We start from the raw sequence: 144,179 nt of genomic DNA, 5'->3' as shown, positions 1-144,179 counted from the left end.
ATCATGGGCCCCAATAGAAACAAGGAACCATTATGACACCATGGAGGCCAAGAATCAAATGATTCATTGTGACATCAAGTGGCCTAAAAGGGCATGGGATGCATTGTGACAGCACAGGGGTTAAGAGAAGCAAGGATCCATTGTGACCCAATGGAGGCTAACAATCTAATGATCCCTTTTGACACCAGTGGGCCTAAAAGGGGCAGGGATGTATTGTGAAAGCATGGGGCCCAATTAAAACCTGGTTCAATTACGCCACCATGGAGGCCAAGAATCAAATGATTCATTGTGACATCAAGTGGCCTAAAAGGGCATGGGATGCATTGTGACACCACAGAGGTTAAGAGAAGCAAGGAACCATTGTGACCCAATGCAGGCTAACAATCTAATGATCCCTTGTGACACCAATGGGCCTAAGAGGGCCAGGGATGAATTGTGAAAGCATGGGGCCCAAGTAAAACCTGGTACAAATATGCCACCATGGAGGCCAAGAATCAAATGATTCATTGTGACATCAAGTGGCCTAAAAGGGCATGGGATGCATTGTGACAGCACAAGGGTTAAGAGAAGCAAGGATCCATTGTGACCCAATGCAGGCTAATAATCCCAGGATCCCATTTGACACCAGGGGGCGTAAAAGGGCCAGGGATGGATTGTTACAGCACGGGGACCAATAGAAGCAAGGATCTATTATGCCACCATGGAGGCGAAGAATCAAATAATTCATTGTGACATCATGTGGCCTAAAAGGTCATGGCATGCACTGTGACAGCACAGGGGTTAAGAGAAACAAGGATCCATTGTGACCCAATGCAGGCTAACAATCTAATGATCCCTTGTGACACCAATGGGCCTAAAAGGGCCAGGGATGAATTGTGAAAGCATGGGGCCCAAGTAAAACCTGGTACAATTATGCCACCATGGAGGCCAAGAATCAAATGATTCATTGTGACATCAAGTGGCCTAAAAGGGCATGGGATGCATTGTGACACCACAGGGGTTAAGAGAAGCAAGGAACCATTGTGACCCAATGCAGGCTAACAATCTAAGAATCCCCTTTAACACCAGGGGGCGCAAAAGGACCACGGATGAACTCTGACAGCATGGGGACCTATAGAAGCAAGGAACCATTATGACACCATGAAGGCGAAGAATCAAATTGTTCATTGTAAGACCAAGTGGCCTGAAAGGGCATGGGATGCATGGTGACACCACAGAGGTTAAGAGAAGCAAGGAACCATTGTGACCCAATGCAGGCTAACAATGTAATGATCCCTTGTGGCACCAGGGGGTGTAAAAAGGGCCAGGGATGGATTGTTACAGCACGTGGACCAATAGAAGCACGGATCTATTATGCCACCGTGGTGGCCAAGAATCAAATGATTCATTGTGACATCAAGTGGCCTAAAAGGGCATGGGATGCATTGTGACACCACAGGGGTTAAGAGAAGCAAGGATCCATTGTGACCCAATGGAGGCTAATAATCCCAGGATCCCATTTGACACCAGGGGGCGTAAAAGGGCCAGGGATGAATTGTGAAAGCATGGGGCCCAATAGAAACAAGGAACCATTATGACACCATGGAGGCCAAATATCAAATGATTCATTGTGACATCAAGTGGCCTAAAAGGGCATGGAATGCATGGTGACACCACAGAGGTTAAGAGAAGCAAGGAACCATTGTGACCCAATGCAGGCTAACAATCTAATGATCCCTTGTGACACCAATGGGCCTAAAAGGGGCAGGGATGTATTGTGAAAGCATGGGGCCCAAGTAAAACCTGGTACAATTACGCCACCATGGAGGCCAAGAATCAAATGATTCATTGTGACATCAAGTGGCCTAAAAGGGCTTGGAATGCATGGTGACACCACAGAGGTTAAGAGAAGCAAGGAACCATTGTGACCCAATGCAGGCTAACAATCTAATGATCCCTTGTGGCACCAGGGGGTATAAAAAGGGCCAGGGATGGATTGTTACAGCACGGGGACCAATAGAAGCAAGGATCTACTATGCCACCTTGGAGGCCAAGAATCAAATGATTCATTGTGACATCAAGTGGCCTAAAAGGTCATGGGATGCATTGTGACACCACAGGGGTTAAGAGAAGCAAGGATCCATTGTGACCCAATGCAGGCTAACAATCTAAGAATCCCTTGTGGCACCAGGGGGTATAAAAAGGGACAGGGATGGATTGTTACAGAACGGGGACCAATAGAAGCAAGGATCTATTATGCCACCGTGGAGGCCAAGAATCAAATGATTCATTGTGACATCAAGTGGCCTAAAAGGGCATGGGATGCATTGTGACACCACAGAGGTTAAGAGAAGCAAGGAACCATTGTGACCCAATGCAGGCTAACAATCTAATGATCCCTTGTGACACCAAAGGGCCTAAAAGGGGCAGGGATGAATTGTGAAAGCATGGGGCCCACGTAAAACCTGGTACAATTATGCCACCATGGAGGCCAAGAATCAAATGATTCATTGTGACATCAAGTGGCCTAAAAGGTCATGGGGTGCATTGTGACACCACAGGGGTTAAGAGAAGCAAGGAACCATTGTGACCCAATGCAGGCTAACAATCTAAGAATCCCTTTTGACACCAGGGGGCGCAAAAGGACCACGGATGAACTCTGACAGCATGGGGACCTATAGAAGCAAGGAACCATTATGACACCATGAAGGCCAAGAATCAAATGGTTCATTGTAAGACCAAGTGGCCTGAAAGGGCTTGGAATGCATTGTGACACCACAGAGGTTAAGAGAAGCAAGGAACCATTGTGACCCAATGCAGGCTAACAATCTAATGATCCCTTGTGGCACCAGGGGGTATAAAACGGGCCAGGGATGGATTGTTACAGCACGGGGACCAATAGAAGCAAGGATCTATTATGCCACCGTGGAGGCCAAGAATCAAATGATTCATTGTGACATCAAGTGGCCTAAAAGGGCATGGGATGCATTGTGACACCACAGGGGTTAAGAGAAGCAAGGATCCATTGTGACCCAATGGAGGCTAATAATCCCAGGATCCCATTTGACACCAGGGGCCGTAAAAGGGCCAGGGATGAATTGTGACAGCATGGGGCCCAATAGAAGCAAGGAACCATTATGACACCATGGAGGCCAAGAATCAAATGATTCATTGTGACATCAAGTGGCCTAAAAGGGCATGGGATGCATTGTGACACCACAGAGGTTAAGAGAAGCAAGGAACCATTGTGACCCAATGCAGGCTAACAATCTAATGATCCCTTGTGACACCAAAGGGCCTAAAAGGGGCAGGGATGTATTGTGAAAGCATGGGGCCCACGTAAAACCTGGTACAATTATGCCACCATGGAGGCCAAGAATCAAATGATTCATTGTGACATCAAGTGGCCTAAAAGGGCATGGGATGCATTGTGACAGCACAGGGGTTAAGAGAAGCAAGGATCCATTGTGACCCAATGCAGGCTAACAATCTAATGATCCCTTGTGGCACCAGGGGGTATAAAAAGGGCCAGGGATGGATTGTTACAGCACGGGGACCAATAGAAGCAAGGATCTATTATGCCACCGTGGAGGCCAAGAATCAAATGATTCATTGTGACATCAAGTGGCCTAAAAGGGCATGGGATGCATTGTGACACCACAGAGGTTAAGAGAAGCAAGGAACCATTGTGACCCAATGCAGGCTAACAATCTAATGATCCCTTGTGACACCAAAGGGCCTAAAAGGGGCAGGGATGAATTGTGAAAGCATGGGGCCCACGTAAAACCTGGTACAATTATGCCACCATGGTGGCCAAGAATCAAATTATTCATTGTGACATCAAGTGGCCTAAAAGGGCATGGGATGCATTGTGACACCACAGGGGTTAAGAGAAGCAAGGATCCATTGTGACCCAATGGAGGCTAATAATCCCAGGATCCCATTTGACACCAGGGGTCGTAAAAGGGCCAGGGATGAATTGTGACAGCACGGGGCCCAATAGAAACAAGGAACCATTATGACACCATGGAGGCCAAGAATCAAATGAATCATTGTGACATCAAGTGGCCTAAAAGGGCATGGGATGCATTGTGACACCACAGAGGTTAAGAGAAGCAAGGAACCATTGTGACCCAATGCAGGCTAACAATCTAATGATCCCTTGTGACACTAATGGGCCTAAAAGGCGCAGGGATGAATTATGAAAACATGGGGCCCAATTAAAACGTGGTACAATTACGCCACATTGGAGGCCAAGAATTAAATGATTCATTGTGACATCAAGTGGCCTAAAAGGGCATGGGATGCATTGTGACACCACAGGGGTTAAGAGAAGCAAGGAACCATTGTGACCCAATGCAGGCTAACAATCTAATGATCCCTTGTGGCACCAGGGGGTATAAAACGGGCCAGGGATGGATTGTTACAGCACGGGGACCAATAGAAGCAAGGATCTATTATGCCACCGTGGAGGCCAAGAATCAAATGATTCATTGTGACATCAAGTGGCCTAAAAGGGCATGGGATGCATTGTGACACCACAGGGGTTAAGAGAAGCAAGGATCCATTGTGACCCAATGGAGGCTAATAATCCCAGGATCCCATTTGACACCAGGGGCCGTAAAAGGGCCAGGGATGAATTGTGACAGCATGGGGCCCAATAGAAGCAAGGAACCATTATGACACCATGGAGGCCAAGAATCAAATGATTCATTGTGACATCAAGTGGCCTAAAAGGGCATGGGATGCATTGTGACACCACAGAGGTTAAGAGAAGCAAGGAACCATTGTGACCCAATGCAGGCTAACAATCTAATGATCCCTTGTGACACCAAAGGGCCTAAAAGGGGCAGGGATGAATTGTGAAAGCATGGGTCCCAAGTAAAACCTGGTACAATTATGCCACCATGGAGGCCAAGAATCAAATTATTCATTGTGACATCAAGTGGCCTAAAAGGGCATGGGATGCATTGTGACACCACAGAGGTTAAGAGAAGCAAGGAACCATTGTGACCCAATGCCGGCTAACAATCTAATGATCCCTTGTGACACTAATGGGCCTAAAAGGCGCAGGGATGAATTATGAAAACATGGGGCCCAATTAAAACCTGGTACAATTACGCCACCATGGAGGCCAAGAATTAAATGATTCATTGTGACATCAAGTGGCCTAAAAGGGCATGGGATGCATTGTGACAGCACAGGGGTTAAGAGAAGCAAGGAACCATTGTGACCCAATGCAGGCTAACAATCTAAGAATCCCTTTTGACACCAGGGGGCGCAAAAGGACCACGGATGAACTCTGACAGCATGGGGACCTATAGAAGCAAGGAACCATTATGACACCATGAAGGCCAAGAATCGACTGGTTCATTGTAAAACCAAGTGGCCTAAAAGGGCTTGGAATGCATGGTGACACCACAGAGGTTAAGAGAAGCAAGGAACCATTGTGACCCAATGCAGGCTAACAATCTAATGATCCCTTGTGGCACCAGGGGGTATAAAAAGGGCCAGGGATGGATTGTTACAGCACGGGGACCAATAGAAGCAAGGATCTATTATGCCACCGTGGAGGCCAAGAATCAAATGATTCATTGTGACATCAAGTGGCCTAAAAGGGCATGGGATGCATTGTGAAAGCACAGGGGTTAAGAGAAACAAGGATCCATTGTGACCCAATGGAGGCTAATAATCCCAGGATCCCATTTGACACCAGGGGCCGTAAAAGGGCCAGGGATGAATTGTGACAGCATGGGGCCCAATAGAAGCAAGGAACCATTATGACACCATGGAGGCCAAGAATCAAATGATTCATTGTGACATCAAGTGGCCTAAAAGGGCATGGGATGCATTGTGAAACCACAGAGGTTAAGAGAAGCAAGGAACCATTGTGACCCAATGCAGGCTAACAATCTAATGATACCTTGTGACACCAATGGGCCTAAAAGGGCCAGGGATGAATTGTGAAAGCATGGGGCCCAAGTAAACCTGGTACAATTATGCCACCATGGAGGCCAAGAATCAAATGATTCATTGTGACATCAAGTGGCCTAAAAGGGCATGGGATGCATTGTGACAGCACAGGGGTTAAGAGAAGCAAGGAACCATTGTGACCCAATGAAGGCTAACAATCTAAGAATCCCTTTTGACACCAGGGGGCGCAAAAGGACCACGGATGAACTCTGACAGCATGGGGACCTATAGAAGCAAGGAACCATTATGACACCATGAAGGCCAAGAATCAAATGGTTCATTGTAAGACCAAGTCGCCTGAAAGGGCTTGGAATGCATTGTGACACCACAGAGGTTAAGAGAAGCAAGGATCCATTGTGACCCAATGGAGGCTAATAATCCCAGGATCCCATTTGACACCAGGGGCCGTAAAAGGGCCAGGGATGAATTGTGACAGCATGGGGCCCAATAGAAGCAAGGAACCATTATGACACCATGGAGGCCAAGAATCAAATGATTCATTGTGACATCAAGTGGCCTAAAAGGGCATGGGATGCATTGTGACACCACAGAGGTTAAGAGAAGCAAGGAACCATTGTGACCCAATGCAGGCTAACAATCTAATGATCCCTTGTGACACCAAAGGGCCTAAAAGGGGCAGGGATGAATTGTGAAAGCATGGGGCCCACGTAAAACCTGGTACAATTATGCCACCATGGAGGCCAAGAATCAAATGATTCATTGTGACATCAAGTGGCCTAAAAGGGGATGGGATGCATTGTGACACCACAGAGGTTAAGAGAAGCAAGGAACCATTGTGACCCAATGCCGGCTAACAATCTAATGATCCCTTGTGACACTAATGGGCCTAAAAGGCGCAGGGATGAATTATGAAAACATGGGGCCCAATTAAATCCTGGTACAATTACGCCACATTGGATGCCAAGAATTAAATGATTCATTGTGACATCAAGTGGCCTAAAAGGGCATGGGATGCATTGTGACAGCACAGGGGTTAAGAGAAGCAAGGAACCATTGTGACCCAATGCAGGCTAACAATCTAATGATACCTTGTGACACCAATGGGCCTAAAAGGGCCAGGGATGAATTGTGAAAGCATGGGGCCCAAGTAAACCTGGTACAATTATGCCACCATGGAGGCCAAGAATCAAATGATTCATTGTGACATCAAGTGGCCTAAAAGGGCATGGGATGCATTGTGACACCACAGAGGTTAAGAGAAGCAAGGAACCATTGTGACCCAATGCAGGCTAACAATCTAAGAATCCCTTTTGACACCAGGGGGCGCAAAAGGACCACGGATGAACTCTGACAGCATGGGGACCTATAGAAGCAAGGAACCATTATGACACCATGAAGGCCAAGAATCAAATGGTTCATTGTAAGACCAAGTGGCCTGAAAGGGCTTGGAATGCATTGTGACACCACAGAGGTTAAGAGAAGCAAGGAACCATTGTGACCCAATGCAGGCTAACAATCTAATGATCCCTTGTGGCACCAGGGGGTATAAAACGGGCCAGGGATGGATTGTTACAGCACGGGGACCAATAGAAGCAAGGATCTATTATGCCACCGTGGAGGCCAAGAATCAAATGATTCATTGTGACATCAAGTGGCCTAAAAGGGCATGGGATGCATTGTGACACCACAGAGGTTAAGAGAAGCAAGGATCCATTGTGACCCAATGGAGGCTAATAATCCCAGGGTCCCATTTGACACCAGGGGCCGTAAAAGGGCCAGGGATGAATTGTGACAGCATGGGGCCCAATAGAAGCAAGGAACCATTATGACACCATGGAGGCCAAGAATCAAATGATTCATTGTGACATCAAGTGGCCTAAAAGGGCATGGGATGCATTGTGACACCACAGAGGTTAAGAGAAGCAAGGAACCATTGTGACCCAATGCAGGCTAACAATCTAATGATCCCTTGTGACACCAAAGGGCCTAAAAGGGGCAGGGATGAATTGTGAAAGCATGGGGCCCAAGTAAAACCTGGTACAATTATGCCACCATGGAGGCCAAGAATCAAATGATTCATTGTGACATCAAGTGGCCTAAAAGGGCATGGGATGCATTGTGACAGCACAGGGGTTAAGAGAAGCAAGGAAACATTGTGACCCAATGCAGGCTAACAATTTAATGATCCCTTGTGGCACCAGGGGGTATAAAAAGGGCCAGGGATGGATTGTTACAGCACGGGGACCAATAGAAGCAAGGATCTATTATGCCACCGTGGAGGCCAAGAATCAAATGATTCATTGTGACATCAAGTGGCCTAAAAGGGCATGGGATGCATTGTGACAGCACAGGGGTTAAGAGAAGCAAGGATCCATTGTGACCCAATGGAGGCTAATAATCCCAGGGTCCCATTTGACACCAGGGGCCGTAAAAGGGCCAGGGATGAATTGTGAAAGCATGGGGCCCAATAGAAGCAAGGAACCATTATGACACCATGGAGGCCAAGAATCAAATGATTCATAGTGACATCAAGTGGCCTAAAAGGGCATGGGATGCATTGTGACACCACAGAGGTTAAGAGAAGCAAGGAACCATTGTGACCCAATGCAGGCTAACAATCTAATGATCCCTTGTGACACCAATGGGCCTAAAAGGGGCAGGGATGAATTGTGAAAGCATGGGGCCCACGTAAAACCTGGTACAATTATGCCACCATGGAGGCCAAGAATCAAATGATTCATTGTGACATCAAGTGGCCTAAAAGGGCATGGGATGCATTGTGACACCACAGGGGTTAAGAGAAGCAAGGATCCATTGTGACCCAATGGAGGCTAATAATCCCAGGATCCCATTTGACACCAGGGGGCGTAAAAGGGCCAGGGATGAATTGTGACAGCATGGGGCCCAATAGAAACAAGGAACCATTATGACACCATGGAGGCGAAGAATCAAATGATTCATTGTGACATCAAGTGGCCTAAAAGGGCTTGGGATTCATTGTGACACCACAGAGGTTAAGAGAAGCAAGGAACCATTGTGACCCAATGCCGGCTAACAATCTAATGATCCCTTGTGACACTAATGGGCCTAAAAGGCGCAGGGATGAATTATGAAAACATGGGGCCCAATTAAAACCTGGTACAATTACGCCACATTGGAGGCCAAGAATTAAATGATTCATTGTGACATCAAGTGGCCTAAAAGGGCATGGGATGCATTGTGACACCACAGGGGTTAAGAGAAGCAAGGAACCATTGTGACCCAATGCAGGCTAACAATCTAAGAATCCCTTTTGACACCAGGGGGCGCAAAAGGACCACGGATGAACTCTGACAGCATGCGGACCTATAGAAGCAAGGAACCATTATGACACCATGAAGGCCAAGAATCAAATGGTTCATTGTAAGACCAAGTGGCCTAAAAGGGCTTGGAATGCATGGTGACACCACAGAGGTTAAGAGAAGCAAGGTACCAATGCAGGCTAACAATTTAATGATCCCTTGTGGCACCAGGGGGTATAAAAAGGGCCAGGGATGGATTGTTACAGCACTGGGACCAATAGAAGCAAGGATCTATTATGCCACCGTGGAGGCCAAGAATCAAATGATTCATTGTGACATCAAGTGGCCTAAAAGGGCATGGGATGCATTGTGACACCACAAGGGTTAAGAGAAGCAAGGATCCATTGTGACCCAATGGAGGCTAATAATCCCAGGATCCCATTTGACACCAGGGGCCGTAAAAGGGCCAGGGATGAATTGTGACAGCATGGGGCCCAATAGAAACAAGGAACCATTATGACACCATGGAGGCCAAGAATCAAATGATTAATTGAGACATCAAGTGGCCTAAAAGGGCATGGGATGCATTGTGACACCACAGAGGTTAAGAGAAGCAAGGAACCATTGTGACCCAATGCAGGCTAACAATCTAATGATCCCTTGTGGCACCAGGGGGTATAAAAAGGGCCAGGGATGGATTGTTACAGCACGGGGACCAATAGAAGCAAGGATCTATTATGCCACCGTGGAGGCCAAGAATCAAATGATTCATTGTGACATCAAGTGGCCTAAAAGGGCATGGGATGCATTGTGACAGCACAGGGGTTAAGAGAAGCAAGGATCCATTGTGACCCAATGGAGGCTAAAAATCTAATGATACCTTGTGACACCAATGGGCTTAAAAGGGGCAGGGATGTATTGTGAAAGCATGGGGCCCAATTAAAACCTGGTTCAATTACACCACCATGGAGGCCAAGAATCAAATGATTCATTGTGACATCAAGTGGCCTAAAAGGGCATGGGATGCATTGTGACAGCACAGGGGTTAAGAGAAGCAAGGAACCATTGTGACCCAATGCAGGCTAACAATCTAATGATCCCTTGTGACACCAAAGGGCCTAAAAGGGGCAGGGATGTATTGTGAAAGCATGGGGCCCAAGTAAAACCTGGTACAATTATGCCACCATGGAGGCCAAGAATCAAATGATTCATTGTGACATCAAGTGGCCTAAAAGGGCATGGGATGCATTGTGACACCACAGGGGTTAAGAGAAGCAAGGATCCATTGTGACCCAATGGAGGCTAATAATCCCAGGATCCCATTTGACACCCGGGGGCGTAAAAGGGCCAGGGATGAATTGTGACAGCATGGGCACCAATAGAAACAAGGAACCATTATGACACCCTGGAGGCCAAGAATCAAATGATTCATTGTGACATCAAGTGGCCTAAAAGGGCATGGGATGCATTGTGACACCACAGGGGTTAAGAGAAGCAAGGAACCATTGTGACCCAATGCAGGGTAACAATCTAAGAATCCCTTTTGACACCAGGGGGCGGAAAACGACCACGGATGAACTCTGACAGCATGGGGACCTATAGAAGCAAGGAACCATTATGACACCATGAAGGCCAAGAATCAAATGATTCATTATTGTAAGACCAAGTGGCCTAAAAGGGCTTGGAATGCATTGTGACACCACAGAGGTTAAGAGAAGCAAGGAACCATTGTGACCCAATGCAGGCTAACAATCTAATGATGTGGCACCAGGGGGTATAAAAAGGGGCAGGAATGGATTGTTACAGCACGGGGACCAATAGAAGCAAGGATCTATTATGCCACCGTGGAGGCCAAGAATCAAATGATTCATTGTGACATCAAGTGGCCTAAAAGGGCATGGGATGCATTGTGACACCACAGGGGTTAAGAGAAGCAAGGATCCATTGTGACCCAATGGAGGCTAATAATCCCAGGATCCCATTTGACACCAGGGGGCGTAAAAGGGCCAGGGATGAATTGTGAAAGCATGGGGCCCAATAGAAACAAGGAACCATTATGACACCATGGAGGCCAAGAATCAAATGATTCATTGTGACATCAAGTGGCCTAAAAGGGCATGGGATGCATGGTGACACCACAGAGGTTAAGAGAAGCAAGGAACCATTGTGACCCAATGCAGGCTAACAATCTAATGATCCCTTGTGGCACCAGGGGGTATAAAAAGGGCCAGGGATGGATTGTTACAGCAAGGGAACCAATAGAAGCAAGGATCTATTATGCCACCGTGGAGGCCAAGAATCAAATGATTCATTGTGACATCAAGTGGCCTAAAAGGGCATGGGATGCATGGTGACACCACAGAGGTTAAGAGAAGCAAGGAACCATTGTGACCAAATGCAGGCTAACAATCTAATGATCCCTTGTGACACCAATGGGCCTAAAAGGGCCAGGGATGAATTGTGAAAGCATGGGGCCCAAGTAAAACCTGGTACAAATATGCCACCATGGAGGCGAAGAATCAAATGATTCATTGTGACATCAAGTGGCCTAAAAGGTCATGGGATGCATGGTGACAGCACAAGGGTTAAGAGAAGCAAGGATCCATTGTGACCCAATGCAGGCTAATAATCCCAGGATCCCATTTGACACCAGGGGGCGTAAAAGGGCCAGGGATGGATTGTTACAGCACGGGGACCAATAGAAGCAAGGAACCATTATGCCACCATGGAGGCCAAGAATCAAATGATTCATTGTGACATCAAGTGGCCTAAAAGGGCATGGGATGCATTGTGACAGCACAGGGGTTAAGAGAAACAAGGATCCATTGTGACCCAATGCAGGCTAACAATCTAATGATCCCTTGTGACACCAATGGTCCTAAAAGGGGCAGGGATGTATTATGAAAGCATGGGGCCCAATTAAAACCTGGTACAATTACGCCACATTGCAGGCCAAGAATCAAATGATTCATTGTGACATCAAGTGGCCTAAAAGGGCATGGGATGCATTGTGACACCACAGGGGTTAAGAGAAGCAAGGAACCATTGTGACCCAATGCAGGCTAACAATCTAAGAATCCCTTTTGACACCAGGGGGCGCAAAAGGACCACGGATGAACTGTGACAGCATAGGGACGTATAGAAGAAAGGAACCATTATGACACCATGAAGGCCAAGAATCAAATGGTTCATTGTAAGGCCAAGTGGCCTAAAAGGGCTTGGAATGCATGGTGACACCACAGAGGTTAAGAGAAGCAAGGAACCATTGTGACCCAATGCAGGCTAACAATCTAATGATCCCTTGTGGCACCAGGGGGTATAAAAAGGGCCAGGGATGGATTGTTACAGCAAGGGAACCAATAGAAGCAAGGATCTATTATGCCACCGTGGAGGCCAAGAATCAAATGATTCATTGTGACATCATGTGGCCTAAAAGGGCATGGGATGCATTGTGACACCACAGGGGTTAAGAGAAGCAGGGATCCATTGTGACCCAATGGAGGCTAACAATCTAATGATCCCTTTTGACACCAATGGGCCTAAAAGGGGCAGGGATGTATTGTGAAAGCATGGGGCCCAATTAAAACCTGGTTCAATTACGCCACCATGGAGGCCAAGAATCAAATGATTCATTGTGACATCAAGTGGCCTAAAAGGGCATGGGATGCATTGTGACACCACAGAGGTTAAGAGAAGCAAGGAACCATTGTGACCCAATGCAGGCTAACAATCTAATGATCCCTTGTGACACCAATGGGCCTAAAAGGGCCAGGGATGAATTGTGAAAGCATGGGGCCCAAGTAAATCCAAGTACAAATATGCCACCATGGAGGCCAAGAATCAAATGATTCATTGTGACATCAAGTGGCCTAAAAGGTCATGGGATGCATGGTGACAGCACAAGGGTTAAGAGAAGCAAGGATCCATTGTGACCCAATGCAGGCTAATAATCCCAGGATCCCATTTGACACCAGGGGGCGTAAAAGGGCCAGGGATGGATTGTTACAGCACGGGGACCAATAGAAGCAAGGATCTATTATGCCACCATGGAGGCGAAGAATCAAATAATTCATTGTGACATCATGTGGCCTAAAAGGTCATGGGATGCATTGTGACAGCACAGGGGTTAAGAGAAACAAGGATCCATTGTGACCCAATGCAGGCTAACAATCTAATGATCCCTTGTGACACCAATGGGCCTAAAAGGGGCAGGGATGAATTATGAAAGCATGGGGCCCAATTAAAACCTGTTACAATTACGCCACATTGGAGGCCAAGAATTAAATGATTCATTGTGACATCAAGTGGCCTAAAAGGGCATGGGATGCATTGTGACAGCACAGGGGTTAAGAGAAGCAAGGAACCATTGTGACCCAATGCAGGCTAACAATCTAATGATCCCTTGTGGCACCAGGGGGTATAAAAAGGGCCAGGGATGGATTGTTACAGCACGGGGACCAATAGAAGCAAGGATCTATTATGCCACCGTGGAGGCCAAGAATCAAATGATTCATTGTTACATCAAGTGGCCTAAAAGTGCATGGGATGCATTGTAACAGCACAGGGGTTAAGAGAAGCAAGGATCCATTGTGACCCAATGGAGGCTAATAATCCCAGGATCCCATTTGACACCAGGGGGCGTAAAAGGGCCAGGGATGAATTGTGACAGCATGGGGCCCAATAGAAACAAGGAACCATTATGACACCATGGTGGCCAAGAATCAAATGATTCATTGTGACATCAAGTGGCCTAAAAGGGCATGGGATGCATTGTGACACCACAGAGGTTAAGAGAAGCAAGGAACCATTGTGACCCAATGCCGGCTAACCATCTAATGATCCCTTGTGACACCAATGGGCCTAAAAGGGCCAGGGATGAATTGTGAAAGCATGGGGCCCAAGTAAAACCTGGTACAATTATGCCATCATGGAGGCCAAGAATCAAATGATTCATTGTGACATCAAGTGGCCTAAAAGGTCATGGGATGCATTGTGACACCACAGAGGTTAAGAGAAGCAAGGAACCATTGTGACCCAATGCAGGCTAACAATCTAAGAATCCCTTTTGACACCAGGGGGCGCAAAAGGACCACGGATGAACTCTGACAGCATGCGGACCTATAGAAGCAAGGAACCATTATGACACCATGAAGGCCAAGAATCAAAGGGTTCATTGTAAAACCAAGTGGCCTAAAAGGGCTTGGAATGCATGGTGACACCACAGAGGTTAAGAGAAGCAAGGAACCATTGTGACCCAATGCAGGCTAACAATCTAATGATCCCTTGTGACACCAATGGGCCTAAAAGGGGCAGGGATGTATTGTGAAAGCATGGGGCCCAATGAAAACCTGGTACAATTACGCCACCATGTAGGCCAAGAATCAAATGATTCATTGTGACATCAAGTGGCCTAAAAGGGCATGGGATGCATTGTGAAAGCACAGGGGTTAAGAGAAGCAAGGATCCATTGTGACCCAATGGAGGCTAATAATCCCAGGATCCCATTTGACAACAGGGGCCGTAAAAGGGCCAGGGATGAATTGTGATAGCATGGGGCCCAATAGAAACAAGGAAGCATTATGACACCATGGAGGCCAAGAATCAAATGATTCATTGTGACATCAAGTGGCCTAAAAGGGCATGGGATGCATTGTGACACCACAGGGGTTAAGAGAAGCAAGGAACCATTGTGACCCAATGCAGGCTAACAATCTAATGATCCCTTGTGACACCAATGGGCCTAAAAGGGCCAGGGATGAATTGTGAAAGCATGGGGCCCAAGTAAAACCTGGTACAATTCTGCCACCATGGAGGCCAAGAATCAAATGATTCATTGTGACATCAAGTGGCCTAAAAGGGCATGGGATGCATTGTGACACCACAGGGGTTAAGAGAAGCAAGGAACCATTGTGACCCAATGCAGGCTAACAATCTAAGAATCCCCTTTGACACCAGGGGGCGCAAAAGGACCACGGATGAACTCTGACAGCATGGGGACCTATAGAAGCAAGGAACCATTATGACACCATGAAGGCGAAGAATCAAATTGTTCATTGTAAGACCAAGTGGCCTAAAAGGGCTTGGAATGCATTGTGACACCACAGAGGTTAAGAGAAGCAAGGAACCATTGTGACCCAATGCAGGCTAACAATCTAATGATCCCTTGTGGCACCAGGGGGTATAAAAAGGGCCAGGGATGGATTGTTACAGCAAGGGAACCAATAAAGCAAGGATCTATTATGCCACCGTGGAGGCCAAGAATCAAATGATTCATTGTGACATCATGTGGCCTAAAAGGGCATGGGATGCATTGTGACAGCACAGGGGTTAAGAGAAGCAAGCATCCATTGTGACCCAATGGAGGCTAATAATCCCAGGATCCCATTTGACACCAGGGGGCGTAAAAGGGCCAGGGATGAATTGTGACAGCATGGGGCCCAATAGAAACAAGGAACCATTATGACACCATGGAGGCCAAGAATCAAATGATTCATTGTGACATCAAGTGGCCTAAAAGGGCATGGGATGCATTGTGACACCACAGAGGTTAAGAGAAGCAAGGAACCATTGTGACCCAATGCAGGCTAACAATCTAATGATCCCTTGTGACACCAATGGGCCTAAAAGGGCCAGGGATGAATTGTGAAAGCATGGGGCCCAAGGAAAACCTGGTACAAATATGCCACCATGGAGGCCAAGAATCAAATGATTCATTGTGACATCAAGTGGCCTAAAAGGGCATGGGATGCATTGTGACACCACAGGGGTTAAGAGAAGCAAGGATCCATTGTGACCCAATGGAGGCTAATAATCCCAGGATCCCATTTGACACCAGGGGGCGTAAAAGGGCCAGGGATGAATTGTGACAGCATGGGGCCCAATAGAAACAAGGAACCATTATGACACCATGGTGGCCAAGAATCAAATGATTCATTGTGACATCAAGTGGCCTAAAAGGGCATGGGATGCATTGTGACACCACAGAGGTTAAGAGAAGCAAGGAACCGTTGTGACCCAATGCCGGCTAACCATCTAATGATCCCTTGTGACACCAATGGGCCTAAAAGGGCCAGGGATGAATTGTGAAAGCATGGGGCCCAAGTAAAACCTGGTACAATTATGCCACCATGGAGGCCAAGAATCAAATGATTCATTGTGACATCAAGTGGCCTAAAAGGTCATGGGATGCATTGTGACACCACAGAGGTTAAGAGAAGCAAGGAACCATTGTGACCCAATGGAGGCTAATAATCCCAGGATCCCATTTGACACCAGGGGGCGTAAAAGGGCCAGGGATGAATTGTGACAGCATGGGGCCCAATAGAAACAAGGAACCATTATGACACCATGGTGGCCAAGAATCAAATGATTCATTGTGACATCAAGTGGCCTAAAAGGGCATGGGATGCATTGTGACACCACAGAGGTTAAGAGAAGCAAGGAACCATTGTGACCCAATGCAGGCTAACAATCTAATGATCCCTTGTGACACCAATGGGCCTAAAAGGGGCAGGGATGTATTGTGAAAGCATGGGGCCCAATGAAAACCTGGTACAATTACGCCACCATGTAGGCCAAGAATCAAATGATTCATTGTGACATCAAGTGGCCTAAAAGGGCATGGGATGCATTGTGAAAGCACAGGGGTTAAGAGAAGCAAGGATCCATTGTGACCCAATGGAGGCTAATAATCCCAGGATCCCATTTGACAACAGGGGCCGTAAAAGGGCCAGGGATGAATTGTGATAGCATGGGGCCCAATAGAAACAAGGAAGCATTATGACACCATGGAGGCCAAGAATCAAATGATTCATTGTGACATCAAGTGGCCTAAAAGGGCATGGGATGCATTGTGACACCACAGGGGTTAAGAGAAGCAAGGAACCATTGTGACCCAATGCAGGCTAACAATCTAATGATCCCTTGTGACACCAATGGGCCTAAAAGGGCCAGGGATGAATTGTGAAAGCATGGGGCCCAAGTAAAACCTGGTACAATTCTGCCACCATGGAGGCCAAGAATCAAATGATTCATTGTGACATCAAGTGGCCTAAAAGGGCATGGGATGCATTGTGACACCACAGGGGTTAAGAGAAGCAAGGAACCATTGTGACCCAATGCAGGCTAACAATCTAAGAATCCCCTTTGACACCAGGGGGCGCAAAAGGACCACGGATGAACTCTGACAGCATGGGGACCTATAGAAGCAAGGAACCATTATGACACCATGAAGGCGAAGAATCAAATTGTTCATTGTAAGACCAAGTGGCCTAAAAGGGCTTGGAATGCATTGTGACACCACAGAGGTTAAGAGAAGCAAGGAACCATTGTGACCCAATGCAGGCTAACAATCTAATGATCCCTTGTGGCACCAGGGGGTATAAAAAGGGCCAGGGATGGATTGTTACAGCAAGGGAACCAATAAAGCAAGGATATATTATGCCACCGTGGAGGCCAAGAATCAAATGATTCATTGTGACATCATGTGGCCTAAAAGGGCATGGGATGCATTGTGACAGCACAGGGGTTAAGAGAAGCAAGCATCCATTGTGACCCAATGGAGGCTAATAATCCCAGGATCCCATTTGACACCAGGGGGCGTAAAAGGGCCAGGGATGAATTGTGACAGCATGGGGCCCAATAGAAACAAGGAACCATTATGACACCATGGAGGCCAAGAATCAAATGATTCATTGTGACATCAAGTGGCCTAAAAGGGCATGGGATGCATTGTGACACCACAGAGGTTAAGAGAAGCAAGGAACCATTGTGACCCAATGCAGGCTAACAATCTAATGATCCCTTGTGACACCAATGGGCCTAAAAGGGCCAGGGATGAATTGTGAAAGCATGGGGCCCAAGGAAAACCTGGTACAAATATGCCACCATGGAGGCCAAGAATCAAATGATTCATTGTGACATCAAGTGGCCTAAAAGGGCATGGGATGCATTGTGACACCACAGGGGTTAAGAGAAGCAAGGATCCATTGTGACCCAATGGAGGCTAATAATCCCAGGATCCCATTTGACACCAGGGGCCGTAAAAGGGCCAGGGATGAATTGTGACAGCATGGGGCCCAATAGAAGCAAGGAACCTTTATGACACCATGGAGGCCAAGAATCAAATGATTCATTGTGACATCAAGTGGCCTAAAAGGGCATGGGATGCATTGTGACACCACAGAGGTTAAGAGAAGCAAGGAACCATTGTGACCCAATGCAGGCTAACAATCTAATGATCCCTTGTGACACCAAAGGGCCTAAAAGGGGCAGGGATGAATTGTGAAAGCATGGGTCCCAAGTAAAACCTGGTACAATTATGCCACCATGGAGGCCAAGAATCAAATTATTCATTGTGACATCAAGTGGCCTAAAAGGGCATGGGATGCATTGTGACACCACAGTGGTTAAGAGAAGCAAGGAACCATTGTGACCCAATGCCGGCTAACAATCTAATGATCCCTTGTGACACTAATGGGCCTAAAAGGCGCAGGGATGAATTATGAAAACATGGGGCCCAATTAAAACCTGGTACAATTACGCCACATTGGATGCCAAGAATTAAATGATTCATTGTGACATCAAGTGGCCTAAAAGGGCATGGGATGCATTGTGACAGCACAGGGGTTAAGAGAAGCAAGGAACCATTGTGACCCAATGCAGGCTAACAATCTAAGAATCCCTTTTGACACCAGGGGGCGCAAAAGGACCACGGATGAACTCTGACAGCATGGGGACCTATAGAAGCAAGGAACCATTATGACACCATGAAGGCCAAGAATCGACTGGTTCATTGTAAAACCAAGTGGCCTAAAAGGGCTTGGAATGCATGGTGACACCACAGAGGTTAAGAGAAGCAAGGAACCATTGTGACCCAATGCAGGCTAACAATCTAATGATCCCTTGTGGCACCAGGGGGTATAAAAAGGGCCAGGGATGGATTGTTACAGCACGGGGACCAATAGAAGCAAGGATCTATTATGCCACCGTGGAGGCCAAGAATCAAATTATTCATTGTGACATCAAGTGGCCTAAAAGGGCATGGGATGCATTGTGAAAGCACAGGGGTTAAGAGAAGCAAGGATCCATTGTGACCCAATGGAGGCTAATAATCCCAGGATCCCATTTGACACCAGGGGCCGTAAAAGGGCCAGGGATGAATTGTGACAGCATGGGGCCCAATAGAAGCAAGGAACCATTATGACACCATGGAGGCCAAGAATCAAATGATTCATTGTGACATCAAGTGGCCTAAAAGGGCATGGGATGCATTGTGACACCACAGAGGTTAAGAGAAGCAAGGAACCATTGTGACCCAATGCAGGCTAACAATCTAATGATCCCTTGTGACACCAAAGGGCCTAAAAGGGGCAGGGATGAATTGTGAAAGCATGGGGCCCACGTAAAACCTGGTACAATTATGCCACCATGGAGGCCAAGAATCAAATGATTCATTGTGACATCAAGTGGCCTAAAAGGGGATGGGATGCATTGTGACACCACAGAGGTTAAGAGAAGCAAGGAACCATTGTGACCCAATGCCGGCTAACAATCTAATGATCCCTTGTGACACTAATGGGCCTAAAAGGCGCAGGGATGAATTATGAAAACATGGGGCCCAATTAAATCCTGGTACAATTACGCCACATTGGATGCCAAGAATTAAATGATTCATTGTGACATCAAGTGGCCTAAAAGGGCATGGGATGCATTGTGACAGCACAGGGGTTAAGAGAAGCAAGGAACCATTGTGACCCAATGCAGGCTAACAATCTAATGATACCTTGTGACACCAATGGGCCTAAAAGGGCCAGGGATGAATTGTGAAAGCATGGGGCCCAAGTAAACCTGGTACAATTATGCCACCATGGAGGCCAAGAATCAAATGATTCATTGTGACATCAAGTGGCCTAAAAGGGCATGGGATGCATTGTGACACCACAGGGGTTAAGAGAAGCAAGGAACCATTGTGACCCAATGCAGGCTAACAATCTAAGAATCCCTTTTGACACCAGGGGGCGCAAAAGGACCACGGATGAACTCTGACAGCATGGGGACCTATAGAAGCAAGGAACCATTATGACACCATGAAGGCCAAGAATCAAATGGTTCATTGTAAGACCAAGTGGCCTGAAAGGGCTTGGAATGCATTGTGACACCACAGAGGTTAAGAGAAGCAAGGAACCATTGTGACCCAATGCAGGCTAACAATCTAATGATCCCTTGTGGCACCAGGGGGTATAAAACGGGCCAGGGATGGATTGTTACAGCACGGGGACCAATAGAAGCAAGGATCTATTATGCCACCGTGGAGGCCAAGAATCAAATGATTCATTGTGACATCAAGTGGCCTAAAAGGGCATGGGATGCATTGTGACACCACAGGGGTTAAGAGAAGCAAGGATCCATTGTGACCCAATGGAGGCTAATAATCCCAGGATCCCATTTGACACCAGGGGCCGTAAAAGGGCCAGGGATGAATTGTGACAGCATGGGGCCCAATAGAAGCAAGGAACCATTATGACACCATGGAGGCCAAGAATCAAATGATTCATTGTGACATCAAGTGGCCTAAAAGGGCATGGGATGCATTGTGACACCACAGAGGTTAAGAGAAGCAAGGAACCATTGTGACCCAATGCAGGCTAACAATCTAATGATCCCTTGTGACACCAAAGGGCCTAAAAGGGGCAGGGATGAATTGTGAAAGCATGGGGCCCAAGTAAAACCTGGTACAATTATGCCACCATGGAGGCCAAGAATCAAATGATTCATTGTGACATCAAGTGGCCTAAAAGGGCATGGGATGCATTGTGACAGCACAGGGGTTAAGAGAAGCAAGGAAACATTGTGACCCAATGCAGGCTAACAATTTAATGATCCCTTGTGGCACCAGGGGGTATAAAAAGGGCCAGGGATGGATTGTTACAGCACGGGGACCAATAGAAGCAAGGATCTATTATGCCACCGTGGAGGCCAAGAATCAAATGATTCATTGTGACATCAAGTGGCCTAAAAGGGCATGGGATGCATTGTGACAGCACAGGGGTTAAGAGAAGCAAGGATCCATTGTGACCCAATGGAGGCTAATAATCCCAGGGTCCCATTTGACACCAGGGGCCGTAAAAGGGCCAGGGATGAATTGTGAAAGCATGGGGCCCAATAGAAGCAAGGAACCATTATGACACCATGGAGGCCAAGAATCAAATGATTCATAGTGACATCAAGTGGCCTAAAAGGGCATGGGATGCATTGTGACACCACAGAGGTTAAGAGAAGCAAGGAACCATTGTGACCCAATGCAGGCTAACAATCTAATGATCCCTTGTGACACCAATGGGCCTAAAAGGGGCAGGGATGAATTGTGAAAGCATGGGGCCCACGTAAAACCTGGTACAATTATGCCACCATGGAGGCCAAGAATCAAATGATTCATTGTGACATCAAGTGGCCTAAAAGGGCATGGGATGCATTGTGACACCACAGGGGTTAAGAGAAGCAAGGATCCATTGTGACCCAATGGAGGCTAATAATCCCAGGATCCCATTTGACACCAGGGGGCGTAAAAGGGCCAGGGATGAATTGTGACAGCATGGGGCCCAATAGAAACAAGGAACCATTATGACACCATGGTGGCCAAGAATCAAATGATTCATTGTGACATCAAGTGGCCTAAAAGGGCATGGGATGCATTGTGACACCACAGAGGTTAAGAGAAGCAAGGAACCGTTGTGACCCAATGCCGGCTAACCATCTAATGATCCCTTGTGACACCAATGGGCCTAAAAGGCGCAGGGATGAATTATGAAAACATGGGGCCCAATTAAAACCTGGTACAATTACGCCACATTGGAGGCCAAGAATTAAATGATTCATTGTGACATCAAGTGGCCTAAAAGGGCATGGGATGCATTGTGACACCACAGGGGTTAAGAGAAGCAAGGAACCATTGTGACCCAATGCAGGCTAACAATCTAAGAATCCCTTTTGACACCAGGGGGCGCAAAAGGACCACGGATGAACTCTGACAGCATGCGGACCTATAGAAGCAAGGAACCATTATGACACCATGAAGGCCAAGAATCAAATGGTTCATTGTAAGACCAAGTGGCCTAAAAGGGCTTGGAATGCATGGTGACACCACAGAGGTTAAGAGAAGCAAGGTACCAATGCAGGCTAACAATTTAATGATCCCTTGTGGCACCAGGGGGTATAAAAAGGGCCAGGGATGGATTGTTACAGCACTGGGACCAATAGAAGCAAGGATCTATTATGCCACCGTGGAGGCCAAGAATCAAATGATTCATTGTGACATCAAGTGGCCTAAAAGGGCATGGGATGCATTGTGACACCACAAGGGTTAAGAGAAGCAAGGATCCATTGTGACCCAATGGAGGCTAATAATCCCAGGATCCCATTTGACACCAGGGGCCGTAAAAGGGCCAGGGATGAATTGTGACAGCATGGGGCCCAATAGAAACAAGGAACCATTATGACACCATGGAGGCCAAGAATCAAATGATTAATTGAGACATCAAGTGGCCTAAAAGGGCATGGGATGCATTGTGACACCACAGAGGTTAAGAGAAGCAAGGAACCATTGTGACCCAATGCAGGCTAACAATCTAATGATCCCTTGTGGCACCAGGGGGTATAAAAAGGGCCAGGGATGGATTGTTACAGCACGGGGACCAATAGAAGCAAGGATCTATTATGCCACCGTGGAGGCCAAGAATCAAATGATTCATTGTGACATCAAGTGGCCTAAAAGGGCATGGGATGCATTGTGACAGCACAGGGGTTAAGAGAAGCAAGGATCCATTGTGACCCAATGGAGGCTAAAAATCTAATGATACCTTGTGACACCAATGGGCTTAAAAGGGGCAGGGATGTATTGTGAAAGCATGGGGCCCAATTAAAACCTGGTTCAATTACACCACCATGGAGGCCAAGAATCAAATGATTCATTGTGACATCAAGTGGCCTAAAAGGGCATGGGATGCATTGTGACAGCACAGGGGTTAAGAGAAGCAAGGAACCATTGTGACCCAATGCAGGCTAACAATCTAATGATCCCTTGTGACACCAAAGGGCCTAAAAGGGGCAGGGATGTATTGTGAAAGCATGGGGCCCAAGTAAAACCTGGTACAATTATGCCACCATGGAGGCCAAGAATCAAATGATTCATTGTGACATCAAGTGGCCTAAAAGGGCATGGGATGCATTGTGACACCACAGGGGTTAAGAGAAGCAAGGATCCATTGTGACCCAATGGAGGCTAATAATCCCAGGATCCCATTTGACACCCGGGGGCGTAAAAGGGCCAGGGATGAATTGTGACAGCATGGGCACCAATAGAAACAAGGAACCATTATGACACCCTGGAGGCCAAGAATCAAATGATTCATTGTGACATCAAGTGGCCTAAAAGGGCATGGGATGCATTGTGACACCACAGGGGTTAAGAGAAGCAAGGAACCATTGTGACCCAATGCAGGGTAACAATCTAAGAATCCCTTTTGACACCAGGGGGCGGAAAACGACCACGGATGAACTCTGACAGCATGGGGACCTATAGAAGCAAGGAACCATTATGACACCATGAAGGCCAAGAATCAAATGGTTCATTATTGTAAGACCAAGTGGCCTAAAAGGGCTTGGAATGCATTGTGACACCACAGAGGTTAAGAGAAGCAAGGAACCATTGTGACCCAATGCAGGCTAACAATCTAATGATGTGGCACCAGGGGGTATAAAAAGGGGCAGGAATGGATTGTTACAGCACGGGGACCAATAGAAGCAAGGATCTATTATGCCACCGTGGAGGCCAAGAATCAAATGATTCATTGTGACATCAAGTGGCCTAAAAGGGCATGGGATGCATTGTGACACCACAGGGGTTAAGAGAAGCAAGGATCCATTGTGACCCAATGGAGGCTAATAATCCCAGGATCCCATTTGACACCAGGGGGCGTAAAAGGGCCAGGGATGAATTGTGAAAGCATGGGGCCCAATAGAAACAAGGAACCATTATGACACCATGGAGGCCAAGAATCAAATGATTCATTGTGACATCAAGTGGCCTAAAAGGGCATGGGATGCATGGTGACACCACAGAGGTTAAGAGAAGCAAGGAACCATTGTGACCCAATGCAGGCTAACAATCTAATGATCCCTTGTGGCACCAGGGGGTATAAAAAGGGCCAGGGATGGATTGTTACAGAAAGGGAACCAATAGAAGCAAGGATCTATTATGCCACCGTGGAGGCCAAGAATCAAATGATTCATTGTGACATCAAGTGGCCTAAAAGGGCATGGGATGCATGGTGACACCACAGAGGTTAAGAGAAGCAAGGAACCATTGTGACCCAATGCAGGCTAACAATCTAATGATCCCTTGTGACACCAATGGGCCTAAAAGTGCCAGGGATGAATTGTGAAAGCATGGGGCCCAAGTAAAACCTGGTACAAATATGCCACCATGGAGGCCAAGAATCAAATGATTCATTGTGACATCAAGTGGCCTAAAAGGGCATGGGATGCATGGTGACAGCACAAGGGTTAAGAGAAGCAAGGATCCATTGTGACCCAATGCAGGCTAATAATCCCAGGATCCCATTTGACACCAGGGGGCGTAAAAGGGCCAGGGATGGATTGTTACAGCACGGGGACCAATAGAAGCAAGGAACCATTATGACACCATGGAGGCCAAGAATCAAATGATTCATTGTGACATCAAGTGGCCTAAAAGGGCATGGGATGCATTGTGACAGCACAGGGGTTAAGAGAAACAAGGATCCATTGTGACCCAATGCAGGCTAACAATCTAATGATCCCTTGTGACACCAATGGTCCTAAAAGGGGCAGGGATGAATTATGAAAGCATGGGGCCCAATTAAAACCTGGTACAATTACGCCACATTGCAGGCCAAGAATCAAATGATTCATTGTGACATCAAGTGGCCTAAAAGGGCATGGGATGCATTGTGACACCACAGGGGTTAAGAGAAGCAAGGAACCATTGTGACCCAATGCAGGCTAACAATCTAAGAATCCCTTTTGACACCAGGGGGCGCAAAAGGACCACGGATGAACTGTGACAGCATAGGGACGTATAGAAGAAAGGAACCATTATGACACCATGAAGGCCAAGAATCAAATGGTTCATTGTAAGGCCAAGTGGCCTAAAAGGGCTTGGAATGCATGGTGACACCACAGAGGTTAAGAGAAGCAAGGAACCATTGTGACCCAATGCAGGCTAACAATCTAATGATCCCTTGTGGCACCAGGGGGTATAAAAAGGGCCAGGGATGGATTGTTACAGCAAGGGAACCAATAGAAGCAAGGATCTATTATGCCACCGTGGAGGCCAAGAATCAAATGATTCATTGTGACATCATGTGGCCTAAAAGGGCATGGGATGCATTGTGACACCACAGGGGTTAAGAGAAGCAGGGATCCATTGTGACCCAATGCCGGCTAACAATCTAATGATCCCTTTTGACACCAATGGGCCTAAAAGGGGCAGGGATGTATTGTGAAAGCATGGGGCCCAATTAAAACCTGGTTCAATTACGCCACCATGGAGGCCAAGAATCAAATGATTCATTGTGACATCAAGTGGCCTAAAAGGGCATGGGATGCATTGTGACACCACAGAGGTTAAGAGAAGCAACGAACCATTGTGACCCAATGCAGGCTAACAATCTAATGATCCCTTGTGACACCAATGGGCCTAAAAGGGCCAGGGATGAATTGTGAAAGCATGGGGCCCAAGTAAAACCTGGTACAAATATGCCACCATGGAGGCCAAGAATCAAATGATTCATTGTGACATCAAGTGGCCTAAAAGGTCATGGGATGCATGGTGACAGCACAAGGGTTAAGAGAAGCAAGGATCCATTGTGACCCAATGCAGGCTAATAATCCCAGGATCCCATTTGACACCAGGGGGCGTAAAAGGGCCAGGGATGGATTGTTACAGCACGGGGACCAATAGAAGCAAGGATCTATTATGCCACCATGGAGGCGAAGAATCAAATAATTCATTGTGACATCATGTGGCCTAAAAGGTCATGGGATGCATTGTGACAGCACAGGGGTTAAGAGAAACAAGGATCCATTGTGACCCAATGCAGGCTAACAATCTAATGATCCCTTGTGACACCAATGGGCCTAAAAGGGGCAGGGATGAATTATGAAAGCATGGGGCCCAATTAAAACCTGTTACAATTACGCCACATTGGAGGCCAAGAATTAAATGATTCATTGTGACATCAAGTGGCCTAAAAGGGCATGGGATGCATTGTGACAGCACAGGGGTTAAGAGAAGCAAGGAACCATTGTGACCCAATGCAGGCTAACAATCTAATGATCCCTTGTGGCACCAGGGGGTATAAAAAGGGCCAGGGATGGATTGTTACAGCACGGGGACCAATAGAAGCAAGGATCTATTATGCCACCGTGGAGGCCAAGAATCAAATGATTCATTGTTACATCAAGTGGCCTAAAAGTGCATGGGATGCATTGTAACAGCACAGGGGTTAAGAGAAGCAAGGATCCATTGTGACCCAATGGAGGCTAATAATCCCAGGATCCCATTTGACACCAGGGGGCGTAAAAGGGCCAGGGATGAATTGTGACAGCATGGGGCCCAATAGAAACAAGGAACCATTATGACACCATGGTGGCCAAGAATCAAATGATTCATTGTGACATCAAGTGGCCTAAAAGGGCATGGGATGCATTGTGACACCACAGAGGTTAAGAGAAGCAAGGAACCATTGTGACCCAATGCAGGCTAACAATCTAAGAATCCCTTTTGACACCAGGGGGCGCAAAAGGACCACAGATGAACTCTGACAGCATGCGGACCTATAGAAGCAAGGAACCATTATGACACCATGAAGGCCAAGAATCAAAGGGTTCATTGTAAAACCAAGTGGCCTAAAAGGGCTTGGAATGCATTGTGACACCACAGAGGTTAAGAGAAGCAAGGAACCATTGTGACCCAATGCAGGCTAACAATCTAATGATCCCTTGTGACACCAATGGGCCTAAAAGGGGCAGGGATGTATTGTGAAAGCATGGGGCCCAATGAAAACCTGGTACAATTACGCCACCATGTAGGCCAAGAATCAAATGATTCATTGTGACATCAAGTGGCCTAAAAGGGCATGGGATGCATTGTGAAAGCACAGGGGTTAAGAGAAGCAAGGATCCATTGTGACCCAATGGAGGCTAATAATCCCAGGATCCCATTTGACAACAGGGGCCGTAAAAGGGCCAGGGATGAATTGTGATAGCATGGGGCCCAATAGAAACAAGGAAGCATTATGACACCATGGAGGCCAAGAATCAAATGATTCATTGTGACATCAAGTGGCCTAAAAGGGCATGGGATGCATTGTGACACCACAGGGGTTAAGAGAAGCAAGGAACCATTGTGACCCAATGCAGGCTAACAATCTAATGATCCCTTGTGACACCAATGGGCCTAAAAGGGCCAGGGATGAATTGTGAAAGCATGGGGCCCAAGTAAAACCTGGTACAATTCTGCCACCATGGAGGCCAAGAATCAAATGATTCATTGTGACATCAAGTGGCCTAAAAGGGCATGGGATGCATTGTGACACCACAGGGGTTAAGAGAAGCAAGGAACCATTGTGACCCAATGCAGGCTAACAATCTAAGAATCCCCTTTGACACCAGGGGGCGCAAAAGGACCACGGATGAACTCTGACAGCATGGGGACCTATAGAAGCAAGGAACCATTATGACACCATGACGGCGAAGAATCAAATTGTTCATTGTAAGACCAAGTGGCCTAAAAGGGCTTGGAATGCATTGTGACACCACAGAGGTTAAGAGAAGCAAGGAACCATTGTGACCCAATGCAGGCTAACAATCTAATGATCCCTTGTGGCACCAGGGGGTATAAAAAGGGCCAGGGATGGATTGTTACAGCAAGGGAACCAATAAAGCAAGGATCTATTATGCCACCGTGGAGGCCAAGAATCAAATGATTCATTGTGACATCATGTGGCCTAAAAGGGCATGGGATGCATTGTGACAGCACAGGGGTTAAGAGAAGCAAGCATCCATTGTGACCCAATGGAGGCTAATAATCCCAGGATCCCATTTGACACCAGGGGGCGTAAAAGGGCCAGGGATGAATTGTGACAGCATGGGGCCCAATAGAAACAAGGAACCATTATGACACCATGGAGGCCAAGAATCAAATGATTCATTGTGACATCAAGTGGCCTAAAAGGGCATGGGATGCATTGTGACACCACAGAGGTTAAGAGAAGCAAGGAACCATTGTGACCCAATGCAGGCTAACAATCTAATGATCCCTTGTGACACCAATGGGCCTAAAAGGGCCAGGGATGAATTGTGAAAGCATGGGGCCCAAGGAAAACCTGGTACAAATATGCCACCATGGAGGCCAAGAATCAAATGATTCATTGTGACATCAAGTGGCCTAAAAGGGCATGGGATGCATTGTGACAGCACAAGGGTTAAGAGAAGCAAGGATCCATTGTGACCCAATGCAGGCTAATAATCCCAGGATCCCATTTGATACCAGGGGGCGTAAAAGGGCCAGGGATGAATAGTGATAGCATGGGGCCCAATAGAAACAAGGAACCATTATGACACCATGGAGGCCAAGAATCAAATGATTCATTGTGACATCAAGTGGCCTAAAAGGGCATGGGATGCATTGTGACACCACAGAGGTTAAGAGAAGCAAGGAACCATTGTGACCCAATGCAGGCTAACAATCTAATGATCCCTTGTGACACCAATGGGCCTATAAGGGCCAGGGATGGATTGTTACAGCACGGGGACCAATAGAAGCAAGGATCTATTATGCCACCGTGGAGGCCAAGAATCAAATGATTCATTGTGACATCATGTGGCCTAAAAGGGCATGGGATGCATTGTGACAGCACAGGGGTTAAGAGAAGCAAGGATCCATTGTGACCCAATGGAGGCTAATAATCCCAGGATCCCATTTGACACCAGGGGGCGTAAAAGGGCCAGGGATGAATTGTGACAGCATGGGGCCCAATAGAAACAAGGAACCATTATGACACCATGGAGGCCAAGAATCAAATGATTCATTGTGACATCAAGTGGCCTAAAAGGGCATGGGATGCATTGTGACACCACAGGGGTTAAGAGAAGCAAGGATCCATTGTGACCCAATGGAGGCTAATAATCCCTGGATCCCATTTGACACCAGGGGGCGTAAAAGGGCCAGGGATGAATTGTGACAGCATGGGGCCCAATAGAAACAAGGAACCATTATGACACCATGGAGGCCAAGAATCAAATGATTCATTGTGACATCAAGTGGCCTAAAAGGGCATGGGATGCATGGTGACACCACAGAGGTTAAGAGAAGCAAGGAACCATTGTGACCCAATGCAGGCTAACAATCTAATGATCCCTTGTGACACCAATGGGCCTAAAAGGGGCAGGGATGAATTGTGAAAGCATGGGGCCCAAGTATAACCTGGTACAAATATGCCACCATGGAGGCCAAGAATCAAATGATTCATTGTGACATCAAGTGGCCTAAAAGGGCATGGGATGCATTGTGACAGCACAAGGGTTAAGAGAAGCAAGGATCCATTGTGACCCAATGCATGCTAATAATCCCAGGATCCCATTTGACACCAGGGGGCGTAAAAGGGCCAGGGATGAATTGTGATAGCATGGGGCCCAATAGAAACAAGGAACCATTATGACACCATGGAGGCCAAGAATCAAATGATTCATTGTGACATCAAGTGGCCTAAAAGGGCATGGGATGCATTGTGACACCACAGAGGTTAAGAGAAGCAAGGAACCATTGTGACCCAATGCAGGCTAACAATCTAATGATCCCTTGTGACACCAATGGGCCTATAAGGGCCAGGGATGGATTGTTACAGCACGGGGCCCAATAGAAGCAAGGATATCTTATGCCACCGTGGAGGCCAAGAATCAAATGATTCATTGTGACATCAAGTGGCCTAAAAGGGCATTGGATGCATTGTGACAGCACAGGGGTTAAGAGAAGCAAGGATCCATTGTGACCCAATGCAGGCCAATAATCCCAGGATCCCATTTGACACCAGGGGGCGTAAAAGGGCCAGGGATGAATTGTGAAAGCATGGGGCCCAATAGAAACAAGGAACCATTATGACACCATGGAGGCCAAGAATCAAATGATTCATTGTGACATCAAGTGGCCTAAAAGGGCATGGGATGCATTGTGACACCACAGAGGTTAAGAGAAGCAAGGAACCATTGTGACCCAATGCAGGCTAACAATCTAATGATCCCTTGTGACACCAATGGGCCTAAAAGGGGCAGGGATGAATTGTGAAAGCATGGGGCCCAAGTAAAACCTGGTACAATTATGCCACCATGGAGGCCAAGAATCAAATGATTCATTGTGACATCAAGTGGCCTAAAAGGGCATGGGATGCATTGTGACACCACAGGGGTTAAGAGAAGCAAGGAACCATTGTGACCCAATGCAGGCTAACAATCTAAGAATCCCTTTTGACACCAGGGGGCGCAAAAGGACCACGGATGAACTCTGACAGCATGCGGACCTATAGAAGCAAGGAACCATTATGACACCATGAAGGCCAAGAATCAAATGGTTCATTGTAAGACCAAGTGGCCTAAAAGGGCTTGGAATGCATGGTGACACCACAGAGGTTAAGAGAAGCAAGGAACCATTGTGACCCAATGCAGGCTAACAATCTAATGATCCCTTGTGGCACCAGGGGGTTTAAAAAGGGCCAGGGATGGATTGTTACAGCACGGGGACCAATAGAAGCAAGGATCTATTATGCCACCGTGGAGGCCAAGAATCAAATGATTCATTGTGACATCAAGTGGCCTAAAAGGGCATGGGATGCATTGTGACAGCACAGGGGTTAAGAGAAGCAAGGATCCATTGTGACCCAATGGAGGCTAATAATCCCAGGATCCCATTTGACACCAGGGGGCATAAAAGGGCCAGGGATGAATTGTGACAGCATGGGGCCCAATAGAAACAAGGAACCATTATGACACCATGTAGGTCAAGAATCAAATGATTCATTGAGACATCAAGTGGCCTAAAAGGGCATGGGATGCATTGTGACACCACAGAGGTTAAGAGAAGCAAGGAACCATTGTGACCCAATGCAGGCTAACAATCTAATGATCCCTTGTGGCACCAGGTGGTATAAAAAGGGCCAGGGATGGATTGTTACAGCACGGGGACCAATAGAAGCAAGGATCTATTATGCCACCGTGGAGGCCAAGAATCAAATGATTCATTGTGACATCAAGTGGCCTAAAAGGGCATGGGATGCATTGTGACAGCACAGGGGTTAAGAGAAGCAAGGATCCATTGTGACCCAATGGAGGCTAACAATCTAATGATCCCTTTTGACACGAATGGGCCTAAAAGGGGCAGGGATGTATTGTGAAAGCATGGGGCCCAATTAAAACCTGGTTCAATTACACCACCATGGAAGCCAAGAATCAAATGATTCATTGTGACATCAAGTGGCCTAAAAGGGCATGGGATGCATTGTGACAGCACAGGGGTTAAGAGAAGCAAGGATCCATTGTGACCCAATGCAGGCTAACAATCTAATGATCCCTTGTGACACCAAAGGGCCTAAAAGGGGCAGGGATGTATTGTGAAACCATGGGGCCCAAGTAAAGCCTGGTACAATTATGCCACCATGGAGGCCAAGAATCAAATGATTCATTGTGACATCAAGTGGCCTAAAAGGGCATGGGATGCATTGTGACACCACAGGGGTTAAGAGAAGCAAGGATCCATTGTGACCCAATGGAGGCTAATAATCCCAGGATCCCATTTGACACCCGGGGGCGTAAAAGGGCCAGGGATGAATTGTGAAAGCATGGGCCCCAATAGAAACAAGGAACCATTATGACACCATGGAGGCCAAGAATCAAATGATTCATTGTGACATCAAGTGGCCTAAAAGGGCATGGGATGCATTGTGACACCACAGGGGTTAAGAGAAGCAAGGAACCATTGTGACCCAATGCAGGCTAACAATCTAAGAATCCCTTTTGACACCAGGGGGCGGAAAACGACCACGGATGAACTCTGACAGCATGGGGACCTATAGAAGCAAGGAACCATTATGACACCATGAAGGCCAAGAATCAAATGGTTCATTATTGTAAGACCAAGTGGCCTAAAAGGGCTTGGAATGCATTGTGACACCACAGAGGTTAAGAGAAGCAAGGAACCATTGTGACCCAATGCAGGCTAACAATCTAATGATCCCTTGTGGCACCAGGGGGTATAAAAAGGGCCAGGGATGGATTGTTACAGCACGGGGACCAATAGAAGCAAGGATCTATTATGCCACCGTGGTGGCCAAGAATCAAATGATTCATTGTGACATCAAGTGGCCTAAAAGGGCATGGGATGCATTGTGACAGCACAGGGGTTAAGAGAAGCAAGGATCCATTGTGACCCAATGGAGGCTAATAATCCCAGGATCCCATTTGACACCAGGGGGCGTAAAAGGGCCAGGGATGAATTGTGAAAGCATGGGGCCCAATAGAAACAAGGAACCATTATGACACCATGGAGGCCAAGAATCAAATGATTCATTGTGACATCAAGTGGCCTAAAAGGGCATGGGATGCATTGTGACACCACAGAGGTTAAGAGAAGCAAGGAACCATTGTGACCCAATGCAGGCTAACAATCTAATGATCCCTTGTGACACCAATGGGCCTAAAAGGGGCAGGGATGAATTGTGAAAGCATGGGCCCCAAGTAAAACCTGGTACAAATATGCCACCATGGAGGCCAAGAATCAAATGATTCATTGTGACATCAAGTGGCCTAAAAGGGCATGGGATGCATTGTGACACCACAGGGGTTAAGAGAAGCAAGGAACCATTGTGACCCAATGCAGGCTAACAATCTAAGAATCCCCTTTGACACCAGGGGGCGCAAAAGGACCACGGATGAACTGTGACAGCATGCGGACCTATAGAAGCAAGGAACCATTATGACACCATGAAGGCCAAGAATCAAATTGTTCATTGTAAGACCAAGTGGCCTAAAAGGGCTTGGAATGCATGGTGACACCACAGAGGTTAAGAGAAGCAAGGAACCATTGTGACCCAATGCAGGCTAACAATCTAATGATCCCTTGTGGCACCAGGGGGTATAAAAAGGGCCAGGGATGGATTGTTACAGCAAGGGAACCAATAAAGCAAGGATCTATTATGCCACCGTGGAGGCCAAGAATCAAATGATTCATTGTGACATCATGTGGCCTAAAAGGGCATGGGATGCATTGTGACAGCACAGGGGTTAAGAGAATCAAGGATCCATTGTGACCCAATGGAGGCTAACAATCTAATGATCCCTTTTGACACCAATGGGCCTAAAAGGGGCAGGGATGTATTGTGAAAGCATGGGGCCCAATTAAAACCTGGTTCAATTACGCCACCATGGAGGCCAAGAATCAAATGATTCATTGTGACATCAAGTGGCCTAAAAGGGCATGGGATGCATTGTGACACCACAGAGGTTAAGAGAAGCAAGGAACCATTGTGACCCAATGCAGGCTAACAATCTAATGATCCCTTGTGACACCAATGGGCCTAAAAGGGCCAGGGATGAATTGTGAAAGCATGGGGCCCAAGTAAAACCTGGTACAAATATGCCACCATGGAGGCCAAGAATCAAATGATTCATTGTGACATCAAGTGGCCTAAAAGGGCATGGGATGCATGGTGACAGCACAAGGGTTAAGAGAAGCAAGGATCCATTGTGACCCAATGCAGGCTAATAATCCCAGGATCCCATTTGACACCAGGGGGCGTAAAAGGGCCAGGGATGGATTGTTACAGCACGGGGACCAATAGAAGCAAGGATCTATTATGCCAACATGGAGGCGAAGAATCAAATAATCAAATAATCAAATAATCAAATAATCAAAGAATCAAATAATTCATTGTGACATCATGTGGCCTAAAAGGTCATGGGATGCATTGTGACAGCACAGGGGTTAAGAGAAACAAGGATCCATTGTGACCCAGGCTAACAATCTAATGATCCCTTGTGACACCAATGGGCCTAAAAGGGGCAGGGATGAATTGTGAAAGCATGGGGCCCAAGTAAAACCTGGTACAATTTTGCCACCATGGAGGCCAAGAATCAAATGATTCATTGTGACATCAAGTGGCCTAAAAGGGCATGGGATGCATTGTGACACCACAGGGGTTAAGAGAAGCAAGGAACCATTGTGACCCAATGCAGGCTAACAATCTAAGAATCCCCTTTGACACCAGGGGGCGCAAAAGGACCACGGATGAACTCTGACAGCATGGGGACCTATAGAAGCAAGGAACCATTATGACACCATGAAGGCCAAGAATCAAATTGTTCATTGTAAGACCAAGTGGCCTGAAAGGGCATGGGATGCATGGTGACACCACAGAGGTTAAGAGAAGCAAGGAACCATTGTGACCCAATGCAGGCTAACAATGTAATGATCCCTTGGGGCACCAGGGGGTGTAAAAAGGGCCAGGGATGGATTGTTACAGCAAGGGAACCAATAAAGCAAGGATCTATTATGCCACCGTGGAGGCCAAGAATCAAATGATTCATTGTGACATCATGTGGCCTAAAAGGGCATGGGATGCATTGTGACAGCACAAGGGTTAAGAGAAGCAAGGATCCATTGTGACCCAATGGAGGCTAATAATCCCAGGATCCCATTTGACACCCGGGGGCGTAAAAGGGCCAGGGATGAATTGTGACAGCATGGGGCCCAATAGAAACAGGGAACCATTATGACACCATGGAGGCCAAGAATCAAATGATTCATTGTGACATCAAGTGGCCTAAAAGGGCATGGGATGCATTGTGACACCACAGAGGTTAAGAGAAGCAAGGAACCATTGTGACCCAATGCAGGCTAACAATCTAATGATCCCTTGTGACACCAATGGGCCTAAAAGGGCCAGGGATGAATTGTGAAAGCATGGGGCCCAAGGAAAACCTGGTACAAATATGCCACCATGGAGGCCAAGAATCAAATGATTCATTGTGACATCAAGTGGCCTAAAAGGGCATGGGATGCATTGTGACAGCACAGGGGTTAAGAGAAGCAAGGATCCATTGTGACCCAATGCAGGCTAATAATCCCAGGATCCCATTTGACACCAGGGGGCGTAAAAGGGCCAGGGATGAATAGTGATAGCATGGGGCCCAATAGAAACAAGGAACCATTATGACACCATGGATGCCAAGAATCAAATGATTCATTGTGACATCAAGTGGCCTAAAAGGGCATGGGATGCATTGTGACACCACAGAGGTTAAGAGAAGCAAGGAACCATTGTGACCCAATGCAGGCTAACAATCTAATGATCCCTTGTGACACCAATGGGCCTATAAGGGCCAGGGATGGATTGTTACAGCACGGGGACCAATAGAAGCAAGGATCTATTATGCCACCGTGGAGGCCAAGAATCAAATGATTCATTGTGACATCAAGAGGCCTAAAAGGGCATGGGATGCATTGTGACACCACAGGGGTTAAGAGAAGCAAGGAACCATTGTGACCCAATGCAGGCTAACAATCTAAGAATCCCTTTTGACACCAGGGGGCGCAAAAGGACCACGGATGAACTCTGACAGCATGCGGACCTATAGAAGCAAGGAACCATTATGACACCATGAAGGCCAAGAATCAAATGGTTCATTGTAAGACCAAGTGGCCTAAAAGGGCTTGGAATGCATGGTGACACCACAGAGGTTAAGAGAAGCAAGGAACCATTGTGACCCAATGCAGGCTAACAATCTAATGATCCCTTGTGGCACCAGGGGGTATAAAACGGGCCAGGGATGGATTGTTACAGCACGGGGACCAATAGAAGCAAGGATCTATTATGCCACCGTGGAGGCCAAGAATCAAATGATTCATTGTGACATCAAGTGGCCTAAAAGGGCATTGGATGCAATGTGACACCACAGGGGTTAAGAGAAGCAAGGAACCATTGTGACCCAATGCAGGCTAACAATCTAATGATCCCTTGTGACACCAGGGGGCGCAAAAAGACCACGGATGAACTATGACAGCATGGGGCCCAATACAAACAAGAAACCATTATGAGACCATGAAGGCCAAGAATCAAATGGTTCATTGTAAGACCAAGTGGCCTAAAAGGGCTTGGAATGCATTGTGACACCACAGAGGTTAAGAGAAGCAAGGAACCATTGTGACCCAATGCAGACTAACAATCTAATGATCCCTTGTGGCACCAGGGGGTATAAAAAGGGCCAGGGATGGATTGTTACAGCACGGGGACCAATAGAAGCAAGGATCTATTATGCCACCGTGGAGGCCAAGAATCAAATGATTCATTGTGCCATCAAGTGGCCTAAAAGCGCATGGGATGCATTGTGACACCACAGGGGTTAAGAGAAGCAAGGATCCATTGTGACCCAATGGAGGTTAATAATCCCAGGATCCCATTTGACACCAGGGGGCGTAAAAGGGCCAGGGATGAATTGTGACAGCATGGGGCCCAATAGAAACAAGGAACCATTATGACACCATGTAGGTCAAGAATCAAATGATTCATTGAGACATCAAGTGGCCTAAAAGGGCATGGGATGCATTGTGACACCACAGAGGTTAAGAGAAGCAAGGAACCATTGTGACCCAATGCAGGCTAACAATCTAATGATCCCTTGTGGCACCAGGGGGTATAAAAAGGGCCAGGGATGGATTGTTACAGCACGGGGACCAATAGAAGCAAGGATCTATTATGCCACCGTGGAGGCCAAGAATCAAATGATTCATTGTGACATCAAGTGGCCTAAAAGGGCATGGGATGCATTGTGACAGCACAGGGGTTAAGAGAAGCAAGGATCCATTGTGACCCAATGGAGGCTAACAATCTCATGATCCCTTTTGACACGAATGGGCCTAAAAGGGGCAGGGATGTATTGTGAAAGCATGGGGCCCAATTAAAACCTGGTTCAATTACACCACCATGGAGGCCAAGAATCAAATGATTCATTGTGACATCAAGTGGCCTAAAAGGGCATGGGATGCATTGTGACAGCACAGGGGTTAAGAGAAGCAAGGATCCATTGTGACCCAATGCAGGCTAACAATATAATGATCCCTTGTGACACCAAAGGGCCTAAAAGGGGCAGGGATGAATTGTGAAAGCATGGGGCCCAATAGAAACAAGGAACCATTATGCCACCATGGAGGCCAAGAATCAAATGATTCATTGTAAGGCCAAGTGGAATAAAAGGGCTTGGAATGCATGGAGACACCACAGAGGTTAAGAGAAGCAAGGAACCATTGTGACCCAATGCAGGCTAACAATCTAATGATCCCTTGTGGCACCAGGGGGTATAAAAAGGGCCAGGGATAGATTGTTACAGCAAGGGAACCAATAAAGCAAGGATCTATTATGCCACCGTGGAGGCCAAGAATCAAATGATTCATTGTGACATCATGTGGCCTAAAAGGGCATGGGATGCATTGTGACACCACAGGGGTTAAGAGAAGCAAGGATCCATTGTGACCCAATGGAGGCTAACAATCTAATGATCCCTTTTGACACCAATGGGCCTAAAAGGGGCAGGGATGTATTGTGAAAGCATGGGGCCCAATTAAAACCTGGTTCAATTACGCCACCATGGAGGCCAAGAATCAAATGATTCATTGTGACATCAAGTGGCCTAAAAGGGCATGGGATGCATTTTGACACCACAGAGGTTAAGAGAAGCAAGGAACCATTGTGACCCAATGCAGGCTAACAATCTAATGATCCCTTGTGACACCAATGGGCCTAAAAGGGCCAGGGATGAATTGTGAAAGCATGGGGCCCAAGTAAAACCTGGTACAAATATGCCACCATGGAGGCCAAGAATCAAATGATTCATTGTGACATCAAGTGGCCTAAAAGGGCATGGGATGCATTGTGACAGCACAAGGGTTAAGAGAAGCAAGGATCCATTGTGACCCAATGCAGGCTAATAATCCCAGGATCCCATTTGACACCAGGGGGCGTAAAAGGGCCAGGGATGGATTGTTACAGCACGGGGACCAATAGAAGCAAGGATCTATTATGCCACCATGGAGGCGAAGAATCAAATAATTCATTGTGACATCATGTGGCCTAAAAGGTCATGGGATGCATTGTGACAGCACAGGGGTTAAGAGAAACAAGGATCCATTGTGACCCAATGCAGGCTAACAATCTAATGATCCCTTGTGACACCAATGGGCCTAAAAGGGGCAGGGATGAATTGTGAAAGCATGGGGCCCAAGTAAAACCTGGTACAATTATGCCACCATGGAGGCCAAGAATCAAATGATTCATTGTGACATCAAGTGGCCTAAAAGGGCATGGGATGCATTGTGACACCACAGGGGTTAAGAGAAGCAAGGAACCATTGTGACCCAATGCAGGCTAACAATCTAAGAATCCCCTTTGACACCAGGGGGCGCAAAAGGACCACGGATGAACTCTGACAGCATGGGGACCTATAGAAGCAAGGAACCATTATGACACCATGAAGGCGAAGAATCAAATTGTTCATTGTAAGACCAAGTGGCCTGAAAGGGCATGGGATGCATGGTGACACCACAGAGGTTAAGAGAAGCAAGGAACCATTGTGACCCAATGCAGGCTAACAATCTAATGATCCCTTGTGGCACCAGGGGGTGTAAAAAGGGCCAGGGATGGATTGTTACAGCAAGGGAACCAATAAAGCAAGGATCTATTATGCCACTGTGGAGGCCAAGAATCAAATGATTCATTGTGACATCAAGTGGCCTAAAAGCGCATGGGATGCATTGTGACAGCACAAGGGTTAAGAGAAGCAAGGATCCATTGTGACCCAATGCAGGCTAATAATCCCAGGATCCCATTTGACACCAGGGGGCGTAAAAGGGCCAGGGATGAATAGTGATAGCATGGGGCCCAATAGAAACAAGGAACCATTATGACACCATGGATGCCAAGAATCAAATGATTCATTGTGACATCAAGTGGCCTAAAAGGGCATGGGATGCATTGTGACACCACAGAGGTTAAGAGAAGCAAGGAACCATTGTGACCCAATGCAGGCTAACAATCTAATGATCCCTTGTGACACCAATGGGCCTATAAGGGCCAGGGATGGATTGTTACAGCACGGGGACCAATAGAAGCAAGGATCTATTATGCCACCGTGGAGGCCAAGAATCAAATGATTCATTGTGACATGAAGTGGCCTAAAAGGGCATGGGATGCATTGTGACAGCACAGGGGTTAAGAGAAGCAAGGATCCATTGTGACCCAATGCAGGCTAATAATCCCAGGATCCCATTTGACACCAGGCGGCGTAAAAGGGCCAGGGATGAATTGTGACAGCATGGGGCCCAATAGAAACAAGGAACCATTATGACACCATGGAGGCCAAGAATCAAATGATTCATTGTGACATCAAGTGGCCTAAAAGGGCATGGGATGCATTGTGACACCACAGAGGTTAAGAGAAGCAAGGAACCATTGTGACCCAATGCCGGCTAACAATCTAATGATCCCTTGTGACACCAATGGGCCTAAAAGGGGCAGGGATGAATTGTGAAAGCACAGGGCCCAAGTAAAACCTGGTACAATTCTGCCACCATGGAGGCCAAGAATCAAATGATTCATTGTGACATCAAGTGGCCTAAAAGGTCATGGGATGCATTGTGACAGCACAGGGGTTAAGAGAAGCAAGGAACCATTGCGACCCAATGGAGGCTAATAATCCCAGGATCCCATTTGACACAAGGGGGCGTAAAAGGGCCAGGGATGAATTGTGACAGCATGGGGCCCAATAGAAACAAGGAACCATTATGACACCATGGAGGCCAAGAATCAAATGATTCATTGTGACATCAAGTGGCCTAAAAGGGCATGGGATGCATTGTGACAGCACAAGGGTTAAGAGAAACAAGGATCCATTGTGACCCAATGCAGGCTAACAATCTAATGATCACTTGTGACACCAATGGGCCTAAAAGGGACAGGGATCAATTGTTAAAGCATGGGTCCCAAGTAAAACCTGGTACAATTATGCCACCATGGAGGCCAAGAATCAAATGATTCATTGTGACATCAAGAGGCCTAAAAGGGCATGGGATGCATTGTGACACCACAGGGGTTAAGAGAAGCAAGGAACCATTGTGACCCAATGCAGGCTAACAATCTAAGAATCCCTTTTGACACCAGGGGGCGCAAAAGGACCACGGATGAACTCTGACAGCATGCGGACCTATAGAAGCAAGGAACCATTATGACACCATGAAGGCCAAGAATCAAATGGTTCATTGTAAGACCAAGTGGCCTAAAAGGGCTTGGAATGCATGGTGACACCACAGAGGTTAAGAGAAGCAAGGAACCATTGTGACCCAATGCAGACTAACAATCTAATGATCCCTTGTGGCACCAGGGGGTATAAAAAGGGCCAGGGATGGATTGTTACAGCACGGGGACCAATAGAAGCAAGGATCTATTATGCCACCGTGGAGGCCAAGAATCAAATGATTCATTGTGCCATCAAGTGGCCTAAAAGCGCATGGGATGCATTGTGACACCACAGGGGTTAAGAGAAGCAAGGATCCATTGTGACCCAATGGAGGCTAATAATCCCAGGATCCCATTTGACACCAGGGGGCGTAAAAGGGCCAGGGATGAATTGTGACAGCATGGGGCCCAATAGAAACAAGGAACCATTATGACACCATGTAGGTCAAGAATCAAATGATTCATTGAGACATCAAGTGGCCTAAAAGGGCATGGGATGCATTGTGACAGCACAGAGGTTAAGAGAAGCAAGGAACCATTGTGACCCAATGCAGGCTAACAATCTAATGATCCCTTGTGGCACCAGGGGGTATAAAAAGGGCCAGGGATGGATTGTTACAGCACGGGGACCAATAGAAGCAAGGATCTATTATGCCACCGTGGAGGCCAAGAATCAAATGATTCATTGTGACATCAAGTGGCCTAAAAGGGCATGGGATGCATTGTGACAGCACAGGGGTTAAGAGAAGCAAGGATCCATTGTGACCCAATGCAGGCTAACAATCTAATGATCCCTTGTGACACCAAAGGGCCTAAAAGGGGCAGGGATGTATTGTGAAAGCATGGGGCCCAAGTAAAGCCTGGTACAATTATGACACCATGGAGGCCAAGAATCAAATGATTCATTGTGACATCAAGTGGCCTAAAAGGGCATGGGATGCATTGTGACACCACAGGGGTTAAGAGAAGCAAGGATCCATTGTGACCCAATGGAGGCTAATAATCCCAGGATCCCATTTGACACCCGGGGGCGTAAAAGGGCCAGGGATGAATTGTGAAAGAATGGGCCCCAATAGAAACAAGGAACCATTATGACACCATGGAGGCCAAGAATCAAATGATTCATTGTGACATCAAGTGGCCTAAAAGGGCATGGGATGCATTGTGACACCACAGAGGTTAAGAGAAGCAAGGAACCATTGTGACCCAATGCAGGCTAACAATCTAATGATCCCTTGTGACACCAATGGGCCTAAAAGGGCCAGGGATGAATTGTGAAAGCATGGGGCCCAAGTAAAACCTGGTACAATTCTGCCACCATGAAGGCCAAGAATCAAATGGTTCATTATTGTAAGACCAAGTGGCCTAAAAGGGCTTGGAATGCATGGTGACACCACAGGGGTTAAGAGAAGCAAGGATCCATTGTGACCCAATGGAGGCTAATAATCCCAGGATCCCATTTGACACCCGGGGGCGTAAAAGGGCCAGGGATGAATTGTGAAAGCATGGGCCCCAATAGAAACAAGGAACCATTATGACACCATGGAGGCCAAGAATCAAATGATTCATTGTGACATGAAGTGGCCTAAAAGGGCATGGGATGCATTGTGACAGCACAGGGGTTAAGAGAAGCAAGGATCCATTGTGACCCAATGCAGGCTAATAATCCCAGGATCCCATTTGACACCAGGCGGCGTAAAAGGGCCAGGGATGAATTGTGACAGCATGGGGCCCAATAGAAACAAGGAACCATTATGACACCATGGAGGCCAAGAATCAAATGATTCATTGTGACATCAAGTGGCCTAAAAGGGCATGGGATGCATTGTGACACCACAGAGGTTAAGAGAAGCAAGGAACCATTGTGACCCAATGCCGGCTAACAATCTAATGATCCCTTGTGACACCAATGGGCCTAAAAGGGGCAGGGATGAATTGTGAAAGCACAGGGCCCAAGTAAAACCTGGTACAATTCTGCCACCATGGAGGCCAAGAATCAAATGATTCATTGTGACATCAAGTGGCCTAAAAGGTCATGGGATGCATTGTGACAGCACAGGGGTTAAGAGAAGCAAGGAACCATTGCGACCCAATGGAGGCTAATAATCCCAGGATCCCATTTGACACAAGGGGGCGTAAAAGGGCCAGGGATGAATTGTGACAGCATGGGGCCCAATAGAAACAAGGAACCATTATGACACCATGGAGGCCAAGAATCAAATGATTCATTGTGACATCAAGTGGCCTAAAAGGGCATGGGATGCATTGTGACAGCACAAGGGTTAAGAGAAACAAGGATCCATTGTGACCCAATGCAGGCTAACAATCTAATGATCACTTGTGACACCAATGGGCCTAAAAGGGACAGGGATCAATTGTTAAAGCATGGGTCCCAAGTAAAACCTGGTACAATTATGCCACCATGGAGGCCAAGAATCAAATGATTCATTGTGACATCAAGAGGCCTAAAAGGGCATGGGATGCATTGTGACACCACAGGGGTTAAGAGAAGCAAGGAACCATTGTGACCCAATGCAGGCTAACAATCTAAGAATCCCTTTTGACACCAGGGGGCGCAAAAGGACCACGGATGAACTTTGACAGCATGCGGACCTATAGAAGCAAGGAACCATTATGACACCATGAAGGCCAAGAATCAAATGGTTCATTGTAAGACCAAGTGGCCTAAAAGGGCTTGGAATGCATGGTGACACCACAGAGGTTAAGAGAAGCAAGGAACCATTGTGACCCAATGCAGGCTAACAATCTAATGATACCTTGTGGCACCAGGGGGTATAAAAAGGGCCAGGGATGGATTGTTACAGCACGGGGACCAATAGAAGCAAGGATCTATTATGCCACCGTGGAGGCCAAGAATCAAATGATTCATTGTGACATCAAGTGGCCTAAAAGGGCATGGGATGCATTGTGACACCACAGGGGTTAAGAGAAGCAAGGAACCATTGTGACCCAATGCAGGCTAACAATCTAAGAATCCCTTTTGACACCAGGGGGCGCAAAAAGACCACGGATGAACTATGACAGCATGGGGCCCAATACAAACAAGAAACCATTATGAGACCATGAAGGCCAAGAATCAAATGGTTCATTGTAAGACCAAGTGGCCTAAAAGGGCTTGGAATGCATTGTGACACCACAGAGGTTAAGAGAAGCAAGGAACCATTGTGACCCAATGCAGACTAACAATCTAATGATCCCTTGTGGCACCAGGGGGTATAAAAAGGGCCAGGGATGGATTGTTACAGCACGGGGACCAATAGAAGCAAGGATCTATTATGCCACCGTGGAGGCCAAGAATCAAATGATTCATTGTGCCATCAAGTGGCCTAAAAGCGCATGGGATGCATTGTGACACCACAGAGGTTAAGAGAAGCAAGGATCCATTGTGACCCAATGGAGGCTAATAATCCCAGGATCCCATTTGACACCAGGGGGCGTAAAAGGGCCAGGGATGAATTGTGACAGCATGGGGCCCAATAGAAACAAGGAACCATTATGACACCATGTAGGTCAAGAATCAAATGATTCATTGAGACATCAAGTGGCCTAAAAGGGCATGGGATGCATTGTGACACCACAGAGGTTAAGAGAAGCAAGGAACCATTGTGACCCAATGCAGGCTAACAATCTAATGATCCCTTGTGGCACCAGGGGGTATAAAAAGGGCCAGGGATGGATTGTTACAGCACGGGGACCAATAGAAGCAAGGATCTATTATGCCACCGTGGAGGCCAAGAATCAAATGATTCATTGTGACATCAAGTGGCCTAAAAGGGCATGGGATGCATTGTGACAGCACAGGGGTTAAGAGAAGCAAGGATCCATTGTGACCCAATGCAGGCTAACAATCTAATGATCCCTTGTGACACCAAAGGGCCTAAAAGGGGCAGGGATGTATTGTGAAAGCATGGGGCCCAAGTAAAGCCTGGTACAATTATGACACCATGGAGGCCAAGAATCAAATGATTCATTGTGACATCAAGTGGCCTAAAAGGGCATGGGATGCATTGTGACACCACAGGGGTTAAGAGAAGCAAGGATCCATTGTGACCCAATGGAGGCTAATAATCCCAGGATCCCATTTGACACCCGGGGGCGTAAAAGGGCCAGGGATGAATTGTGAAAGCATGGGCCCCAATAGAAACAAGGAACCATTATGACACCATGGAGGCCAAGAATCAAATGATTCATTGTGACATCAAGTGGCCTAAAAGGGCATGGGATGCATTGTGACACCACAGGGGTTAAGAGAAGCAAGGAACCATTGTGACCCAATGCAGGCTAACAATCTAAGAATCCCTTTTGACACCAGGGGGCGCAAAAGGACCACGGATGAACTCTGACAGCATGCGGACCTATAGAAGCAAGGAACCATTATGACACCATGAAGGCCAAGAATCAAATGGTTCATTATTGTAAGACCAAGTGGCCTAAAAGGGCTTGGAATGCATTGTGACACCACAGAGGTTAAGAGAAGCAAGGAACCATTGTGACCCAATGCAGGCTAACAATCTAATGATCCCTTGTGGCACCAGGGGGTATAAAAAGGGCCAGGGATGGATTGTTACAGCACGTGGACCAATAGAAGCACGGATCTATTATGCCACCGTGGTGGCCAAGAATCAAATGATTCATTGTGACATCAAGTGGCCTAAAAGGGCATGGGATGCATTGTGACACCACAGCGGTTAAGAGAAGCAAGGATCCATTGTGACCCAATGGAGGCTAATAATCCCAGGATCCCATTTGACACCAGGGGGCGTAAAAGGGCCAGGGATGAATTGTGAAAGCATGGGGCCCAATAGAAACAAGGAACCATTATGACACCATGGAGGCCAAGAATCAAATGATTCATTGTGACATCAAGTGGCCTAAAAGGGCATGGGATGCATTGTGACACCACAGAGGTTAAGAGAAGCAAGGAACCATTGTGACCCAATGCAGGCTAACAATCTAATGATCCCTTGTGACACCAATGGGCCTAAAAGGGCCAGGGATGAATTGTGAAAGCATGGGGCCCAAGTAAAACCTGGTACAATTCTGCCACCATGGAGGCCAAGAATCAAATGATTCATTGTGACATCAAGTGGCCTAAAAGGGCATGGGATGCATTGTGACACCACAGGGGTTAAGAGAAGCAAGGAACCATTGTGACCCAATGCAGGCTAACAATCTAAGAATCCCCTTTGACACCAGGGGGCGCAAAAGGACCACGGATGAACTCTGACAGCATGGGGACCTATAGAAGCAAGGAACCATTATGACACCATGAAGGCCAAGAATCAAATGGTTCATTATTGTAAGACCAAGTGGCCTAAAAGGGCTTGGAATGCATGGTGACACCACAGGGGTTAAGAGAAGCAAGGATCCATTGTGACCCAATGGAGGCTAATAATCCCAGGATCCCATTTGACACCCGGGGGCGTAAAAGGGCCAGGGATGAATTGTGACATCATGGGCCCCAATAGAAACAAGGAACCATTATGACACCATGGAGGCCAAGAATCAAATGATTCATTGTGACATCAAGTGGCCTAAAAGGGCATGGGATGCATTGTGACAGCACAGGGGTTAAGAGAAGCAAGGATCCATTGTGACCCAATGGAGGCTAACAATCTAATGATCCCTTTTGACACCAATGGGCCTAAAAGGGGCAGGGATGTATTGTGAAAGCATGGGGCCCAATTAAAACCTGGTTCAATTACGCCACCATGGAGGCCAAGAATCAAATGATTCATTGTGACATCAAGTGGCCTAAAAGGGCATGGGATGCATTGTGACACCACAGAGGTTAAGAGAAGCAAGGAACCATTGTGACCCAATGCAGGCTAACAATCTAAGAATCCCCTTTGACACCAGGGGGCGCAAAAGGACCACGGATGAACTCTGACAGCATGGGGACCTATAGAAGCAAGGAACCATTATGACACCATGAAGGCGAAGAATCAAATTGTTCATTGTAAGACCAAGTGGCCTGAAAGGGCATGGGATGCATGGTGACATCACAGAGGTTAAGAGAAGCAAGGAACCATTGTGACCCAATGCAGGCTAACAATGTAATGATCCCTTGTGGCACCAGGGGGTGTAAAAAGGGCCAGGGATGGATTGTTACAGCACGGGGACCAATAGAAGCAAGGATCTATTATGCCACCATGGAGGCGAAGAATCAAATAATTCATTGTGACATCATGTGGCCTAAAAGGTCATGGGATGCACTGTGACAGCACAGGGGTTAAGAGAAACAAGGATCCATTGTGACCCAATGCAGGCTAACAATCTAATGATCCCTTGTGACACCAATGGGCCTAAAAGGGGCAGGGATGAATTGTGAAAGCATGGGGCCCAAGTAAAACCTGGTACAATTATGCCACCATGGAGGCCAAGAATCAAATGATTCATTGTGACATCAAGTGGCCTAAAAGGGCATGGGATGCATTGTGACACCACAGGGGTTAAGAGAAGCAAGGAACCATTGTGACCCAATGCAGGCTAACAATCTAAGAATCCCCTTTGACACCAGGGGGCGCAAAAGGACCACGGATGAACTCTGACAGCATGGGGACCTATAGAAGCAAGGAACCATTATGACACCATGAAGGCGAAGAATCAAATTGTTCATTGTAAGACCAAGTGGCCTGAAAGGGCATGGGATGCATGGTGACACCACAGAGGTTAAGAGAAGCAAGGAACCATTGTGACCCAATGCAGGCTAACAATGTAATGATCCCTTGTGGCACCAGGGGGTGTAAAAAGGGCCAGGGATGGATTGTTACAGCAAGGGAACCAATAAAGCAAGGATCTATTATGCCACCGTGGAGGCCAAGAATCAAATGATTCATTGTGACATCATGTGGCCTAAAAGGGCATGGGATGCATTGTGACAGCACAAGGGTTAAGAGAAGCAAGGATCCATTGTGACCCAATGGAGGCTAATAATCCCAGGATCCCATTTGACACCAGGGGGCGTAAAAGGGCCAGGGATGAATTGTGACAGCCTGGGGCCCAATAGAAACAGGGAACCATTATGACACCATGGAGGCCAAGAATCAAATGATTCATTGTGACATCAAGTGGCCTAAAAGGGCATGGGATGCATTGTGACACCACAGAGGTTAAGAGAAGCAAGGAACCATTGTGACCCAATGCAGGCTAACAATCTAATGATCCCTTGTGACACCAATGGGCCTAAAAGGGCCAGGGATGAATTGTGAAAGCATGGGGCCCAAGTAAAACCTGGTACAAATACGCCACCAGGGAGGCCAAGAATCAAATGATTCATTGTGACATCAAGTGGCCTAAAAGGGCATGGGATGCATTGTGACAGCACAAGGGTTAAGAGAAGCAAGGAACCATTGTGACCCAATGCAGGCTAACAATCTAATGATCCCTTGTGACACCAATGGGCCTATAAGGGCCAGGGATGGATTGTTACAGCACGGGGACCAATAGAAGCAAGGATCTATTATGCCACCGTGGAGGCCAAGAATCAAATGATACATTGTGACATCATGTGGCGTAAAAGGGCATGGGATGCATTGTGACACCACAGAGGTTAAGAGAAGCAAGGAACCATTGTGACCCAATGCCGGCTAACAATCTAATGATCCCTTGTGACACCAATGGGCCTAAAAGGGGCAGGGATGAATTGTGAAAGCATGGGGCCCAAGTAAAACCTGGTACAATTCTGCCACCATGGAGGCCAAGAATCAAATGATTCATTGTGACATCAAGTGGCCTAAAAGGGCATGGGATGCATTGTGACAGCACAGGGGTTAAGAGAAGCAAGGAACCATTGTGACCCAATGCAGGCTAATAATCCCAGGATCCCATTTGACACCAGGGGGCGTAAAAGGCCCAGGGATGAATTGTGACAGCATGGGGCCCAATAGAAACAAGGAACCATTATGACACCATGGAGGCCAAGAATCAAATGATTCATTGTGACATCAAGTGGCCTAAAAGGGCATGGGATGCATTGTGACACCACAGAGGTTAAGAGAAGCAAGGAACCATTGTGACCCAATGCAGGCTAACAATCTAATGATCCCTTGTGACGCCAATGGGCCTAAAAGGGCCAGGGATGAATTGTGAAAGCATGGGGCCCAAGTAAAACCTGGTACAATTCTGCCACCATGGAGGCCAAGAATCAAATGATTCATTGTGACATCAAGTGTCCTAAAAGGGCATGGGATGCATTGTGACACCACAGGGGTTAAGAGAAGCAAGGAACCATTGTGACCCAATGCAGGCTAACAATCTAAGAATCCCTTTTGACACCAGGGGGCGCAAAAGGACCACGGATGAACTCTGACAGCATGCGGACCTATAGAAGCAAGGAACCATTATGACACCATGAAGGCCAAGAATCAAATGGTTCATTGTAAGACCAAGTGGCCTAAAAGGGCTTGGAATGCATGGTGACACCACAGAGGTTAAGAGAAGCAAGGAACCATTGTGACCCAATGCAGGCTAACAATCTAATGATCCCTTGTGGCACCAGGGGGTATAAAAAGGCCAGGGATGGATTGTTACAGCACGGGGACCAATAGAAGCAAGGATCTATTATGCCACCGTGGAGGCCAAGAATCAAATTATTCATTGTGACATCATGTGGCGTAAAAGGGCATGGGATGCATTGTGACACCACAGGGGTTAAGAGAAGCATGGAACCATTGTGACCCAATGCAGGCTAACAATCTAATGATCCCTTGTGACACCAATGGGCCTAAAAGGGGCAGGGATGTATTGTGAAAGCATGGGGCCCAATTAAAACCTGGTACAATTACGCCACCATGTAGGCCAAGAATTAAATGATTCATTGTGACATCAAGTGTCCTAAAAGGGCATGGGATGCATTGTGACACCACAGGGGTTAAGAGAAGCAAGGAACCATTGTGACCCAATGCAGGCTAACAATCTAAGAATCCCCTTTGACACCAGGGGGCACAAAAGGACCACGGATGAACTGTGACAGCATGCGGACCTATAGAAGCAAGGAACCATTATGACACCATGACGGCCAAGAATCGACTGGTTCATTGTAAGACCAAGTGGCCTAAAACGCTTGGAATGCATTGTGACACCACAGAGGTTAAGAGAAGCAAGGATCCATTGTTACCCAATGGAGGCTTACAATCTAATGATCCCTTGTGGCACCAGGGGGTATAAAAAGGGCCAGGGATGGATTGTTACAGCACGGGGACCAATAGAAGCAAGGATCTGTTATGCCACCGTGGAGGCCAAGAATCAAATGATTCATTGTGACATCAAGTGGCCTAAAAGGGCATGGGATGCATTGTGACACCACAGGGGTTAAGAGAAGCAAGGATCCATTGTGACCCAATGGAGGCTAATAATCCCAGGATCCCATTTGACACCAGGGGGCGTAAAAGGGCCAGGGATGAATTGTGACAGCATGGGGCCCAATAGAAACAAGGAACCATTATGACACCATGGAGGCCAAGAATCAAATGATTCATTGTGACATCAAGTGGCCTAAAAGGGCATGGGATGCATTGTGACACCACAGGGGTTAAGAGAAGCAAGGAACCATTGTGACCCAATGCAGGCTAACAATCTAATGATCCCTTGTGACACCAATGGGCCTAAAAGGGGCAGGGATGTATTGTGAAAGCATGGGGCCCAAGTAAAATTTGGTACAAATATGCCACCATGGAGGCCAAGAATCAAATGATTCATTGTGACATCAAGTGGCCTAAAAGGGCATGGGATGCATTGTGACAGCACAAGGGTTAAGAGAAGCAAGGATCCATTGTGACCCAATGCAGGCTAATAATCCCAGGATCCCATTTGACACCAGGGGGCGTAAAAGGGCCAGGGATGAATTGTGATAGCATGGGGCCCAATAGAAAGAAGGAAACATTATGACACCATGGAGGCCAAGAATCAAATGATTCATTGTGACATCAAGTGGCCTAAAAGGGCATGGGATGCATTGTGACACCACAGAGGTTAAGAGAAGCAAGGAACCATTGTGACCCAATGGAGGCTAACAATCTAATGATCCCTTGTGACACCAATGGGCCTATAAGGGCCAGGGATGGATTGTTACAGCACGGGGACCAATAGAAGCAAGGATCTATTATGCCACCATGGAGGCGAAGAATCAAATAATTCATTGTGACATCATGTGGCCTAAAAGGGCATGGGATGCATTGTGACAGCACAGGGGTTAAGAGAAACAAGGATCCATTGTGACCCAATGCAGGCTAACAATCTAATGATCCCTTGTGACACCAATGGGCCTAAAAGGGGCAGGGATGAATTATGAAAGCATGGGGCCCAATTAAAACCTGGTACAATTACGCCACATTGGAGGCCAAGAATCAAATGATTCATTGTGACATCAAGTGGCCTAAAAGGGCATGGGATGCATTGTGACACCACAGGGGTTAAGAGAAGCAAGGAACCATTGTGACCCAATGCAGGCTAATAATCCCAGGATCCCATTTGACACCAGGGGGCGTAAAAGGGTCAGGGATGAATTGTGAAAGCATGGGGCCCAATAGAAACAAGGAACCATTATGACACCATGGTGGCCAAGAATCAAATGATTCATTGTAAGGCCAAGTGGAATAAAAGGGCTTGGAATGCATGGTGACACCACAGAGGTTAAGAGAAGCAAGGAACCATTGTGACCCAATGCAGGCTAACAATCTAATTATCCCTTGTGGCACCAGGGGGTATAAAAAGGGCCAGGGATGGATTGTTACAGCACGGGGACCAATAGAAGCAAGGATCTGTTATGCCACCATGGAGGCCAAGAATCAAATGATTCATTGTGACATCAAGTGGCCTAAAAGGGCATGGGATGCATTGTGACAGCACAGGGGTTATGAGAAGCAAGGATCCATTGTGACCCAATGGAGGCTAATAATCCCAGGATCCCATTTGACACCAGGGGGCGTAAAAGGCCCAGGGATGAATTGTGACAGCATGGGGCCCAATAGAAACAAGGAACCATTATGACACCATGGAGGCCAAGAATCAAATGATTCATTGTGACATCAAGTGGCCTAAAAGGGCATGGGATGCATTGTGACACCACAGGGGTTAAGAGAAGCAAGGAACCATTGTGACCCAATGCAGGCTAACAATCTAATGATCCCTTGTGACACCAATGGGCCTAAAAGGGGCAGGGATGTATTGTGAAAGCATGGGGCCCAAGTAAAACCTGGTACAAATATGCCACCATGGAGGCCAAGAATCAAATGATTCATTGTGACATCAAGTGGCCTAAAAGGGCATGGGATGCATTGTGACAGCACAAGGGTTAAGAGAAGCAAGGATCCATTGTGACCCAATGCAGGCTAATAATCCCAGGATCCCATTTGACACCAGGGGGCGTAAAAGGGCCAGGGATGAATTGTGATAGCATGGGGCCCAATAGAAACAAGGAACCATTATGACACCATGGAGGCCAAGAATCAAATGATTCATTGTGACATCAAGTGGCCTAAAAGGGCATGGGATGCATTGTGACACCACAGAGGTTAAGAGAAGCAAGGAACCATTGTGACCCAATGGAGGCTAACAATCTAATGATCCCTTGTGACACCAATGGGCCTATAAGGGCCAGGGATGGATTGTTACAGCACGGGGACCAATAGAAGCAAGAATCTATTATGCTACCATGGAGGCGAAGAATCAAATAATACATTGTGACATCATGTGGCCTAAAAGGTCATGGGATGCATTGTGACAGCACAGGGGTTAAGAGAAACAAGGATCCATTGTGACCCAATGCAGGCTAACAATCTAATGATCCCTTGTGACACCAGGGGGCGTAAAAGGGCCAGGGATGAATTGTGAAAGCATGGGGCCCAATAGAAACAAGGAACCATTATGACACCATGGAGGCCAAGAATCAAATGATTCATTGTAAGGCCAAGTGGAATAAAAGGGCTTGGAATGCATGGTGACACCACAGAGGTTAAGAGAAGCAAGGAACCATTGTGACCCAATGCAGGCTAACAATCTAATGATCCCTTGTGGCACCAGGGGGTATAAAAAGGGCCAGGGATGGATTGTTACAGCACGGGGACCAATAGAAGCAAGGATCTATTATGCCACCGTGGAGGCCAAGAATCAAATGATTCATTGTGACATCAAGTGGCCTAAAAGGGCATGGGATGCATTGTGACAGCACAGGGGTTAAGAGAAGCAAGGATCCATTGTGACCCAATGGAGGCTAATAATCCCAGGATCCCATTTGACACCAGGGGGCGTAAAAGGCCCAGGGATGAATTGTGACAGCATGGGGCCCAATAGAAACAAGGAACCATTATGACACCATGGAGGCCAAGAATCAAATGATTCATTGTGACATCAAGTGGCCTAAAAGGGCATGGGATGCATTGTGACACCACAGAGGTTAAGAGAAGCAAGGAACCATTGTGACCCAATGCAGGCTAACAATCTAATGATCCCTTGTGACACCAATGGGCCTAAAAGGGCCAGGGATGAATTGTGAAAGCATGGGGCCCAAGTAAAACCTGGTACAATTCTGCCACCATGGAGGCCAAGAATCAAATGATTCATTGTGACATCAAGTGTCCTAAAAGGGCATGGGATGCATTGTGACACCACAGGGGTTAAGAGAAGCAAGGAACCATTGTGACCCAATGCAGGCTAACAATCTAAGAATCCCTTTTGACACCAGGGGGCGCAAAAGGACCACGGATGAACTCTGACAGCATGGGGACCTATAGAAGCAAGGAACCATTATGACACCATGAAGGCCAAGAATCAAATGGTTCATTGTAAGACCAAGTGGCCTAAAAGGGCTTGGAATGCATGGTGACACCACAGAGGTTAAGAGAAGCAAGGAACCATTGTGACCCAATGCAGGCTAACAATCTAATGATCCCTTGTGGCACCAGGGGTTATAAAAAGGCCAGGGATGGATTGTTACAGCACGGGGACCAATAGAAGCAAGGATCTATTATGCCACCGTGGAGGCCAAGAATCTAATGATTCATTGTGACATCATGTGGCGTAAAAGGGCATGGGATGCATTGTGACACCACAGGGGTTAAGAGAAGCATGGAACCATTGTGACCCAATGCAGGCTAACAATCTAATGATCCCTTGTGACACCAATGGGCCTAAAAGTGGCAGGGATGTATTGTGAAAGCATGGGGCCCAATGAAAACCTGGTACAATTACGCCACCATGTAGGCCAAGAATTAAATGATTCATTGTGACATCAAGTGGCCTAAAAGGGCATGGGATGCATTGTGACAGCACAAGGGTTAAGAGAAGCAAGGATCCATTGTGACCCAATGGAGGCTAATAATCCCAGGATCCCATTTGACAGCAGGGGGCGTAAAAGGGCCAGGGATGGATTGTGACAGCATGGGGCCCAATAGAAACAAGGAACCATTATGACACCATGGAGGCCAAGAATCAAATGATTCATTGTGACATCAAGTGGCCTAAAAGGGCATGGGATGCATTGTGACACCACAGGGGTTAAGAGAAGCAAGGAACCATTGTGACCCAATGCAGGCTAACAATCTAATGATCCCTTGTGACACCAATGGGCCTAAAAGGGGCAGGGATATATTGTGAAAGCATGGGGCCCAAGTAAAACCTGGTACAAATATGCCACCATGGAGGCCAAGAATCAAATGATTCATTGTGACATCAAGTGGCCTAAAAGGGCATGGGATGCATTGTGACAGCACAAGGGTTAAGAGAAGCAAGGATCCATTGTGACCCAATGCAGGCTAATAATCCCAGGATCCCATTTGACACCAGGGGGCGTAAAAGGGCCAGGGATGAATTGTGATAGCATGGGGCCCAATAGAAACAAGGAACCATTATGACACCATGGAGGCCAAGAATCAAATGATTCATTGTGACATCAAGTGGCCTAAAAGGGCATGGGATGCATTGTGACACCACAGGGGTTAAGAGAAGCAAGGAACCATTGTGACCCAATGGAGGCTAACAATCTAATGATCCCTTGTGACACCAATGGGCCTATAAGGGCCAGGGATGGATTGTTACAGCACGGGGACCAATAGAAGCAAGGATCTATTATGCCACCATGGAGGCGAAGAATCAAATAATTCATTGTGACATCATGTGGCCTAAAAGGTCATGGGATGCATTGTGACAGCACAGGGGTTAAGAGAAACAAGGATCCATTGTGACCCAATGCAGGCTAACAATCTAATGATCCCTTGTGACACCAAAGGGCCTAAAAAGGGCAGGGATGAATTATGAAAGCATGGGGCCCAATTAAAACCTGGTACAATTACGCCACATTGGAGGCCAAGAATCAAATGATTCATTGTGACATCAAGTGGCCTAAAAGGGCATGGGATGCATTGTGACACCACAGGGGTTAAGAGAAGCAAGGAACCATTGTGACCCAATGCAGGCTAATAATCCCAGGATCCCATTTGACACCAGGGGGCGTAAAAGGGCCAGGGATGAATTGTGAAAGCATGGGGCCCAATAGAAACAAGGAACCATTATGACACCATGGAGGCCAAGAATCAAATGATTCATTGTAAGGCCAAGTGGAATAAAAGGGCTTGGAATGCATGGAGACACCACAGAGGTTAAGAGAAGCAAGGAACCATTGTGACCCAATGCAGGCTAACAATCTAATTATCCCTTGTGTCACCAGGGGGTATAAAAAGGGCCAGGGATGGATTGTTACAGCACGGGGACCAATAGAAGCAAGGATCTATTATGCCACCGTGGAGGCCAAGAATCAAATGATTCATTGTGACATCAAGTGGCCTAAAAGGGCATGGGATGCATTGTGACAGCACAGGGGTTAAGAGAAGCAAGGATCCATTGTGACCCAATGGAGGCTAATAATCCCAGGATCCCATTTGACACCAGGGGGCGTAAAAGGCCCAGGGATGAATTGTGACAGCATGGGGCCCAATAGAAACAAGGAACCATTATGACACCATGGAGGCCAAGAATCAAATGATTCATTGTGACATCAAGTGGCCTAAAAGGGCATGGGATGCATTGTGACACCACAGAGGTTAAGAGAAGCAAGGAACCATTGTGACCCAATGCAGGCTAACAATCTAATGATCCCTTGTGACACCAATGGGCCTAAAAGGGGCAGGGATATATTGTGAAAGCATGGGGCCCAAGTAAAACCTGGTACAAATATGCCACCATGGAGGCCAAGAATCAAATGATTCATTGTGACATCAAGTGGCCTAAAAGGGCATGGGATGCATTGTGACAGCACAAGGGTTAAGAGAAGCAAGGATCCATTGTGACCCAATGCAGGCTAATAATCCCAGGATCCCATTTGACACCAGGGGGCGTAAAAGGGCCAGGGATGAATTGTGATAGCATGGGGCCCAATAGAAACAAGGAACCATTATGACACCATGGAGGCCAAGAATCAAATGATTCATTGTGACATCAAGTGGCCTAAAAGGGCATGGGATGCATAGTGACACCACAGAGGTTAAGAGAAGCAAGGAACCATTGTGACCCAATGGAGGCTAACAATCTAATGATCCCTTGTGACACCAATGGGCCTATAAGGGCCAGGGATGGATTGTTACAGCACGGGGACCAATAGAAGCAAGGATCTATTATGCCACCCTGGAGGCGAAGAATCAAATAATTCATTGTGACATCATGTGGCCTAAAAGGTCATGGGATGCATTGTGACAGCACAGGGGTTAAGAGAAACAAGGATCCATTGTGACCCAATGCAGGCTAACAATCTAATGATCCCTTGTGACACCAAAGGGCCTAAAAGGGGCAGGGATGAATTATGAAAGCATGGGGCCCAATTAAAACCTGGTACAATTACGCCACATTGGAGGCCAAGAATCAAATGATTCATTGTGACATCAAGTGGCCTAAAAGGGCATGGGATGCATTGTGACACCACAGGGGTTAAGAGAAGCAAGGAACCATTGTGACCCGATGCAGGCTAATAATCCCAGGATCCCATTTGACACCAGGGGGCGTAAAAGGGCCAGGGATGAATTGTGAAAGCATGGGGCCCAATAGAAACAAGGAACCATTATGACACCATGGAGGCCAAGAATCAAATGATTCATTGTAAGGCCAAGTGGAATAAAAGGGCTTGGAATGCATGGAGACACCACAGAGGGTAAGAGAAGCAAGGAACCATTGTGACCCAATGCAGGCTAACAATCTAATTATCCCTTGTGTCACCAGGGGGTATAAAAAGGGCCAGGGATGGATTGTTACAGCACGGGGACCAATAGAAGCAAGGATCTATTATGCCACCGTGGAGGCCAAGAATCAAATGATTCATTGTGACATCAAGTGGCCTAAAAGGGCATGGGATGCATTGTGACAGCACAGGGGTTAAGAGAAGCAAGGATCCATTGTGACCCAATGGAGGCTAATAATCCCAGGATCCCATTTGACACCAGGGGGCGTAAAAGGCCCAGGGATGAATTGTGACAGCATGGGGCCCAATAGAAACAAGGAACCATTATGACACCATGGAGGCCAAGAATCAAATGATTCATTGTGACATCAAGTGGCCTAAAAGGGCATGGGATGCATTGTGACACCACAGAGGTTAAGAGAAGCAAGGAACCATTGTGACCCAATGCAGGCTAACAATCTAATGATCCCTTGTGACACCAATGGGCCTAAAAGGGCCAGGGATGAATTGTGAAAGCATGGGGCCCAAGTAAAACCTGGTACAATTCTGCCACCATGGAGGCCAAGAATCAAATGATTCATTGTGACATCAAGTGTCCTAAAAGGGCATGGGATGCATTGTGACACCACAGGGGTTAAGAGAAGCAAGGAACCATTGTGACCCAATGCAGGCTAACAATCTAAGAATCCCTTTTGACACCAGGGGGCGCAAAAGGACCACCGATGAACTCTGACAGCATGGGGACCTATAGAAGCAAGGAACCTTTATGACACCATGAAGGCCAAGAATCAAATGGTTCATTGTAAGACCAAGTGGCCTAAAAGGGCTTGGAATGCATGGTGACACCACAGAGGTTAAGAGAAGCAAGGAACCATTGTGACCCAATGCAGGCTAACAATCTAATGATCCCTTGTGGCACCAGGGGGTATAAAAAGGCCAGGGATGGATTGTTACAGCACGGGGACCAATAGAAGCAAGGATCTATTATGCCACCGTGGAGGCCAAGAATCAAATGATTCATTGTGACATCATGTGGCGTAAAAGGGCATGGGATGCATTGTGACACCACAGGGGTTAAGAGAAGCATGGAACCATTGTGACCCAATGCAGGCTAACAATCTAATGATCCCTTGTGACACCAATGGGCCTAAAAGGGGCAGGGATGTATTGTGAAAGCATGGGGCCCAATGAAAACCTGGTACAATTACGCCACCATGTAGGCCAAGAATTAAATGATTCATTGTGACATCAAGTGGCCTAAAAGGGCATGGGATGCATTGTGAAAGCACAGGGGTTAAGAGAAGCAAGGATCCATTGTGACCCAATGGAAGCTATTAATCCCAGGATCCCATTTGACACCAGGGGGCGTAAAAGGGCCAGGGATGAATTGTGACAGCCTGGGGCCCAATAGAAACAGGGAACCATTATGACACCATGGAGGCCAAGAATCAAATGATTCATTGTGACATCAAGTGGCCTAAAAGGGCATGGGATGCATTGTGACAGCACAGGGGTTAAGAGAAGCAAGGAACCATTGTGACCCAATGCCGGCTAACAATCTAATGATCCCTTGTGACACCAATGGGCCTAAAAGGGGCAGGGATGAATTGTGAAAGCACAGGGCCCAAGTAAAACCTGGTACAATTCTGCCACCATGGAGGCCAAGAATCAAATGTTTCATTGTGACATAAAGTGGCCTAAAAGGGCATGGGATGCATTGTGACACCACAGGGGTTAAGAGAAGCAAGGAACCATTGTGACCCAATGCAGGCTAACAATCTAAGAATCCCCTTTGACACCAGGGGGCACAAAAGGACCACGGATGAACTGTGACAGCATGCGGACCTATAGAAGCAAGGAACCATTATGACACCATGACGGCCAAGAATCGACTGGTTCATTGTAAGACCAAGTGGCCTAAAACGCTTGGAATGCATTGTGACACCACAGAGGTTAAGAGAAGCAAGGATCCATTGTTACCCAATGGAGGCTAACAATCTAATGATCCCTTGTGGCACCAGGGGGTATAAAAAGGGCCAGGGATGGATTGTGACAGCACGGGGACCAATAGAAGCAAGGATCTGTTATGCCACCATGGAGGCCAAGAATCAAATGATTCATTGTGACATCAAGTGGCCTAAAAGGGCATGGGATGCATTGTGACACCACAGGGGTTAAGAGAAGCAAGGAACCATTGTGACCCAATGCAGGCTAACAATCTAATGATCCCTTGTGACACCAATGGGCCTAAAAGGGGCAGGGATGTATTGTGAAAGCATGGGGCCCAAGTAAAACCTGGTACAAATATGCCAACATGGAGGCCAAGAATCAAATGATTCATTGTGACATCAAGTGGCCTAAAAGGGCATGGGATGAATTGTGACAGCACAAGGGTTAAGAGAAGCAAGGATCCATTGTGACCCAATGCAGGCTAATAATCCCAGGATCCCATTTGACACCAGGGGGCGTAAAAGGGCCAGGGATGAATTGTGATAGCATGGGGCCCAATAGAAACAAGGAACCATTATGACACCATGGAGGCCAAGAATCAAATGATTCATTGTGACATCAAGTGGCCTAAAAGGGCATGGGATGCATTGTGACACCACAGAGGTTAAGAGAAGCAAGGAACCATTGTGACCCAATGGAGGCTAACAATCTAATGATCCCTTGTGACACCAAAGGGCCTATAAGGGCCAGGGATGGATTGTTACAGCACGGGGACCAATAGAAGCAAGGATCTATTATGCCACCATGGAGGCGAAGAATCAAATAATTCATTGTGACATCATGTGGCCTAAAAGGTCATGGGATGCATTGTGACAGCACAGGGGTTAAGAGAAACAAGGATCCATTGTGACCCAATGCAGGCTAACAATCTAATGATCCCTTGTGACACCAATGGGCCTAAAAGGGGCAGGGATGAATTATGAAAGCATGGGGCCCAATTAAAACCTGGTACAATTACGCCACATTGGAGGCCAAGAATCAAATGATTCATTGTGACATCAAGTGTCCTAAAAGGGCATGGGATGCATTGTGACACCACAGGGGTTAAGAGAAGCAAGGAACCATTGTGACCCAATGCAGGCTAGCAATCTAAGAATCCCTTTTGACACCAGGGGGCGCAAAAGGACCACGGATGAACTCTGACAGCATGGGGACCTATAGAAGCAAGGAACCATTATGACACCATGAAGGCCAAGAATCAAATGGTTCATTGTAAGACCAAGTGGCCTAAAAGGTCTTGGAATGCATGGTGACACCACAGAGGTTAAGAGAAGCAAGGAACCATTGTGACCCAATGCAGGCTAACAATCTAATGATCCCTTGTGGCACCAGGGGGTATAAAAAGGGCCAGGGATGGATTGTTACAGCACGGGGACCAATAGAAGCAAGGATCTATTATGCCACCGTGGAGGCCAAGAATCAAATGATTCATTGTGACATCATGTGGCGTAAAAGGGCATGGGATGCATTGTGACACCACAGGGGTTAAGAGAAGCAAGGATCCATTGTGACCCAATGCAGGCTAACAATCTAATGATCCCTTGTGACACCAATGGGCCTAAAAGGGGCAGGGATGTATTGTGAAAGCATGGGGCCCAATGAAAACCTGGTACAATTACGCCACCATGTAGGCCAAGAATTAAATGATTCACTGTGACATCAAGTGGCCTAAAAGGGCATGGGATGCATTGTGAAAGCACAGGGGTTAAGAGAAGCAAGGATCCATTGTGACCCAATGGAGGCTAATAATCCCAGGATCCCATTTGACAGCAGGGGGCGTAAAAGGGCCAGGGATGGATTGTGACAGCATGGGGCCCAATAGAAACAAGGAACCATTATGACACCATGGAGGCCAAGAATCAAATGATTCATTGTGACATCAAGTGGCCTAAAAGGGCATGGGATGCATTGTGACACCACAGAGGTTAAGAGAAGCAAGGAACCATTGTGAGCCAATGCCGGCTAACAATCTAATGATCCCTTGTGACACCAATGGGCCTAAAAGGGGCAGGGATGAATTGTGAAAGCACAGGGCCCAAGTAAAACCTGGTACAATTCTGCCACCATGGAGGCCAAGAATCAAATGTTTCATTGTGACATCAAGTGGCCTAAAAGGGCATGGGATGCATTGTGACAGCACAGGGGTTAAGAGAAGCAAGGATCCATTGTGACCCAATGGAGGCTAATAATCCCAGGATCCCATTTGACACCAGGGGGCGTAAAAGGGCCAGGGATGAATTGTGACAGCATGGGGACCAATAGAAACAAGGAACCATTATGACACCATGGAGGCCAAGAATCAAATGATTCATTGTGACATCAAGTGGCCTAAAAGGGCATGGGATGCATTGTGACACCACAGGGGTTAAGAGAAGCAAGGAACCATTGTGACCCAATGCAGGCTAACAATCTAATGATCCCTTGTGACACCAATGGGCCTAAAAGGGGCAGGGATGTATTGTGAAAGAATGGGGCCCAATTAAAACCTGGTACAATTACGCCACCATGGAGGCCAAGAATCAAATGATTCATTGTGACATCAAGTGGCCTAAAAGGGCATGGGATGCATTGTGACAGCACAGGGGTTAAGAGAAGCAAGGAACCATTGTGACCCAATGCAGGCTAACAATCTAAGAATCCCTTTTGACACCAGGGGGCACAAAAGGACCACGGATGAACTGTGACAGCATGCGGACCTATAGAAGCAAGGAACCATTATGACACCATGACGGCCAAGAATCGACTGGTTCATTGTAAGACCAAGTGGCCTAAAACGCTTGGAATGCATTGTGACACCACAGAGGTTAAGAGAAGCAAGGATCCATTGTTACCCAATGGAGGCTAACAATCTAATGATCCCTTGTGGCACCAGGGGGTATAAAAAGGGCCAGGGATGGATTGTTACAGCACGGGGACCAATAGAAGCAAGGATCTGTTATGCCACCGTGGAGGCCAAGAATCAAATGATTCATTGTGACATCAAGTGGCCTAAAAGGGCATGGGATGCATTGTGACACCACAGGGGTTAAGAGAAGCAAGGATCCATTGTGACCCAATGGAGGCTAATAATCCCAGGATCCCATTTGACACCAGGGGGCGTAAAAGGGCCAGGGATGAATTGTGACAGCATGGGGCCCAATAGAAACAAGGAACCATTATGACACCATGGAGGCCAAGAATCAAATGATTCATTGTGACATCAAGTGGCCTAAAAGGGCATGGGATGCATTGTGACACCACAGGGGTTAAGAGAAGCAAGGAACCATTGTGACCCAATGCAGGCTAACAATCTAATGATCCCTTGTGACACCAATGGGCCTAAAAGGGGCAGGGATGTATTGTGAAAGCATGGGGCCCAAGTAAAACCTGGTACAAATATGCCACCATGGAGGCCAAGAATCAAATGATTCATTGTGACATCAAGTGGCCTAAAAGGGCATGGGATGCATTGTGACAGCACAAGGGTTAAGAGAAGCAAGGATCCATTGTGACCCAATGCAGGCTAATAATCCCAGGATCCCATTTGACACCAGGGGGCGTAAAAGGGCCAGGGATGAATTGTGATAGCATGGGGCCCAATAGAAACAAGGAACCATTATGACACCATGGAGGCCAAGAATCAAATGATTCATTGTGACATCAAGTGGCCTAAAAGGGCATGGGATGCATTGTGACACCACAGAGGTTAAGAGAAGCAAGGAACCATTGTGACCCAATGGAGGCTAACAATCTAATGATCCCTTGTGACACCAATGGGCCTATAAGGGCCAGGGATGGATTGTTACAGCACGGGGACCAATAGAAGCAAGGATCTATTATGCCACCATGGAGGCGAAGAATCAAATAATTCATTGTGACATCATGTGGCCTAAAAGGTCATGGGATGCATTGTGACAGCACAGGGGTTAAGAGAAACAAGGATCCATTGTGACCCAATGCAGGCTAACAATCTAATGATCCCTTGTGACACCAATGGGCCTAAAAGGGGCAGGGATGAATTATGAAAGCATGGGGCCCAATTAAAACCTGGTACAATTACGCCACATTGGAGGCCAAGAATCAAATGATTCATTGTGACATCAAGTGGCCTAAAAGGGCATGGGATGCATTGTGACACCACAGGGGTTAAGAGAAGCAAGGAACCATTGTGACCCAATGCAGGCTAATAATCCCAGGATCCCATTTGACACCAGGGGGCGTAAAAGGGCCAGGGATGAATTGTGAAAGCATGGGGCCCAATAGAAACAAGGAACCATTATGACACCATGGAGGCCAAGAATCAAATGATTCATTGTGACATCAAGTGGCCTAAAAGGGCATGGGATGCATTGTGACACCACAGGGGTTAAGAGAAGCAAGGAACCATTGTGACCCAATGCAGGCTAACAATCTAAGAATCCCCTTTGACACCAGGGGGCACAAAAGGACCACGGATGAACTGTGACAGCATGCGGACCTATAGAAGCAAGGAACCATTATGACACCATGACGGCCAAGAATCGACTGGTTCATTGTAAGACCAAGTGGCCTAAAACGCTTGGAATGCATTGTGACACCACAGAGGTTAAGAGAAGCAAGGATACATTGTTACCCAATGGAGGCTAACAATCTAATGATCCCTTGTGGCACCAGGGGGTATAAAAAGGGCCAGGGATGGATTGTTACAGCACGGGGACCAATAGAAGCAAGGATCTGTTATGCCACCATGGAGGCCAAGAATCAAATGATTCATTGTGACATCAAGTGGCCTAAAAGGGCATGGGATGCATTGTGACACCACAGGGGTTAAGAGAAGCAAGGATCCATTGTGACCCAATGGAGGCTAATAATCCCAGGATCCCATTTGACACCAGGGGGCGTAAAAGGGCCAGGGATGAATTGTGACAGCATGGGGCCCAATAGAAACAAGGAACCATTATGACACCATGGAGGCCAAGAATCAAATGATTCATTGTGACATCAAGTGGCCTAAAAGGGCATGGGATGCATTGTGACACCACAGAGGTTAAGAGAAGCAAGGAACCATTGTGACCCAATGCAGGCTAACAATCTAATGATCCCTTGTGACACCAATGGGCCTAAAAGGGGCAGGGATGAATTGTGAAAGCATGGGGCCCAATTAAAACCTGGTACAATTACGCCACATTGGAGGCCAAGAATCAAATGATTCATTGTGACATCAAGTGGCCTAAAAGGGCATGGGATGCATTGTGACACCACAGGGGTTAAGAGAAGCAAGGAACCATTGTGACCCAATGCAGGCTAACAATCTAAGAATCCCTTTTGACACCAGGGGGCGCAAAAGGACCACGGATGAACTGTGACAGCATGGGGACCTATAGAAGCAAGGAACCATTATGACACCATGAAGGCCAAGAATCAAATGGTTCATTGTAAGGCCAAGTGGCCTAAAAGGGCTTGGAATGCATGGTGACACCACAGAGGTTAAGAGAAGCAAGGAACCATTGTGACCCAATGCAGGCTAACAATCTAATGATGATCCCTTGAGGCACCAGGGGGTATAAAAAGGGACAGGGTTGGATTGTTACAGCACGGGGACCAATAGAATCAAGGATCTATTATGCCACCGTGGAGGCCAAGAATCAAATGATTCATTGTGACATCAAGTGGCCTAAAAGGGCATGGGATGCATTGTGACACCACAGAGGTTAAGAGAAGCAAGGAACCATTGTGACCCAATGCAGGCTAACAATCTAATGATCCCTTGTGACACCAAAGGGCCTAAAAGGGGCAGGGATGAATTGTGACAGCATGGGGCCCAATAGAAACAAGGAACCATTATGACACCATGGAGGCCAAGAATCAAATGATTCATTGTGACATCAAGTGGCCTAAAAGGGCATGGGATGCATTGTGACACCACAGAGGTTAAGAGAAGCAAGGAACCATTGTGACCCAATGCAGGCTAACAATCTAATGATCCCTTGTGACACCAATGGGCCTAAAAGGGGCAGGGATGAATTGTGAAAGCATGGGGCCCAAGTAAAACCTGGTACAATTCTGCCACCATGGAGGCCAAGAATCAAATGATTCATTGTGACATCAAGTGGCCTAAAAGGGCATGGGATGCATTGTGACACCACAGGGGTTAAGAGAAGCAAGGAACCATTGTGACCCAATGCAGGCTAACAATCTAAGAATCCCCTTTGACACCAGGGGGCGCAAAAGGACCACGGATGAACTCTGACAGCATGGGGACCTATAGAAGCAAGGAACCATTATGACACCATGAAGGCGAAGAATCAAATTGTTCATTGTAAGACCAAGTGGCCTAAAAGGGCTTGGAATGCATGGTGACACCACAGAGGTTAAGAGAAGCAAGGAACCATTGTGACCCAATGCAGGCTAACAATGTAATGATCCCTTGTGGCACCAGGGGGTGTAAAAAGGGCCAGGGATGGATTGTTACAGCAAGGGAACCAATAAAGCAAGGATCTATTATGCCACCGTGGAGGCCAAGAATCAAATGATTCATTGTGACATCATGTGGCCTAAAAGGGCATGGGATGCATTGTGACAGCACAGGGGTTAAGAGAAGCAAGGAACCATTGTGACCCAATGGAGGCTAATAATCCCAGGATCCCATTTGACACCAGGGGGCGTAAAAGGGCCAGGGATGAATTGTGACAGCATGGGGCCCAATAGAAACAGGGAACCATTATGACACCATGGAGGCCAAGAATCAAATGATTCATTGTGACATCAAGTGGCCTAAAAGGGCATGGGATGCATTGTGACACCACAGAGGTTAAGAGAAGCAAGGAACCATTGTGACCCAATGCAGGCTAACAATCTAATGATCCCTTGTGACACCAATGGGCCTAAAAGGGCCAGGGATGAATTGTGAAAGCATGGGGCCCAAGTAAAACCTGGTACAAATATGCCACCATGGAGGCCAAGAATCAAATGATTCATTGTGACATCAAGTGGCCTAAAAGGGCATGGGATGCATTGCGACAGCACAAGGGTTAAGAGAAGCAAGGAACCATTGTGACCCAATGCAGGCTAATAATCCCAGGATCCCATTTGACACCAGGGGGCGTAAAAGGGCCAGGGATGAATTGTGAAAGCATGGGGCCCAATAGAAACAAGGAACCATTATGACACCATGGAGGCCAAGAATCAAATGATTCATTGTGACATCAAGTGGCCTAAAAGGGCATGGGATGCATTGTGACAGCACAGGGGTTAAGAGAAGCAAGGAACCATTGTGACCCAATGCAGGCTAACAATCTAAGAATCCCCTTTGACACCAGGGGGCACAAAAGGACCACGGATGAACTGTGACAGCATGCGGACCTATAGAAGCAAGGAACCCTTATGACACCATGACGGCCAAGAATCGACTGGTTCATTGTAAGACCAAGTGGCCTAAAACGCTTGGAATGCATTGTGACACCACAGAGGTTAAGAGAAGCAAGGATCCATTGTTACCCAATGGAGGCTAACAATCTAATGATCCCTTGTGGCACCAGGGGGTATAAAAAGGGCCAGGGATGGATTGTTACAGCACGGGGACCAATAGAAGCAAGGATCTGTTATGCCACCATGGAGGCCAAGAATCAAATGATTCATTGTGACATCAAGTGGCCTAAAAGGGCATGGGATGCATTGTGACACCACAGGGGTTAAGAGAAGCAAGGATCCATTGTGACCCAATGGAGGCTAATAATCCCAGGATCCCATTTGACACCAGGGGGCGTAAAAGGGCCAGGGATGAATTGTGACAGCATGGGGCCCAATAGAAACAAGGAACCATTATGACACCATGGAGGCCAAGAATCAAATGATTCATTGTGACATCAAGTGGCCTAAAAGGGCATGGGATGCATTGTGACACCACAGAGGTTAAGAGAAGCAAGGAACCATTGTGACCCAATGCAGGCTAACAATCTAATGATCCCTTGTGACACCAATGGGCCTAAAAGGGGCAGGGATGAATTGTGAAAGCATGGGGCCCAATTAAAACCTGGTACAATTACGCCACATTGGAGGCCAAGAATCAAATGATTCATTGTGACATCAAGTGGCCTAAAAGGGCATGGGATGCATTGTGACACCACAGGGGTTAAGAGAAGCAAGGAACCATTGTGACCCAATGCAGGCTAACAATCTAAGAATCCCCTTTGACACCAGGGGGCACAAAAGGACCACGGATGAACTGTGACAGCATGCGGACCTATAGAAGCAAGGAACCATTATGACACCATGACGGCCAAGAATCGACTGGTTCATTGTAAGACCAAGTGGCCTAAAACGCTTGGAATGCATTGTGACACCACAGAGGTTAAGAGAAGCAAGGATCCATTGTTACCCAATGGAGGCTAACAATCTAATGATCCCTTGTGGCACCAGGGGGTATAAAAAGGGCCAGGGATGGATTGTTACAGCACGGGGACCAATAGAAGCAAGGATCTGTTATGCCACCATGGAGGCCAAGAATCAAATGATTCATTGTGACATCAAGTGGCCTAAAAGGGCATGGGATGCATTGTGACACCACAGGGGTTAAGAGAAGCAAGGATCCATTGTGACCCAATGGAGGCTAATAATCCCAGGATCCCATTTGACACCAGGGGGCGTAAAAGGGCCAGGGATGAATTGTGACAGCATGGGGCCCAATAGAAACAAGGAACCATTATGACACCATGGAGGCCAAGAATCAAATGATTCATTGTGACATCAAGTGGCCTAAAAGGGCATGGGATGCATTGTGACACCACAGAGGTTAAGAGAAGCAAGGAACCATTGTGACCCAATGCAGGCTAACAATCTAATGATCCCTTGTGACACCAATGGGCCTAAAAGGGGCAGGGATGAATTGTGAAAGCATGGGGCCCAATTAAAACCTGGTACAATTACGCCACATTGGAGGCCAAGAATCAAATGATTCATTGTGACATCAAGTGGCCTAAAAGGGCATGGGATGCATTGTGACACCACAGGGGTTAAGAGAAGCAAGGAACCATTGTGACCCAATGCAGGCTAACAATCTAAGAATCCCTTTTGACACCAGGGGGCGCAAAAGGACCACGGATGAACTGTGACAGCATGGGGACCTATAGAAGCAAGGAACCATTATGACACCATGAAGGCCAAGAATCAAATGGTTCATTGTAAGGCCAAGTGGCCTAAAAGGGCTTGGAATGCATGGTGACACCACAGAGGTTAAGAGAAGCAAGGAACCATTGTGACCCAATGCAGGCTAACAATCTAATGATGATCCCTTGAGGCACCAGGGGGTATAAAAAGGGACAGGGTTGGATTGTTACAGCACGGGGACCAATAGAAGCAAGGATCTATTATGCCACCGTGGAGGCCAAGAATCAAATGATTCATTGTGACATCAAGTGGCCTAAAAGGGCATGGGATGCATTGTGACACCACAGAGGTTAAGAGAAGCAAGGAACCATTGTGACCCAATGCAGGCTAACAATCTAATGATCCCTTGTGACACCAAAGGGCCTAAAAGGGGCAGGGATGAATTGTGACAGCATGGGGCCCAATAGAAACAAGGAACCATTATGACACCATGGAGGCCAAGAATCAAATGATTCATTGTGACATCAAGTGGCCTAAAAGGGCATGGGATGCATTGTGACACCACAGAGGTTAAGAGAAGCAAGGAACCATTGTGACCCAATGCAGGCTAACAATCTAATGATCCCTTGTGACACCAATGGGCCTAAAAGGGGCAGGGATGAATTGTGAAAGCATGGGGCCCAAGTAAAACCTGGTACAATTCTGCCACCATGGAGGCCAAGAATCAAATGATTCATTGTGACATCAAGTGGCCTAAAAGGGCATGGGATGCATTGTGACACCACAGGGGTTAAGAGAAGCAAGGAACCATTGTGACCCAATGCAGGCTAACAATCTAAGAATCCCCTTTGACACCAGGGGGCGCAAAAGGACCACGGATGAACTCTGACAGCATGGGGACCTATAGAAGCAAGGAACCATTATGACACCATGAAGGCGAAGAATCAAATTGTTCATTGTAAGACCAAGTGGCCTAAAAGGGCTTGGAATGCATGGTGACACCACAGAGGTTAAGAGAAGCAAGGAACCATTGTGACCCAATGCAGGCTAACAATGTAATGATCCCTTGTGGCACCAGGGGGTGTAAAAAGGGCCAGGGATGGATTGTTACAGCAAGGGAACCATTAAAGCAAGGATCTATTATGCCACCGTGGAGGCCAAGAATCAAATGATTCATTGTGACATCATGTGGCCTAAAAGGGCATGGGATGCATTGTGACAGCACAGGGGTTAAGAGAAGCAAGGATCCATTGTGACCCAATGGAGGCTAATAATCCCAGGATCCCATTTGACACCAGGGGGCGTAAAAGGGCCAGGGATGAATTGTGACAGCATGGGGCCCAATAGAAACAGGGAACCATTATGACACCATGGAGGCCAAGAATCAAATGATTCATTGTGACATCAAGTGGCCTAAAAGGGCATGGGATGCATTGTGACACCACAGAGGTTAAGAGAAGCAAGGAACCATTGTGACCCAATGCAGGCTAACAATCTAATGATCCCTTGTGACACCAATGGGCCTAAAAGGGCCAGGGATGAATTGTGAAAGCATGGGGCCCAAGTAAAACCTGGTACAAATATGCCACCATGGAGGCCAAGAATCAAATGATTCATTGTGACATCAAGTGGCCTAAAAGGGCATGGGATGCATTGCGACAGCACAAGGGTTAAGAGAAGCAAGGATCCATTGTGACCCAATGCAGGCTAATAATCCCAGGATCCCATTTGACACCAGGGGGCGTAAAAGGGCCAGGGATGGATTGTTACAGCACGGGGACCAATAGAAGCAAGGATCTATTATGCCACCATGGAGGCGAAGAATCAAATAATTCATTGTGACATCATGTGGCCTAAAAGGTCATGGGATGCATTGTGACAGCACAGGGGTTAAGAGAAACAAGGATCCATTGTGACCCAATGCAGGCTAACAATCTAATGATCCCTTGTGACACCAATGGGCCTAAAAGGGGCAGGGATGAATTATGAAAGCATGGGGCCCAATTAAAACCTGGTACAATTACGCCACATTGGAGGCCAAGAATCAAATGATTCATTGTGACATCAAGTGGCCTAAAAGGGCATGGGATGCATTGTGACACCACAGGGGTTAAGAGAAGCAAGGAACCATTGTGACCCAATGCAGGCTAACAATCTAAGAATCCCTTTTGACACCAGGGGGCGCAAAAGGACCACGGATGAACTGTGATAGCATGGGGACCTATAGAAGCAAGGAACCATTATGACACCATGGAGGCCAAGAATCAAATGGTTCATTGAAAGGCTAAGTGGCCTAAAAGGGCTTGGAATGCATGGTGACACCACAGAGGTTAAGAGAAGCAAGGAACCATTGTGACCCAATGCAGGCTAACAATCTAATGATCCCTTGTGGCACCAGGGGGTATAAAAAGGGCCAGGGATGGATTGTTACAGCACGGGGACCAATAGAAGCAAGGATCTATTATGCCACCGTGGAGGCCAAGAATCAAATGATTCATTGTGACATCAAGTGGCCTAAAAGGGCATGGGATGCATTGTGACAGCACAGGGGTTAAGAGAAGCAAGGATCCATTGTGACCCAATGGAGGCTAATAATCCCAGGATCCCATTTGACACCAGGGGGCGTAAAAGGGCCAGGGATGAATTGTGACAGCATGGGGCCCAATAGAAACAAGGAACCATTATGACACCATGGTGGCCAAGAATCCAATGGTTCATTGTAAAACCAAGTGGCCTAAAAGAGCTTGGAATGCATGGTGACACCACAGAGGTTAAGAGAAGCAAGGAACCATTGTGACCCAATGCAGGCTAACAATCTAATGATCCCTTGTGACACCAATGGGCCTAAAAGGGGCAGGGATGTATTGTGAAAGCATGGGGCCCAATGAAAACCTGGTACAATTCTGCCACCATGTAGGCCAAGAATTAAATGATTCATTGTGACATCAAGTGGCCTAACAGGGCATGGGATGCATTTTGAAAGCACAGGGGTTAAGAGAAGCAAGGATCCATTGTGACCCAATGGAGGCTAATAATCCCAGGATCCCATTTGACACCAGGGGCCGTAAAAGGGCCAGGGATGAATTGTGATAGCATGGGGCCCAATAGAAACAAGGAACCATTATGCCACCATGGAGGCCAAGAATCAAATGATGCATTGTGACATCAAGTGGCCTAAAAGGGCATGGGATGCATTGTGACACCACAGGGGTTAAGAGAAGCAAGGAACCATTGTGACCCAATGCAGGCTAACAATCTAAGAATCCCCTTTGACACCAGGGGGCACAAAAGGACCACGGATGAACTGTGACAGCATGCGGACCTATAGAAGCAAGGAACCATTATGACACCATGACGGCCAAGAATCGACTGGTTCATTGTACGACCAAGTGGCCTAAAACGCTTGGAATGCATTGTGACACCACAGAGGTTAAGAGAAGCAAGGATCCATTGTTACCCAATGGAGGCTAACAATCTAATGATCCCTTGTGGCACCAGGGGGTATAAAAAGGGCCAGGGATGGATTGTTACAGCACGGGGACCAATAGAAGCAAGGATCTGTTATGCCACCGTGGAGGCCAAGAATCAAATGATTCATTGTGACATCAAGTGGCCTAAAAGGGCATGGGATGCATTGTGACACCACAGGGGTTAAGAGAAGCAAGGATCCATTGTGACCCAATGCAGGCTAACAATCTAATGATCCCTTGTGACACCAATGGGCCTAAAAGGGGCAGGGATGTATTGTGAAAGCATGGGGCCCAAGTAAAACCTGGTACAAATATGCCACCATGGAGGCCAAGAATCAAATGATTCATTGTGACATCAAGTGGCCTAAAAGGGCATGGGATGCTTTGTGACAGCACAAGGGTTAAGAGAAGCAAGGATCCATTGTGACCCAATGCAGGCTAATAATCCCAGGATCCCATTTGACACCAGGGGGCGTAAAAGGGCCAGGGATGAATTGTGATAGCATGGGGCCCAATAGAAACAAGGAACCATTATGACACCATGGAGGCCAAGAATCAAATGATTCATTGTGACATCAAGTGGCCTAAAAGGGCATGGGATGCATTGTGACACCACAGAGGTTAAGAGAAGCAAGGAACCATTGTGACCCAATGGAGGCTAACAATCTAATGATCCCTTGTGACACCAATGGGCCTATAAGGGCCAGGGATGGATTGTTACAGCACGGGGACCAATAGAAGCAAGGATCTATTATGCCACCATGGAGGCGAAGAATCAAATAATTCATTGTGACATCATGTGGCCTAAAAGGTCATGGGATGCATTGTGACAGCACAGGGGTTAAGAGAAACAAGGATCCATTGTGACCCAATGCAGGCTAACAATCTAATGATCCCTTGTGACACCAATGGGCCTAAAAGGGGCAGGGATGAATTATGAAAGCATGGGGCCCAATTAAAACCTGGTACAATTACGCCACATTGGAGGCCAAGAATCAAATGATTCATTGTGACATCAAGTGGCCTAAAAGGGCATGGGATGCATTGTGACACCACAGGGGTTAAGAGAAGCAAGGAACCATTGTGACCCAATGCAGGCTAATAATCCCAGGATCCCATTTGACACCAGGGGGCGTAAAAGGGCCAGGGATGAATTGTGAAAGCATGGGGCCCAATAGAAACAAGGAACCATTATGACACCATGGAGGCCAAGAATCAAATGATTCATTGTAAGGCCAAGTGGAATAAAAGGGCTTGGAATGCATGGTGACACCACAGAGGTTAAGAGAAGCAAGGAACCATTGTGACCCAATGCAGGCTAACAATCTAATGATCCCTTGTGGCACCAGGGGGTATAAAAAGGGCCAGGGATGGATTGTTACAGCACGGGGACCAATAGAAGCAAGGATCTATTATGCCACCGTGGAGGCCAAGAATCAAATGATTCATTGTGACATCAAGTGGCCTAAAAGGGCATGGGATGCATTGTGACAGCACAGGGGTTAAGAGAAGCAAGGATCCATTGTGACCCAATGCAGGCTAATAATCCCAGGATCCCATTTGACACCAGGGGGCGTAAAAGGGCCAGGGATGAATTGTGACAGCATGGGGCCCAATAGAAACAAGGAACCATTATGACACCATGGAGGCCAAGAATCAAAAGATTCATTGTGACATCAAGTGGCCTAAAAGGGCATGGGATGCATTGTGACACCACAGGGGTTAAGAGAAGCAAGGAACCATTGTGACCCAATGCAGGCTAACAATCTAATGATCCCTTGTGACACCAATGGGCCTAAAAGGGGCAGGGATGTATTGTGAAAGCATGGGGCCCAATTAAAACCTGGTACAATTACGCCACCATGGAGGCCAAGAATTAAATGATTCATTGTGACATCAAGTGGCCTAAAAGGGCATGGGATGCATTGTGACACCACAGGGGTTAAGAGAAGCAAGGAACCATTGTGACCCAATGGAGGCTAACAATCTAAGAATCCCCTTTGACACCAGGGGGCACAAAAGGACCACGGATGAACTGTGACAGCATGGGGACCTATAGAAGCAAGGAACCATTATGACACCATGAAGGCCAAGAATCAAATGATTCATTGTAAGGCCAAGTGGCCTAAAAGGGCTTGGAATGCATGGTGACACCACAGAGGTTAAGAGAAGCAAGGAACCATTGTGACCCAATGCAGGCTAACAATCTAATGATGATCCCTTGAGGCACCAGGGGGTATAAAAAGGGACAGGGTTGGATTGTTACAGCACGGGGACCAATAGAATCAAGGATCTATTATGCCACCGTGGAGGCCAAGAATCAAATGATTCATTGTGACATCAAGTGGCCTAAAAGGGCATGGGATGCATTGTGACACCACAGAGGTTAAGAGAAGCAAGGAACCATTGTGACCCAATGCAGGCTAACAATCTAATGATCCCTTGTGACACCAAAGGGCCTAAAAGGGGCAGGGATGAATTGTGACAGCATGGGGCCCAATAGAAACAAGGAACCATTATGACACCATGGAGGCCAAGAATCAAATGATTCATTGTGACATCAAGTGGCCTAAAAGGGCATGGGATGCATTGTGACACCACAGAGGTTAAGAGAAGCAAGGAACCATTGTGACCCAATGCAGGCTAACAATCTAATGATCCCTTGTGACACCAATGGGCCTAAAAGGGGCAGGGATGAATTGTGAAAGCATGGGGCCCAAGTAAAACCTGGTACAATTCTGCCACCATGGAGGCCAAGAATCAAATGATTCATTGTGACATCAAGTGGCCTAAAAGGGCATGGGATGCATTGTGACACCACAGGGGTTAAGAGAAGCAAGGAACCATTGTGACCCAATGCATTCTAACAATCTAAGAATCCCCTTTGACACCAGGGGGCGCAAAAGGACCACGGATGAACTCTGACAGCATGGGGACCTATAGAAGCAAGGAACCATTATGACACCATGAAGGCGAAGAATCAAAGTGTTCATTGTAAGACCAAGTGGCCTAAAAGGGCTTGGAATGCATGGTGACACCACAGAGGTTAAGAGAAGCAAGGAACCATTGTGACCCAATGCAGGCTAACAATGTAATGATCCCTTGTGGCACCAGGGGGTGTAAAAAGGGCCAGGGATGGATTGTTACAGCAAGGGAACCAATAAAGCAAGGATCTATTATGCCACCGTGGAGGCCAAGAATCAAATGATTCATTGTGACATCATGTGGCCTAAAAGGGCATGGGATGCATTGTGACAGCACAGGGGTTAAGAGAAGCAAGGATTCATTGTGACCCAATGGAGGCTAATAATCCCAGGATCCCATTTGACACCAGGGGGCGTAAAAGGGCCAGGGATGAATTGTGACAGCATGGGGCCCAATAGAAACAGGGAACCATTATGACACCATGGAGGCCAAGAATCAAATGATTCATTGTGACATCAAGTGGCCTAAAAGGGCATGGGATGCATTGTGACACCACAGAGGTTAAGAGAAGCAAGGAACCATTGTGACCCAATGCAGGCTAACAATCTAATGATCCCTTGTGACACCAATGGGCCTAAAAGGGCCAGGGATGAATTGTGAAAGCATGGGGCCCAAGTAAAACCTGGTACAAATATGCCACCATGGAGGCCAAGAATCAAATGATTCATTGTGACATCAAGTGGCCTAAAAGGGCATGGGATGCATTGTGACAGCACAAGGGTTAAGAGAAGCAAGGATCCATTGTGACCCAATGCAGGCTAATAATCCCAGGATCCCATTTGACACCAGGGGGCGTAAAAGGGCCAGGGATGGATTGTTACAGCACGGGGACCAATAGAAGCAAGGATCTATTATGCCACCATGGAGGCGAAGAATCAAATAATTCATTGTGACATCATGTGGCCTAAAAGGGCATGGGATGCATTGTGACAGCACAGGGGTTAAGAGAAACAAGGATCCATTGTGACCCAATGCAGGCTAACAATCTAATGATCCCTTGTGACACCAATGGGCCTAAAAGGGGCAGGGATGAATTATGAAAGCATGGGGCCCAATTAAAACCTGGTACAATTACGCCACATTGGAGGCCAAGAATCAAATGATTCATTGTGACATCAAGTGGCCTAAAAGGGCATGGGATGCATTGTGACACCACAGGGGTTAAGAGAAGCAAGGAACCATTGTGACCCAATGCAGGCTAACAATCTAAGAATCCCTTTTGACACCAGGGGGCGCAAAAGGACCACGGATGAACTGTGACAGCATGGGGACCTATAGAAGCAAGGAACCATTATGACACCATGGAGGCCAAGAATCAAATGGTTCATTGTAAGGCTAAGTGGCCTAAAAGGGCTTGGAATGCATGGTGACACCACAGAGGTTAAGAGAAGCAAGGAACCATTGTGACCCAATGCAGGCTAACAATCTAATGATCCCTTGTGGCACCAGGGGGTATAAAAAGGGCCAGGGATGGATTGTTACAGCACGGGGACCAATAGAAGCAAGGATCTATTATGCCACCGTGGAGGCCAAGAATCAAATGATTCATTGTGACATCAAGTGGCCTAAAAGGGCATGGGATGCATTGTGACAGCACAGGGGTTAAGAGAAGCAAGGATCCATTGTGACCCAATGGAGGCTAATAATCCCAGGATCCCATTTGACACCAGGGGGCGTAAAAGGGCCACGGATGAATTGTGACAGCATGGGGCCCAATAGAAACAAGGAACCATTATGACACCATGGAGGCCAAGAATCAAATGATTCATTGTGACATCAAGTGGCCTAAAAGGGCATGGGATGCATTGTGACACCACAGAGGTTAAGAGAAGCAAGGAACCATTGTGACCCAATGCAGGCTAACAATCTAATGATCCCTTGTGACACCAATGGGCCTAAAAGGGCCATGGATGTATTGTGAAAGCATGGGGCCCAAGTAAAACCTGGTACAAATATGCCTCCATGGAGGCCAAGAATCAAATGATTCATTGTGACATCAAGTGGCCTAAAAGGGCATGGGATGCATTGTGACAGCACAAGGGTTAAGAGAAGCAAGGATCCATTGTGACCCAATGCAGGCTAATAATCCCAGGATCCCATTTGACACCAGGGGGCGTAAAAGGGCCAGGGATGAATTGTGATAGCATGGGGCCCAATAGAAACAAGGAACCATTATGACACCATGGAGGCCAAGAATCAAATGATTCATTGTGACATCAAGTGGCCTAAAAGGGCATGGGATGCATTGTGACACCACAGAGGTTAAGAGAAGCAAGGAACCATTGTGACCCAATGGAGGCTAACAATCTAATGATCCCTTGTGACACCAATGGGCCTATAAGGGCCAGGGATGGATTGTTACAGCACGGGGACCAATAGAAGCAAGGATCTATTATGCCACCATGGAGGCGAAGAATCAAATAATTCATTGTGACATCATGTGGCCTAAAAGGGCATGGGATGCATTGTGACAGCACAGGGGTTAAGAGAAACAAGGATCCATTGTGACCCAATGCAGGCTAACAATCTAATGATCCCTTGTGACACCAATGGGCCTAAAAGGGGCAGGGATGAATTATGAAAGCATGGGGCCCAATTAAAACCTGGTACAATTACGCCACATTGGAGGCCAAGAATCAAATGATTCATTGTGACATCAAGTGGCCTAAAAGGGCATGGGATGCATTGTGACACCACAGGGGTTAAGAGAAGCAAGGAACCATTGTGACCGAATGCAGGCTAACAATCTAAGAATCCCTTTTGACACCAGGGGGCGCAAAAGGACCACGGATGAACTCTGACAGCATGGGGACCTATAGAAGCAAGGAACCATTATGACACCATGAAGGCCAAGAATCAAATGGTTCATTGTAAGGCCAAGTGGCCTAAAAGGGCTTGGAATGCATGGTGACACCACAGAGGTTAAGAGAAGCAAGGAACCAATGTGACCCAATGGAGGCTAACAATCTAATTATCCCTTGTGGCACCAGGGGGTGTAAAAAGGGCCAGGGATGGATTGTTACAGCAAGGGAACCAATAAAGCAAGGATCTATTATGCCACCGTGGAGGCCAAGAATCAAATGATTCATTGTGACATCATGTGGCCTAAAAGGGCATGGGATGCATTGTGACAGCACAGGGGTTAAGAGAAGCAAGGATCCATTGTGACCCAATGGAGGCTAATAATCCCAGGATCCCATTTGACACCAGGGGGCGTAAAAGGGCCAGGGATGAATTGTGACAGCATGGGGCCCAATAGAAACAGGGAACCATTATGACACCTTGGAGGCCAAGAATCAAATGATTCATTGTGACATCAAGTGGCCTAAAAGGGCATGGGATGCATTGTGACACCACAGAGGTTAAGAGAAGCAAGGAACCATTGTGACCCAATGCAGGCTAACAATCTAATGATCCCTTGTGACACCAATGGGCCTAAAAGGGCCAGGGATGAATTGTGAAAGCATGGGGCCCAAGTAAAACCTGGTACAAATATGCCACCATGGAGGCCAAGAATCAAATGATTCATTGTGACATCAAGTGGCCTAAAAGGGCATGGGATGCATTGTGACACCACAGAGGTTAAGAGAAGCAAGGAACCATTGTGACCCAATGCAGGCTAACAATCTAATGATCCCTTGTGGCACCAATGGGCCTAAAAGGGGCGGGGATGAATTGTGAAAGCATGGGGCCCAAGTAAAACCAGGTACAATTATGCCACCATGGAGGCCAAGAATCAAATGATTCATTGTGACATCAAGTGGCCTAAAAGGGCATGGGATGCATTGTGACACCACAGGGGTTAAGAGAAGCAAGGAACCATTGTGACCCAATGCAGGCTAACAATCTAAGAATCCCCTTTGACACCAGGGGGCACAAAAGGACCACGGATGAACTGTGACAGCATGGGGACCTATAGAAGCAAGGAACCATTATGACACCATGAAGGCCAAGAATCAAATGATTCATTGTAAGGCCAAGTGGCCTAAAAGGGCTTGGAATGCATGGTGACACCACAGAGGTTAAGAGAAGCAAGGAACCATTGTGACCCAATGCAGGCTAACAATCTAATGATGATCCCTTGAGGCACCAGGGGGTATAAAAAGGGACAGGGTTGGATTGTTACAGCACGGGGACCAATAGAATCAAGGATCTATTATGCCACCGTGGAGGCCAAGAATCAAATGATTCATTGTGACATCAAGTGGCCTAAAAGGGCATGGGATGCATTGTGACACCACAGAGGTTAAGAGAAGCAAGGAACCATTGTGACCCAATGCAGGCTAACAATCTAATGATCCCTTGTGACACCAAAGGGCCTAAAAGGGGCAGGGATGAATTGTGACAGCATGGGGCCCAATAGAAACAAGGAACCATTATGACACCATGGAGGCCAAGAATCAAATGATTCATTGTGACATCAAGTGGCCTAAAAGGGCATGGGATGCATTGTGACACCACAGAGGTTAAGAGAAGCAAGGAACCATTGTGACCCAATGCAGGCTAACAATCTAATGATCCCTTGTGACACCAATGGGCCTAAAAGGGGCAGGGATGAATTGTGAAATCATGGGGCCCAAGTAAAACCTGGTACAATTCTGCCACCATGGAGGCCAAGAATCAAATGATTCATTGTGACATCAAGTGGCCTAAAAGGGCATGGGATGCATTGTGACACCACAGGGGTTAAGAGAAGCAAGGAACCATTGTGACCCAATGCATTCTAACAATCTAAGAATCCCCTTTGACACCAGGGGGCGCAAAAGGACCACGGATGAACTCTGACAGCATGGGGACCTATAGAAGCAAGGAACCATTATGACACCATGAAGGCGAAGAATCAAAGTGTTCATTGTAAGACCAAGTGGCCTAAAAGGGCTTGGAATGCATGGTGACACCACAGAGGTTAAGAGAAGCAAGGAACCATTGTGACCCAATGCAGGCTAACAATGTAATGATCCCTTGTGGCACCAGGGGGTGTAAAAAGGGCCAGGGATGGATTGTTACAGCAAGGGAACCAATAAAGCAAGGATCTATTATGCCACCGTGGAGGCCAAGAATCAAATGATTCATTGTGACATCAAGTGGCCTAAAAGGGCATGGGATGCATTGTGACAGCACAGGGGTTAAGAGAAGCAAGGATCCATTGTGACCCAATGGAGGCTAATAATCCCAGGATCCCATTTGACACCAGGGGGCGTAAAAGGGCCAGGGATGAATTGTGACAGCATGGGGCCCAATAGAAACAGGGAACCATTATGACACCATGGAGGCCAAGAATCAAATGATTCATTGTGACATGAAGTGGCCTAAAAGGGCATGGGATGCATTGTGACACCACAGAGGTTAAGAGAAGCAAGGAACCATTGTGACCCAATGCAGGCTAACAATCTAATGATCCCTTGTGACACCAATGGGCCTAAAAGGGCCAGGGATGAATTGTGAAAGCATGGGGCCCAAGTAAAACCTGGTACAAATATGCCACCATGGAGGCCAAGAATCAAATGATTCATTGTGACATCAAGTGGCCTAAAAGGGCATGGGATGCATTGTGACAGCACAAGGGTTAAGAGAAGCAAGGATCCATTGTGACCCAATGCAGGCTAATAATCCCAGGATCCCATTTGACACCAGGGGGCGTAAAAGGGCCAGGGATGCATTGTTACAGCACGGGGACCAATAGAAGCAAGGATCTTTTATGCCACCATGGAGGCGAAGAATCAAATAATTCATTGTGACATCATGTGGCCTAAAAGGGCATGGGATGCATTGTGACAGCACAGGGGTTAAGAGAAACAAGGATCCATTGTGACCCAATGCAGGCTAACAATCTAATGATCCCTTGTGACACCAATGGGCCTAAAAGGGGCAGGGATGAATTATGAAAGCATGGGGCCCAATTAAAACCTGGTACAATTACGCCACATTGGAGGCCAAGAATCAAATGATTCATTGTGACATCAAGTGGCCTAAAAGGGCATGGGATGCATTGTGACACCACAGGGGTTAAGAGAAGCAAGGAACCATTGTGACCCAATGCAGGCTAACAATCTAAGAATCCCTTTTGACACCAGGGGGCGCAAAAGGACCACGGATGAACTGTGACAGCATGGGGACCTATAGAAGCAAGGAACCATTATGACACCATGGAGGCCAAGAATCAAATGGTTCATTGTAAGGCTAAGTGGCCTAAAAGGGCTTGGAATGCATGGTGACACCACAGAGGTTAAGAGAAGCAAGGAACCATTGTGACCCAATGCAGGCTAACAATCTAATGATCCCTTGTGGCACCAGGGGGTATAAAAAGGGCCAGGGATGGATTGTTACAGCACGGGGACCAATAGAAGCAAGGATCTATTATGCCACCGTGGAGGCCAAGAATCAAATGATTCATTGTGACATCAAGTGGCCTAAAAGGGCATGGGATGCATTGTGACAGCACAGGGGTTAAGAGAAGCAAGGAACCATTGTGACCCAATGCAGGCTAACAATCTAATGATCCCTTGTGGCACCAGGGGTTATAAAAAGGGCCAGGGATGGATTGTTACAGCAAGGGAACCAATAAAGCAAGGATCTATTATGCCACCGTGGAGGCCAAGAATCAAATGATTCATTGTGACATCAAGTGGCCTAAAAGGGCATGGGATGCATTGTGACAGCACAGGGGTTAAGAGAAGCAAGGATCCATTGTGACCCAATGGAGGCTAATAATCCCAGGATCCCATTTGACACCAGGGGGCGTAAAAGGGCCAGGGATGAATTGTGACAGCATGGGGCCCAATAGAAACAAGGAACCATTATGACACCATGGAGGCCAAGAATCAAAAGATTCATTGTGACATCAAGTGGCCTAAAAGGGCATGGGATGCATTGTGACACCACAGGGGTTAAGAGAAGCAAGGAACCATTGTGACCCAATGCAGGCTAACAATCTAATGATCCCTTGTGACACCAATGGGCCTAAAAGGGGCAGGGATGTATTGTGAAAGCATGGGGCCCAATTAAAACCTGGTACAATTACGCCACCATGGAGGCCAAGAATTAAATGATTCATTGTGACATCAAGTGGCCTAAAAGGGCATGGGATGCATTGTGACACCACAGGGGTTAAGAGAAGCAAGGAACCATTGTGACCCAATGCAGGCTAACAATCTAAGAATCCCCTTTGACACCAGGGGGCACAAAAGGACCACGGATGAACTGTGACAGCATGGGGACCTATAGAAGCAAGGAACCATTATGACACCATGAAGGCCAAGAATCAAATGATTCATTGTAAGGCCAAGTGGCCTAAAAGGGCTTGGAATGCATGGTGACACCACAGAGGTTAAGAGAAGCAAGGAACCATTGTGACCCAATGCAGGCTAACAATCTAATGATGATCCCTTGAGGCACCAGGGGGTATAAAAAGGGACAGGGTTGGATTGTTACAGCACGGGGACCAATAGAATCAAGGATCTATTATGCCACCGTGGAGGCCAAGAATCAAATGATTCATTGTGACATCAAGTGGCCTAAAAGGGCATGGGATGCATTGTGACACCACAGAGGTTAAGAGAAGCAAGGAACCATTGTGACCCAATGCAGGCTAACAATCTAATGATCCCTTGTGACACCAAAGGGCCTAAAAGGGGCAGGGATGAATTGTGACAGCATGGGGCCCAATAGAAACAAGGAACCATTATGACACCATGGAGGCCAAGAATCAAATGATTCATTGTGACATCAAGTGGCCTAAAAGGGCATGGGATGCATTGTGACACCACAGGGGTTAAGAGAAGCAAGGAACCATTGTGACACAATGCATTCTAACAATCTAAGAATCCCCTTTGACACCAGGGGGCGCAAAAGGACCACGGATGAACTCTGACAGCATGGGGACCTATAGAAGCAAGGAACCATTATGACACCATGAAGGCGAAGAATCAAAGTGTTCATTGTAAGACCAAGTGGCCTAAAAGGGCTTGGAATGCATGGTGACACCACAGAGGTTAAGAGAAGCAAGGAACCATTGTGACCCAATGCAGGCTAACAATGTAATGATCCCTTGTGGCACCAGGGGGTGTAAAAAGGGCCAGGGATGGATTGTTACAGCAAGGGAACCAATAAAGCAAGGATCTATTATGCCACCGTGGAGGCCAAGAATCAAATGATTCATTGTGACATCATGTGGCCTAAAAGGGCATGGGATGCATTGTGACAGCACAGGGGTTAAGAGAAGCAAGGATCCATTGTGACCCAATGGAGGCTAATAATCCCAGGATCCCATTTGACACCAGGGGGCGTAAAAGGGCCAGGGATGAATTGTGACAGCATGGGGCCCAATAGAAACAGGGAACCATTATGACACCATGGAGGCCAAGAATCAAATGATTCATTGTGACATCAAGTGGCCTAAAAGGGCATGGGATGCATTGTGACACCACAGAGGTTAAGAGAAGCAAGGAACCATTGTGACCCAATGCAGGCTAACAATCTAATGATCCCTTGTGACACCAATGGGCCTAAAAGGGCCAGGGATGAATTGTGAAAGCATGGGGCCCAAGTAAAACCTGGTACAAATATGCCACCATGGAGGCCAAGAATCAAATGATTCATTGTGACATCAAGTGGCCTAAAAGGGCATGGGATGCATTGTGACAGCACAAGGGTTAAGAGAAGCAAGGATCCATTGTGACCCAATGCAGGCTAATAATCCCAGGATCCCATTTGACACCAGGGGGCGTAAAAGGGCCAGGGATGCATTGTTACAGCACGGGGACCAATAGAAGCAAGGATCTTTTATGCCACCATGGAGGCGAAGAATCAAATAATTCATTGTGACATCATGTGGCCTAAAAGGGCATGGGATGCATTGTGACAGCACAGGGGTTAAGAGAAACAAGGATCCATTGTGACCCAATGCAGGCTAACAATCTAATGATCCCTTGTGACACCAATGGGCCTAAAAGGGCCAGGGATGAATTATGAAAGCATGGGGCCCAATTAAAACCTGGTACAATTACGCCACATTGGAGGCCAAGAATCAAATGATTCATTGTGACATCAAGTGGCCTAAAAGGGCATGGGATGCATTGTGACACCACAGGGGTTAAGAGAAGCAAGGAACCATTGTGACCCAATGCAGGCTAACAATCTAAGAATCCCTTTTGACACCAGGGGGCGCAAAAGGACCACGGATGAACTGTGACAGCATGGGGACCTATAGAAGCAAGGAACCATTATGACACCATGGAGGCCAAGAATCAAATGGTTCATTGTAAGGCTAAGTGGCCTAAAAGGGCTTGGAATGCATGGTGACACCACAGAGGTTAAGAGAAGCAAGGAACCATTGTGACCCAATGCAGGCTAACAATCTAATGATCCCTTGTGGCACCAGGGGGTATAAAAAGGGCCAGGGATGGATTGTTACAGCACGGGGACCAATAGAAGCAAGGATCTATTATGCCACCGTGGAGGCCAAGAATCAAATGATTCATTGTGACATCAAGTGGCCTAAAAGGGCATGGGATGCATTGTGACAGCACAGGGGTTAAGAGAAGCAAGGATCCATTGTGACCCAATGGAGGCTAATAATCCCAGGATCCCATTTGACACCAGGGGGCGTAAAAGGGCCAGGGATGAATTGTGATAGCATGGGGCCCAATAGAAACAAGGAACCATTATGCCACCATGGAGGCCAAGAATCAAATGATGCATTGTGACATCAAGTGGCCTAAAAGGGCATGGGATGCATTGTGACACCACAGGGGTTAAGAGAAGCAAGGAACCATTGTGACCCAATGCAGGCTAACAATCTAATGATCCCTTGTGACACCAATGGGCCTAAAAGGGGCAGGGATGTATTGTGAAAGCAAGGGGCCCAATTAAAACCTGGTTCAATTACGCCACCATGGAGGCCAAGAATCAAATAATTCATTGTGACATCAAGTGGCCTAAAAGGGCATGGGATGCATTGTGACACCACAGAGGTTAAGAGAAGCAAGGAACCATTGTGACCCAATGCAGGCTAACAATCTAATGATCCCTTGTGACACCAATGGGCCTAAAAGGGCCAGGGATAAATTGTGAAAGCATGGGGCCCAAGTAAAACCTGGTACAAATATGCCACCATGTAGGCCAAGAATCAAATGATTCATTGTGACATCAAGTGGCCTAAAAGGGCATGGGATGCATTGTGACACCACAGGGGTTAAGAGAAGCAAGGATCCATTGTGACCCAATGCAGGCTAATAATCCCAGGATCCCATTTGACACCAGGGGGCGTAAAAGGGCCAGGGATGGATTGTTACAGCACGGGGACCAATAGAAGCAAGGATCTATTATGCCACCATGGAGGCGAAGAATCAAATAATTCATTGTGACATCATGTGGCCTAAAAGGTCATGGGATGCATTGTGACAGCACAGGGGTTAAGAGAAACAAGGATCCATTGTGACCCAATGCAGGCTAACAATCTAATGATCCCTTGTGACACCAATGGGCCTAAAAGGGCCAGGGATGAATTGTGAAAGCATGGGGCCCAAGTAAAACCTGGTACAATTACGCCACATTGGAGGCCAAGAATCAAATGACTCATTGTGACATCAAGTGGCCTAAAAGGGCATGGGATGCATTGTGACAGCACAGGGGTTAAGAGAAGCAAGGAACCATTGTGACCCAATGCAGGCTAACAATCTAAGAATCCCTTTTGACACCAGGGGGCGCAAAAGGACCACGGATGAACTGTGACAGCATGGGGACCTATAGAAGCAAGGAACCATTATGACACCATGGAGGCCAAGAATCAAATGGTTCATTGTAAGGCTAAGTGGCCTAAAAGGGCTTGGAATGCATGGTGACACCACAGAGGTTAAGAGAAGCAAGGAACCATTGTGACCCAATGCAGGCTAACAATCTAATTATCCCTTGTGGCACCAGGGGGTATAAAAAGGGCCAGGGATGGATTGTTACAGCACGGGGACCAATAGAAGCAAGGATCTATTATGCCACCGTGGAGGCCAAGAATCAAATGATTCATTGTGACATTAAGTGGCCTAAAAGGGCATGGGATGCATTGTGACAGCACAGGGGTTAAGAGAAGCAAGGATCCATTGTGACCCAATGCAGGCTAATAATCCCAGGATCCCATTTGACACCAGGGGGCGTAAAAGGGCCAGGGATGAATTGTGACAGCATGGGGCCCAATAGAAACAAGGAACCATTATGACACCATGGTGGCCAAGAATCAAATGGTTCATTGTAAAACCAAGTGGCCTAAAAGGGCTTGGAATGCATGGTGACACCACAGAGGTTAAGAGAAGCAAGGAACCATTGTGACCCAATGCAGGCTAACAATCTAATGATCCCTTGTGACACCAATGGGCCTAAAAGGGGCAGGGATGTATTGTGAAAGCATGGGGCCCAATGAAAACCTGGTACAATTACGCCACCATGTAGGCCAAGAATTAAATGATTCATTGTGACATCAAGTGGCCTAACAGGGCATGGGATGCATTGTGAAAGCACAGGGGTTAAGAGAAGCAAGGATCCATTGTGACCCAATGGAGGCTAATAATCCCAGGATCCCATTTGACACCAGGGGGCCGTAAAAGGGCCAGGGATGAATTGTGATAGCATGGGGCCCAATAGAAACAAGGAACCATTATGCCACCATGGAGGCCAAGAATCAAATGATGCATTGTGACATCAAGTGGCCTAAAAGGGCATGGGATGCATTGTGACACCACAGGGGTTAAGAGAAGCAAGGAACCATTGTGACCCAATGCAGGCTAACAATCTAATGATCCCTTGTGACACCAATGGGCCTAAAAGGGGCAGGGATGTATTGTGAAAGCATGGGGCCCAATTAAAACCTGGTACAATTACGCCACCATGGAGGCCAAGAATTAAATGATTCATTGTGACATCAAGTGGCCTAAAAGGGCATGGGATGCATTGTGACAGCACAGGGGTTAAGAGAAGCAAGGAACCATTGTGACCCAATGGAGGCTAACAATCTAAGAATCCCTTTTGACACCAGGGGGCACAAAAGGACCACGGATGAACTGTGACAGCATGGGGACCAATAGAAGCAAGGAACCATTATGACACCATGAAGGCCAAGAATCGACTGGTTCATTGTAAGACCAAGTGGCCTAAAAGCGCTTGGAATGCATTGTGACACCACAGAGGTTAAGAGAAGCAAGGATCCATTGTTACCCAATGGAGGCTAACAATGTAATGATCCCTTGTGGCACCAGGGGGTATAAAAAGGGCCAGGGATGGATTGTTACAGCACGGGGACCAATAGAAGCAAGGATCTGTTATGCCACCATGGAGGCCAAGAATCAAATGATTCATTGTGACATCAAGTGGCCTAAAAGGGCATGGGATGCATTGTGAAAGCACAGGGGTTAAGAGAAGCAAGGATCCATTGTGACCCAATGGAGGCTAATAATCCCAGGATCCCATTTGACACCAATGGGCCTAAAAGGGGCAGGGATGAATTGTGAAAGCATGGGGCCCAAGTAAAACCAGGTACAATTATGCCACCATGGAGGCCAAGAATCAAATGATTCATTGTGACATCAAGTGGCCTAAAAGGGCATGGGATGCATTGTGACACCACAGGGGTTAAGAGAAGCAAGGAACCATTGTGACCCAATGCAGGCTAACAATCTAACAATCCCTTTTGACACCAGGGGGCGCAAAAGGACCACGGATGAACTCTGACAGCATGCGGACCTATAGAAGCAAGGAACCATTATGACACCATGAAGGCCAAGAATCAAATGGTTCATTGTAAGGCCAAGTGGCCTAAAAGGGCTTGGAATGCATGGTGACACCACAGAGGTTAAGAGAAGCAAGGAACCATTGTGACCCAATGCAGGCTAACAATCTAATGATCCCTTGTGGCACCAGGGGTTATAAAAAGGGCCAGGGATGGATTGTTACAGCACGGGGACCAATAGAAGCAAGGATCTATTATGCCACCATGGAGGCCAAGAATCAAATGATTCATTGTGACATCATGTGGCCTAAAAGGGCATGGGATGCATTGTGACAGCACAGGGGTTAAGAGAAGCAAGGATCCATTGTGACCCAATGGAGGCTAATAATCCCAGGATCCCATTTGACACCAGGGGGCGTAAAAGGGCCAGGGATGAATTGTGACAGCATGGGGCCCAATAGAAACAAGGAACCATTATGACACCATGGAGGCCAAGAATCAAATGATTCATTGTGACATCAAGTGGCCTAAAAGGGCATGGGATGCATTGTGACACCACAGAGGTTAAGAGAAGCAAGGAACCATTGTGACCCAATGCAGGCTAACAATCTAATGATCCCTTGTGACACCAATGGGCCTAAAAGGGCCAGGGATGTATTGTGAAAGCATGGGGCCCAAGTAAAACCTGGTACAAATATGCCACCATGGAGGCCAAGAATCAAATGATTCATTGTGACATCAAGTGGCCTAAAAGGGCATGGGATGCATTGTGACAGCACAAGGGTTAAGAGAAGCAAGGATCCATTGTGACCCAATGCAGGCTAGTAATCCCAGGATCCCATTTGACACCAGGGGGCGTAAAAGGGCCAGGGATGAATTGTGATAGCATGGGGCCCAATAGAAACAAGGAACCATTATGACACCATGGAGGCCAAGAATCAAATGATTCATTGTGACATCAAGTGGCCTAAAAGGGCATGGGATGCATTGTGACACCACAGAGGTTAAGAGAAGCAAGGAACCATTGTGACCCAATGGAGGCTAACAATCTAATGATCCCTTGTGACACCAATGGGCCTATAAGGGCCAGGGATGGATTGTTACAGCACGGGGACCAATAGAAGCAAGGATCTATTATGCCACCATGGAGGCGAAGAATCAAATAATTCATTGTGACATCATGTGGCCTAAAAGGGCATGGGATGCATTGTGACAGCACAGGGGTTAAGAGAAACAAGGATCCATTGTGACCCAATGCAGGCTAACAATCTAATGATCCCTTGTGACACCAATGGGCCTAAAAGGGGCAGGGATGAATTATGAAAGCATGGGGCCCAATTAAAACCTGGTACAATTACGCCACATTGGAGGCCAAGAATCAAATGATTCATTGTGACATCAAGTGGCCTAAAAGGGCATGGGATGCATTGTGACACCACAGGGGTTAAGAGAAGCAAGGAACCATTGTGACCGAATGCAGGCTAACAATCTAAGAATCCCTTTTGACACCAGGGGGCGCAAAAGGACCACGGATGAACTGTGACAGCATGGGGACCTATAGAAGCAAGGAACCATTATGACACCATGAAGGCCAAGAATCAAATGGTTCATTGTAAGGCCAAGTGGCCTAAAAGGGCTTGGAATGCATGGTGACACCACAGAGGTTAAGAGAAGCAAGGAACCATTGTGACCCAATGGAGGCTAACAATCTAATTATCCCTTGTGGCACCAGGGGGTGTAAAAAGGGCCAGGGATGGATTGTTACAGCAAGGGAACCAATAAAGCAAGGATCTATTATGCCACCGTGGAGGCCAAGAATCAAATGATTCATTGTGACATCATGTGGCCTAAAAGGGCATGGGATGCATTGTGACAGCACAGGGGTTAAGAGAAGCAAGGATCCATTGTGACCCAATGGAGGCTAATAATCCCAGGATCCCATTTGACACCAGGGGGCGTAAAAGGGCCAGGGATGAATTGTGACAGCATGGGGCCCAATAGAAACAGGGAACCATTATGACACCATGGAGGCCAAGAATCAAATGATTCATTGTGACATCAAGTGGCCTAAAAGGGCATGGGATGCATTGTGACACCACAGAGGTTAAGAGAAGCAAGGAACCATTGTGACCCAATGCAGGCTAACAATCTAATGATCCCTTGTGACACCAATGGGCCTAAAAGGGCCAGGGATGAATTGTGAAAGCATGGGGCCCAAGTAAAACCTGGTACAAATATGCCACCATGGAGGCCAAGAATCAAATGATTCATTGTGACATCAAGTGGCCTAAAAGGGCATGGGATGCATTGTGACACCACAGAGGTTAAGAGAAGCAAGGAACCATTGTGACCCAATGCAGGCTAACAATCTAATGATCCCTTGTGGCACCAATGGGCCTAAAAGGGGCAGGGATGAATTGTGAAAGCATGGGGCCCAAGTAAAACCAGGTACAATTATGCCACCATGGAGGCCAAGAATCAAATGATTCATTGTGACATCAAGTGGCCTAAAAGGGCATGGGATGCATTGTGACACCACAGGGGTTAAGAGAAGCAAGGAACCATTGTGACCCAATGCAGGCTAACAATCTAACAATCCCTTTTGACACCTGGGGGCGCAAAAGGACCACGGATGAACTCTGACAGCATGCGGACCTATAGAAGCAAGGAACCATTATGACACCATGAAGGCCAAGAATCAAATTGTTCATTGTAAGACCAAGTGGCCTAAAAGTGCTTGGAATGCATGGTGACACCACAGAGGTTAAGAGAAGCAAGGAACCATTGTGACCCAATGCAGGCTAACAATCTAATGATCCCTTGTGGCACCAGGGGTTATAAAAAGGGCCAGGGATGGATTGTTACAGCACGGGGACCAATAGAAGCAAGGATCTATTATGCCACCATGGAGGCCAAGAATCAAATGATTCATTGTGACATCATGTGGCCTAAAAGGGCATGGGATGCATTGTGACAGCACAGGGGTTAAGAGAAGCAAGGATCCATTGTGACCCAATGGAGGCTAATAATCCCAGGATCCCATTTGACACCAGGGGGCGTAAAAGGGCCAGGGATGAATTGTGACAGCATGGGGCCCAATAGAAACAAGGAACCATTATGACACCATGGAGGCCAAGAATCAAATGATTCATTGTGACATCAAGTGGCCTAAAAGGGCATGGGATGCATTGTGACACCACAGAGGTTAAGAGAAGCAAGGAACCATTGTGACCCAATGCAGGCTAACAATCTAATGATCCCTTGTGACACCAATGGGCCTAAAAGGGCCAGGGATGTATTGTGAAAGCATGGGGCCCAAGTAAAACCTGGTACAAATATGCCACCATGGAGGCCAAGAATTAAATGATTCATTGTGACATCAAGTGGCCTAACAGGGCATGGGATGCATTGTGAAAGCACAGGGGTTAAGAGAAGCAAGGATCCATTGTGACCCAATGGAGGCTAATAATCCCAGGATCCCATTTGACACCAGGGGGCCGTAAAAGGGCCAGGGATGAATTGTGATAGCATGGGGCCCAATAGAAACAAGGAACCATTATGCAACCATGGAGGCCAAGAATCAAATGATGCATTGTGACATCAAGTGGCCTAAAAGGGCATGGGATGCATTGTGACACCACAGGGGTTAAGAGAAGCAAGGAACCATTGTGACCCAATGCAGGCTAACAATCTAATGATCCCTTGTGACACCAATGGGCCTAAAAGGGTCAGGGATGTATTGTGAAAGCATGGGGCCCAATTAAAACCTGGTACAATTACGCCACCATGGAGGCCAAGAATTAAATGATTCATTGTGACATCAAGTGGCCTAAAAGGGCATGGGATGCATTGTGACAGCACAGGGGTTAAGAGAAGCAAGGAACCATTGTGACCCAATGGAGGCTAACAATCTAAGAATCCCTTTTGACACCAGGGGGCACAAAAGGACCACGGATGAACTGTGACAGCATGGGGACCTATAGAAGCAAGGAACCATTATGACACCATGAAGGCCAAGAATCGACTGGTTCATTGTAAGACCAAGTGGCCTAAAAGCGCTTGGAATGCATTGTGACACCACAGAGGTTAAGAGAAGCAAGGATCCATTGTTACCCAATGGAGGCTAACAATCTAATGATCCCTTGTGGCACCAGGGGGTATAAAAAGGGCCAGGGATGGATTGTTACAGCACGGGGACCAATAGAAGCAAGGATCTGTTATGCCACCATGGAGGCCAAGAATCAAATGATTCATTGTGACATCAAGTGGCCTAAAAGGGCATGGGATGCATTGTGAAAGCACAGGGGTTAAGAGAAGCAAGGATCCATTGTGACCCAATGGAGGCTAATAATCCCAGGATCCCATTTGACACCAATGGGCCTAAAAGGGGCAGGGATGAATTGTGAAAGCATGGGGCCCAAGTAAAACCAGGTACAATTATGCCACCATGGAGGCCAAGAATCAAATGATTCATTGTGACATCAAGTGGCCTAAAAGGGCATGGGATGCATTGTGACACCACAGGGGTTAAGAGAAGCAAGGAACCATTGTGACCCAATGCAGGCTAACAATCTAACAATCCCTTTTGACACCAGGGGGCGCAAAAGGACCACGGATGAACTGTGACAGCATGCGGACCTATAGAAGCAAGGAACCATTATGACACCATGAAGGCCAAGAATCAAATGGTTCATTGTAAGACCAAGTGGCCTAAAAGGGCTTGGAATGCATGGTGACACCACAGAGGTTAAGAGAAGCAAGGAACCATTGTGACCCAATGCAGGCTAACAATCTAATGATCCCTTGTGGCACCAGGGGTTATAAAAAGGGCCAGGGATGGATTGTTACAGCACGGGGACCAATAGAAGCAAGGATCTATTATGCCACCATGGAGGCCAAGAATCAAATGATTCATTGTGACATCATGTGGCCTAAAAGGGCATGGGATGCATTGTGACAGCACAGGGGTTAAGAGAAGCAAGGATCCATTGTGACCCAATGGAGGCTAATAATCCCAGGATCCCATTTGACACCAGGGGGCGTAAAAGGGCCAGGGATGAATTCTGACAGCATGGGGCCCAATAGAAACAAGGAACCATTATGACACCATGGAGGCCAAGAATCAAATGATTCATTGTGACATCAAGTGGCCTAAAAGGGCATGGGATGCATTGTGACACCACAGAGGTTAAGAGAAGCAAGGAACCATTGTGACCCAATGCAGGCTAACAATCTAATGATCCCTTGTGACACCAATGGGCCTAAAAGGGGCAGGGATGTATTGTGAAAGCATGGGGCCCAAGTAAAACCTGGTACAAATATGCCAACATGGAGGCCAAGAATCAAATGATTCATTGTGACATCAAGTGGCCTAAAAGGGCATGGGATGCATTGTGACAGCACAAGGGTTAAGAGAAGCAAGGATCCATTGTGACCCAATGCAGGCTAATAATCCCAGGATCCCATTTGACACCAGGGGGCGTAAAAGGGCCAGGGATGAATTGTGATAGCATGGGGCCCAATAGAAACAAGGAACCATTATGACACCATGGAGGCCAAGAATCAAATGATTCATTGTGACATCAAGTGGCCTAAAAGGGCATGGGATGCATTGTGACACCACAGAGGTTAAGAGAAGCAAGGAACCATTGTGACCCAATGGAGGCTAACAATCTAATGATCCCTTGTGACACCAATGGGCCTATAAGGGCCAGGGATGGATTGTTACAGCACGGGGACCAATAGAAGCAAGGATCTATTATGCCACCGTGGAGGCCAAGAATCAAATGATTCATTGTGACATCAAGTGGCCTAAAAGGGCATGGGATGCATTGTGACACCACAGGGGTTAAGAGAAGCAAGGAACCATTGTGACCCAATGCAGGCTAACAATCTAAGAATCCCCTTTGACACCAGGGGGCACAAAAGGACCACGGATGAACTGTGACAGCATGGGGACCTATAGAAGCAAGGAACCATTATGACACCATGAAGGCCAAGAATCAAATGATTCATTGTAAGGCCAAGTGGCCTAAAAGGGCTTGGAATGCATGGTGACACCACAGAGGTTAAGAGAAGCAAGGAACCATTGTGACCCAATGCAGGCTAACAATCTAATGATGATCCCTTGAGGCACCAGGGGGTATAAAAAGGGACAGGGTTGGATTGTTACAGCACGGGGACCAATAGAATCAAGGATCTATTATGCCACCGTGGAGGCCAAGAATCAAATGATTCATTGTGACATCAAGTGGCCTAAAAGGGCATGGGATGCATTGTGACACCACAGAGGTTAAGAGAAGCAAGGAACCATTGTGACCCAATGCAGGCTAACAATCTAATGATCCCTTGTGACACCAAAGGGCCTAAAAGGGGCAGGGATGAATTGTGACAGCATGGGGCCCAATAGAAACAAGGAACCATTATGACACCATGGAGGCCAAGAATCAAATGATTCATTGTGACATCAAGTGGCCTAAAAGGGCATGGGATGCATTGTGACACCACAGAGGTTAAGAGAAGCAAGGAACCATTGTGACCCAATGCAGGCTAACAATCTAATGATCCCTTGTGACACCAATGGGCCTAAAAGGGGCAGGGATGAATTGTGAAAGCATGGGGCCCAAGTAAAACCTGGTACAATTCTGCCACCATGGAGGCCAAGAATCAAATGATTCATTGTGACATCAAGTGGCCTAAAAGGGCATGGGATGCATTGTGACACCACAGGGGTTAAGAGAAGCAAGGAACCATTGTGACCCAATGCATTCTAACAATCTAAGAATCCCCTTTGACACCAGGGGGCGCAAAAGGACCACGGATGAACTCTGACAGCATGGGGACCTATAGAAGCAAGGAACCATTATGACACCATGAAGGCGAAGAATCAAAGTGTTCATTGTAAGACCAAGTGGCCTAAAAGGGCTTGGAATGCATGGTGACACCACAGAGGTTAAGAGAAGCAAGGAACCATTGTGACCCAATGCAGGCTAACAATGTAATGATCCCTTGTGGCACCAGGGGGTGTAAAAAGGGCCAGGGATGGATTGTTACAGCAAGGGAACCAATAAAGCAAGGATCTATTATGCCACCGTGGAGGCCAAGAATCAAATGATTCATTGTGACATCATGTGGCCTAAAAGGGCATGGGATGCATTGTGACAGCACAGGGGTTAAGAGAAGCAAGGATCCATTGTGACCCAATGGAGGCTAATAATCCCAGGATCCCATTTGACACCAGGGGGCGTAAAAGGGCCAGGGATGAATTGTGACAGCATGGGGCCCAATAGAAACAGGGAACCATTATGACACCATGGAGGCCAAGAATCAAATGATTCATTGTGACATCAAGTGGCCTAAAAGGGCATAGGATGCATTGTGACACCACAGAGGTTAAGAGAAGCAAGGAACCATTGTGACCCAATGCAGGCTAACAATCTAATGATCCCTTGTGACACCAATGGGCCTAAAAGGGCCAGGGATGAATTGTGAAAGCATGGGGCCCAAGTAAAACCTGGTACAAATATGCCACCATGGAGGCCAAGAATCAAATGATTCATTGTGACATCAAGTGGCCTAAAAGGGCATGGGATGCATTGTGACAGCACAAGGGTTAAGAGAAGCAAGGATCCATTGTGACCCAATGCAGGCTAATAATCCCAGGATCCCATTTGACACCAGGGGGCGTAAAAGGGCCAGGGATGCATTGTTACAGCACGGGGACCAATAGAAGCAAGGATCTTTTATGCCACCATGGAGGCGAAGAATCAAATAATTCATTGTGACATCATGTGGCCTAAAAGGGCATGGGATGCATTGTGACAGCACAGGGGTTAAGAGAAACAAGGATCCATTGTGACCCAATGCAGGCTAACAATCTAATGATCCCTTGTGACACCAATGGGCCTAAAAGGGGCAGGGATGAATTATGAAAGCATGGGGCCCAATTAAAACCTGGTACAATTACGCCACATTGGAGGCCAAGAATCAAATGATTCATTGTGACATCAAGTGGCCTAAAAGGGCATGGGATGCATTGTGACACCACAGGGGTTAAGAGAAGCAAGGAACCATTGTGACCCAATGCAGGCTAACAATCTAAGAATCCCTTTTGACACCAGGGGGCGCAAAAGGACCACGGATGAACTGTGACAGCATGGGGACCTATAGAAGCAAGGAACCATTATGACACCATGGAGGCCAAGAATCAAATGGTTCATTGTAAGGCTAAGTGGCCTAAAAGGGCTTGGAATGCATGGTGACACCACAGAGGTTAAGAGAAGCAAGGAACCATTGTGACCCAATGCAGGCTAACAATCTAATGATCCCTTGTGGCACCAGGGGGTATAAAAAGGGCCAGGGATGGATTGTTACAGCACGGGGACCAATAGAAGCAAGGATCTATTATGCCACCGTGGAGGCCAAGAATCAAATGATTCATTGTGACATCAAGTGGCCTAAAAGGGCATGGGATGCATTGTGACAGCACAGGGGTTAAGAGAAGCAAGGATCCATTGTGACCCAATGGAGGCTAATAATCCCAGGATCCCATTTGACACCAGGGGGCGTAAAAGGGCCAGGGATGAATTGTGACAGCATGGGGCCCAATAGAAACAAGGAACCATTATGACACCATGGTGGCCAAGAATCAAATGGTTCATTGTAAAACCAAGTGGCCTAAAAGAGCTTGGAATGCATGGTGACACCACAGAGGTTAAGAGAAGCAAGGAACCATTGTGACCCAATGCAGGCTAACAATCTAATGATCCCTTGTGACACCAATGGGCCTAAAAGGGGCAGGGATGTATTGTGAAAGCATGGGGCCCAATTAAAACCTGGTACAATTACGCCACCATGTAGGCCAAGAATTAAATGATTCATTGTGACATCAAGTGGCCTAACAGGGCATGGGATGCATTGTGAAAGCACAGGGGTTAAGAGAAGCAAGGATCCATTGTGACCCAATGGAGGCTAATAATCCCAGGATCCCATTTGACACCAGGGGCCGTAAAAGGGCCAGGGATGAATTGTGATAGCATGGGGCCCAATAGAAACAAGGAACCATTATGCCACCATGGAGGCCAAGAATCAAATGATGCATTGTGACATCAAGTGGCCTAAAAGGGCATGGGATGCATTGTGACACCACAGGGGTTAAGAGAAGCAAGGAACCATTGTGACCCAATGCAGGCTAACAATCTAATGATCCCTTGTGACACCAATGGGCCTAAAAGGGGCAGGGATGTATTGTGAAAGCAAGGGGCCCAATTAAAACCTGGTTCAATTACGCCACCATGGAGGCCAAGAATCAAATAATTCATTGTGACATCAAGTGGCCTAAAAGGGCATGGGATGCATTGTGACACCACAGAGGTTAAGAGAAGCAAGGAACCATTGTGACCCAATGCAGGCTAACAATCTAATGATCCCTTGTGACACCAATGGGCCTAAAAGGGCCAGGGATAAATTGTGAAAGCATGGGGCCCAAGTAAAACCTGGTACAAATATGCCACCATGTAGGCCAAGAATCAAATGATTCATTGTGACATCAAGTGGCCTAAAAGGGCATGGGATGCATTGTGACACCACAGGGGTTAAGAGAAGCAAGGATCCATTGTGACCCAATGCAGGCTAATAATCCCAGGATCCCATTTGACACCAGGGGGCGTAAAAGGGCCAGGGATGGATTGTTACAGCACGGGGACCAATAGAAGCAAGGATCTATTACGCCACCATGGAGGCGAAGAATCAAATAATTCATTGTGATATCATGTGGCCTAAAAGGTCATGGGATGCATTGTGACAGCACAGGGGTTAAGAGAAACAAGGATCCATTGTGACCCAATGCAGGCTAACAATCTAATGATCCCTTGTGACACCAATGGGCCTAAAAGGGCCAGGGATGAATTGTGAAAGCATGGGGCCCAAGTAAAACCTGGTACAATTACGCCACATTGGAGGCCAAGAATCAAATGACTCATTGTGACATCAAGTGGCCTAAAAGGGCATGGGATGCATTGTGACACCACAGGGGTTAAGAGAAGCAAGGAACCATTGTGACCCAATGCAGGCTAACAATCTAAGAATCCCTTTTGACACCAGGGGGCGCAAAAGGACCACGGATGAACTGTGACAGCATGGGGACCTATAGAAGCAAGGAACCATTATGACACCATGGAGGCCAAGAATCAAATGGTTCATTGTAAGGCTAAGTGGCCTAAAACGGCTTGGAATGCATGGTGACACCACAGAGGCTAAGAGAAGCAAGGAACCATTGTGACCCAATGCAGGCTAACAATCTAATTATCCCTTGTGGCACCAGGGGGTATAAAAAGGGCCAGGGATGGATTGTTACAGCACGGGGACCAATAGAAGCAAGGATCTATTATGCCACCGTGGAGGCCAAGAATCAAATGATTCATTGTGACATCAAGTGGCCTAAAAGGGCATGGGATGCATTGTGACAGCACAGGGGTTAAGAGAAGCAAGGATCCATTGTGACCCAATGCAGGCTAATAATCCCAGGATCCCATTTGACACCAGGGGGCGTAAAAGGGCCAGGGATGAATTGTGACAGCATGGGGCCCAATAGAAACAAGGAACCATTATGCCACCATGGAGGCCAAGAATCAAATGATGCATTGTGACATCAAGTGGCCTAAAAGGGCATGGGATGCATTGTGACACCACAGGGGTTAAGAGAAGCAAGGAACCATTGTGACCCAATGCAGGCTAACAATCTAATGATCCCTTGTGACACCAATGGGCCTAAAAGGGGCAGGGATGTATTGTGAAAGCATGGGGCCCAATTAAAACCTGGTACAATTACGCCACCATGGAGGCCAAGAATTAAATGATTCATTGTGACATCAAGTGGCCTAAAAGGGCATGGGATGCATTGTGACAGCACAGGGGTTAAGAGAAGCAAGGAACCATTGTGACCCAATGGAGGCTAACAATCTAAGAATCCCTTTTGACACCAGGGGGCACAAAAGGACCACGGATGAACTGTGACAGCATGGGGACCAATAGAAGCAAGGAACCATTATGACACCATGAAGGCCAAGAATCGACTGGTTCATTGTAAGACCAAGTGGCCTAAAAGCGCTTGGAATGCATTATGACACCACAGAGGTTAAGAGAAGCAAGGATCCATTGTTACCCAATGGAGGCTAACAATGTAATGATCCCTTGTGGCACCAGGGGGTATAAAAAGGGCCAGGGATGGATTGTTACAGCACGGGGACCAATAGAAGCAAGGATCTGTTATGCCACCATGGAGGCCAAGAATCAAATGATTCATTGTGACATCAAGTGGCCTAAAAGGGCATGGGATGCATTGTGAAAGCACAGGGGTTAAGAGAAGCAAGGATCCATTGTGACCCAATGGAGGCTAATAATCCCAGGATCCCATTTGACACCAATGGGCCTAAAAGGGGCAGGGATGAATTGTGAAAGCATGGGGCCCAAGTAAAACCAGGTACAATTATGCCACCATGGAGGCCAAGAATCAAATGATTCATTGTGACATCAAGTGGCCTAAAAGGGCATGGGATGCATTGTGACACCACAGGGGTTAAGAGAAGCAAGGAACCATTGTGACCCAATGCAGGCTAACAATCCAACAATCCCTTTTGACACCAGGGGGCGCAAAAGGACCACGGATGAACTCTGACAGCATGCGGACCTATAGAAGCAAGGAACCATTATGACACCATGAAGGCCAAGAATCAAATGGTTCATTGTAAGACCAAGTGGCCTAAAAGGGCTTGGAATGCATGGTGACACCACAGAGGTTAAGAGAAGCAAGGAACCATTGTGACCCAATGCAGGCTAACAATCTAATGATCCCTTGTGGCACCAGGGGTTATAAAAAGGGCCAGGGATGGATTGTTACAGCACGGGGACCAATAGAAGCAAGGATCTATTATGCCACCATGGAGGCCAAGAATCAAATGATTCATTGTGACATCATGTGGCCTAAAAGGGCATGGGATGCATTGTGACAGCACAGGGGTTAAGAGAAGCAAGGATCCATTGTGACCCAATGGAGGCTAATAATCCCAGGATCCCATTTGACACCAGGGGGCGTAAAAGGGCCAGGGATGAATTCTGACAGCATGGGGCCCAATAGAAACAAGGAACCATTATGACACCATGGAGGCCAAGAATCAAATGATTCATTGTGACATCAAGTGGCCTAAAAGGGCATGGGATGCATTGTGACACCACAGAGGTTAAGAGAAGCAAGGAACCATTGTGACCCAATGCAGGCTAACAATCTAATGATCCCTTGTGACACCAATGGGCCTAAAAGGGCCAGGGATGTATTGTGAAAGCATGGGGCCCAAGTAAAACCTGGTACAAATATGCCAACATGGAGGCCAAGAATCAAATGATTCATTGTGACATCAAGTGGCCTAAAAGGGCATGGGATGCATTGTGACAGCACAAGGGTTAAGAGAAGCAAGGATCCATTGTGACCCAATGCAGGCTAGTAATCCCAGGATCCCATTTGACACCAGGGGGCGTAAAAGGGCCAGGGATGAATTGTGATAGCATGGGGCCCAATAGAAACAAGGAACCATTATGACACCATGGAGGCCAAGAATCAAATGATTCATTGTGACATCAAGTGGCCTAAAAGGGCATGGGATGCATTGTGACACCACAGAGGTTAAGAGAAGCAAGGAACCATTGTGACCCAATGGAGGCTAACAATCTAATGATCCCTTGTGACACCAATGGGCCTATAAGGGCCAGGGATGGATTGTTACAGCACGGGGACCAATAGAAGCAAGGATCTATTATGCCACCATGGAGGCGAAGAATCAAATAATTCATTGTGACATCATGTGGCCTAAAAGGGCATGGGATGCATTGTGACAGCACAGGGGTTAAGAGAAACAAGGATCCATTGTGACCCAATGCAGGCTAACAATCTAATGATCCCTTGTGACACCAATGGGCCTAAAAGGGGCAGGGATGAATTATGAAAGCATGGGGCCCAATTAAAACCTGGTACAATTACGCCACATTGGAGGCCAAGAATCAAATGATTCATTGTGACATCAAGTGGCCTAAAAGGGCATGGGATGCATTGTGACACCACAGGGGTTAAGAGAAGCAAGGAACCATTGTGACCGAATGCAGGCTAACAATCTAAGAATCCCTTTTGACACCAGGGGGCGCAAAAGGACCACGGATGAACTGTGACAGCATGGGGACCTATAGAAGCAAGGAACCATTATGACACCATGAAGGCCAAGAATCAAATGGTTCATTGTAAGGCCAAGTGGCCTAAAAGGGCTTGGAATGCATGGTGACACCACAGAGGTTAAGAGAAGCAAGGAACCATTGTGACCCAATGCAGGCTAACAATCTAATTATCCCTTGTGGCACCAGGGGGTGTAAAAAGGGCCAGGGATGGATTGTTACAGCAAGGGAACCAATAAAGCAAGGATCTATTATGCCACCGTGGAGGCCAAGAATCAAATGATTCATTGTGACATCATGTGGCCTAAAAGGGCATGGGATGCATTGTGACAGCACAGGGGTTAAGAGAAGCAAGGATCCATTGTGACCCAATGGAGGCTAATAATCCCAGGATCCCATTTGACACCAGGGGGCGTAAAAGGGCCAGGGATGAATTGTGACAGCATGGGGCCCAATAGAAACAGGGAACCATTATGACACCATGGAGGCCAAGAATCAAATGATTCATTGTGACATCAAGTGGCCTAAAAGGGCATGGGATGCATTGTGACACCACAGAGGTTAAGAGAAGCAAGGAACCATTGTGACCCAATGCAGGCTAACAATCTAATGATCCCTTGTGACACCAATGGGCCTAAAAGGGCCAGGGATGAATTGTGAAAGCATGGGGCCCAAGTAAAACCTGGTACAAATATGCCACCATGGAGGCCAAGAATCAAATGATTCATTGTGACATCAAGTGGCCTAAAAGGGCATGGGATGCATTGTGACACCACAGAGGTTAAGAGAAGCAAGGAAGCATTGTGACCCAATGCAGGCTAACAATCTAATGATCCCTTGTGGCACCAATGGGCCTAAAAGGGGCAGGGATGAATTGTGAAAGCATGGGGCCCAAGTAAAACCAGGTACAATTATGCCACCATGGAGGCCAAGAATCAAATGATTCATTGTGACATCAAGTGGCCTAAAAGGGCATGGGATGCATTGTGACACCACAGGGGTTAAGAGAAGCAAGGAACCATTGTGACCCAATGCGGGCTAACAATCTAACAATCCCTTTTGACACCAGGGGGCGCAAAAGGACCACGGATGAACTCTGACAGCATGCGGACCTATAGAAGCAAGGAACCATTATGACACCATGAAGGCCAAGAATCAAATTGTTCATTGTAAGACCAAGTGGCCTAAAAGGGCATGGAATGCATGGTGACACCACAGAGGTTAAGAGAAGCAAGGAACCATTGTGACCCAATGCAGGCTAACAATCTAATGATCCCTTGTGGCACCAGGGGTTATAAAAAGGGCCAGGGATGGATTGTTACAGCACGGGGACCAATAGAAGCAAGGATCTATTATGCCACCATGGAGGCCAAGAATCAAATGATTCATTGTGACATCATGTGGCCTAAAAGGGCATGGGATGCATTGTGACAGCACAGGGGTTAAGAGAAGCAAGGATCCATTGTGACCCAATGGAGGCTAATAATCCCAGGATCCCATTTGACACCAGGGGGCGTAAAAGGGCCAGGGATGAATTGTGACAGCATGGGGCCCAATAGAAACAAGGAACCATTATGACACCATGGAGGCCAAGAATCAAATGATTCATTGTGACATCAAGTGGCCTAAAAGGGCATGGGATGCATTGTGACACCACAGAGGTTAAGAGAAGCAAGGAACCATTGTGACCCAATGCAGGCTAACAATCTAATGATCCCTTGTGACACCAATGGGCCTAAAAGGGCCAGGGATGTATTGTGAAAGCATGGGGCCCAAGTAAAACCTGGTACAAATATGCCACCATGGAGGCCAAGAATTAAATGATTCATTGTGACATCAAGTGGCCTAACAGGGCATGGGATGCATTGTGAAAGCACAGGGGTTAAGAGAAGCAAGGATCCATTGTGACCCAATGGAGGCTAATAATCCCAGGATCCCATTTGACACCAGGGGGCCGTAAAAGGGCCAGGGATGAATTGTGATAGCATGGGGCCCAATAGAAACAAGGAACCATTATGCAACCATGGAGGCCAAGAATCAAATGATGCATTGTGACATCAAGTGGCCTAAAAGGGCATGGGATGCATTGTGACACCACAGGGGTTAAGAGAAGCAAGGAACCATTGTGACCCAATGCAGGCTAACAATCTAATGATCCCTTGTGACACCAATGGGCCTAAAAGGGGCAGGGATGTATTGTGAAAGCATGGGGCCCAATTAAAACCTGGTACAATTACGCCACCATGGAGGCCAAGAATTAAATGATTCATTGTGACATCAAGTGGCCTAAAAGGGCATGGGATGCATTGTGACAGCACAGGGGTTAAGAGAAGCAAGGAACCATTGTGACCCAATGGAGGCTAACAATCTAAGAATCCCTTTTGACACCAGGGGGCACAAAAGGACCACGGATGAACTGTGACAGCATGGGGACCTATAGAAGCAAGGAACCATTATGACACCATGAAGGCCAAGAATCGACTGGTTCATTGTAAGACCAAGTGGCCTAAAAGCGCTTGGAATGCATTGTGACACCACAGAGGTTAAGAGAAGCAAGGATCCATTGTTACCCAATGGAGGCTAACAATCTAATGATCCCTTGTGGCACCAGGGGGTATAAAAAGGGCCAGGGATGGATTGTTACAGCACGGGGACCAATAGAAGCAAGGATCTGTTATGCCACCATGGAGGCCAAGAATCAAATGATTCATTGTGACATCAAGTGGCCTAAAAGGGCATGGGATGCATTGTGAAAGCACAGGGGTTAAGAGAAGCAAGGATCCATTGTGACCCAATGGAGGCTAATAATCCCAGGATCCCATTTGACACCAATGGGCCTAAAAGGGGCAGGGATGAATTGTGAAAGCATGGGGCCCAAGTAAAACCAGGTACAATTATGCCACCATGGAGGCCAAGAATCAAATGATTCATTGTGACATCAAGTGGCCTAAAAGGGCATGGGATGCATTGTGACACCACAGGGGTTAAGAGAAGCAAGGAACCATTGTGACCCAATGCAGGCTAACAATCTAACAATCCCTTTTGACACCAGGGGGCGCAAAAGGACCACGGATGAACTCTGACAGCATGCGGACCTATAGAAGCAAGGAACCATTATGACACCATGAAGGCCAAGAATCAAATGGTTCATTGTAAGACCAAGTGGCCTAAAAGGGCTTGGAATGCATGGTGACACCACAGAGGTTAAGAGAAGCAAGGAACCATTGTGACCCAATGCAGGCTAACAATCTAATGATCCCTTGTGGCACCAGGGGTTATAAAAAGGGCCAGGGATGGATTGTTACAGCACGGGGACCAATAGAAGCAAGGATCTATTATGCCACCATGGAGGCCAAGAATCAAATGATTCATTGTGACATCATGTGGCCTAAAAGGGCATGGGATGCATTGTGACAGCACAGGGGTTAAGAGAAGCAAGGATCCATTGTGACCCAATGGAGGCTAATAATCCCAGGATCCCATTTGACACCAGGGGGCGTAAAAGGGCCAGGGATGAATTCTGACAGCATGGGGCCCAATAGAAACAAGGAACCATTATGACACCATGGAGGCCAAGAATCAAATGATTCATTGTGACATCAAGTGGCCTAAAAGGGCATGGGATGCATTGTGACACCACAGAGGTTAAGAGAAGCAAGGAACCATTGTGACCCAATGCAGGCTAACAATCTAATGATCCCTTGTGACACCAATGGGCCTAAAAGGGCCAGGGATGTATTGTGAAAGCATGGGGCCCAAGTAAAACCTGGTACAAATATGCCAACATGGAGGCCAAGAATCAAATGATTCATTGTGACATCAAGTGGCCTAAAAGGGCATGGGATGCATTGTGACAGCACAAGGGTTAAGAGAAGCAAGGATCCATTGTGACCCAATGCAGGCTAGTAATCCCAGGATCCCATTTGACACCAGGGGGCGTAAAAGGGCCAGGGATGAATTGTGATAGCATGGGGCCCAATAGAAACAAGGAACCATTATGACACCATGGAGGCCAAGAATCAAATGATTCATTGTGACATCAAGTGGCCTAAAAGGGCATGGGATGCATTGTGACACCACAGAGGTTAAGAGAAGCAAGGAACCATTGTGACCCAATGGAGGCTAACAATCTAATGATCCCTTGTGACACCAATGGGCCTATAAGGGCCAGGGATGGATTGTTACAGCACGGGGACCAATAGAAGCAAGGATCTATTATGCCACCATGGAGGCGAAGAATCAAATAATTCATTGTGACATCATGTGGCCTAAAAGGGCATGGGATGCATTGTGACAGCACAGGGGTTAAGAGAAACAAGGATCCATTGTGACCCAATGCAGGCTAACAATCTAATGATCCCTTGTGACACCAATGGGCCTAAAAGGGGCAGGGATGAATTATGAAAGCATGGGGCCCAATTAAAACCTGGTACAATTACGCCACATTGGAGGCCAAGAATCAAATGATTCATTGTGACATCAAGTGGCCTAAAAGGGCATGGGATGCATTGTGACACCACAGGGGTTAAGAGAAGCAAGGAACCATTGTGACCGAATGCAGGCTAACAATCTAAGAATCCCTTTTGACACCAGGGGGCGCAAAAGGACCACGGATGAACTGTGACAGCATGGGGACCTATAGAAGCAAGGAACCATTATGACACCATGAAGGCCAAGAATCAAATGGTTCATTGTAAGGCCAAGTGGCCTAAAAGGGCTTGGAATGCATGGTGACACCACAGAGGTTAAGAGAAGCAAGGAACCATTGTGACCCAATGCAGGCTAACAATCTAATTATCCCTTGTGGCACCAGGGGGTGTAAAAAGGGCCAGGGATGGATTGTTACAGCAAGGGAACCAATAAAGCAAGGATCTATTATGCCACCGTGGAGGCCAAGAATCAAATGATTCATTGTGACATCATGTGGCCTAAAAGGGCATGGGATGCATTGTGACAGCACAGGGGTTAAGAGAAGCAAGGATCCATTGTGACCCAATGGAGGCTAATAATCCCAGGATCCCATTTGACACCAGGGGGCGTAAAAGGGCCAGGGATGAATTGTGACAGCATGGGGCCCAATAGAAACAGGGAACCATTATGACACCATGGAGGCCAAGAATCAAATGATTCATTGTGACATCAAGTGGCCTAAAAGGGCATGGGATGCATTGTGACACCACAGAGGTTAAGAGAAGCAAGGAACCATTGTGACCCAATGCAGGCTAACAATCTAATGATCCCTTGTGACACCAATGGGCCTAAAAGGGCCAGGGATGAATTGTGAAAGCATGGGGCCCAAGTAAAACCTGGTACAAATATGCCACCATGGAGGCCAAGAATCAAATGATTCATTGTGACATCAAGTGGCCTAAAAGGGCATGGGATGCATTGTGACACCACAGAGGTTAAGAGAAGCAAGGAACCATTGTGACCCAATGCAGGCTAACAATCTAATGATCCCTTGTGGCACCAATGGGCCTAAAAGGGGCAGGGATGAATTGTGAAAGCATGGGGCCCAAGTAAAACCAGGTACAATTATGCCACCATGGAGGCCAAGAATCAAATGATTCATTGTGACATCAAGTGGCCTAAAAGGGCATGGGATGCATTGTGACACCACAGGGGTTAAGAGAAGCAAGGAACCATTGTGACCCAATGCAGGCTAACAATCTAACAATCCCTTTTGACACCAGGGGGCGCAAAAGGACCACGGATGAACTCTGACAGCATGCGGACCTATAGAAGCAAGGAACCATTATGACACCATGAAGGCCAAGAATCAAATGGTTCATTGTAAGACCAAGTGGCCTAAAAGGGCTTGGAATGCATGGTGACACCACAGAGGTTAAGAGAAGCAAGGAACCATTGTGACCCAATGCAGGCTAACAATCTAATGATCCCTTGTGGCACCAGGGGTTATAAAAAGGGCCAGGGATGGATTGTTACAGCACGGGGACCAATAGAAGCAAGGATCTATTATGCCACCATGGAGGCCAAGAATCAAATGATTCATTGTGACATCATGTGGCCTAAAAGGGCATGGGATGCATTGTGACAGCACAGGGGTTAAGAGAAGCAAGGATCCATTGTGACCCAATGGAGGCTAATAATCCCAGGATCCCATTTGACACCAGGGGGCGTAAAAGGGCCAGGGATGAATTGTGACAGCATGGGGCCCAATAGAAACAAGGAACCATTATGACACCATGGAGGCCAAGAATCAAATGATTCATTGTGACATCAAGTGGCCTAAAAGGGCATGGGATGCATTGTGACACCACAGAGGTTAAGAGAAGCAAGGAACCATTGTGACCCAATGCAGGCTAACAATCTAATGATCCCTTGTGACACCAATGGGCCTAAAAGGGCCAGGGATGTATTGTGAAAGCATGGGGCCCAAGTAAAACCTGGTACAAATATGCCACCATGGAGGCCAAGAATTAAATGATTCATTGTGACATCAAGTGGCCTAACAGGGCATGGGATGCATTGTGAAAGCACAGGGGTTAAGAGAAGCAAGGATCCATTGTGACCCAATGGAGGCTAATAATCCCAGGATCCCATTTGACACCAGGGGGCCGTAAAAGGGCCAGGGATGAATTGTGATAGCATGGGGCCCAATAGAAACAAGGAACCATTATGCAACCATGGAGGCCAAGAATCAAATGATTCATTGTGACATCAAGTGGCCTAAAAGGGCATGGGATGCATTGTGACACCACAGAGGTTAAGAGAAGCAAGGAACCATTGTGACCCAATGGAGGCTAACAATCTAATGATCCCTTGTGACACCAATGGGCCTATAAGGGCCAGGGATGGATTGTTACAGCACGGGGACCAATAGAAGCAAGGATCTATTATGCCACCATGGAGGCCAAGAATCAAATAATTCATTGTGACATCATGTGGCCTAAAAGGGCATGGGATGCTTTGTGACAGCACAGGGGTTAAGAGAAACAAGGATCCATTGTGACCCAATGCAGGCTAACAATCTAATGATCCCTTGTGACACCAATGGGCCTAAAAGGGGCCGGGATGAATTATGAAAGCATGGGGCCCAATTAAAACCTGGTACAATTACGCCACATTGGAGGCCAAGAATCAAATGATTCATTGTGACATCAAGTGGCCTAAAAGGGCATGGGATGCATTGTGACACCACAGGGGTTAAGAGAAGCAAGGAACCATTGTGACCCAATGCAGGCTAACAATCTAAGAATCCCTTTTGACACCAGGGGGCGCAAAAGGACCACGGATGAACTGTGACAGCATGGGGACCTATAGAAGCAAGGAACCATTATGACACCATGAAGGCCAAGAATCAAATGGTTCATTGTAAGGCCAAGTGGCCTAAAAGGGCTTGGAATGCATGGTGACACCACAGAGGTTAAGAGAAGCAAGGAACCATTGTGACCCAATGCAGGCTAACAATCTAATTATCCCTTGTGGCACCAGGGGGTGTAAAAAGGGCCAGGGATGGATTGTTACAGCAAGGGAACCAATAAAGCAAGGATCTATTATGCCACCGTGGAGGCCAAGAATCAAATGATTCATTGTGACATCATGTGGCCTAAAAGGGCATGGGATGCATTGTGACAGCACAGGGGTTAAGAGAAGCAAGGATCCATTGTGACCCAATGGAGGCTAATAATCCCAGGATCCCATTTGACACCAGGGGGCGTAAAAGGGCCAGGGATGAATTCTGACAGCATGGGGCCCAATAGAAACAGGGAACCATTATGACACCATGGAGGCCAAGAATCAAATGATTCATTGTGACATCAAGTGGCCTAAAAGGGCATGGGATGCATTGTGACACCACAGAGGTTAAGAGAAGCAAGGAACCATTGTGACCCAATGCAGGCTAACAATCTAATGATCCCTTGTGACACCAATGGGCCTAAAAGGGCCAGGGATGAATTGTGAAAGCATGGGGCCCAAGTAAAACCTGGTACAAATATGCCACCATGGAGGCCAAGAATCAAATGATTCATTGTGACATCAAGTGGCCTAAAAGGGCATGGGATGCATTGTGACAGCACAGGGGTTAAGAGAAACAAGGATCCATTGTGACCCAATGCAGGCTAACAATCTAATGATCCCTTGTGACACCAATGGGCCTAAAAGGGGCAGGGATGAATTATGAAAGCATGGGGCCCAATTAAAACCTGGTACAATTACGCCACATTGGAGGCCAAGAATCAAATGATTCATTGTGACATCAAGTGGCCTAAAAGGGCATGGGATGCATTGTGACACCACAGGGGTTAAGAGAAGCAAGGAACCATTGTGACCCAATGCAGGCTAACAATCTAAGAATCCCTTTTGACACCAGGGGGCGCAAAAGGACCACGGATGAACTGTGACAGCATGGGGACCTATAGAAGCAAGGAACCATTATGACACCATGGAGGCCAAGAATCAAATGGTTCATTGTAAGGCTAAGTGGCCTAAAAGGGCTTGGAATGCATGGTGACACCACAGAGGTTAAGAGAAGCAAGGAACCATTGTGACCCAATGCAGGCTAACAATCTAATGATCCCTTGTGGCACCAGGGGGTATAAAAAGGGCCAGGGATGGATTGTTACAGCACGGGGACCAATAGAAGCAAGGATCTATTATGCCACCGTGGAGGCCAAGAATCAAATGATTCATTGTGACATCAAGTGGCCTAAAAGGGCATGGGATGCATTGTGACAGCACAGGGGTTAAGAGAAGCAAGGATCCATTGTGACCCAATGGAGGCTAATAATCCCAGGATCCCATTTGACACCAGGGGGCGTAAAAGGGCCAGGGATGAATTGTGACAGCATGGGGCCCAATAGAAACAAGGAACCATTATGACACCATGGTGGCCAAGAATCAAATGGTTCATTGTAAAACCAAGTGGCCTAAAAGAGCTTGGAATGCATGGTGACACCACAGAGGTTAAGAGAAGCAAGGAACCATTGTGACCCAATGCAGGCTAACAATCTAATGATCCCTTGTGACACCAATGGGCCTAAAAGGGGCAGGGATGTATTGTGAAAGCATGGGGCCCAATTAAAACCTGGTACAATTACGCCACCATGTAGGCCAAGAATTAAATGATTCATTGTGACATCAAGTGGCCTAACAGGGCATGGGATGCATTGTGAAAGCACAGGGGTTAAGAGAAGCAAGGATCCATTGTGACCCAATGGAGGCTAATAATCCCAGGATCCCATTTGACACCAGGGGCCGTAAAAGGGCCAGGGATGAATTGTGATAGCATGGGGCCCAATAGAAACAAGGAACCATTATGCCACCATGGAGGCCAAGAATCAAATGATGCATTGTGACATCAAGTGGCCTAAAAGGGCATGGGATGCATTGTGACACCACAGGGGTTAAGAGAAGCAAGGAACCATTGTGACCCAATGCAGGCTAACAATCTAATGATCCCTTGTGACACCAATGGGCCTAAAAGGGGCAGGGATGTATTGTGAAAGCAAGGGGCCCAATTAAAACCTGGTTCAATTACGCCACCATGGAGGCCAAGAATCAAATAATTCATTGTGACATCAAGTGGCCTAAAAGGGCATGGGATGCATTGTGACACCACAGAGGTTAAGAGAAGCAAGGAACCATTGTGACCCAATGCAGGCTAACAATCTAATGATCCCTTGTGACACCAATGGGCCTAAAAGGGCCAGGGATAAATTGTGAAAGCATGGGGCCCAAGTAAAACCTGGTACAAATATGCCACCATGTAGGCCAAGAATTAAATGATTCATTGTGACATCAAGTGGCCTAAAAGGGCATGGGATGCATTGTGACACCACAGGGGTTAAGAGAAGCAAGGATCCATTGTGACCCAATGCAGGCTAATAATCCCAGGATCCCATTTGACACCAGGGGGCGTAAAAGGGCCAGGGATGGATTGTTACAGCACGGGGACCAATAGAAGCAAGGATCTATTACGCCACCATGGAGGCGAAGAATCAAATAATTCATTGTGATATCATGTGGCCTAAAAGGTCATGGGATGCATTGTGACACCACAGGGGTTAAGAGAAACAAGGATCCATTGTGACCCAATGCAGGCTAACAATCTAATGATCCCTTGTGACACCAATGGGCCTAAAAGGGCCAGGGATGAATTGTGAAAGCATGGGGCCCAAGTAAAACCTGGTACAATTACGCCACATTGGAGGCCAAGAATCAAATGACTCATTGTGACATCAAGTGGCCTAAAAGGGCATGGGATGCATTGTGACACCACAGGGGTTAAGAGAAGCAAGGAACCATTGTGACCCAATGCAGGCTAACAATCTAAGAATCCCTTTTGACACCAGGGGGCGCAAAAGGACCACGGATGAACTGTGACAGCATGGGGACCTATAGAAGCAAGGAACCATTATGACACCATGGAGGCCAAGAATCAAATGGTTCATTGTAAGGCTAAGTGGCCTAAAAGGGCTTGGAATGCATGGTGACACCACAGAGGCTAAGAGAAGCAAGGAACCATTGTGACCCAATGCAGGCTAACAATCTAATTATCCCTTGTGGCACCAGGGGGTATAAAAAGGGCCAGGGATGGATTGTTACAGCACGGGGACCAATAGAAGCAAGGATCTATTATGCCACCGTGGAGGCCAAGAATCAAATGATTCATTGTGACATCAAGTGGCCTAAAAGGGCATGGGATGCATTGTGACAGCACAGGGGTTAAGAGAAGCAAGGATCCATTGTGACCCAATGCAGGCTAATAATCCCAGGATCCCATTTGACACCAGGGGGCGTAAAAGGGCCAGGGATGAATTGTGACAGCATGGGGCCCAATAGAAACAAGGAACCATTATGACACCATGGTGGCCAAGAATCAAATGGTTCATTGTAAAACCAAGTGGCCTAAAAGGGCTTGGAATGCATGGTGACACCACAGAGGTTAAGAGAAGCAAGGAACCATTGTGACCCAATGCAGGCTAACAATCTAATGATCCCTTGTGACACCAATGGGCCTAAAAGGGGCAGGGATGTATTGTGAAAGCATGGGGCCCAATGAAAACCTGGTACAATTACGCCACCATGTAGGCCAAGAATTAAATGATTCATTGTGACATCAAGTGGCCTAACAGGGCATGGGATGCATTGTGAAAGCACAGGGGTTAAGAGAAGCAAGGATCCATTGTGACCCAATGGAGGCTAATAATCCCAGGATCCCATTTGACACCAGGGGGCCGTAAAAGGGCCAGGGATGAATTGTGATAGCATGGGGCCCAATAGAAACAAGGAACCATTATGCCACCATGGAGGCCAAGAATCAAATGATGCATTGTGACATCAAGTGGCCTAAAAGGGCATGGGATGCATTGTGACACCACAGGGGTTAAGAGAAGCAAGGAACCATTGTGACCCAATGCAGGCTAACAATCTAATGATCCCTTGTGACACCAATGGGCCTAAAAGGGGCAGGGATGTATTGTGAAAGCATGGGGCCCAATTAAAACCTGGTACAATTACGCCACCATGGAGGCCAAGAATTAAATGATTCATTGTGACATCAAGTGGCCTAAAAGGGCATGGGATGCATTGTGACAGCACAGGGGTTAAGAGAAGCAAGGAACCATTGTGACCCAATGGAGGCTAACAATCTAAGAATCCCTTTTGACACCAGGGGGCACAAAAGGACCACGGATGAACTGTGACAGCATGGGGACCAATAGAAGCAAGGAACCATTATGACACCATGAAGGCCAAGAATCGACTGGTTCATTGTAAGACCAAGTGGCCTAAAAGCGCTTGGAATGCATTATGACACCACAGAGGTTAAGAGAAGCAAGGATCCATTGTTACCCAATGGAGGCTAACAATGTAATGATCCCTTGTGGCACCAGGGGGTATAAAAAGGGCCAGGGATGGATTGTTACAGCACGGGGACCAATAGAAGCAAGGATCTGTTATGCCACCATGGAGGCCAAGAATCAAATGATTCATTGTGACATCAAGTGGCCTAAAAGGGCATGGGATGCATTGTGAAAGCACAGGGGTTAAGAGAAGCAAGGATCCATTGTGACCCAATGGAGGCTAATAATCCCAGGATCCCATTTGACACCAATGGGCCTAAAAGGGGCAGGGATGAATTGTGAAAGCATGGGGCCCAAGTAAAACCAGGTACAATTATGCCACCATGGAGGCCAAGAATCAAATGATTCATTGTGACATCAAGTGGCCTAAAAGGGCATGGGATGCATTGTGACACCACAGGGGTTAAGAGAAGCAAGGAACCATTGTGACCCAATGCAGGCTAACAATCCAACAATCCCTTTTGACACCAGGGGGCGCAAAAGTACCACGGATGAACTCTGACAGCATGCGGACCTATAGAAGCAAGGAACCATTATGACACCATGAAGGCCAAGAATCAAATGGTTCATTGTAAGACCAAGTGGCCTAAAAGGGCTTGGAATGCATGGTGACACCACAGAGGTTAAGAGAAGCAAGGAACCATTGTGACCCAATGCAGGCTAACAATCTAATGATCCCTTGTGGCACCAGGGGTTATAAAAAGGGCCAGGGATGGATTGTTACAGCACGGGGACCAATAGAAGCAAGGATCTATTATGCCACCATGGAGGCCAAGAATCAAATGATTCATTGTGACATCATGTGGCCTAAAAGGGCATGGGATGCATTGTGACAGCACAGGGGTTAAGAGAAGCAAGGATCCATTGTGACCCAATGGAGGCTAATAATCCCAGGATCCCATTTGACACCAGGGGGCGTAAAAGGGCCAGGGATGAATTCTGACAGCATGGGGCCCAATAGAAACAAGGAACCATTATGACACCATGGAGGCCAAGAATCAAATGATTCATTGTGACATCAAGTGGCCTAAAAGGGCATGGGATGCATTGTGACACCACAGAGGTTAAGAGAAGCAAGGAACCATTGTGACCCAATGCAGGCTAACAATCTAATGATCCCTTGTGACACCAATGGGCCTAAAAGGGCCAGGGATGTATTGTGAAAGCATGGGGCCCAAGTAAAACCTGGTACAAATATGCCAACATGGAGGCCAAGAATCAAATGATTCATTGTGACATCAAGTGGCCTAAAAGGGCATGGGATGCATTGTGACAGCACAAGGGTTAAGAGAAGCAAGGATCCATTGTGACCCAATGCAGGCTAGTAATCCCAGGATCCCATTTGACACCAGGGGGCGTAAAAGGGCCAGGGATGGATTGTGATAGCATGGGGCCCAATAGAAACAAGGAACCATTATGACACCATGGAGGCCAAGAATCAAATGATTCATTGTGACATCAAGTGGCCTAAAAGGGCATGGGATGCATTGTGACACCACAGAGGTTAAGAGAAGCAAGGAACCATTGTGACCCAATGGAGGCTAACAATCTAATGATCCCTTGTGACACCAATGGGCCTATAAGGGCCAGGGATGGATTGTTACAGCACGGGGACCAATAGAAGCAAGGATCTATTATGCCACCATGGAGGCGAAGAATCAAATAATTCATTGTGACATCATGTGGCCTAAAAGGGCATGGGATGCATTGTGACAGCACAGGGGTTAAGAGAAACAAGGATCCATTGTGACCCAATGCAGGCTAACAATCTAATGATCCCTTGTGACACCAATGGGCCTAAAAGGGGCAGGGATGAATTATGAAAGCATGGGGCCCAATTAAAACCTGGTACAATTACGCCACATTGGAGGCCAAGAATCAAATGATTCATTGTGACATCAAGTGGCCTAAAAGGGCATGGGATGCATTGTGACACCACAGGGGTTAAGAGAAGCAAGGAACCATTGTGACCGAATGCAGGCTAACAATCTAAGAATCCCTTTTGACACCAGGGGGCGCAAAAGGACCACGGATGAACTGTGACAGCATGGGGACCTATAGAAGCAAGGAACCATTATGACACCATGAAGGCCAAGAATCAAATGGTTCATTGTAAGGCCAAGTGGCCTAAAAGGGCTTGGAATGCATGGTGACACCACAGAGGTTAAGAGAAGCAAGGAACCATTGTGACCCAATGCAGGCTAACAATCTAATTATCCCTTGTGGCACCAGGGGGTGTAAAAAGGGCCAGGGATGGATTGTTACAGCAAGGGAACCAATAAAGCAAGGATCTATTATGCCACCGTGGAGGCCAAGAATCAAATGATTCATTGTGACATCATGTGGCCTAAAAGGGCATGGGATGCATTGTGACAGCACAGGGGTTAAGAGAAGCAAGGATCCATTGTGACCCAATGGAGGCTAATAATCCCAGGATCCCATTTGACACCAGGGGGCGTAAAAGGGCCAGGGATGAATTGTGACAGCATGGGGCCCAATAGAAACAGGGAACCATTATGACACCATGGAGGCCAAGAATCAAATGATTCATTGTGACATCAAGTGGCCTAAAAGGGCATGGGATGCATTGTGACACCACAGAGGTTAAGAGAAGCAAGGAACCATTGTGACCCAATGCAGGCTAACAATCTAATGATCCCTTGTGACACCAATGGGCCTAAAAGGGCCAGGGATGAATTGTGAAAGCATGGGGCCCAAGTAAAACCTGGTACAAATATGCCACCATGGAGGCCAAGAATCAAATGATTCATTGTGACATCAAGTGGCCTAAAAGGGCATGGGATGCATTGTGACACCACAGAGGTTAAGAGAAGCAAGGAACCATTGTGACCCAATGCAGGCTAACAATCTAATGATCCCTTGTGGCACCAATGGGCCTAAAAGGGGCAGGGATGAATTGTGAAAGCATGGGGCCCAAGTAAAACCAGGTACAATTATGCCACCATGGAGGCCAAGAATCAAATGATTCATTGTGACATCAAGTGGCCTAAAAGGGCATGGGATGCATTGTGACACCACAGGGGTTAAGAGAAGCAAGGAACCATTGTGACCCAATGCAGGCTAACAATCTAACAATCCCTTTTGACACCAGGGGGCGCAAAAGGACCACGGATGAACTCTGACAGCATGCGGACCTATAGAAGCAAGGAACCATTATGACACCATGAAGGCCAAGAATCAAATTGTTCATTGTAAGACCAAGTGGCCTAAAAGTGCTTGGAATGCATGGTGACACCACAGAGGTTAAGAGAAGCAAGGAACCATTGTGACCCAATGCAGGCTAACAATCTAATGATCCCTTGTGGCACCAGGGGTTATAAAAAGGGCCAGGGATGGATTGTTACAGCACGGGGACCAATAGAAGCAAGGATCTATTATGCCACCATGGAGGCCAAGAATCAAATGATTCATTGTGACATCATGTGGCCTAAAAGGGCATGGGATGCATTGTGACAGCACAGGGGTTAAGAGAAGCAAGGATCCATTGTGACCCAATGGAGGCTAATAATCCCAGGATCCCATTTGACACCAGGGGGCGTAAAAGGGCCAGGGATGAATTGTGACAGCATGGGGCCCAATAGAAACAAGGAACCATTATGACACCATGGAGGCCAAGAATCAAATGATTCATTGTGACATCAAGTGGCCTAAAAGGGCATGGGATGCATTGTGACACCACAGAGGTTAAGAGAAGCAAGGAACCATTGTGACCCAATGCAGGCTAACAATCTAATGATCCCTTGTGACACCAATGGGCCTAAAAGGGCCAGGGATGTATTGTGAAAGCATGGGGCCCAAGTAAAACCTGGTACAAATATGCCACCATGGAGGCCAAGAATTAAATGATTCATTGTGACATCAAGTGGCCTAACAGGGCATGGGATGCATTGTGAAAGCACAGGGGTTAAGAGAAGCAAGGATCCATTGTGACCCAATGGAGGCTAATAATCCCAGGATCCCATTTGACACCAGGGGGCCGTAAAAGGGCCAGGGATGAATTGTGATAGCATGGGGCCCAATAGAAACAAGGAACCATTATGCAACCATGGAGGCCAAGAATCAAATGATGCATTGTGACATCAAGTGGCCTAAAAGGGCATGGGATGCATTGTGACACCACAGGGGTTAAGAGAAGCAAGGAACCATTGTGACCCAATGCAGGCTAACAATCTAATGATCCCTTGTGACACCAATGGGCCTAAAAGGGGCAGGGATGTATTGTGAAAGCATGGGGCCCAATTAAAACCTGGTACAATTACGCCACCATGGAGGCCAAGAATTAAATGATTCATTGTGACATCAAGTGGCCTAAAAGGGCATGGGATGCATTGTGACAGCACAGGGGTTAAGAGAAGCAAGGAACCATTGTGACCCAATGGAGGCTAACAATCTAAGAATCCCTTTTGACACCAGGGGGCACAAAAGGACCACGGATGAACTGTGACAGCATGGGGACCTATAGAAGCAAGGAACCATTATGACACCATGAAGGCCAAGAATCGACTGGTTCATTGTAAGACCAAGTGGCCTAAAAGCGCTTGGAATGCATTGTGACACCACAGAGGTTAAGAGAAGCAAGGATCCATTGTTACCCAATGGAGGCTAACAATCTAATGATCCCTTGTGGCACCAGGGGGTATAAAAAGGGCCAGGGATGGATTGTTACAGCACGGGGACCAATAGAAGCAAGGATCTGTTATGCCACCATGGAGGCCAAGAATCAAATGATTCATTGTGACATCAAGTGGCCTAAAAGGGCATGGGATGCATTGTGAAAGCACAGGGGTTAAGAGAAGCAAGGATCCATTGTGACCCAATGGAGGCTAATAATCCCAGGATCCCATTTGACACCAATGGGCCTAAAAGGGGCAGGGATGAATTGTGAAAGCATGGGGCCCAAGTAAAACCAGGTACAATTATGCCACCATGGAGGCCAAGAATCAAATGATTCATTGTGACATCAAGTGGCCTAAAAGGGCATGGGATGCATTGTGACACCACAGGGGTTAAGAGAAGCAAGGAACCATTGTGACCCAATGCAGGCTAACAATCTAACAATCCCTTTTGACACCAGGGGGCGCAAAAGGACCACGGATGAACTCTGACAGCATGCGGACCTATAGAAGCAAGGAACCATTATGACACCATGAAGGCCAAGAATCAAATGGTTCATTGTAAGACCAAGTGGCCTAAAAGGGCTTGGAATGCATGGTGACACCACAGAGGTTAAGAGAAGCAAGGAACCATTGTGACCCAATGCAGGCTAACAATCTAATGATCCCTTGTGGCACCAGGGGTTATAAAAAGGGCCAGGGATGGATTGTTACAGCACGGGGACCAATAGAAGCAAGGATCTATTATGCCACCATGGAGGCCAAGAATCAAATGATTCATTGTGACATCATGTGGCCTAAAAGGGCATGGGATGCATTGTGACAGCACAGGGGTTAAGAGAAGCAAGGATCCATTGTGACCCAATGGAGGCTAATAATCCCAGGATCCCATTTGACACCAGGGGGCGTAAAAGGGCCAGGGATGAATTCTGACAGCATGGGGCCCAATAGAAACAAGGAACCATTATGACACCATGGAGGCCAAGAATCAAATGATTCATTGTGACATCAAGTGGCCTAAAAGGGCATGGGATGCATTGTGACACCACAGAGGTTAAGAGAAGCAAGGAACCATTGTGACCCAATGCAGGCTAACAATCTAATGATCCCTTGTGACACCAATGGGCCTAAAAGGGCCAGGGATGTATTGTGAAAGCATGGGGCCCAAGTAAAACCTGGTACAAATATGCCAACATGGAGGCCAAGAATCAAATGATTCATTGTGACATCAAGTGGCCTAAAAGGGCATGGGATGCATTGTGACAGCACAAGGGTTAAGAGAAGCAAGGATCCATTGTGACCCAATGCAGGCTAGTAATCCCAGGATCCCATTTGACACCAGGGGGCGTAAAAGGGCCAGGGATGAATTGTGATAGCATGGGGCCCAATAGAAACAAGGAACCATTATGACACCATGGAGGCCAAGAATCAAATGATTCATTGTGACATCAAGTGGCCTAAAAGGGCATGGGATGCATTGTGACACCACAGAGGTTAAGAGAAGCAAGGAACCATTGTGACCCAATGGAGGCTAACAATCTAATGATCCCTTGTGACACCAATGGGCCTATAAGGGCCAGGGATGGATTGTTACAGCACGGGGACCAATAGAAGCAAGGATCTATTATGCCACCATGGAGGCGAAGAATCAAATAATTCATTGTGACATCATGTGGCCTAAAAGGGCATGGGATGCATTGTGACAGCACAGGGGTTAAGAGAAACAAGGATCCATTGTGACCCAATGCAGGCTAACAATCTAATGATCCCTTGTGACACCAATGGGCCTAAAAGGGGCAGGGATGAATTATGAAAGCATGGGGCCCAATTAAAACCTGGTACAATTACGCCACATTGGAGGCCAAGAATCAAATGATTCATTGTGACATCAAGTGGCCTAAAAGGGCATGGGATGCATTGTGACACCACAGGGGTTAAGAGAAGCAAGGAACCATTGTGACCGAATGCAGGCTAACAATCTAAGAATCCCTTTTGACACCAGGGGGCGCAAAAGGACCACGGATGAACTGTGACAGCATGGGGACCTATAGAAGCAAGGAACCATTATGACACCATGAAGGCCAAGAATCAAATGGTTCATTGTAAGGCCAAGTGGCCTAAAAGGGCTTGGAATGCATGGTGACACCACAGAGGTTAAGAGAAGCAAGGAACCATTGTGACCCAATGCAGGCTAACAATCTAATTATCCCTTGTGGCACCAGGGGGTGTAAAAAGGGCCAGGGATGGATTGTTACAGCAAGGGAACCAATAAAGCAAGGATCTATTATGCCACCGTGGAGGCCCAGAATCAAATGATTCATTGTGACATCATGTGGCCTAAAAGGGCATGGGATGCATTGTGACAGCACAGGGGTTAAGAGAAGCAAGGATCCATTGTGACCCAATGGAGGCTAATAATCCCAGGATCCCATTTGACACCAGGGGGCGTAAAAGGGCCAGGGATGAATTGTGACAGCATGGGGCCCAATAGAAACAGGGAACCATTATGACACCATGGAGGCCAAGAATCAAATGATTCATTGTGACATCAAGTGGCCTAAAAGGGCATGGGATGCATTGTGACACCACAGAGGTTAAGAGAAGCAAGGAACCATTGTGACCCAATGCAGGCTAACAATCTAATGATCCCTTGTGACACCAATGGGCCTAAAAGGGCCAGGGATGAATTGTGAAAGCATGGGGCCCAAGTAAAACCTGGTACAAATATGCCACCATGGAGGCCAAGAATCAAATGATTCATTGTGACATCAAGTGGCCTAAAAGGGCATGGGATGCATTGTGACACCACAGAGGTTAAGAGAAGCAAGGAACCATTGTGACCCAATGCAGGCTAACAATCTAATGATCCCTTGTGGCACCAATGGGCCTAAAAGGGGCAGGGATGAATTGTGAAAGCATGGGGCCCAAGTAAAACCAGGTACAATTATGCCACCATGGAGGCCAAGAATCAAATGATTCATTGTGACATCAAGTGGCCTAAAAGGGCATGGGATGCATTGTGACACCACAGGGGTTAAGAGAAGCAAGGAACCATTGTGACCCAATGCAGGCTAACAATCTAACAATCCCTTTTGACACCAGGGGGCGCAAAAGGACCACGGATGAACTCTGACAGCATGCGGACCTATAGAAGCAAGGAACCATTATGACACCATGAAGGCCAAGAATCAAATTGTTCATTGTAAGACCAAGTGGCCTAAAAGTGCTTGGAATGCATGGTGACACCACAGAGGTTAAGAGAAGCAAGGAACCATTGTGACCCAATGCAGGCTAACAATCTAATGATCCCTTGTGGCACCAGGGGTTATAAAAAGGGCCAGGGATGGATTGTTACAGCACGGGGACCAATAGAAGCAAGGATCTATTATGCCACCATGGAGGCCAAGAATCAAATGATTCATTGTGACATCATGTGGCCTAAAAGGGCATGGGATGCATTGTGACAGCACAGGGGTTAAGAGAAGCAAGGATCCATTGTGACCCAATGGAGGCTAATAATCCCAGGATCCCATTTGACACCAGGGGGCGTAAAAGGGCCAGGGATGAATTGTGACAGCATGGGGCCCAATAGAAACAAGGAACCATTATGACACCATGGAGGCCAAGAATCAAATGATTCATTGTGACATCAAGTGGCCTAAAAGGGCATGGGATGCATTGTGACACCACAGAGGTTAAGAGAAGCAAGGAACCATTGTGACCCAATGCAGGCTAACAATCTAATGATCCCTTGTGACACCAATGGGCCTAAAAGGGCCAGGGATGTATTGTGAAAGCATGGGGCCCAAGTAAAACCTGGTACAAATATGCCACCATGGAGGCCAAGAATTAAATGATTCATTGTGACATCAAGTGGCCTAACAGGGCATGGGATGCATTGTGAAAGCACAGGGGTTAAGAGAAGCAAGGATCCATTGTGACCCAATGGAGGCTAATAATCCCAGGATCCCATTTGACACCAGGGGGCCGTAAAAGGGCCAGGGATGAATTGTGATAGCATGGGGCCCAATAGAAACAAGGAACCATTATGCAACCATGGAGGCCAAGAATCAAATGATGCATTGTGACATCAAGTGGCCTAAAAGGGCATGGGATGCATTGTGACACCACAGGGGTTAAGAGAAGCAAGGAACCATTGTGACCCAATGCAGGCTAACAATCTAATGATCCCTTGTGACACCAATGGGCCTAAAAGGGGCAGGGATGTATTGTGAAAGCATGGGGCCCAATTAAAACCTGGTACAATTACGCCACCATGGAGGCCAAGAATTAAATGATTCATTGTGACATCAAGTGGCCTAAAAGGGCATGGGATGCATTGTGACAGCACAGGGGTTAAGAGAAGCAAGGAACCATTGTGACCCAATGGAGGCTAACAATCTAAGAATCCCTTTTGACACCAGGGGGCACAAAAGGACCACGGATGAACTGTGACAGCATGGGGACCTATAGAAGCAAGGAACCATTATGACACCATGAAGGCCAAGAATCGACTGGTTCATTGTAAGACCAAGTGGCCTAAAAGCGCTTGGAATGCATTGTGACACCACAGAGGTTAAGAGAAGCAAGGATCCATTGTTACCCAATGGAGGCTAACAATCTAATGATCCCTTGTGGCACCAGGGGGTATAAAAAGGGCCAGGGATGGATTGTTACAGCACGGGGACCAATAGAAGCAAGGATCTGTTATGCCACCATGGAGGCCAAGAATCAAATGATTCATTGTGACATCAAGTGGCCTAAAAGGGCATGGGATGCATTGTGAAAGCACAGGGGTTAAGAGAAGCAAGGATCCATTGTGACCCAATGGAGGCTAATAATCCCAGGATCCCATTTGACACCAATGGGCCTAAAAGGGGCAGGGATGAATTGTGAAAGCATGGGGCCCAAGTAAAACCAGGTACAATTATGCCACCATGGAGGCCAAGAATCAAATGATTCATTGTGACATCAAGTGGCCTAAAAGGGCATGGGATGCATTGTGACACCACAGGGGTTAAGAGAAGCAAGGAACCATTGTGACCCAATGCAGGCTAACAATCTAACAATCCCTTTTGACACCAGGGGGCGCAAAAGGACCACGGATGAACTCTGACAGCATGCGGACCTATAGAAGCAAGGAACCATTATGACACCATGAAGGCCAAGAATCAAATGGTTCATTGTAAGACCAAGTGGCCTAAAAGGGCTTGGAATGCATGGTGACACCACAGAGGTTAAGAGAAGCAAGGAACCATTGTGACCCAATGCAGGCTAACAATCTAATGATCCCTTGTGGCACCAGGGGTTATAAAAAGGGCCAGGGATGGATTGTTACAGCACGGGGACCAATAGAAGCAAGGATCTATTATGCCACCATGGAGGCCAAGAATCAAATGATTCATTGTGACATCATGTGGCCTAAAAGGGCATGGGATGCATTGTGACAGCACAGGGGTTAAGAGAAGCAAGGATCCATTGTGACCCAATGGAGGCTAATAATCCCAGGATCCCATTTGACACCAGGGGGCGTAAAAGGGCCAGGGATGAATTCTGACAGCATGGGGCCCAATAGAAACAAGGAACCATTATGACACCATGGAGGCCAAGAATCAAATGATTCATTGTGACATCAAGTGGCCTAAAAGGGCATGGGATGCATTGTGACACCACAGAGGTTAAGAGAAGCAAGGAACCATTGTGACCCAATGCAGGCTAACAATCTAATGATCCCTTGTGACACCAATGGGCCTAAAAGGGGCAGGGATGGATTGTTACAGCACGGGGACCAATAGAAGCAAGGATCTATTATGCCACCATGGAGGCGAAGAATCAAATAATTCATTGTGACATCATGTGGCCTAAAAGGGCATGGGATGCATTGTGACAGCACAGGGGTTAAGAGAAACAAGGATCCATTGTGACCCAATGCAGGCTAACAATCTAATGATCCCTTGTGACACCAATGGGCCTAAAAGGGGCAGGGATGAATTATGAAAGCATGGGGCCCAATTAAAACCTGGTACAATTACGCCACATTGGAGGCCAAGAATCAAATGATTCATTGTGACATCAAGTGGCCTAAAAGGGCATGGGATGCATTGTGACACCACAGGGGTTAAGAGAAGCAAGGAACCATTGTGACCGAATGCAGGCTAACAATCTAAGAATCCCTTTTGACACCAGGGGGCGCAAAAGGACCACGGATGAACTGTGACAGCATGGGGACCTATAGAAGCAAGGAACCATTATGACACCATGAAGGCCAAGAATCAAATGGTTCATTGTAAGGCCAAGTGGCCTAAAAGGGCTTGGAATGCATGGTGACACCACAGAGGTTAAGAGAAGCAAGGAACCATTGTGACCCAATGCAGGCTAACAATCTAATTATCCCTTGTGGCACCAGGGGGTGTAAAAAGGGCCAGGGATGGATTGTTACAGCAAGGGAACCAATAAAGCAAGGATCTATTATGCCACCGTGGAGGCCAAGAATCAAATGATTCATTGTGACATCATGTGGCCTAAAAGGGCATGGGATGCATTGTGACAGCACAGGGGTTAAGAGAAGCAAGGATCCATTGTGACCCAATGGAGGCTAATAATCCCAGGATCCCATTTGACACCAGGGGGCGTAAAAGGGCCAGGGATGAATTGTGACAGCATGGGGCCCAATAGAAACAGGGAACCATTATGACACCATGGAGGCCAAGAATCAAATGATTCATTGTGACATCAAGTGGCCTAAAAGGGCATGGGATGCATTGTGACACCACAGAGGTTAAGAGAAGCAAGGAACCATTGTGACCCAATGCAGGCTAACAATCTAATGATCCCTTGTGACACCAATGGGCCTAAAAGGGCCAGGGATGAATTGTGAAAGCATGGGGCCCAAGTAAAACCTGGTACAAATATGCCACCATGGAGGCCAAGAATCAAATGATTCATTGTGACATCAAGTGGCCTAAAAGGGCATGGGATGCATTGTGACACCACAGAGGTTAAGAGAAGCAAGGAACCATTGTGACCCAATGCAGGCTAACAATCTAATGATCCCTTGTGACACCAATGGGCCTAAAAGGGGCAGGGATGAATTGTGAAAGCATGGGGCCCAAGTAAAACCAGGTACAATTATGCCACCATGGAGGCCAAGAATCAAATGATTCATTGTGACATCAAGTGGCCTAAAAGGGCATGGGATGCATTGTGACACCACAGGGGTTAAGAGAAGCAAGGAACCATTGTGACCCAATGCAGGCTAACAATCTAACAATCCCTTTTGACACCAGGGGGCGCAAAAGGACCACGGATGAACTCTGACAGCATGCGGACCTATAGAAGCAAGGAACCATTATGACACCATGAAGGCCAAGAATCAAATGGTTCATTGTAAGACCAAGTGGCCTAAAAGGGCTTGGAATGCATGGTGACACCACAGAGGTTAAGAGAAGCAAGGAACCATTGTGACCCAATGCAGGCTAACAATCTAATGATCCCTTGTGGCACCAGGGGTTATAAAAAGGGCCAGGGATGGATTGTTACAGCACGGGGACCAATAGAAGCAAGGATCTATTATGCCACCATGGAGGCCAAGAATCAAATGATTCATTGTGACATCATGTGGCCTAAAAGGGCATGGGATGCATTGTGACAGCACAGGGGTTAAGAGAAGCAAGGATCCATTGTGACCCAATGGAGGCTAATAATCCCAGGATCCCATTTGACACCAGGGGGCGTAAAAGGGCCAGGGATGAATTGTGACAGCATGGGGCCCAATAGAAACAAGGAACCATTATGACACCATGGAGGCCAAGAATCAAATGATTCATTGTGACATCAAGTGGCCTAAAAGGGCATGGGATGCATTGTGACACCACAGAGGTTAAGAGAAGCAAGGAACCATTGTGACCCAATGCAGGCTAACAATCTAATGATCCCTTGTGACACCAATGGGCCTAAAAGGGGCAGGGATGTATTGTGAAAGCATGGGGCCCAAGTAAAACCTGGTACAAATATGCCACAATGGAGGCCAAGAATCAAATGATTCATTGTGACATCAAGTGGCCTAAAAGGGCATGGGATGCATTGTGACAGCACAAGGGTTAAGAGAAGCAAGGATCCATTGTGACCCAATGAAGGCTAATAATCCCAGGATCCCATTTGACACCAGGGGGCGTAAAAGGGCCAGGGATGAATTGTGATAGCATGGGGCCCAATAGAAACAAGGAACCATTATGACACCATGGAGGCCAAGAATCAAATGATTCATTGTGACATCAAGTGGCCTAAAAGGGCATGGGATGCATTGTGACACCACAGAGGTTAAGAGAAGCAAGGAACCATTGTGACCCAATGCAGGCTAACAATCTAATGATCCCTTGTGACACCAATGGGCCTATAAGGGCCAGGGATGGATTGTTACAGCACGGGGACCAATAGAAGCAAGGATCTATTATGCCACCATGGAGGCCAAGAATCAAATAATTCATTGTGACATCATGTGGCCTAAAAGGGCATGGGATGCTTTGTGACAGCACAGGGGTTAAGAGAAACAAGGATCCATTGTGACCCAATGCAGGCTAACAATCTAATGATCCCTTGTGACACCAATGGGCCTAAAAGGGGCCGGGATGAATTATGAAAGCATGGGGCCCAATTAAAACCTGGTACAATTACGCCACATTGGAGGCCAAGAATCAAATGATTCATTGTGACATCAAGTGGCCTAAAAGGGCATGGGATGCATTGTGACAGCACAGGGGTTAAGAGAAGCAAGGAACCATTGTGACCCAATGCAGGCTAACAATCTAAGAATCCCTTTTGACACCAGGGGGCGCAAAAGGACCACGGATGAACTGTGACAGCATGGGGACCTATAGAAGCAAGGAACCATTATGACACCATGAAGGCCAAGAATCAAATGGTTCATTGTAAGGCCAAGTGGCCTAAAAGGGCTTGGAATGCATGGTGACACCACAGAGGTTAAGAGAAGCAAGGAACCATTGTGACCCAATGCAGGCTAACAATCTAATTATCCCTTGTGGCACCAGGGGGTGTAAAAAGGGCCAGGGATGGATTGTTACAGCAAGGGAACCAATAAAGCAAGGATCTATTATGCCACCGTGGAGGCCAAGAATCAAATGATTCATTGTGACATCATGTGGCCTAAAAGGGCATGGGATGCATTGTGACAGCACAGGGGTTAAGAGAAGCAAGGATCCATTGTGACCCAATGGAGGCTAATAATCCCAGGATCCCATTTGACACCAGGGGGCGTAAAAGGGCCAGGGATGAATTCTGACAGCATGGGGCCCAATAGAAACAGGGAACCATTATGACACCATGGAGGCCAAGAATCAAATGATTCATTGTGACATCAAGTGGCCTAAAAGGGCATGGGATGCATTGTGACACCACAGAGGTTAAGAGAAGCAAGGAACCATTGTGACCCAATGCAGGCTAACAATCTAATGATCCCTTGTGACACCAATGGGCCTAAAAGGGCCAGGGATGAATTGTGAAAGCATGGGGCCCAAGTAAAACCTGGTACAAATATGCCACCATGGAGGCCAAGAATCAAATGATTCATTGTGACATCAAGTGGCCTAAAAGGGCATGGGATGCATTGTGACACCACAGGGGTTAAGAGAAGCAAGGATCCATTGTGACCCAATGGAGGCTAATAATCCCAGGATCCCATTTGACACCAGGGGGCGTAAAAGGGCCAGGGATGAATTGTGACAGCATGGGGCCCAATAGAAACAAGTAACCATTATGACACCATGGAGGCCAAGAATCAAATGATTCATTGTGACATCAAGTGGCCTAAAAGGGCATGGGATGCATTGTGACACCACAGAGGTTAAGAGAAGCAAGGAACCATTGTGACCCAATGCAGGCTAACAATCTAATGATCCCTTGTGACACCAATGGGCCTAAAAGGGGCAGGGATGAATTGTGAAAGCATGGGGCCCAATTAAAACCTGGTACAATTACGCCACATTGGAGGCCAAGAATCAAATGATTCATTGTGACATCAAGTGGCCTAAAAGGGCATGGGATGCATTGTGACACCACAGGGGTTAAGAGAAGCAAGGAACCATTGTGACCCAATGCAGGCTAACAATCTAAGAATCCCTTTTGCCACAAGGGGGCGCAAAAGGACCACGGATGAACTGTGACAGCATGGGGACCTATAGAAGCAAGGAACCATTATGACACCATGAAGGCCAAGAATCAAATGGTTCATTGTAAGGCCAAGTGGCCTAAAAGGGCTTGGAATGCATGGTGACACCACAGAGGTTAAGAGAAGCAAGGAACCATTGTGACCCAATGCAGGCTAACAATCTAATGATCCCTTATGGCACCAGGGGGTATAAAAAGGGCCAGGGATGGATTGTTACAGCACGGGGACCAATAGAAGCAAGGATCTATTATGCCACCGTGGAGGCCAAGAATCAAATGATTCATTGTGACATCAAGTGGCCTAAAAGGGCATGGGATGCATTGTGACAGCACAGGGGTTAAGAGAAGCAAGGATCCATTGTGACCCAATGGAGGCTAATAATCCCAGGATCCCATTTGACAGCAGGGGGCGTAAAAGGGCCAGGGATGAATTGTGACAGCATGGGGCCCAATAGAAACAAGGAACCATTATGACACCATGGTGGCCAAGAATCAAATGATTCATTGTGACATCAAGTGGCCTAAAAGGGCATGGGATGCATTGTGACACCATAGAGGTTAAGAGAAGCAAGGAACCATTGTGACCCAATGCAGGCTAACAATCTAATGATCCCTTGTGACACCAATGGGCCTAAAAGGGCCAGGGATGAATTGTGAAAGCATGGGGCCCAAGTAAAACCTGGTACAATTATGCCACCATGGAGGCCAAGAATCAAATGATTCATTGTGACATCAAGTGGCCTAAAAGGGCATGGGATGCATTGTGACACCACAGGGGTTAAGAGAAGCAAGGAACCATTGTGACCCAATGAAGGCTAACAATCTAAGAATCCCTTTTTACACCAGGGGGCGCAAAAGGACCACGGATGAACTCTGACAGCATGCGGACCTATAGAAGCAAGGAACCATTATGACACCATGAAGACCAAGAATCAAATGGTTCATTGTAAGACCAAGTGGCCTAAACGGGCTTGGAATGCATTGTGACACCACAGAGGTTAAGAGAAGCAAGGAACCATTGTGACCCAACGCAGGCTAACAATCTAATGATCCCTTGTGACACCAATGGGCCTATAAGGGCCAGGGATGGATTGTTACAGCACGGGGACCAATAGAAGCAAGGATCTATTATGCCACCGTGGAGGCCAAGAATCAAATGATTCATTGTGACATCAAGTGGCCTAAAAGGGCATGGGATGCATTGTGACACCACAGGGGTTAAGAGAAGCAAGGAACCATTGTGACCCAATGAAGGCTAACAATCTAAGAATCCCTTTTTACACCAGGGGGCGCAAAAGGACCACGGATGAACTCTGACAGCATGCGGACCTATAGAAGCAAGGAACCATTATGACACCATGAAGACCAAGAATCAAATGGTTCATTGTAAGACCAAGTGGCCTAAACGGGCTTGGAATGCATTGTGACACCACAGAGGTTAAGAGAAGCAAGGAACCATTGTGACCCAACGCAGGCTAACAATCTAATGATCCCTTGTGACACCAATGGGCCTATAAGGGCCAGGGATGGATTGTTACAGCACGGGGACCAATAGAAGCAAGGATCTATTATGCCACCGTGGAGGCCAAGAATCAAATGATTCATTGTGACATCAAGTGGCCTAAAAGGGCATGGGATGCATTGTGACAGCTCAGGGGTTAAGGGAAGCAAGGAACCATTGTGACCCAATGGAGGCTAACAATCTAATGATCCCTTGTGACACCAATGGACCTAAAAGGGGCAGGGATGAATTGTGAAAGCACAGGGCCCAAGTAAAACCTGGTACAATTATGCCACCATGGAGGCCAAGAATCAAATGATTCATTGTGACATCAAGTGGCCTAAAAGGGCATGGGATGCATTGTGACAGCACAGGGGTTAAGAGAAGCAAGGAACCATTGTGACCCAATGCAGGCTAATAATCCCAGGATCCCATTTGACACCAGGGGGCGTAAAAGGGCCAGGGATGAATTGTGACAGCATGGGGCCCAATAGAAACAAGGAACCATTATGACACCATGGAGGCCAAGAATCAAATGATTCATTGTGACATCAAGTGGCCTAAAAGGGCATGGGATGCATTGTGACACCACAGAGGTTAAGAGAAGCAAGGAACCATTGTGACCCAATGCCGGCTAACAATCTAATCATCCCTTGTGACACCAATGGGCCTAAAAGGGGCAGGGATGAATTGTGAAAGCACGGGGCCCAATTAAAACCTGGTACAATTACGCCACCATGGAGGCCAAGAATTAAATGATTCATTGTGACATCAAGTGGCCCAAAAGGGCATGGGATGCATTGTGACAGCACAGGGGTTAAGAGAAGCAAGGAACCATTGTGACCCAATGCAGGCGAACAATCTAAGAATCCCTTTTGCCACCAGGGGGCGCAAAAGGACCAAGGATGAACTGTGACAGCAGGGGACCTATAGAAGCAAGGAACCATTATGACACCATGAAGGCCAAGAATCAAATGGTTCATTGTAAGGCCAAGTGGCCTAAAAGGGCTTGGAATGCATTGTGACACCACAGAGGTTAAGAGAAGCAAGGAACCATTGTGACCCAATGCAGGCTAACAATCTAATGATCCCTTGTGGCACCAGGGGGTATAAAAAGGGCCAGGGATGGATTGTTACAGCACGGGGACCAATAGAAGCAAGGATCTATTATGCCACCGTGGAGGCCAAGAATCAAATGATTCATTGTGACATCATGTGGCCTAAAAGGGCATGGGATGCATTGTGACAGCACAGGGGTTAAGAGAAACAAGGATCCATTGTGACCCAATGCAGGCTAACAATCTAATGATCCCTTTTGACACCAATGGGCCTAAAAGGGGCAGGGATGTATTGTGAAAGAATGGGGCCCAATTAAAACCTGGTACAATTACGCCACCATGGAGGCCAAGAATTAAATGATTCATTGTGACATCAAGTGGCCTAAAAGGGCATGGGATGCATTGTGACACCACAGGGGTTAAGAGAAGCAAGGAACCATTGTGACCCAATGCAGGCTAACAATCTAATGATGATCCCTTGAGGCACCAGGGGGTATAAAAAGGGACAGGGTTGGATTGTTACAGCACGGGGACCAATAGAAGCAAGGATCTATTATGCCACCGTGGAGGCCAAGAATCAAATGATTCATTGTGACATCAAGTGGCCTAAAAGGGCATGGGATGCATTGTGACACCACAGAGGTTAAGAGAAGCAAGGAACCATTGTGACCCAATGCAGGCTAACAATCTAATGATCCCTTGTGACACCAAAGGGCCTAAAAGGGGCAGGGATGAATTGTGACAGCATGGGGCCCAATAGAAACAAGGAACCATTATGACACCATGGAGGCCAAGAATCAAATGATTCATTGTGACATCAAGTGGCCTAAAAGGGCATGGGATGCATTGTGACACCACAGAGGTTAAGAGAAACAAGGAACCATTGTGACCCAATGCAGGCTAACAATCTAATGATCCCTTGTGACACCAATGGGCCTAAAAGGGGCAGGGATGAATTGTGAAAGCATGGGGCCCAAGTAAAACCTGGTACAATTCTGCCACCATGGAGGCCAAGAATCAAATGATTCATTGTGACATCAAGTGGCCTAAAAGGGCATGGGATGCATTGTGACACCACAGGGGTTAAGAGAAGCAAGGAACCATTGTGACCCAATGCAGGCTAACAATCTAAGAATCCCCTTTGAAACCAGGGGGCGCAAAAGGACCACGGATGAACTCTGACAGCATGGGGACCTATAGAAGCAAGGAACCATTATGACACCATGAAGGCGAAGAATCAAATTGTTCATTGTAAGACCAAGTGGCCTAAAAGGGCTTGGAATGCATGGTGACACCACAGAGGTTAAGAGAAGCAAGGAACCATTGTGACCCAATGCAGGCTAACAATGTAATGATCCCTTGTGGCACCAGGGGGTGTAAAAAGGGCCAGGGATGGATTGTTACAGCAAGGGAACCAATAAAGCAAGGATCTATTATGCCACCGTGGAGGCCAAGAATCAAATGATTCATTGTGACATCATGTGGCCTAAAAGGGCATGGGATGCATTGTGACAGCACAGGGGTTAAGAGAAGCAAGGATCCATTGTGACCCAAAGGAGGCTAATAATCCCAGGATCCCATTTGACACCAGGGGGCATAAAAGGGCCAGGGATGAATTGTGACAGCATGGGGCCCAATAGAAACAGGGAACCATTATGACACCATGGAGGCCAAGAATCAAATGATTCATTGTGACATCAAGTGGCCTAAAAGGGCATGGGATGCATTGTGACACCACAGAGGTTAAGAGAAGCAAGGAACCATTGTGACCCAATGCAGGCTAACAATCTAATGATCCCTTGTGACACCAATGGGCCTAAAAGGGCCAGGGATGAATTGTGAAAGCATGGGGCCCAAGTAAAACCTGGTACAAATATGCCACCGTGGAGGCCAAGAATCAAATGATTCATTGTGACATCAAGTGGCCTAAAAGGGCATGGGATGCATTGTGACAGCACAAGGGTTAAGAGAAGCAAGGATCCATTGAGACCCAATGCAGGCTAATAATCCCAGGATCCCATTTGACACCAGGGGGCGTAAAAGGGCCAGGGATGAATAGTGATAGCATGGGGCCCAATAGAAACAAGGAACCATTATGACACCATGGAGGCCAAGAATCAAATGATTCATTGTGACATCAAGTGGCCTAAAAGGGCATGGGATGCATTGTGACACCACAGAGGTTAAGAGAAGCAAGGAACCATTGTGACCCAATGCAGGCTAACAATCTAATGATCCCTTGTGACACCAATGGGCCTAAAAGGGGCAGGGATGAATTGTGAAAGCATGGGGCCCAATTAAAACCTGGTACAATTACGCCACATTGGAGGCCAAGAATCAAATGATTCATTGTGACATCAAGCGGCCTAAAAGGGCATGGGATGCATTGTGACACCACAGGGGTTAAGAGAAGCAAGGAACCATTGTGACCCAATGCAGGCTAACAATCTAAGAATCCCCTTTGACACCAGGGGGCGCAAAAGGACCACGGATGAACTCTGACCGCATGGGGACCTATAGAAGCAAGGAACCATTATGACACCATGAAGGCCAAGAATCAAATGGTTCATTGTAAGGCCAAGTGGCCTAAAAGGGCTTGGAATGCATGGTGACACCACAGAGGTTAAGAGAAGCAAGGAACCATTGTGACCCAATGCAGGCTAACAATCTAATGATCCCTTGTGGCACCAGGGGGTATAAAAAGGGCCAGGGATGGATTGTTACAGCACGGGGACCAATAGAAGCAAGGATCTATTATGCCACCGTGGAGGCCAAGAATCAAATGATTCATTGTGACATCAAGTGGCCTAAAAGGGCATGGGATGCATTGTGACAGCACAGGGGTTAAGAGAAGCAAGGATCCATTGTGACTCAATGGAGGCTAATAATCCCAGGATCCCATTTGACAGCAGGGGGCGTAAAAGGGCCAGGGATGAATTGTGACAGCATGGGGCCCAATAGAAACAAGGAACCATTATGACACCATGGTGGCCAAGAATCAAATGATTCATTGTGACATCAAGTGGCCTAAAAGGGCATGGGATGCATTGTGACACCATAGAGGCTAAGAGAAGCAAGGAACCATTGTGACCCAATGCAGGCTAACAATCTAATGATCCCTTGTGACACCAATGGGCCTAAAAGGGCCAGGGATGAATTGTGAAAGCATGGGGCCCAAGTAAAACCTGGTACAATTATGCCACCATGGAGGCCAAGAATCAAATGATTCATTGTGACATCAAGTGGCCTAAAAGGGCATGGGATGCATTGTGACACCACAGGGGTTAAGAGAAGCAAGGAACCATTGTGACCCAATGAAGGCTAACAATCTAGGAATCCCTTTTTACAACAGGGGGCGCAAAAGGACCACGGATGAACTCTGACAGCATGCGGACCTATAGAAGCAAGGAACCATTATGACACCATGAAGACCAAGAATCAAATGGTTCATTGTAAGACCAAGTGGCCTAAACGGGCTTGGAATGCATTGTGACACCACAGAGGTTAAGAGAAGCAAGGAACCATTGTGACCCAATGCAGGCTAACAATCTAATGATCCCTTGTGACACCAATGGGCCTATAAGGGCCAGGGATGGATTGTTACAGCACGGGGACCAATAGAAGCAAGGATCTATTATGCCACCGTGGAGGCCAAGAATCAAATGATTCATTGTGACATCAAGTGGCCTAAAAGGGCATGGGATGCATTGTGACAGCTCAGGGGTTAAGGGAAGCAAGGAACCATTGTGACCCAATGGAGGCTAACAATCTAATGATCCCTTGTGACACCAATGGACCTAAAAGGGGCAGGGATGAATTGTGAAAGCACAGGGCCCAAGTAAAACCTGGTACAATTATGCCACCATGGAGGCCAAGAATCAAATGATTCATTGTGACATCAAGTGGCCTAAAAGGGCATGGGATGCATTGTGACAGCACAGGGGTTAAGAGAAGCAAGGAACCATTGTGACCCAATGCAGGCTAATAATCCCAGGATCCCATTTGACACCAGGGGGCGTAAAAGGGCCAGGGATGAATTGTGACAGCATGGGGCCCAATAGAAACAAGGAACCATTATGACACCATGGAGGCCAAGAATCAAATGATTCATTGTGACATCAAGTGGCCTAAAAGGGCATGGGATGCATTGTGACACCACAGAGGTTAAGAGAAGCAAGGAACCATTGTGACCCAATGCCGGCTAACAATCTAATCATCCCTTGTGACACCAATGGGCCTAAAAGGGGCAGGGATGAATTGTGAAAGCACGGGGCCCAATTAAAACCTGGTACAATTACGCCACCATGGAGGCCAAGAATTAAATGATTCATTGTGACATCAAGTGGCCCAAAAGGGCATGGGATGCATTGTGACAGCACAGGGGTTAAGAGAAGCAAGGAACCATTGTGACCCAATGCAGGCGAACAATCTAAGAATCCCTTTTGCCACCAGGGGGCGCAAAAGGACCAAGGATGAACTGTGACAGCAGGGGACCTATAGAAGCAAGGAACCATTATGACACCATGAAGGCCAAGAATCAAATGGTTCATTGTAAGGCCAAGTGGCCTAAAAGGGCTTGGAATGCATTGTGACACCACAGAGGTTAAGAGAAGCAAGGAACCATTGTGACCCAATGCAGGCTAACAATCTAATGAACCCTTGTGGCACCAGGGGGTATAAAAAGGGCCAGGGATGGATTGTTACAGCACGGGGACCAATAGAAGCAAGGATCTATTATGCCACCGTGGAGGCCAAGAATCAAATGATTCATTGTGACATCATGTGGCCTAAAAGGGCATGGGATGCATTGTGACAGCACAGGGGTTAAGAGAAACAAGGATCCATTGTGACCCAATGCAGGCTAACAATCTAATGATCCCTTTTGACACCAATGGGCCTAAAAGGGGCAGGGATGTATTGTGAAAGAATGGGGCCCAATTAAAACCTGGTACAATTACGCCACCATGGAGGCCAAGAATTAAATGATTCATTGTGACATCAAGTGGCCTAAAAGGGCATGGGATGCATTGTGACACCACAGGGGTTAAGAGAAGCAAGGATCCATTGTGACCCAATGCAGGCTAACAATCTAATGATGATCCCTTGAGGCACCAGGGGGTATAAAAAGGGACAGGGTTGGATTGTTACAGCACGGGGACCAATAGAAGCAAGGATCTATTATGCCACCGTGGAGGCCAAGAATCAAATGATTCATTGTGACATCAAGTGGCCTAAAAGGGCATGGGATGCATTGTGACACCACAGAGGTTAAGAGAAGCAAGGAACCATTGTGACCCAATGCAGGCTAACAATCTAATGATCCCTTGTGACACCAAAGGGCCTAAAAGGGGCAGGGATGAATTGTGACAGCATGGGGCCCAATAGAAACAAGGAACCATTATGACACCATGGAGGCCAAGAATCAAATGATTCATTGTGACATCAAGTGGCCTAAAAGGGCATGGGATGCATTGTGACACCACAGAGGTTAAGAGAAACAAGGATCCATTGTGACCCAATGCAGGCTAACAATCTAATGATCCCTTGTGACACCAATGGGCCTAAAAGGGGCAGGGATGAATTGTGAAAGCATGGGGCCCAAGTAAAACCTGGTACAATTCTGCCACCATGGAGGCCAAGAATCAAATGATTCATTGTGACATCAAGTGGCCTAAAAGGGCATGGGATGCATTGTGACACCACAGGGGTTAAGAGAAGCAAGGAACCATTGTGACCCAATGCAGGCTAACAATCTAAGAATCCCCTTTGAAACCAGGGGGCGCAAAAGGACCACGGATGAACTCTGACAGCATGGGGACCTATAGAAGCAAGGAACCATTATGACACCATGAAGGCGAAGAATCAAATTGTTCATTGTAAGACCAAGTGGCCTAAAAGGGCTTGGAATGCATGGTGACACCACAGAGGTTAAGAGAAGCAAGGAACCATTGTGACCCAATGCAGGCTAACAATCTAATTATCCCTTGTGGCACCAGGGGGTGTAAAAAGGGCCAGGGATGGATTGTTACAGCAAGGGAACCAATAAAGCAAGGATCTATTATGCCACCGTGGAGGCCAAGAATCAAATGATTCATTGTGACATCATGTGGCCTAAAAGGGCATGGGATGCATTGTGACAGCACAGGGGTTAAGAGAAGCAAGGATCCATTGTGACCCAATGGAGGCTAATAATCCCAGGATCCCATTTGACACCAGGGGGCGTAAAAGGGCCAGGGATGAATTGTGACAGCATGGGGCCCAATAGAAACAGGGAACCATTATGACACCATGGAGGCCAAGAATCAAATGATTCATTGTGACATCAAGTGGCCTAAAAGGGCATGGGATGCATTGTGACACCACAGAGGTTAAGAGAAGCAAGGAACCATTGTGACCCAATGCAGGCTAACAATCTAATGATCCCTTGTGACACCAATGGGCCTATAAGGGCCAGGGATGGATTGTGACAGCACGGGGACCAATAGAGCAAGGATCTATTATGCCACCGTGGAGGCCAAGAATCAAATGATTCATTGTGACATCAAGTGGCCTAAAAGGGCATGGGATGCATTGTGACACCACAGGGGTTAAGAGAAGCAAGGATCCATTGTGACCCAATGGAGGCTAATAATCCCAGGATCCCATTTGACACCAGGCGGCGTAAAAGGGCCAGGGATGAATTGTGACAGCATGGGGCCCAATAGAAACAAGGAACCATTATGACACCATGGAGGCCAAGAATCAAATGATTCATTGTGACATCAAGTGGCCTAAAAGGGCATGGGATGCATTGTGACACCACAGAGGTTAAGAGAAGCAAGGAACCATTGTGACCCAATGCCGGCTAACAATCTAATGATCCCTTGTGACACCAATGGGCCTAAAAGGGGCAGGGATGAATTGTGAAAGCACAGGGCCCAAGTAAAACCTGGTACAATTATGCCACCATGGAGGCCAAGAATCAAATGATTCATTTTGACATCAAGTGGCCTAAAAAGGCATGGGATGCATTGTGACACCACAGGGGTTAAGAGAAGCAAGGAACCATTGTGACCCAATGGAGGCTAATAATCCCAGGATCCCATTTGACACAAGGGGGCGTAAAAGGGCCAGGGATGAATTGTGACAGCATGGGGCCCAATAGAAACAAGGAACCATTATGACACCATGGAGGCCAAGAATCAAATGATTCATTGTGACATCAAGTGGCCTAAAAGGGCATGGGATGCATTGTGACAGCACAAGGGTTAAGAGAAGCAAGGATCCATTGTGACCCAATGCAGGCTAACAATCTAATGATCCCTTGTGACACCAATGGGCCTAAAAGGGGCAGGGATGAATTGTGAAAGCATGGGGCCCAAGTAAAACCTGGTACAATTCTGCCACCATGGAGGCCAAGAATCAAATTATTCATTGTGACATCAAGTGGCCTAAAAGGGCATGGGATGCATTGTGACACCACAGGGGTTAAGAGAAGCAAGGAACCATTGTGACCCAATGCAGGCTAACAATCTAAGAATCCCCTTTGACACCAGGGGGCGCAAAAGGACCACGGATGAACTCTGACAGCATGGGGACCTATAGAAGCAAGGAACCATTATGACACCATGGAGGCCAAGAATCAAATGGTTCATTGTAAGGCTAAGTGGCCTAAAAGGGCTTGGAATGCATGGTGACACCACAGAGGTTAAGAGAAGCAAGGAACCATTGTGACCCAATGCAGGCTAACAATGTAATGATCCCTTGTGGCACCAGGGGGTATAAAAAGGGCCAGGGATGGATTGTTACAGCACGGGGACCAATAGAAGCAAGGATCTATTATGCCACCGTGGAGGCCAAGAATCAAATGATTCATTGTGACATCAAGTGGCCTAAAAGGGCATGGGATGCATTGTGACAGCACAGGGGTTAAGAGAAGCAAGGATCCATTGTGACCCAATGGAGGCTAATAATCCCAGGATCCCATTTGACACCAGGGGGCGTAAAAGGGCCAGGGATGAATTGTGACAGCATGGGGCCCAATAGAAACAAGGAACCATTATGACACCATGGTGGCCAAGAATCAAATGGTTCATTGTAAAACCAAGTGGCCTAAAAGGGCTTGGAATGCATGGTGACACCACAGAGGTTAAGAGAAGCAAGGAACCATTGCGACCCAATGCAGGCTAACAATCTAATGATCCCTTGTGACACCAATGGGCCTAAAAGGGGCAGGGATGTATTGTGAAAGCATGGGGCCCAATGAAAACCTGGTACAATTACGCCACCATGTAGGCCAAGAATTAAATGATTCATTGTGACATCAAGTGGCCTAAAAGGGCATGGGATGCATTGTGAAAGCACAGGGGTTAAGAGAAGCAAGGATCCATTGTGACCCAATGCAGGCTAATAATCCCAGGATCCCATTTGACACCAGGGGCCGTAAAAGGGCCAGGGATGAATTGTGATAGCATGGGGCCCAATAGAAACAAGGAACCATTATGACACCATGGAGGCCAAGATTCAAATGATGCATTGTGACATCAAGTGGCCTAAAAGGGCATGGGATGCATTGTGACACCACAGGGGTTAAGAGAAGCAAGGAACCATTGTGACCCAATGCAGGCTAACAATCTAATGATCCCTTGTGACACCAATGGGCCTAAAAGGGGCAGGGATGTATTGTGAAAGCATGGGGCCCAATTAAAACCTGGTACAATTACGCCACCATGGAGGCCAAGAATTAAATGATTCATTGTGACATCAAGTGGCCTAAAAGGGCATGGGATGCATTGTGACACCACAGGGGTTAAGAGAAGCAAGGAACCATTGTGACCCAATGCAGGCTAACAATCTAAGAATCCCTTTTGACACCAGGGGGCACAAAAGGACCACGGATGAACTGTGACAGCATGGGGACCTATAGAAGCAAGGAACCATTATGACACCATGAAGGCCAAGAATCGACTGATTCATTGTAAGACCAAGTCGCCTAAAAGCGCTTGGAATGCATTGTGACACCACAGAGGTTAAGAGAAGCAGGGATCCATTGTTACCCAATGGAGGCTAACAATCTAATGATCCCTTGTGGCACCAGGGGGTATAAAAAGGGCCAGGGATGGATTTTTACAGCACGGGGACCAATAGAAGCAAGGATCTATTATGCCACCATGGAGGCCAAGAATCAAATGATTCATTGTGACATCAAGTGGCCTAAAAGGGCATGGGATGCATTGTGAAAGCACAGGGGTTAAGAGAAGCAAGGATCCATTGTGACCCAATGGAGGCTAATAATCCCAGGATCCCATTTGACACCAGGGGGCGTAAAAGGGCCAGGGATGAATTGTGACAGCATGGGGCCCAATAGAAACAAGGAACCATTATGACACCATGGTGGCCAAGAATCAAATGATTCATTGTGACATCAAGTGGCCTAAAAGGGCATGGGATGCATTGTGACACCATAGAGGCTAAGAGAAGCAAGGAACCATTGTGACCCAATGCAGGCTAACAATCTAATGATCCCTTGTGACACCAATGGGCCTAAAAGGGCCAGGGATGAATTGTGAAAGCATGGGGCCCAAGTAAAACCTGGTACAATTATGCCACCATGGAGGCCAAGAATCAAATGATTCATTGTGACATCAAGTGGCCTAAAAGGGCATGGGATGCATTGTGACACCACAGGGGTTAAGAGAAGCAAGGAACCATTGTGACCCAATGAAGGCTAACAATCTAGGAATCCCTTTTTACAACAGGGGGCGCAAAAGGACCACGGATGAACTCTGACAGCATGCGGACCTATAGAAGCAAGGAACCATTATGACACCATGAAGACCAAGAATCAAATGGTTCATTGTAAGACCAAGTGGCCTAAACGGGCTTGGAATGCATTGTGACACCACAGAGGTTAAGAGAAGCAAGGAACCATTGTGACCCAATGCAGGCTAACAATCTAATGATCCCTTGTGACACCAATGGGCCTATAAGGGCCAGGGATGGATTGTTACAGCACGGGGACCAATAGAAGCAAGGATCTATTATGCCACCGTGGAGGCCAAGAATCAAATGATTCATTGTGACATCAAGTGGCCTAAAAGGGCATGGGATGCATTGTGACAGCTCAGGGGTTAAGGGAAGCAAGGAACCATTGTGACCCAATGGAGGCTAACAATCTAATGATCCCTTGTGACACCAATGGACCTAAAAGGGGCAGGGATGAATTGTGAAAGCACAGGGCCCAAGTAAAACCTGGTACAATTATGCCACCATGGAGGCCAAGAATCAAATGATTCATTGTGACATCAAGTGGCCTAAAAGGGCATGGGATGCATTGTGACAGCACAGGGGTTAAGAGAAGCAAGGAACCATTGTGACCCAATGCAGGCTAATAATCCCAGGATCCCATTTGACACCAGGGGGCGTAAAAGGGCCAGGGATGAATTGTGACAGCATGGGGCCCAATAGAAACAAGGAACCATTATGACACCATGGAGGCCAAGAATCAAATGATTCATTGTGACATCAAGTGGCCTAAAAGGGCATGGGATGCATTGTGACACCACAGAGGTTAAGAGAAGCAAGGAACCATTGTGACCCAATGCCGGCTAACAATCTAATCATCCCTTGTGACACCAATGGGCCTAAAAGGGGCAGGGATGAATTGTGAAAGCACGGGGCCCAATTAAAACCTGGTACAATTACGCCACCATGGAGGCCAAGAATTAAATGATTCATTGTGACATCAAGTGGCCCAAAAGGGCATGGGATGCATTGTGACAGCACAGGGGTTAAGAGAAGCAAGGAACCATTGTGACCCAATGCAGGCGAACAATCTAAGAATCCCTTTTGCCACCAGGGGGCGCAAAAGGACCAAGGATGAACTGTGACAGCAGGGGACCTATAGAAGCAAGGAACCATTATGACACCATGAAGGCCAAGAATCAAATGGTTCATTGTAAGGCCAAGTGGCCTAAAAGGGCTTGGAATGCATTGTGACACCACAGAGGTTAAGAGAAGCAAGGAACCATTGTGACCCAATGCAGGCTAACAATCTAATGAACCCTTGTGGCACCAGGGGGTATAAAAAGGGCCAGGGATGGATTGTTACAGCACGGGGACCAATAGAAGCAAGGATCTATTATGCCACCGTGGAGGCCAAGAATCAAATGATTCATTGTGACATCATGTGGCCTAAAAGGGCATGGGATGCATTGTGACAGCACAGGGGTTAAGAGAAACAAGGATCCATTGTGACCCAATGCAGGCTAACAATCTAATGATCCCTTTTGACACCAATGGGCCTAAAAGGGGCAGGGATGTATTGTGAAAGAATGGGGCCCAATTAAAACCTGGTACAATTACGCCACCATGGAGGCCAAGAATTAAATGATTCATTGTGACATCAAGTGGCCTAAAAGGGCATGGGATGCATTGTGACACCACAGGGGTTAAGAGAAGCAAGGATCCATTGTGACCCAATGCAGGCTAACAATCTAATGATGATCCCTTGAGGCACCAGGGGGTATAAAAAGGGACAGGGTTGGATTGTTACAGCACGGGGACCAATAGAAGCAAGGATCTATTATGCCACCGTGGAGGCCAAGAATCAAATGATTCATTGTGACATCAAGTGGCCTAAAAGGGCATGGGATGCATTGTGACACCACAGAGGTTAAGAGAAGCAAGGAACCATTGTGACCCAATGCAGGCTAACAATCTAATGATCCCTTGTGACACCAAAGGGCCTAAAAGGGGCAGGGATGAATTGTGACAGCATGGGGCCCAATAGAAACAAGGAACCATTATGACACCATGGAGGCCAAGAATCAAATGATTCATTGTGACATCAAGTGGCCTAAAAGGGCATGGGATGCATTGTGACACCACAGAGGTTAAGAGAAACAAGGATCCATTGTGACCCAATGCAGGCTAACAATCTAATGATCCCTTGTGACACCAATGGGCCTAAAAGGGGCAGGGATGAATTGTGAAAGCATGGGGCCCAAGTAAAACCTGGTACAATTCTGCCACCATGGAGGCCAAGAATCAAATGATTCATTGTGACATCAAGTGGCCTAAAAGGGCATGGGATGCATTGTGACACCACAGGGGTTAAGAGAAGCAAGGAACCATTGTGACCCAATGCAGGCTAACAATCTAAGAATCCCCTTTGAAACCAGGGGGCGCAAAAGGACCACGGATGAACTCTGACAGCATGGGGACCTATAGAAGCAAGGAACCATTATGACACCATGAAGGCGAAGAATCAAATTGTTCATTGTAAGACCAAGTGGCCTAAAAGGGCTTGGAATGCATGGTGACACCACAGAGGTTAAGAGAAGCAAGGAACCATTGTGACCCAATGCAGGCTAACAATCTAATTATCCCTTGTGGCACCAGGGGGTGTAAAAAGGGCCAGGGATGGATTGTTACAGCAAGGGAACCAATAAAGCAAGGATCTATTATGCCACCGTGGAGGCCAAGAATCAAATGATTCATTGTGACATCATGTGGCCTAAAAGGGCATGGGATGCATTGTGACAGCACAGGGGTTAAGAGAAGCAAGGATCCATTGTGACCCAATGGAGGCTAATAATCCCAGGATCCCATTTGACACCAGGGGGCGTAAAAGGGCCAGGGATGAATTGTGACAGCATGGGGCCCAATAGAAACAGGGAACCATTATGACACCATGGAGGCCAAGAATCAAATGATTCATTGTGACATCAAGTGGCCTAAAAGGGCATGGGATGCATTGTGACACCACAGAGGTTAAGAGAAGCAAGGAACCATTGTGACCCAATGCAGGCTAACAATCTAATGATCCCTTGTGACACCAATGGGCCTATAAGGGCCAGGGATGGATTGTGACAGCACGGGGACCAATAGAGCAAGGATCTATTATGCCACCGTGGAGGCCAAGAATCAAATGATTCATTGTGACATCAAGTGGCCTAAAAGGGCATGGGATGCATTGTGACACCACAGGGGTTAAGAGAAGCAAGGATCCATTGTGACCCAATGGAGGCTAATAATCCCAGGATCCCATTTGACACCAGGCGGCGTAAAAGGGCCAGGGATGAATTGTGACAGCATGGGGCCCAATAGAAACAAGGAACCATTATGACACCATGGAGGCCAAGAATCAAATGATTCATTGTGACATCAAGTGGCCTAAAAGGGCATGGGATGCATTGTGACACCACAGAGGTTAAGAGAAGCAAGGAACCATTGTGACCCAATGCCGGCTAACAATCTAATGATCCCTTGTGACACCAATGGGCCTAAAAGGGGCAGGGATGAATTGTGAAAGCACAGGGCCCAAGTAAAACCTGGTACAATTATGCCACCATGGAGGCCAAGAATCAAATGATTCATTTTGACATCAAGTGGCCTAAAAAGGCATGGGATGCATTGTGACACCACAGGGGTTAAGAGAAGCAAGGAACCATTGTGACCCAATGGAGGCTAATAATCCCAGGATCCCATTTGACACAAGGGGGCGTAAAAGGGCCAGGGATGAATTGTGACAGCATGGGGCCCAATAGAAACAAGGAACCATTATGACACCATGGAGGCCAAGAATCAAATGATTCATTGTGACATCAAGTGGCCTAAAAGGGCATGGGATGCATTGTGACAGCACAAGGGTTAAGAGAAGCAAGGATCCATTGTGACCCAATGCAGGCTAACAATCTAATGATCCCTTGTGACACCAATGGGCCTAAAAGGGGCAGGGATGAATTGTGAAAGCATGGGGCCCAAGTAAAACCTGGTACAATTCTGCCACCATGGAGGCCAAGAATCAAATTATTCATTGTGACATCAAGTGGCCTAAAAGGGCATGGGATGCATTGTGACACCACAGGGGTTAAGAGAAGCAAGGAACCATTGTGACCCAATGCAGGCTAACAATCTAAGAATCCCCTTTGACACCAGGGGGCGCAAAAGGACCACGGATGAACTCTGACAGCATGGGGACCTATAGAAGCAAGGAACCATTATGACACCATGGAGGCCAAGAATCAAATGGTTCATTGTAAGGCTAAGTGGCCTAAAAGGGCTTGGAATGCATGGTGACACCACAGAGGTTAAGAGAAGCAAGGAACCATTGTGACCCAATGCAGGCTAACAATGTAATGATCCCTTGTGGCACCAGGGGGTATAAAAAGGGCCAGGGATGGATTGTTACAGCACGGGGACCAATAGAAGCAAGGATCTATTATGCCACCGTGGAGGCCAAGAATCAAATGATTCATTGTGACATCAAGTGGCCTAAAAGGGCATGGGATGCATTGTGACAGCACAGGGGTTAAGAGAAGCAAGGATCCATTGTGACCCAATGGAGGCTAATAATCCCAGGATCCCATTTGACACCAGGGGGCGTAAAAGGGCCAGGGATGAATTGTGACAGCATGGGGCCCAATAGAAACAAGGAACCATTATGACACCATGGTGGCCAAGAATCAAATGGTTCATTGTAAAACCAAGTGGCCTAAAAGGGCTTGGAATGCATGGTGACACCACAGAGGTTAAGAGAAGCAAGGAACCATTGCGACCCAATGCAGGCTAACAATCTAATGATCCCTTGTGACACCAATGGGCCTAAAAGGGGCAGGGATGTATTGTGAAAGCATGGGGCCCAATGAAAACCTGGTACAATTACGCCACCATGTAGGCCAAGAATTAAATGATTCATTGTGACATCAAGTGGCCTAAAAGGGCATGGGATGCATTGTGAAAGCACAGGGGTTAAGAGAAGCAAGGATCCATTGTGACCCAATGCAGGCTAA

This window comes from Cinclus cinclus, chromosome 20, assembly GCF_963662255.1.
Source record: "Cinclus cinclus chromosome 20, bCinCin1.1, whole genome shotgun sequence".
Classification (NCBI taxonomy): Eukaryota; Metazoa; Chordata; class Aves; order Passeriformes; family Cinclidae; genus Cinclus; species Cinclus cinclus.
Note: the sequence above shows the minus strand (reverse complement) of the source record.